The sequence below is a fragment of the Scleropages formosus genome, chromosome 23 (assembly GCF_900964775.1).
Source record: "Scleropages formosus chromosome 23, fSclFor1.1, whole genome shotgun sequence".
NCBI lineage: Eukaryota > Metazoa > Chordata > Actinopteri > Osteoglossiformes > Osteoglossidae > Scleropages > Scleropages formosus.
The window spans coordinates 4,117,843-4,254,690 of NC_041828.1; the positions used below are offsets into that span (position 1 = coordinate 4,117,843).

At 47.4% G+C, this 136,848-nt stretch overlaps 12 protein-coding genes across 23 annotated transcripts in view; 9 read left to right on the forward strand and 3 right to left on the reverse strand.

Moving 5' to 3' along the window:
- Positions 1 to 14,662: 14,662 nt before the first annotated feature.
- Positions 14,663 to 17,995, reverse strand: psmb4 (proteasome 20S subunit beta 4). The gene is made up of 7 exons (XM_018759927.2): positions 17,837 to 17,995; positions 17,040 to 17,246; positions 16,330 to 16,476; positions 16,156 to 16,237; positions 15,522 to 15,638; positions 15,089 to 15,177; positions 14,663 to 14,815 (listed from the first exon to the last, which is right to left on the reverse strand). The coding sequence occupies exons 1-7, from the start codon at positions 17,956 to 17,958 to the stop codon at positions 14,803 to 14,805; spliced, it is 777 nt and encodes a 258-aa protein (XP_018615443.1). The 5' UTR covers positions 17,959 to 17,995; the 3' UTR covers positions 14,663 to 14,802.
- A 707-nt stretch (positions 17,996 to 18,702) lies between these two features.
- rfx5 (regulatory factor X, 5) lies at positions 18,703 to 28,416 on the forward strand. 2 transcript variants are annotated; one of them, XM_029248026.1, is made up of 11 exons: positions 18,703 to 19,041; positions 20,702 to 20,805; positions 20,987 to 21,150; positions 21,315 to 21,348; positions 21,433 to 21,515; positions 22,045 to 22,170; positions 22,402 to 22,518; positions 22,878 to 22,956; positions 23,459 to 23,657; positions 24,211 to 24,305; positions 25,130 to 28,416. In XM_029248026.1, the coding sequence occupies exons 3-11, from the start codon at positions 21,041 to 21,043 to the stop codon at positions 26,132 to 26,134; spliced, it is 1,848 nt and encodes a 615-aa protein (XP_029103859.1). In that variant the 5' UTR covers positions 18,703 to 19,041; positions 20,702 to 20,805; positions 20,987 to 21,040; the 3' UTR covers positions 26,135 to 28,416. The 2 variants fall into 2 exon arrangements, with proteins under 2 accessions (XP_029103859.1, XP_029103860.1); XM_029248027.1 differs by lacking the exon at positions 18,703 to 19,041 and adding an exon at positions 20,179 to 20,427.
- A 2,493-nt stretch (positions 28,417 to 30,909) lies between these two features.
- LOC108938895 (phosphatidylinositol 4-kinase beta-like) lies at positions 30,910 to 46,505 on the forward strand. 4 transcript variants are annotated; one of them, XM_018759876.1, is made up of 12 exons: positions 30,910 to 31,035; positions 35,535 to 36,587; positions 40,102 to 40,140; positions 41,720 to 41,947; positions 42,132 to 42,362; positions 42,958 to 43,067; positions 43,363 to 43,467; positions 43,641 to 43,764; positions 44,283 to 44,548; positions 44,702 to 44,834; positions 45,072 to 45,192; positions 45,355 to 45,629. In XM_018759876.1, the coding sequence occupies exons 1-12, from the start codon at positions 31,021 to 31,023 to the stop codon at positions 45,534 to 45,536; spliced, it is 2,607 nt and encodes an 868-aa protein (XP_018615392.1). In that variant the 5' UTR covers positions 30,910 to 31,020; the 3' UTR covers positions 45,537 to 45,629. The 4 variants fall into 4 exon arrangements, with proteins under 4 accessions (XP_018615392.1, XP_018615390.1, XP_018615391.1 ...); XM_018759874.2 differs by lacking the exon at positions 30,910 to 31,035 and adding an exon at positions 32,614 to 32,691 and having other exon boundaries at positions 45,355 to 46,505; XM_018759875.1 differs by lacking the exon at positions 30,910 to 31,035 and adding an exon at positions 32,614 to 32,691 and having other exon boundaries at positions 42,132 to 42,356.
- A 2,672-nt stretch (positions 46,506 to 49,177) lies between these two features.
- LOC108938894 (unconventional myosin-Ie-like) lies at positions 49,178 to 63,727 on the forward strand. 2 transcript variants are annotated; one of them, XM_018759873.2, is made up of 27 exons: positions 49,178 to 49,562; positions 50,727 to 50,864; positions 51,079 to 51,168; positions 51,792 to 51,886; positions 52,109 to 52,196; positions 52,300 to 52,389; positions 52,595 to 52,726; positions 53,009 to 53,143; positions 53,301 to 53,433; positions 53,758 to 53,954; positions 54,912 to 54,992; positions 55,254 to 55,340; positions 55,458 to 55,541; positions 56,644 to 56,811; positions 56,906 to 56,991; positions 57,228 to 57,309; positions 57,858 to 58,063; positions 58,198 to 58,342; positions 58,620 to 58,734; positions 58,866 to 59,035; positions 59,297 to 59,442; positions 60,431 to 60,577; positions 60,878 to 61,035; positions 61,542 to 61,616; positions 61,991 to 62,192; positions 63,139 to 63,311; positions 63,415 to 63,727. In XM_018759873.2, the coding sequence occupies exons 1-27, from the start codon at positions 49,560 to 49,562 to the stop codon at positions 63,489 to 63,491; spliced, it is 3,303 nt and encodes a 1,100-aa protein (XP_018615389.2). In that variant the 5' UTR covers positions 49,178 to 49,559; the 3' UTR covers positions 63,492 to 63,727. The 2 variants fall into 2 exon arrangements, with proteins under 2 accessions (XP_018615389.2, XP_018615388.2); XM_018759872.2 differs by having other exon boundaries at positions 49,179 to 49,562; positions 55,455 to 55,541.
- Positions 63,728 to 63,782: 55 nt separating this feature from the next.
- Positions 63,783 to 69,911, reverse strand: mindy1 (MINDY lysine 48 deubiquitinase 1). The gene is made up of 10 exons (XM_018759878.2): positions 69,420 to 69,911; positions 68,067 to 69,297; positions 67,695 to 67,752; positions 67,294 to 67,358; positions 66,336 to 66,494; positions 65,978 to 66,080; positions 65,660 to 65,802; positions 65,343 to 65,537; positions 65,096 to 65,236; positions 63,783 to 64,871 (listed from the first exon to the last, which is right to left on the reverse strand). Exons 2-10 carry the CDS (start codon positions 68,682 to 68,684, stop codon positions 64,788 to 64,790), a joined length of 1,566 nt encoding a protein of 521 aa, XP_018615394.2. The 5' UTR covers positions 68,685 to 69,297; positions 69,420 to 69,911; the 3' UTR covers positions 63,783 to 64,787.
- Positions 69,912 to 70,889: 978 nt separating this feature from the next.
- prune (prune exopolyphosphatase) lies at positions 70,890 to 79,924 on the forward strand. The gene is made up of 8 exons (XM_018759879.2): positions 70,890 to 71,153; positions 74,307 to 74,411; positions 74,905 to 75,101; positions 75,362 to 75,546; positions 75,868 to 76,026; positions 76,262 to 76,356; positions 76,889 to 77,047; positions 77,215 to 79,924. Exons 1-8 carry the CDS (start codon positions 71,115 to 71,117, stop codon positions 77,665 to 77,667), a joined length of 1,392 nt encoding a protein of 463 aa, XP_018615395.2. The 5' UTR covers positions 70,890 to 71,114; the 3' UTR covers positions 77,668 to 79,924.
- Positions 79,925 to 85,665: 5,741 nt separating this feature from the next.
- Positions 85,666 to 94,985, forward strand: LOC108938852 (BCL2/adenovirus E1B 19 kDa protein-interacting protein 2-like). 4 transcript variants are annotated; one of them, XM_018759811.2, is made up of 10 exons: positions 85,666 to 85,863; positions 88,272 to 88,406; positions 88,925 to 88,995; positions 89,564 to 89,806; positions 90,550 to 90,747; positions 90,897 to 90,999; positions 91,199 to 91,330; positions 92,591 to 92,677; positions 93,027 to 93,125; positions 94,031 to 94,985. In XM_018759811.2, exons 1-10 carry the CDS (start codon positions 85,820 to 85,822, stop codon positions 94,053 to 94,055), a joined length of 1,137 nt encoding a protein of 378 aa, XP_018615327.1. In that variant the 5' UTR covers positions 85,666 to 85,819; the 3' UTR covers positions 94,056 to 94,985. The 4 variants fall into 4 exon arrangements, with proteins under 4 accessions (XP_018615327.1, XP_018615328.1, XP_018615329.1 ...); XM_018759812.2 differs by having other exon boundaries at positions 88,272 to 88,352; XM_018759813.2 differs by lacking the exon at positions 85,666 to 85,863 and adding an exon at positions 87,257 to 87,808.
- A 3,301-nt stretch (positions 94,986 to 98,286) lies between these two features.
- Positions 98,287 to 110,026, reverse strand: LOC108938864 (CDC42 small effector protein 1-like). Its single transcript, XM_029248029.1, has 5 exons — positions 109,792 to 110,026; positions 102,900 to 103,079; positions 100,943 to 101,050; positions 98,716 to 98,787; positions 98,287 to 98,348 (listed from the first exon to the last, which is right to left on the reverse strand). Exons 2-4 carry the CDS (start codon positions 102,951 to 102,953, stop codon positions 98,719 to 98,721), a joined length of 231 nt encoding a protein of 76 aa, XP_029103862.1. The 5' UTR covers positions 102,954 to 103,079; positions 109,792 to 110,026; the 3' UTR covers positions 98,287 to 98,348; positions 98,716 to 98,718.
- A 434-nt stretch (positions 110,027 to 110,460) lies between these two features.
- On the forward strand, positions 110,461 to 113,925 carry mllt11 (MLLT11 transcription factor 7 cofactor). The gene is made up of 2 exons (XM_018759858.2): positions 110,461 to 110,622; positions 112,030 to 113,925. Exons 1-2 carry the CDS (start codon positions 110,620 to 110,622, stop codon positions 112,303 to 112,305), a joined length of 279 nt encoding a protein of 92 aa, XP_018615374.1. The 5' UTR covers positions 110,461 to 110,619; the 3' UTR covers positions 112,306 to 113,925.
- A 358-nt stretch (positions 113,926 to 114,283) lies between these two features.
- gabpb2a (GA binding protein transcription factor subunit beta 2a) lies at positions 114,284 to 123,528 on the forward strand. 2 transcript variants are annotated; one of them, XM_018759817.2, is made up of 9 exons: positions 114,284 to 114,498; positions 117,033 to 117,140; positions 117,442 to 117,609; positions 118,342 to 118,536; positions 118,657 to 118,780; positions 119,025 to 119,111; positions 119,934 to 120,101; positions 120,644 to 120,759; positions 121,017 to 123,528. In XM_018759817.2, exons 2-9 carry the CDS (start codon positions 117,033 to 117,035, stop codon positions 121,389 to 121,391), a joined length of 1,341 nt encoding a protein of 446 aa, XP_018615333.1. In that variant the 5' UTR covers positions 114,284 to 114,498; the 3' UTR covers positions 121,392 to 123,528. The 2 variants fall into 2 exon arrangements, with proteins under 2 accessions (XP_018615333.1, XP_018615334.1); XM_018759818.2 differs by lacking the exon at positions 114,284 to 114,498 and adding an exon at positions 115,875 to 116,065.
- A 5,965-nt stretch (positions 123,529 to 129,493) lies between these two features.
- LOC114909415 (zona pellucida sperm-binding protein 4-like) lies at positions 129,494 to 131,485 on the forward strand. Of its 2 annotated transcripts, none has more exons than XM_029248542.1 (9): positions 129,494 to 129,734; positions 129,830 to 130,017; positions 130,089 to 130,186; positions 130,269 to 130,426; positions 130,503 to 130,695; positions 130,777 to 130,924; positions 131,001 to 131,076; positions 131,152 to 131,271; positions 131,338 to 131,485. In XM_029248542.1, exons 1-9 carry the CDS (start codon positions 129,509 to 129,511, stop codon positions 131,466 to 131,468), a joined length of 1,338 nt encoding a protein of 445 aa, XP_029104375.1. In that variant the 5' UTR covers positions 129,494 to 129,508; the 3' UTR covers positions 131,469 to 131,485. The 2 variants fall into 2 exon arrangements, with proteins under 2 accessions (XP_029104375.1, XP_029104376.1); XM_029248543.1 differs by having other exon boundaries at positions 131,152 to 131,265.
- Positions 131,486 to 135,579: 4,094 nt separating this feature from the next.
- The window catches only part of LOC114909419 (zona pellucida sperm-binding protein 4-like), a 1,996-nt gene continuing 727 nt past the window's right edge, over positions 135,580 to 136,848 (forward strand). For both annotated transcript variants that reach the window (XM_029248550.1, XM_029248551.1), the window contains exons 1-5: positions 135,580 to 135,820; positions 135,916 to 136,103; positions 136,175 to 136,272; positions 136,359 to 136,516; positions 136,593 to 136,785. In XM_029248550.1, the coding sequence (XP_029104383.1) occupies positions 135,595 to 135,820; positions 135,916 to 136,103; positions 136,175 to 136,272; positions 136,359 to 136,516; positions 136,593 to 136,785 (863 nt within the window). In that variant the 5' untranslated portion in view covers positions 135,580 to 135,594. The remainder of the gene's footprint in view (positions 135,821 to 135,915; positions 136,104 to 136,174; positions 136,273 to 136,358; positions 136,517 to 136,592; positions 136,786 to 136,848) is intronic.

The window sequence follows — 136,848 nt, forward strand, 5'->3', positions numbered from 1 at the left end:
TAAAAGGGACATAGCTTCACTGACGGAAACCCTCACGGTAACCCTATGAGTGCTCGTTATGCCTGTGATTAAACTGAAACACTGATTTTTGTATTTCGTTTCTTCAAATGGAAAATTACAGACCGAACTTCATTCCTTGAAACTGACTCTATGGTGCAGAGCCCCTCCCACAGACTAGCAATAAAATGCAATTTTTCCCGAGTGCCGCACAACACTTTTTACATGGGAGAAGTACAACCTTTTTTGGACACACAAAATGCAATAATATGTGAGGACAAGGTCATTTATTCAATGGGTGGTGACTGTGAGAAGCAGCGTATGATGTACAAAGAGCATTAATTTTTCTTGCATCTTCCATTTAAAGGCCTGTGATAGTGTAACATCTAAAAGTTATGCTCATGGGAATGTCAGACTGTTCAACCAAGGGGAAGAACACTCATCGGTCATCCCGAAAACCGTCATCCAAACAATATCACGCTTTATATTATTGTTTCGTCAAAATTTCCCAGATGAAATTTGTGCCCCAAATCAATATCTTTACATTGTTTAATTTTTAGTATTTTGTGTATATTTGTATTTCTGATGTGTACATTAGAAAAATCAGTCTTCAGAATGTAGAAACAAAACGCTGCGTTGGAATTCATAAACTCCTCAGATTTCATCTCCGTTGGGTACGAGTCCATATTTATTCCATTTATTCTTTCTTCTAGGTTTTTTTAATGTCAGATCTCCCTGTGTTGATGATTTGAAGAAACATTGTGATCAATTTTCTGTAATCTAGACTGTCTGGAGCTATAAAACGTTCTGATTTCTCCAGTTTTGATATGTTATAGCTGCTAGGGGTTCTTCACTTGAGGTCCTTGGGCCCCTTGGAGACATGTGCATGGGCTTCAGGGGATTTGTCACTTACAGGATTGCTTTGAAAATGACATTAGTTTTAGTATTTTAGCATATTTTAATTAAAATTACACTTTCATCGTAGCTTGTGCTCTTCGTAGCTTGCGCTTGTGCTTTTTGCATGTGCTGTTTCTCACAGCTATATACCGTTAAATGGGAGATTCAACATTCAACAGTTTTTTTTTTTTTTCCCCATGGGTAGTATGTTTATATAACACTATCATGTCACATAACATTAATTTCTAACAGAAAGTTTGCCCATTCCCATCACATAATGGAAGCCATTACAGGATAAGTGTTTTTGTAGCAGAGAGAACAAAAATGGAGGGAAAACGTTGCCAAAAGATCGTCGTGATAAACAATAAACGAATAAACAAGGAAGCAGAGTCATTGATTTTCCAAAACACGTTTTATTCCAAACGTTTCATTGAGAGAGAATGTCTGTTTTACTATTCGTATTTCGTCTAAAAACAAAATGGAGGCTGGAGGAGAGAGAGAGAGCACACTTGGCTTCTGTGAGGTTTTTGCTCTTTTGAAGGGCTGTTTTGAAAACACAAGTGTAAACAGAATTTGTTGCTGTACTGTTTTGAAATCCCTACTGCGCCTCATAAACACTTTACTGGAATCGTTGACTTTTAAGAAGAGTGTAGGAGAAAACAAGCAAGGCATTTTCTATGACGTAAAAGTGTCCACGCCTCTTTTTGGAGATCGCTACCAATCAGCGTGCTTATTTTTAAAGGAGGAAGTGACGAGCACGAGTCCTCGCGCCATTAAGATCAAGAAAGAAGGAAAAACGTCTCAGTCAGTGCGGTACTACTTTGTAGCTTCACTTAGTTGTTAACTTGTCATCGCGCTTTTTCGTTAATTATAGCTGCTTTGAATAATAATAATAATAATAATAATAATAATAATAATAATAATACTAGTAACTGTACAAAAAAGTTTGAAAGGTAAGTGTTACGCATAATAAATACATCGCTGGTGCTTCGTGGGGTGGCGTTTGCAAGTCCATTATTGACCACTGGGTGAAGAACACCGTGAAGCTGAACCAGTTGAGATACCTGCCTTGCTCGCGTGCTCAAAGTGGAGCCTCGCAATTTTTTTTTGGCGCGCAAATGGGGCACTGGGGTTTAAATTTGGCAAACTGTCCTGCACGCTCGGTAGTTTCACAGAGTATTTTGCACCAGGACAGTTGTTGCAAAAGCTGCGCGGGTCATATTGAATGCTTCTATATTAAGGCGATGGAGTAACGTCCGTCACGTGACGCATCGATGCGTTGTTTCGTCATCACGTCGTTGCGTTTTCTGATTGGTGCTAAAAAAGATTTTGGTGACTAAAAGTGACTTAAATATTTTGGTGGAAAAACGTGCTTCCCTTAGACAGCATGTGATTTGTTGTGAAATATTGATATAGGGCTGTAATAAATTGATGGGAAAATATGCACTTTGTGTAATACAGCCGTTGGTAAACCTGATTTTTGCCTTTTTCTGATTTTAAATATTTTTTTTTTTCTTGGCATAAAAAAAGCTGAATTTATTGAAAAGTGTGACTTTTGTATTAAGGATGAAAAATGGTGTCCTTGTAGAATTAATGTATGTGCCTTTATTTTTTTCTGAAAATGCATATTTTTGACTATATAACTACTTTTTTAAATACATCCTGTACAGGTATGTAAAGCAATGGTGCTCATATTAAAATTTAGGATTGTACATAGTAATTGTCTTGGATGTTATACAGTATAATCCCATAAGGTTTATGCACTGAACTGTTTGTGTTAATCATTCCCGTATCCCCATTTATGCTGACATTCCATTGGTTAGTTACTGGTTTATAACATTTTTTTGGATTGTATAGGAATAATCAAAATGTTAAACCCTGACACAGCATAATCTCTACACTAAATAATTTTGTGTTTGTAATCCAGTATTAGAACTGTGACTGATGTATAGGAATGTGTCACTGTGATTAAACACGTTATTTATTTGTTTATTTATTTTAAAGAATCTGTAGGATTTTAAATACAAAATATACATTTATTGTACAGGTGGTCCACGATTTACAATGGTTCGACTTGCGATTTTTTTTTTTTTTTTTTTTTTTTTCCCCCCCGAGTTTACAATGGTGAGCTGGCAATAGACATTCAGTAGAAACCGTACTTTGAATTTAGATTCCCCCCCGGCAAGCAATACGCGGAGCGATACTCTCTCGCAACGCTGAGCAGCGACAGCAATCCGCATCTCCCTTTCTATCATGCGGAGGTGTGTATTGGGTGTATTTTCGACTTATGATGGTTTTGGGGAACATAACCCCATTGTAAATCGGGGACCACCTGTATATAAATTAAATGTATTTTGAAATCTTTTTCTGCTGTTTTTCGTATTTGAACTGATGCTATTGATGCTGTAATCTCTCATAGTACTTACTGTAGCGACATTCCTGAAATGTGTACGATGCCCTCTGAGACACACCTAGGAAAGCCTATGCAGAGATCTTCACATGAAGGATTGACTAAACTATAAACTAAATTGTCTCGCTGGTCTCTATGCCCTAGCAGAATGGCTGATTCAGGCCTGTTGATGGAGTGCGAGGAAGAAGACCTGGAGCCGTGGCAAAAGGTCAACGATGACGTGGAAGAGGAGGAAATGGGAGCAGAAGCAGACAAGCTGAATTCGGGTGAGCGTCTGGACGGCGTTAGAGGTCTTTGCCTTCCATGCTGCTGCTTTTAGAACCATCCCAGCTGGAATATCCCAGCTGACCGATTTTGTTGTGCTGTTCATGATAGTGATGTGTTCACCATGTTTTTTTTCATGCTCTCTGCTTTCTTCTGTCTGGTGGGCACGAATCCAACCCTTTCCTAGGAAGAGCAGCTCCTGCTGAGCCCTCTGCGGTCATGCCAGCTTATGTACCACCACCCCGCTCAGGCGATGGAAGAACTGTTTCAGTTACCATGCTCCCCAGCACCACAGGTGAATAGTTTTACTGTAAGCTGCAGTTTAGTTGTACTTTTGGAAATGTTATGAACACTTTCTGTCGCAACAGTTTTGTCACTTAACCAATACTTTTGTCTGTAGTAACAGAAATGTTACCTATTTACACTGTGTACTGTACTGTAGCTGTTATGGTTAAGTAGAGGCTACAGGTTTGGTTTTTGTAGAGATTTTCTGGAGTTTCTTTAATGGATTTGTGTTAATGTGGAAGACACTGCCAGTGGTTGTGTTGCGCATGATGCTTCTTTATTGAAACAAACCTTTTTTGGGTTCTGCAGCTTCTGCCACTCCCTCCTTCTCCCTCTCTTCTGCGGCCTCATCCCCAGTCCCGCCGATGGTGTCCCCGGCGGTTGCTCAGCTGAATGCAGGACAGCCGCTGATCCTAGCGCAAGCGCCCACAGTGCTCAACCAGGCAACAGTGTCCCAGCTACTGCAGACCTTGCAGGTGGCATCAAACCCTATGGTGGGCGTGACCAGCGCAGTTGGCCAACCGTACATGGTGGCCTCCCAGGTACTCCCACTCGTGACTTGTACTGTCAGGTACACTAGAGTTTATAGCTCAGGTCCTGAGCAGATGGTTCGGTCCGCTTGCAGATCTGTGCTTCCCAAATATTTCACTCAGGTGTTTTTAGGTTAAGTACCTGGGTTTGGACTATAACAGTAATTCCTTCCTGCCGTCTCAGGAGCATAGAGTTGTTGCTGCTGTCATGTGTTCTGTAAACTTTGTGCACCTTCTTGTGGCACTCAAGTCTTTTGCTGAGGCATGGTGGGATTTGAATGCCTGTGTTTTTTCTCCTCCCTCCACACTATATGCCTTGCGTGATGATCGTTTCCCCCAGGATGCCGTTCCCTCTCCAAGACCTTTAAGGCCGCCTTGCCCTGACTTGCAGAATGTGGTAGGTGTGGAAGGTCCTTGATCAGCTGGTCTGCTCTTTTCTCTCTTTGATGTCACAGATTTCCTCCTTATCCTGACTCTTGGGGTGTGCAGTGATGTATGGCTGAGTAGTCACCGATTGGCTGGGTTTATATCCGAAAACTCAGATCTGTGTGTGTTCTTTCAGAGTAGTTTCTCATAGGTGTATCCTCTGTGACACAGGGAGTTAATGTGAAGCCTGCGCAAAGCCAGCTGGGGATCTTGCTGAACGGTCAACCTGTGACCCTGGTTCCTGGTAAGTATACACCATTTTCACTCCCAACTTATTTTTCAGGTTTCCATCAGATGACTGGAATTCGTGCATTTTTTTTTTTAAATGCAAAATACTGAATCACATGGTTAAAATAATGAGTAGGGAAAATTGAGGTAAAGAATAATTAGTAAGTTACAGGTTTAAAAATGTATATATGATTTTCAAAAAAAGACCTGAAAGTGCAGTGCTGAGTTCCTTAGCAGTCAGACTGCTGCTTATGATACAACCTAATATTAGCTCCACAAACAAGTAGGGAACAGTTGAAGAGCATTAACACTAGAGCTTTGAAAGAAGTAGTGCTGTGGTACTTATTTTACCCAGTATTTACATACATTTCTACTTTACTGATAAAGGAAATTTAATATCCAGTCAGTCATGTCTTTGAATTCTGGAACCTTTTTAAATTGACAAAATGTAGTGATGAACCTTGGTGCAGCAAGTGGTAGGTAACAAACTAGGTTTACTTGAGTCACATGTCTACAGCTATTTTTCCTTCTCTTAATGTAATGCATAAATTGTACTTTTGCTGAGATGTACGTCGCTTTGGACAAAAGTGTCTGCTAAATGAATAAATGTAATAATGTTCATTGTGGCATTGGTATGGAGCCCTGAAAGGGGGTGTGGCAGGAGAGAATTTACTAAATTGTATGTGGAGCTAATACGTTCTTGTGGCAGTTAAGTCTTTTGCTTCTTAAACTTGCTTCTTGCCTCCCTCCTGTCCTACTTTTTTCACTCTACAACACCAGCAACCCAGATTATCAGGCCACTCGCCAACCCGAACCATATTCAAGCCCAGCCTGCTGGCAACACTTTCAAGACAGTACAGATTCCAGCCACCATCGCTATCCACAGTTCCACCCCTCTTGCTCAGCCAGCTGCCATCGCCACGCAGACGGGGCAGCCCACTTCGCCCGGATTCTCCCAGATCGCCCCAAAGTCCAAAATCGGTAAGATACTGACTGGTTGTGTGCGTGCAGGTTTGGCTTCACTTTGCTCCTGTGGTAACTTATGGGGCAGCAGGTGGATTAACAGTGAGGGATGCTGCATTGCAATCAGGGGACCCATGTTTGAATCCCACCTCCTGTAGTTTTACCCTTGATCAAGGAAGAGTCATACTCTCATTTTCCCCTCATTTGATGCATCTCTTCTTTCCTGCAGATATGAACAAGGGCAGCCTGATCGTGGTGAAACAGGACTGCTCAGCTCCGCAGAAAGTGGCAAACTTGCTGAGCTGCCCACCGGCAGTCCTCCAGCCGCTGATCCACAGCATGGTCAGAGTGGATAGCAGCACAGTGGCTGCTGGCAGCATGGGTCAGTGGTCTGTTTACGCTGTCGTTTGGAAGTGTCTGCTCTCAGCTGAAGGACTTAGATGTTAACACACTGAGATGTCTGTAACAACAGTTATTCTGGTTGTCTGTGTGCCTGGGACCAGGAATGAATTGGTGTTAATTTCTCAATGCTTTAAATGTCCCCATTCCAGTGTTTTTCTGAGAATCTCATTCCTGCTGTTAATCTTGCCAGTGTTACAGCTGATTAACATTTAATTAATACCAAAGATGGTCTTCCAAGTAATTTGTGCTAAATAAAGGTCCATTTTATTTATCAAAAAAATAGCAGGCAGCGCAATGGTTGGAGCAATGTCCTTGCACTTGAAGGAGTGAGGTTCAAATCCCTGCTCCCGCTGCTGTCTCCTTCGCAAAGCGCTGAGATGATTATCTTCTATTAATGCTCTAAAAGCAGACCAGCTGTATACATGGTTAAATCATTGTACAAACATGACAGCAAAACTCTCCTTGGAGGAGAGAACCGGATAAAGAATAGATACCTAGAACAACACAATAAAGTAAACACTTGCTGTAGAAGTTCCACCAGTTCTTGCTGAAGATGCAGTTTGGAATGTGAAAAAGCTAACGGAAAAGACTGCTTAATGCACGCGTTTCACTGACAGTTTCTTCTTTAATAATCACTTGTCAAAGGCTCATTGGCTTGGCAGCTAAATGTAACCGCTTTTCTAGAACCCTGTTCATAGCGTAATTGGCAGTTTTCCTGTTAGAGCTCCATTTAGCCAAGTAAAAAAAAAAAAAACTCCTTGACAGGTCATAATTTAAAAACAAAAAAAAAAACTTAAATGACACAAAAATAGCATTGTTTACCACATGTAAATTTCTGTCCAATCTCAAGTTACACAGTGAGGTGAATTAAGGGTCCAGTCATTACTGCTTTGTTCAGCACTGGTCTTTCTCTTTCACAATATGTTCCCATGGAGAGGTTGTGTGTGTGTGTGTGTGTGTGTGTGTGTGTGTGTGTGTGTGTGTGTGTCCTTGGCACACACCATTTTGTTGTCTAAGATAAATATGTCATCCTTAGAGGTTTCTATATTTAAATGACTTATACCTTGCTGGTACTTCTACTTTTGTGTTCCATGTCATCTGGAATGAGGCTGGAAACTTACAATAAACAGAACAGGTGTAGCATAATTCTATTTAGTGTCGGTCTCTAATATGTAAGAATAATACTAAGTCCTTAGTTTAAAAAATAATTTTGTTACTAGTTGTCAGCTTTCTGTTTTATAAGCACTATATTCGGCCTTAGTGCAAAATGCCTGCTTTCCAGCTGCTCCTGCTACAGTTAGACCAGAGAAGTGCTTGCGTTGTGGGGCCCAGTTCAAGATGGTGGAACCCCTTCGGGGACAGATCTGTGTGAGTATTTACTACCTGCCACCTCCTTTGGTCACCTGTTTGCTGAGCTGCAGGACTGGCTACTTGTGCTGTTTGTACCAAAAGCACTGAAGCAGCTGTTGCACTTTGTATTGGGCGGTTATCTGGTGTGAGCAGTGGAAAGTTTAATGTAGAAATGCTAAATGAGGAAGTGTAAATGCTGCTGCTACAGAAGGATGTACTGCTTTTCCAAGAGCATCACTGGTGTGGGGATTGCTTCAGGTTCTCGGCCCTCTCGTTCACATAGTTATGTTGTCCGGAGCTGAGGCAGAGCCTGCAGGCCATGGACAGCCCCAGAAGTGCAGTTAAAGCCCCCTCAGCAGCTGTGACCACCCTGACCCCACCGGCCAAGAGTCCCCTGTATAAAACCCCCTCCAGTGGACACTCCAGTACCCAGTCCCCCCAGCCATGGGAGGAGGGCCGCAGTGCTGTTGTGGAGTCTCAGGGAAAGCTCATCATGCTAGTGGATGACTTCTACTATGGCTCTGACACTGGGCACCCCGTGGAGGAAGACACCGCTGTCCCCTTCACGGCCGTGCGCCTAAAGTGCATCATCTGCGACAAGAAGCTCAAGAACAACATCAGGTGTGGATCAGCAGCCACGGTCCCCAATTCTGCTTAGTTAGTGGATGTTTGGATCAATGTCCTGTTGTAAAAGTGACTTGATATAATACTTCTTAATAATTTGTATAATATGGAAAGTCTATATGCACCTATTCCGGTAATGTATACGGGACCATATGGTGGTATGTGCCAAATGAACTGCATTCAAGAATCAAGTGTTTGAATCCAAATCTCCTTCTGTTAGTGTGACGTTCTGTACCGTTCTCGAAGATGTACGAATAGTGTCTGCTAAATGAATAAGTGTACCCATAGCTGTAGAAATGAGCTCCCCCCCCCCGTTGATTTGCCCTCACTGACCTCCCCAGGCTCATGACCCACCTGAAGTACCACGTGGAGCTGGAGCAGCAGAGTGGCGAGGTGGACACCCATACCGTTTGTCAGCACTGCTACCGTCACTTCTCCACGCCTTTCCGCCTGCAGTGCCACCTGGAGAACGTCCACAGTCAGTACAAGTCCACCAGTACGTTGAGCCGCTTCATCCATCGTCTACTCGCAGTTCAAAAGCTCTTTGCCTTCTGCTTTTTCCACCACAGCATGGGATTAGAGTCATGACTGTTTGGTTCCATGAGTGTCAGTGTAATCTGTCCACATGTTGGAATTGCTACTGGCTGAAACAAAGGAGTGTTGTTGTCTTGATGTATGACTCGCAAGGCAGTAGCAGGTCACTCCTCTGTTTGGTTGGAAACATGTTACTCTGATTCACAGACCTGTCAAAACACTGTTCTGGAATAAACAAGACTTCTTATATACCTGAGGTGACTGACCACTGAGCCTTCTATGTTTCTCAAACAGTCAAGGAACTAGCTTACATTTACATGTATTCTTTTAGCAGATGTTTTTCTCTAAAGCGACGTACATCTCGTAGAAAATACAATGTGTGCATTACATTAGGAGAAAGAGAGATGCAAACGCGTGATTCTTAACTGCATTTAGTTTCGTTCCACCATATGAACCAGCTTGGTGATGAGTAGAGATACGTGTGTCGTGTGATGCCATGTGATTCAGGCTGTCTTGCCATATTCAGTGGTTTGGGAGAAACATCCCGACTGGTCTAGTTCAAGTGTCCCTATGTAAATGACGTGCAGTTGGGCCAGTCTGAAGCCTGGTCAGTATCGCCGCAACATGGTTACAGTTGCACGTTAATGCAGCGTGCAAGCAAAGGCTCAGTTTAGCTGTAAATGCTCATTTCTGCTTCCATTTTTGCAGCTAAGTGCAAGATATGCGAGTGGGCGTTCGAAAGTGAGCCTGTATTCCTCCAGCACATGAAGAACAACCACAGGCCGGGCGAGATGCCGTATGTGTGTCAGGTACGTTCCTCGTTCAAACCTTCGCGTCCTTTGTCATGTACTCGCGTGCGAGGGAAGGTAACGGCTAAGGGGCGAGTCCGCAATGAGGCGCAGTGATCCATCCGCGTACATCTCATCTCTCCCAGTAGGTGTGCGAGTACCGCTCCTCATTCTATGCGGACGTTTACGAGCACTTCTGCAACGCACACAAGGACACCGGCTATCTGCTGTGCCCGTACTGCCTCAGGGTCTTCAAAACCAACAGCTACTTCCAGCACCATTTCTTTCGCCACCACGTAAGCAGCCCGTCACCTGACGCTCGGCACAACTTGTAGCGAAACAGAGAATTTGGAGCAGTTTGTCTCCGGATGCCTTTGCCTCACTTGCCCTGGTCTTCCTGTGTAGAAGAAGACGATCTTCCACTGCGACAAGTGCCGGCTGCAGTTCATCATGGCCAAGGAGAGGATGGAGCACAAGACTCTGCACCACAAGACGTTCCGTAAGCCCAGGCAGCTGGAGGGACTCAAACCCGGGACCAAGGTGGGGTTTGCCGACGTGCACTGGCTATACTCGTACTTCGTGCAGGAGGGAGTTGATAGCATGATTTTTGTTTTTTTTTTTTTTTTTATTAAAAAAGCAACTGAAATGTTGTTGATGGTCTTTGGAAAGGACGATTGTTGATGTGCCTAATTATTCTACCAAGTTGTAGATTTTCAGCCTTTTCTGGTTTTGAGTGAAGACCATTTTTCTGTGGTTGATCGCGCGGGTTGCACTGGCTTCCCATCCAGGGTTCACCCTGCCTCACGGCCTCTCTCCGGGATCGGCTCCGGACCCCTGTCATCCTGCACGGGACAAGCGGTTGTTGGCGATGGATGGATAGTCCTTTCGGTTGTGTGGAATGAAGTTGTGTCTCCTCCCAGGTGACTATCCGCGCTTATGCGGTGCAGGGCAAAGACAACCTGTGGCCCACTGGTCCAGCTGTCCCAGCCTCCTCGCCCAAGGTGGAGAGAGTCCTCAAGACTCCGGCGAACCAAACGAATGCCAGACAAGCCACTAGTAACAGGAGTGGCAACAGTATGGTGGCGCTTATGACCAAATTCCAGGAGCAAAGGTGTGTTGACCAGTAGGTTTTTGAAAGTGGTCAAAGCTTTTGAGGCCACATCTATTCAGCTGATGCAATGTTAATTTGTGGGGGTGGGGGGGGGGCTCTGATGTTCCCTTAGCAAGTAGAAGATATTCAGATGTTAATATGGATCCACATTCTTTGTACCAGTGCTTCTGTTCCTCACTGGTTAGTTTCCCCACGGATTCAGCGATTATGACCAGAGAAGATGATCTTGAGTAGAGTAGTCACAGGGTTTGGGAGAAACCCACCGGTAACTGGAGTACCACAATTACGGAGCTCCCTGGAGGAATTTTTCTTCACACACTGAACATGTATCTGTGATGCTGTTCATACATTATGGTGTCGGGAGTGAATTGAATGCAGTCGTACAGGAGGTGACACATACCTATGCAGGTCTAGAGACCTTCCAGTGGGGTAAAAGTACCTTCAGAGGGAAACACAGTCAGAAATAGGGAGCAACGTGTATACTTGGGAACCGCTATAGTCCACGTTAGAATGTGATATGAATGATAAGATGTTCACTTAGCAACTGGCAGTGTGTACATTAATGTGTGTGTGTGTGTGTGTGTGTGTGTGTGTGTGTGTGTGTGTGTGTGTGTGTGTGTGTGTGTGTGTCACTTGTCTGCCCAATCCTCACTCTGCCATCAGGAGGGCACAGGACAAACAGAAATGCCTGGAGTGCAAGTTTGACATCTCCAGCTTCCCCAGCCACTACCCCACCTACGTGAGCTGCTCACGCTGCCACTACAGGACGTGCTGCTCCCGCGCCTACGCCAACCACATGATCAAGTGAGTGATGTGCCAGACGTCTCATGTTTGGTGTGATCTCTCGGTTCCGTCAAATGTGTGCGTCTGTGCGTGTGCATCTGATTGAATTAATAGTAAATGCTTTGTTATGTCTACAGAACTGGCTGTTGTGTGTGTTGCAGCGATTGGTATGTTTTTCTTTTTCTGCAGCAATCATGTGCCTCGCAAGACCACCACAAAGTACCTGGCGCTGTACAAAGATGATGTCAGGTGAGGTGAAAGTTTACCACTCCTTACACTTCTTTGAAGGTGTCAAGCAGTTGTTCCTATACCTTATTTTCTCAGTAAGGAAGTGTCACCCTCTCCATGATGGCCCCCCTTCTCCCCATTCCCTTTGCCTTCTCCTTGCTCAGGCTGGCACAATTAACCTGCACAAGCTGCGACTTCACCACCCAGGTGGGCGATTTAATGGCCAGGCATCTGGTCACTCATCCGGACCACTGCTACAGCCTCTGTACCCTCCTAGGTGGGTTGTGTGGGACGTCCAACTCCTTTAGACCCAGAGAGCAGCACTAACACTTGATGAAGAGCGAGGTGTTTCTTCCTTTCACATGAGCCTGCTTGTTGGGGGAGGGGGGGGAGAGACTCACTTTACCTTTTTACTTTTTTCCCCTCCAGATTCTTCAAGAGCTGAAGTTCTTCAGAGGTACTTTAACTACCGTTTGCCATTCATTTACTACACTTAAGACTTGACATTACAGATTGAATATTGCTTATAAACATTAATATTTGGTTATGGGTGCGATGTGTTCCGCTGCAGGTCGACACAACCAGCCGTCATTAATAGTCTGAACACTGGCCCTCAGAACACCGCTGGGAAACGCCCACAAGTCACTGCAGGCATCTTGTCCAGCAAGACTCTTCCACAGCGCGCCACCTACAGCAAGGAACGGCCGTCTTCCTCCCGCCCACCTCCGAAACCCACTGCCCACTGCGCACGCGATGACACCATGTCGCTCTCCGAGGAGACGGCCCTGCTGCAGAACTCTTCTTCAGCTTATGACTTGGATGACGAGCAGGAGATGGGCGATGAGCTGGTGGCCCCGGAGGAGAGCGTAATGGATGGAATAGTGGAGCAGGGCTCAGGGCAGGCACGTGGAGCGAAATTACTAACGCCGCAGCAGATGAGGATCGTGCTGTTCGCCCTCTGCGCTGGTATGTCACAGGCAGCCAACCACTTCAGCACCGAACCGGCGCTTATCGGGAGCTGGCTGGTGGCAATGAAAAATGAGATGGCCGAGTCTGGCAGGAGCACGTCCCACTCGGAGGTGGAGGCCCATCTGATGGAGTGGGTGCTGACGCAGCGGGAGCAGCAGCTGCCCGTCAGTGAGGAGAACCTGCTCCAGAAGGCCACAGAGGTTCACGGGAAGTTGGGAGTCATCTGTGCGCCATCGTACGGCTGGCTGGTGGAGTTCCTGCTGAAGTACGAGCTGGGCGTGAATTCCACGTGTACAGTAGAGCGCCACGTATTCCGCAGTTCCGAATGGCGACTTCGCTCCTACCTCAGATTCATCAACAGGATCAGCAAGTTTCAGAAGACTCCCCTGTCTGACATCGGCTGCGTGGACGAGCTGTCCATCTTTGTGGACCCCCACCTGCTAGCACAGCCTTTGCCCCTTGGTCAAGCAGCTGCCTTTCGACTGGCGGGGACAGGCAGACCTTTGTTTGACGTCGTGCTGACGCTGCTAGCGGATGGCTCGCTGCTTCCAGCCATGGTCTTCTTCAGGGGGAGGATGCCGGAGGAGCTATGCGCTCAACTACCTAAGTCCGTCATGCTGGAAGCTAAAGCTCCCGGCTTCCCTAACAAGGTGGCGCTTCAGCTTTGGTTAAAGCGGGTGTGGGAGAAGTACATGGCTGATGACAGTAGGGCCAGGGGGATACTGATAATGGACTCATACCACGGACACAGTGGCAGTGATTTCGTAGCCTCCCTGCAGCATGCAAACACGCTGCCGGCCGTTGTGCCGCAGGGCTTCGCCGGTCGCCTGCATCCGCTTGAGGTGTGTGTGGGGCCTGTGCTCAGGGAGTTCCTGCAGAGACGATGGCACCAGCTCGTGGCACAAGGAAAGGTGACGGGTGCCAAGCCCAAGGATGTGCTGTGCCACCTGCTGAGTTGGCTGGCTGAGGCCATGGCTCGCCTGGGCGCAGTTCCTGCGGTGCTGCGCAGCTCCTTTCAGCTTGCGGCCGTGTTCCCCAAGGCAGATTCCAAAGAGCGCTTGGGGCAAATGCAGGAAAGGATGGTGAACGTGCTTCAGAAGGCTCTCTTGAGCCCCAAGTCACCAGAGCAGGCCTCCAGCAGCTTTTGGGAGCAGGAGGGCTCGGAGTCTCCAGAGGCAGGAAAGCATGAGGAGCTGCTGGATGTGGGTGAAGAATACAGGCCCACACCTTCTGAGTACCTCACGGGCAAGGACCCCAAACAGAGGCACTCGCCACTGCGACAGGTGTTTGAGAAGGACAGCGACGTGGAGTCCTTTCCGGGCTTTGAGGACTCGGAGATGGCTGTCGCCTGAGCTTCTCGCCAGGATCTCCTCCAGGAGCACCCAGAGACCAAGAGGAACATGAACTTGTTCACACAGCGGTTAGTATGGACTTGCCTTCCTGGATAACTGTTTAATAGCCTCTCACTGAGATTCTTCCTGAGGGCCAAACCCTTAACAGAAGAGCTGCTCCAGGTCAGTTTGCAGGCATTGAGGAACTGGTGTGTGTGTGGATTCACTGAAATAAATGCTGGCACAGAAAAGAGGCCTTAAGGTTTTTTTTCTTTTTTTTTTTTTAAAAGCCCCTATACTTAATGATTTCTATTTTGTTCTGTATTATCTCAGGGGGAGGAGATGAAACACACACAGAGTCTGTGTCTACATGCTAGAAGTTGAATTTTGTCCAAAAAAAAAAAGCCTGAAGCTTTGTCTGTTCCTTTGACAAGAAAACTATCAAAATTCCAGCTCATATTTTCCATGTCACATACTTTAACTCATCCTTTCCTTGAAACATTTATTGCATAGAAGGAAAAAGGGGGTAAAAAGACCAATTCATATGCATGCTCGTCAAACAGAAGTTGCAGGCTTTCGTGAACAGTTTATTTTCCTTTTACAAAAGACTAAATTCATTACATAAGAGGAGGAAAACAGGTGAATAGCATGAAGAAAAGGTTCTCAGGTCACAGGACAGTCTTCACTCAAAACCACTGAAATAAAAGGATTGGAGAACATTTGAGGAACTGAATAAATGTAGAGAACTACACTGTACGTTAACATTCTACACCTCATGCATTTAGAATAATGGTCAGCACATTTTTTTTTAATCGGCAAAGGTTGAGGAAATCTGGAACGATGTTTCAACATGGTAAAGTTACCATGTCAAACTGAAAATACTAGAGTAAATTTAGTCTGGTTTAATCAAAGGTTTGCTGTAATTGTCAATCTAGGAAAACAACTGGGGGGGGGGGGGGGAATCTTACCTGACCATGTGGGCAATGTCCCAGTTCGTCTCTGACGACAAAGGCCCCTCGATCTCCACCCCAGCTTCCGTAACAACGGCGATCTCATGCTGAAACACAATGAAGACATCGGGCAAAAAAAAAAAAAAAATTAGCACTCCATATCTCAACTGTCGATCTGTATCTCCTCCATTGCTGAACTACTTTTACTTCCTTAGTTGTGTGCACACACAACCATGGCCCTTGTACCAGCATTCCACCCACACTCGAAGAAAATGTTACACATACAAAATATATATACGCAAGTTACAGAACTTAAATGCTGTAGTGTTTAGGAAGTTTACAATGGAAAATATAAGATGTCAACATAACTCCAAGGTCCAAAAGGACCTCAGCTACTTGTTCACCAGAGTAAAACGTGGGACATACTCCAACTAGCTGCTCCAACACTCACCCTGTTGTAGGACCGGGCATCACGGTAGTACAGCACTTTGAGGCAACGTTCAATAAGAGCGCGTGCTTCCTCCTTGGTTATCTCCACCTTGTTCTCGACCACTTCCCTCATCAGGGGCTGTGAAGAACAAGATGAGACCCACACCAGTTTCACACTGCAACGTCTCAAGTGTTTCAAGGGAACGTAAGGTAAAAGGAGATAAGGAGGGACATGCATAAAAAGGGTCAAGACATTTCCAAGTCTTATTAAGATATGAAAGGGCAAATGTCAAAATTAATAGTGCTGTAAGAGGACATGAGTTTGATCCCTGCTCAGTCTGTGTGGAGTTTGCATGTTCTTCCCGTGTCTGCGTGGGTTTCCTCCAGGTGCTCTGGTTCCCTCCCACACTCCAAAGACATGTTGTTCATGTTTACCCATAGTGTGTAAGTGACAGAGAGAGTGTGTTCCACTGATGTATGGAACCAACTGTACCCATTGTAAGGAGTGTATCAAGCAGTGTAAATCAACTTGGTGAATAAGGTGTGAGGGCTGATAACACTACATAGAGTTCACTGGAAGTCGCTCCGGAGAAAAGTGTCTGCTAAATAAATAAATGTAAATGTATGTGAATGTAGTGACTTCAGAGGGCACCAACCTGAGCCAGATAGGCACCAAATCCAGTAGCCACAGTAGGCGCCTCATAAGCCACGCCCAGCTTGTCCACGTAGCCTAGGAAACTGGGAACAAGCAGGAGGAGCACACAATAAGATGTCTAGACCAACACGTGACTTGTTTCCATCAAACGCAACTGGACGCTTTGTCCTCTCACCTCTCCCCATTGTAGAATCCGCCAATTACCACAGTGTTCCACAGTGGGTTCATCTTGCTGCGTCTATTGTACATGACCCTGGTCAACCACGAGTGGATAGCTTTCGGACTATAGCTGTGACCGTCTCCCAGTAGCTCCTCATCAATTCTGTATGTACGAAAGAGAAAGCAATATCACCCGGACACGTCCAGACAGCATAAGACGAGGGGAAGATATACTAAAGAGGTGATCAAGCCATAAAAAGCCATCCAGTTCTGACAACTACTAAAACTCCACTGATTATAGCATTTGTTCCTTCTAATTTCTAAGAGGCTAAGAACTATTTTTCTGAAGATTTTTCACTATTGGTGAAACATGAGAACTGTGAGAACAAAATTGTGTTTTGACACGATATAAACTAAGATTAAAGGAAAAAAAGGCATCAGTGAGAATAGCAGGACAAAAACAACAAGAGCACAGTAATCTAACAAACAGGTTACACTGACTTATGGAAAAGTCTTGACTGGAAAATGAGTGCTTTATGCATGTGTTCTTAAACTGTGTGCACGCTTAAGCACACAGCTCAGAAGGAACACTGGTCATTGTCCTACTGGCTCTGCTCACAGCCTTGTAGATTGAGGGTCCTCACATCGGCGTGTCACTTATGTGTCACTCATTACAGACGTACAAAAGGACAAATGATTTCCAGTGGTGGGTAAGATCACACTTACACCATCTGCTCGATGATTTGTTTGAGGTACTGGTAGTCCGCGTAGTCTCCGGAAGCCCCCAGAATAGTGCTGTCGTTGACCTTCATGAGTCGAGAGATGTTGCGGAAGCGGGCGAGCGAGCCGTAGGAGCCCAGCATGTCGGCGGCGATGACCACACCGCCTGTGAACTTGACGCCCAGCACGGATGTGCCTGTTACCATGGGGTTGCTGTAGGATGAAGGGAGAACATTTCTCTCACATCTCCATTGTACTGCTGCCTGTAATTTCATCACCTCGTCCTTTAGCCTCCAAAATGTCATCTATAAACCCCCAAAACAGGAATGAAGGCAAGCCTACACTTCTGCAAAAATTTATTAATTTCAGCTGAATATTAATGTTCTGCAAAATACAACTAGTTTAGTACCATCGTTACAAAATAATAAATTACAATACATAATGGGCTGAAAATAACATGTATTGATTATTTTTTCACTTGATAGTTGTGGAGATAAGACACTTGTACAAGGGGTATTTCGGAAAACATTGTTACAGTCATGTTTCGACACAACGCGTAACATCACGCAGAGATTAACTGGAAATATGTTGCCCAAATATTACAAACTCTGCAGTAAGTGAGCATATCTTATATTTTAACTATATAAATCCACAAGCGAACTGTTTTATAAACTCATCCGTCCGCTCGACTTGATTTCCACCATGATGATACAGCACGGATCTGGCAAAACGAAAGTGCCGCGTAAGGCCTATTTTCATACGTTTTTCCATAAAAATATTAACACCAGAAAAAAAACACTCACAGTGTATGTCGGACAGGGCCACATCCTGGAACTGTGGCACTGTTATTCCCTGGAAATGAATAAAATTGCCCAGGTTTTGGTCCATTCTCCCAAAAGCTCAGCTTCATTCCGGTAGAGTCCATTTTGAAACATGCGGAAGTGACGTAACGAATCTTTTCGTGAGTCCGGAAAGTGGATTCTATGTCGATATAATGACGCATTATGGGATACTGGAGGTTCATTGAACTAGGTGATTTTCCGTATTAAAAGATTATAAGTGATCTACTGTATTTATTCAGATCCTGACTTTTTACGGTCTTACCAACTAAAATATTTTTATTCAGCACCAAAGTTTCTGGTTGTCACTATTTTCTTGTTTACAATGAAAATACTCATTCTACAGGGAGTGACTCGGGTAGTTTTTACTTCTTGTCTCTTTTGTGCTGTTACAGAAATATTTTAAATATTTAAAAATATTATATTACAGAGCTGTTGTTACTAGGAATGAATGGTATATTTTATGCATTATATGTTTTGATAACTCAAGGTTCTCTCATGCCCTGAGAATGTTGGTGCTGTTTTCAAGTGGTTTTTTGATTTTGATATTGGGAGAATTCTTAGAGAATCTATCTAAACGGCTGATATTTTCAGGTGTTCAGACTATTCTTACTTGTAAGGTATAAATAAATAGTGGATATTATCAAGATTTTTAAGTATGAATTGCCAAAATTACTGTAAATATCGTGTAATGTGTTGACTTACACATAATTTAAAATGTTAATATTCGATCGATTATGTGGTCGCAAGTTATGTTGCTGATCTAATTTTAATCAAATAGAAATGGAATTGTGTTCTTGGTCACCTCGACTTACACACTTGTACGTAAATCGATTATAGTCACTGCGCATGAATATGAACATAAATCTTCCGGAAAACAAAAACTAATCTACGGGAGCCAATCGGGTTTTTGTCGCTAAGGGGACTACACGGAAGAGTCTGTAACATCGTTTCCGGGCAGATCGGAACACAACACCAAATCAGAATAAAGTTTCGCAAGAAAATAAAGCCATGTAACCAATCGGATTAAAATCAAATTCTGTATCCGAGTAGGATGACACTGTGGAGCCAATCAGAATTGACTCTTCTCGGTAGTCAGGCAGACATGACACAGTTGTCCAATCATAAAAAGAAAACAGAAGAGGATTTTTGCTGTGTCTTTGAGTCAGGTACTTTCTTATTTCTTTATTTTTTTTAAAAAAAATAAACATTCAAAACGTATTACTGGAATTTGTAACTGCCACGCAGCGCTTGACCTCAAGCGTTTTCACGAAAGCGGTTGTAGGGGTGAAATCCTTTTGGTAGTGAAATAGTACGAGGTTTTCCATTAGCAAACAAGGCTAGTACTAGCTAGTCAGCGAGCCGAAAGAGCGATATCAAGCTATGTATCATGTGCGCTAGCTACATGTGTTATTAGCTTGCTACTTAGTCTCAGTGTAATTGTACTGCGCCTTGTAGTTTTATGAACTTTACAGTGCGAGTAACCGGCTGTGTCACACAGTAAACGACGGCAGGCGGTTGGTACTCGTGAAAGAGACGCCGAACATGTTTCGAAGCGGGAAGTGTGCGAATTTGAAGCGCATGACCGTAGCATACGGAACGCCCGGCTGCGTGTTCACGGACTCGGAGGAAAAAGTTCGGCGCGTTACCACCACCAGCTGAGCGGTAACGCGGCTCTATCAGCCCGCCCGCTCGCGCCGTGTTCAGTCAAAGTCCTGTCAGTTTGCGGAGACGTCGCCGCCGTGTAAAGGTGTCTGACGCGTGCTGGACCGGGCACGAGTGGTTTCGGTTTGCCGCGGGCATTTGCACGCCTTCTCCCTCCTTTGGTAACTGGTGTGGATTTTAATGACAGCTCGTTAAAAAAGGGGGGAAAATCGGCGCATCCGCGTCTCGGTGACCCCTCTCACGCGCCGCCACTCAACAGCGGTTGGGGATTTTTATTTTTTTATTTTTTTTAATGGAGTGTCTCGAGACGGCCGTCTGCTCAGTCGGAGGCTTCCAACGACTGTTTTTTTTTTTTTTTTTTTTTCTTTCCCTCTTTTCCAAGTAACACTGAGCTTCGCCGAACTGTCCTCTCTCGTCTCGGCACCGAAAATCTTGACCTTGAAAAATTCACCGGCATTTTTAAAGCAGTTTTTAAGGGAATAAAGACACGGGGGGGCGGGGGTTGTCACTGACGTCCACATTACTTTTACGAAAAGTGTGCAAGTACCTCAGAACTGAGCTGAAGGCGTGTTTCTGACATGTATGACTAGTTTTCTTTACTCAAAAATAGTGTTAAGTGTAAGTTCCTAAAAAATTGGACATTAACATAGCTTTATTAAAGCACATCCTGAAACTTTTACCTCAGCTTGTTTTTAAAATGAGCAATTATTGGAGGGAAGGCGGTGCATCTGAAGCGCGAAAATAAAATTGCCCATAAAACTGATGTAAAACATAGTTTTATACTGTAAATAACTGAGAAGCAAAACTGAAACCTATTCAGCTGTTGGAAAACACCTATATTTCAGTAAGACTTTCCCAGACTTTACTACCTCAGCGGCCACAAAGCATTGGTAAAACCCGTTTGTTGAATTGCTAAAATAGGTACTGTACATATGATAGATAGTAAAATGAAAATACTTTGAAAGTGACTTAAATAATATCAGCTTAATAATTGTGTCTTGTTTTACGCTGACTTCCTAATTAGTTTCATTTCAAGGAACAGAGCCTAATTTATGTTTATTTAGCCGATGCTTTTCCTCAAGGCGATGTACAGTGCTGATGTTCTTACACTGGTTTACCCATTTTTATAGCTTTTAATATATAATTTTTAATGTATCATTTCAGGATAAGTGCCTTGCTCAGAGGTACTACAGCAGGAGGTGAGATTGAAACTTGCGTCCCTCCGAGTGCACGTCGGGAGCTCTAACCATTACGCCACCTGCTGCCAGGTAGTATAGTGCTTAGAACCTAGTGGAATTGGGAGATGTATACATTTACCCGTGTTTATCTGACCTTTAACAGAAGCACTGATAAACACTTTGCAGTTTCACACCATTGCCATAAACTGTTCTGTGGTCCTCCGGTTGAACGGTGACGGTCGAGACGCTGAGCGAGTCGCTTCGTTCCCAGGCCCAGGTTCTCGGGGGCCCTGAATGAGGTTGGGTGCAGCAACGTGCAGAAGCCATGGCGGAAGATGGCCTGCAGTCGGGGGCCCCCAGGAGGGCCAGCCTGGGTGCCGAGGAGGGCGACTCAGAACCCAGCATGCTGCTCCAGAAGCTCAAGAGCAACATCTCGTAAGGCTTCTGGGTCTCCTGCGGGACGTGAAGTGGGTGGGGGCGCTTTATATTGTTTATATAACATCTCGTATACTAAGAACATTAGTGACGATGCGAGTTTATACCTCTGAATACGGCTTGTTTCTGTGCTACTTCATACTTGTCTGTCTGATCATTTTCAGGAAGAACGTGCAGGTGAAAGTGGACGCGATCCTGGTAAGTTTGCAGCACTGGTTTTTGTATGACTTGTGTGGATTTCGGATGGTTTCACTCAGTCGATTTCTTGTCGCACATCAATAGCAAGATGTGCAGCGTTTCTCCGACAACGACAAGCTCTACCTGTACCTGCAGCTACCTTCTGGCCCTGGCACTGGGGAGAAGAGGTGAGAGCCCTTTTGTGTATCTGTAGTCATGTGCGGCAGCGCTTTGAATGAATTAAAGGAGACTGGTGAACACTGCAGTCACGTGGAGATGAGGTAGCAAGGTGGCACAGCAGGTAGTTGTGGTGCGTCACAGCTCTTGTGTGGGGGTTAGAATCAGGCTCAGCGTGTGTGGAGTTTGTACGTCCACCCAATGTTTCCGCCGGGTGCTCCGGTTTCCTCCCACAGTCCAAAGACGTGTGCTTCTGGTGAAGTGAGGAATCGAAACTGCCTGTAGTTTGTGTGTGAGAGAGAGACAGTGTGTCTGATTGTGTGTGATTGCCTTGCGATCAACTGGCATGCCATCTAGACTGTGTCTTCTTTGTGCTTATGTTTCCGGCGTAGTCTCTGGACCACCGCAACACAACATTGTGTATTGATTATATTATTTTTGGCTTATTCAACATGCATCATATGATGTCCCAGAAATTGCCTGACTTGCACTGAATTGTTGAAATCGTGTCTAACGCCTTGTTTTACTCTTTCCAAGCAGTAGCAGCACCGATCCCTCCTCTTTCAGCATGGCTGACCAGCTACACACCTGCAACTGGATCCGCAGCCATTTGGAGGAGCACGCAGACACCTGCCTGCCTAAGCAGGATGTCTACGAAACGTACAAGTGAGCAGATTGGCATTTTGAGCAGAGTTCTGACTGATCGTTGTACTTTGAGCTGTGATGCCCATTTCTTTTTGAGTGTGATTCTTGGGAAGGACTGAACAGTATTCATAACAAGCAATCCTTAGCCACGTGTCAGGTGCACTCATGTTTTATCAGACTTCATGCAGATGTGTTTGTTCTCCTTCCTAGAGGTATGCTGTGCTTCAAAAAGCTTTTGTTGTGTTCCACCAGGAGACACTGTGACAACCTCCATTATCGGCCACTGAGTGCAGCCAACTTTGGCAAGATTATCCGAGACATCTTCCCGAACATCAAAGCACGGCGCCTTGGTGGGAGAGGACAGTCCAAATATCCTTTCACTTTTCTGACCTGCTTATGACCTGATGTCTTCTGTCAGTTGTCCTGTGCATGAATACTGGAGCTTATCCGTCAAGTGCAAAAGTCCATAAGATAATAGTTTCTAATGTCACAAGTGGAAGCCTTTTATTTGTTTATTTGTGATTGCTTGTTTGTTTGGATAGTTATTTTTAACAATAGTCAGCTGCAGCCTTTAGTAACAGACCCTTCCAGAACCAGTCTGACATAACCTGAACCTGAATACCATTTATACATTCCCTGAATAAGGTTTCAAAAAATTACCAGAAAAATTTTTACATTTGTGCTGATGTTGTGGTTCAAGGTTCTGCCCTTAATTCTGTGAATGACACATACTGCTACAGTGGGATCCGCAGAAAGACCCTTTTGAACATGCCCCTACTGCCAAACTTGGACCTTAAGAATGATCCGGTAAGCTCACTGCTGTTGTTCACAAGTCCAGTTTGCACTGCAGCCATGCTATCAGGCATTTATGAAATTATGAACTGACACATATAGTAATTGCATATTTTTTTTTGATAAACCATGTTCAAATTCCTTTTAGGTAAGCCATACAGTGTGTGTATATAGGGACAGGTGGTAGCATAGTGATTAGAGCTGCTCTCTTTAGACCCAAAAAGGTCACAGATTTAACTCCTACCTCCAGCTGTAGTACCCTTGAGCAAGGTACTTACCCTAAATTGTTCCAGTAGAAATTGCCCAGCTTGTTAAATGGGTAAATAATTCTAAGTTGCTTTGGAGAAAAGTATCAGCTAAATGAATAAATTTAATATTTGATTATGCCAGTCAGTAATAGCTGTTAGCTAATATGACTGCAGTAATCAATGTAATATACCCTAGCATAATGTAAAAGGGCAATGGAGCCATTGTAACTGCCATTAAAATTTACGTCCCCTATATTCGCCCTGTGCAGTCGGAGCTGACGGAGCTGGTGCAGACTTACAAGCAGGAGGTGACGGAGGCAGCATGTGAGCTCATCTGTGACTGGGCAGAGAAGATCCTGAAGCGCTCCTTTGACACCGTGGTGGAGATTGCACGCTTCTTGGTTCAGGAGCACATCGTGAACCCACGTTGCAGCCAGGCCGAACTGGTCACCTCCGCCACACTAGCTGGTTTGTTCTCCCGCTGACCTTTCAATGAAATTTTACTGTTTACATTTATTTAGGAGATGCTTTTCTCCAAAGTGACTTCCAATGAACTCAACATACTGTTATCAGCCCATTCACTGAGGTGACTTACACTGCTAGATAGACTACTTACAATAGGTCACTCATCCATACATCAGTGGAACACACTCTCTCTGTCACTCACGCACTGTGGGTGAACTTGAACAGCATGTCTTTGGACTGTGGGAGGAAACTAGAGTACCTGGAGGAAACCCACGCAGACACGGGGAGAACATGCAAACTCCACACAGACTGAGCGGGGATCAAACCCACGTCCTCTCACACCACGCAGGCGCTGTGAAACAGTCAGTAGTGCTATTCGCTGTGCCACCGTGCTGCCCTCTTTGTTTTTTTTATTCCTACAACACCATTTTGGGGTCGAACTGTACCCAGAGTAGCTGTGTTTGTTCATGTCTTTTAGTGGCCTTTGGGAAACCGATAGGGATGAAGAGGCAGCAGCATAAATCAGTGTAACACTGTGGTTCTCTCCTGTTGACAGGAGGCCCTGCAAAGCCCCACAAGGTGATCAAGAAGACCTCTGCTGCACCCAGAGGGGGTGGTGCAGATGGGGAGGGGAGTGGCCCTGAAAACAAGGTAAAATCCATGACTTTGTTAACAGGAAATTGCCTGTTGTCATGTAGCACTGGCTGTGATGACTTCTTGGACCTGTGCTTACAACATTTAAGAAATGCAGTAGAGCACAGTACATCCTGAAAAGACATTTCTTAGAGGTGTACATAACTGTCTGTTGTAAATCAGACTATTTCATTGTTCACGTGAGTGTGCTTCTAATCTTGTTGACAGATTGGATGTAGAAAATAGTTTTCATAGTAACATTTGCATTCCTCCGAAATGCCGATGATTTCACTGTGATGTTTATTAGTGATGTAGATGGGTATTGTACATAAATCAGTCAACGTCTGGTTGAAATATTCTGATCACAAGTACCGAGGGGAGCAGTGTGAGCGGCAACAGCAGCATCTCAGTTCTCCTTCAGACATTGCTGCTTTTAAGATTTTCATTGTGTGCACTGATGTTTTGATCTTAATTTTTGTAGCAATGATTATGGCTCCTCTTCTTAAATGACCAGTCTAGGCCATGTTTTTGAGCTCAACACATTTAATTTTCTGACAATAGTTGGTAATCAGGCTGTTTATTGTATTACCAGGTACATTAATAGAGTGCAGTTATAATTCTGTACAATTCAGTTTGGTAAAGTAAGTACTGACTATACAGTGTTTGGTACTGATAGCACTGAGCACCTTGTCTCCCGTTTTATCTGACCGATACAATAGAGAAACCACTCCAAGTCTGGTGTATTATTGACTGCCCCTGTGTGCCCCCAAGTACTAATCTTTGTGAACATTTTAAATCAGTGATCTTGATGGTGGTCATTGGTTTTGTATTTCTATTTCCAGAAAGACAAAGACAGGGGGGAGCAGGCATCGTCGGGTAAACCAACACCCTCTGAGAAGGGGGTTAAAGGAGGGGAGTCTGGGAGGTCAGGAGGTCGCGACCTACAGGTGGAGGCTGTGATGAAGCGCTTCCCTCAGCTTCTACCGCGGTGCACAGACAAGGGTCCACTGCCAGTCTGCTCCTCACCTGCCACGCTGGCACCGAAGGACATGAAGGTCACCCTTCCTATCGCCATGGCAACCCTGCCCCAGCAGCAAGGTGCCACACTCCCATTCATGATCCTGCCCTCAAATATGAGCCTGTCTTACTCAGAGAGGGAAAGGGCTACAACAGTCACAGCTGCCCCAGCATCCACTGCCCCGGGGCCACTACAACGGCACCGGGCTACCCCAAAAAGGGCCCCAGAACTGGTGGTGGGTGACGGGGTCACGGGTCCCGGGGGTGCACCACCCAAGAGAAAGCGCGGGCGGCCCAGGAAACCTCGGCCAGAGGATGCAGCTCCAGCTGCCACTACTGTCAGTGGAGGTGTCATCCAGAAAGCCTTGCCTGCTTCTTCGGTCCCTTCCCAGCATCCCCAGTCAGAGGTGATGGAGATTGTGATCCAAGACCAGCAAGGGCACCTGTTGGGCACTTTACCCCCTGCACCCGACCCTCAGATGGATCTCAGCACAGAGGAGCCCAGCAGCGTGGTGGTGCAGTGCTACACCTCCGGGACCAGCAGGAGCAGTCCGTCCACGCAGGCCACACCCTACAACGTGCTGCTGTTCCAGGGACCCGCCCAGTCACTAAAGCCCCCTGTAGTCGCTGGCTGGGAGGCGGGCAGGGCCAACGTTGAGGTAATCCAGAGGGCTCCTGTGGCCAGGGAAGGTAGGGCGCAGACTGAGGCACCGGCCTCTGCTCTTGATGCCTTTCTGGAGAAGGATGAGGTGGAGATCACCCTCACCCCTGTTGACAGCTTGTCTGACTGCCCACAGCCTGGTGAAAGTGAGCAGACAAACACCCCATAACCCTGGCGTGTGATTTTTTACTCAAGACGACCCCTTCCCGTCCTCCTCCTCCTCCCACCCACCCACCCCAAAGATGCCAGTGGAGATTAAGAAGAGAACATTGAGGGCTTCCAGGACCAGGTGGAGCAGCAGCCGCACGCTGTCTACTGTAGAGCAGACGTGGCTGTATCCCAGCAATCCCTTTGTTGATTGATTGGAAATGTGTGATTGGTGGCACCAGGAGCCAGTGGGATGAAGCCAAACCACTAATAAGTGGCAGCTGATTCTGGACCCTCAGGCAGCTCTGTCCCTTGGGAACAAGAGGGGCAGTTGGGGCCTCTTGTTAGTAATACTGCATGTCTTCTTTTCTACGTAAATGCATTCTGTGTCCCTGTGTGCGTATCTTTTTGCGTGTCTGTGAGTTCTCCTCGTGTAACAAGGGGTTACATATCTATACGGGTTTGACTTCACGTGGGTTTGAGTGACGCCCTCATCAGCAGGAGCATACTGCTCCACTTTGTTTTTGGGTTTCTTAGAAGCAACATGGTTTGGCCTCTGTTGTTTTGGGTTTCTTAGAAGCAACATGGTTTGGCCTCTGTTGTCATCACCTGACTTTTTCCAAAGGGATTATTCTTATAATTTTAAACTTTGTGTGATTAGTCCCCCTGTGCTTTTGTCTGCTCATTCTCAGTTCTAATATCCAGCCAGTTGGAACTCTTCTGTGGAAATCAGCTTTACAACATGATAAAACTTGTCATTTGTGAAATTGCCATCAGCTCATTTTCATGTATTAACGGCATGACTTTGAGTGCCCCGAGAAGGACAGGAGCAATTTGGGCGGATCGTGGTGAGTGTCGAGCTCAGCCTGAAAGGCATGAACTGATTTTAAAAATGTTTGTCTGGGCAGTATTTTATTTTAAGTTATTTTCTGTGTTTTGTCAGTTCTGCAGTGCTGTCTAGCGCACATGTGTACCACAGGTGCTTCCTGTGTGTCTGGAGACCTGTCACACTCCCTGCCTTCGATCTCTGTCTGCAGTGCTCTTCTTTCCTCATTTCACAGATGACTTGTTAAAATTTAAGAACTAAAGTTAGGAGTGGAAATCTCTAGGGGACAAAAACAAGAGCCAGCAGTAGCACTGCTGGATTTCGACTGACAGCCCCCTTCCATTAGAAGGTAATGTACACATCGGTGTAAACACCAATCCAATCAGAATTGGCACTTTAAGCGTACAGCAGATGCTGAGCACTTTAATCTTCTCCTGCACTAAGGAGACCCTTCCAATTAAAGGGTGCTTTACTCTGGCTCAGTTCACCAGGGTTGGAGTATATTATCTATGAAAGCAAAAAAATAAGAATTTAGACTTTGCTACTTTTTTTTATTATGCGGTCACGTTTGTTTGGCTGTGGTATTTGCCTTCCTTGTGTTGTGGTGACCTTCCTGCACTGGTCTGGTTGTTTTTTTGCTGGAAACTCCAGAAAGAATCAGATATGCAGATTTTGATATTCAGAGTAAAACATTCAGATCTGAATGGTCATCCACAGGATCAGTAGTCTGTCATTCTGTAAGATGCTGCAAAATCTTGCAGATATTAATCTGTGAAATTTCTTTACTTGGCTGCATGATGGCAGTTTGAGTTGAAGCAGCACTGAGTGGGTAAGTCAGTTTAAATGACAGTATTTTACATATATTTGAGGAATAAATAATTATCATACTTTGTGTTTTAACTGAATGCCTGATTGAGATGCACGACTCAGAGTCATATTTAAACTAGTATTAATCCTCTATCCCGCGTGTGAGATGGGATGCACACGCTGGCAAATTGTTATTGATAAGGGCTGGGTTGCATTGACTTTCTGCGATTCATCGTACATTTCTGTCCTTCTGCTTGTGTCTTGCACTTTATTTTGTAACCAATGAAAAAGATAGTTCTTCATTTCTAGTGGTGTGCACATAATAAAGCTTGGTTTGATAAAATAATACAGCACCTTATATGTTGGTTGTACTAAATTTAACTGGCTGTGCTGATACCAATTTGTTTTAATTCTCGTACTTCTCATTTCAGTTCGCTGTGACAGTAAAATTGACCCTTGCTGTTGCAAACTAAAAATGGAAAGAGTGACAGTGACTCTTAATATATTTTCATAACCCAACTGTGATAAATGTTGTGTATATAAATTTGTGTGGAAGGCACAGTTTTTGTACAACTTTTTTTGCCTCAAGTAAACATCAGCAGTCTTTCGTTACCTGTCTTAATGATCCTTTTTTAATCAATAATGATTTTCTACTGATTTCACATGGCCCCAAACTGAAGACATTTGTAGAGGAAAATGCTTATGTTCCAAAAGGAAGTGTCTTGTGCTAAAATAAATAAAATGGTTTGTGAAACAATAGCTCTTTCATTTATCGGTCTTGGTGTCAACTTCAGCGAATTAACGTTGCAATGCTGCTTTCTCCTCCCTCCGTCAAATACACGCACGCACACACGCACGCAGTGTCTCATAGTCCCTTGTGGTGGATTACAAGTAAGCATTGTACCACATGCAGTTTTGGGCGATACACTTGAAAACACATTTACTCTTTAATTTGTTCATTTAGTAGATGCTTTTTTTTCCCTGCAAGCAAACTATATAGTATGTGGTGAAAAATCAATTGCTTGGTCTCAGTAGGGTTTTGAAAACAAAAAGAATAATCTGTTAATTTTAATCAGAGAGGAAATGATAACATCACCCAGAACTTTCAGTTTGGATTTCAAATTGTTGCTCTGCCTTGTGCGGTGAACGAGAAGATGGTGCTGGAGACGGGATCCTTTTGTTTCATTGGATGTGTTTTTGCGCTTTGGTGCCACTGGGTGGATCCATGCGGATGCAGCGGTACGACAGCAAAACTCAGTGAGCAACTAACATCCCCCATGAGCATGAGTGGAAACCTGTTCTCCATCAAAGATGGCTCCAAAACACAAAGAAACGTGAAGGAATGGAGACGTTTCCTTTGAGACATTCTCTGGGGTGAAGCGCAATGATGTATAACAATAACAATGTTTCCTCGTGTATCAGTTTTTCCAGGACTGGCGCCACAGACTGGGCCTCTGATGAGCACCTGCAGTGATGTTTTTCTTGAACAATGTGTGTAATTCCATGAGAAGAAGCTGAAGTTTGTTGACACCTCGAAATGTTGCTCAGGCCAAATGGAAGGACACGCATGTATTTATGAGTATCATCACTACGAGTACCTTTGTTCTTTTTATAGCATTTCTTTTATGTTGTTAACTTACAGTCGCAGTGCAGCAGTTTGTGTCTCGCATATCCTGAGCTCTGGGTTCAGAGTCGGGTTTGAATCTGACTCAGTCGCCACATGGTTTGCATGTTCTCATTGTGTTGACGCGTGGGTTTCCTCCAGGTACTCTGGTTCCCTCGCGCAGTCCAAAGACATGTTTCAGGTGCTTCGTACCGTTGCCATAGGCTCCAGACCACTGCCACCCTGGGTCAGGCAAGCGGTTACCGATATTTTTGCATTTCCCTGCAGAAATGAATAAAGTATCTAACGTATGTATTCTCAAGGGTAATTTAGGGAGGCAACACGGAGTTCTCCCATCATAATTGAGTATTTTATACACACACATTTTCAGAACCGCTTGTCCCATACGGGGTTGCAGGGAACCGGAGCCTACCCAGCAACTCAGGACATAAGGCCGGAGAGGGAGGGGACACACCCAGGACGGGACGCCAGTCCGTCGCAAGGCACCCCAAGCGGGACTCGAACCCCAGACCCACCAGAGAGCAGGGCTGTTGTCCAACCCACTGCGCCACTGCAACAATGTTCACTTTCCAGTGTGGAAATAATTAAAAGATGATTTCTAAATTCCACAGACAAAAAAAATGTATGGATAGGAGGACTCCTTCCATATTTCATGTGGGTTGGAGGATTATGTCACTGAAGAAGCACGTTCCCTTTCCTTTCCTGGCGTTCCGTACCTCCTCTTCTTTCCTCCTCTTGCCTCCTCTTCTTCCCCCTCGCGGCAATACGTCACACAGAGGATAGAGTGGAGGGAGGAAGGGATGTGGGGACTTGACTCATCTCGGCAGGGTTTGGGAGGCAGCCAGTGGAGTGGGTGGAAAGAGAAATACCTCCACTCTAGTTACGGCACAGTAACAAAGGACCCCCTTGCAGTCATGACAGCATGATCTATAATCAGCGCAGATTTTCACATGGACAGGTTACAGCGGGGAAACAGGTGCCTCTTACCTGACCTGTTCCAGCGCTCACACAAATAACATCATTGTTCCTGGTATTTCTCCCAGGAAAAATAATTCATTTAACAAGTATTTACCATTTGACAAGGAGCAGTGAAGAAGACAACAAAGGAGAATTTTAGGGAACAAAGAAGAGACGTGTGAGCTGCTTCCCCAGAGTCATGGACATGTGTTATTATTATACAGAAGCCAGAAAACTCGGTTTTATTCCTTTTCTCAGGCACAAAAGAGACAGCTATCTGGAAGGTCCTTGGAGAACAACAGCGTTCTGGGAAGACTTAAGCGTGAATAACGGGAAACATTACAGCGCTCGGTTTAGTCTTACATATATATCAACCTCAGCACACAAGTCACTAGATTTACAGAATTTACGAGCTTTCAGGTGAGCGAGTTTTTTTTAAAAAAACACTCGTGGTTGTTTTCAACACGCAGAGCCAACATGGAAACCAATGGACTGCAGTTTCGTCACCTCCGCCCACTGATCTCCGTGGCACCGCCAGTTAAATAGAAACGCGTTGAGGACCCTCAGGCGGGTGATGGGCAGCTTTCGGCCTGTCAATTGCAAGTTCCCTGAACTCGGGTTCGGACTGGGGGATCGGGAGCCTCTCCAGATGGAGCCGAGCAATTGGAGCTAGAGAAGAACACTTGGATGTTAAATGTCTGCTATCGGGGTAGGTCTGTGTGTCGCTTTGTGAAAGTCGGCGGTGTAAGATAACCGCGGGTTAGTCGTGGTGGCTGGCAGTAGTCTAGGCAGACTAGTCTCTAGTGTCAGCCGAAGAGAAGCAGAAGGTAGGGGTGCTAAGTATCAACAATACTGGCACTGCAGAGAGAAATGTTTTTTTTTTTTTTGGTCAGTTTAGGATAATCTTATAGTATGCGTATTTATAATAGGTGTATCAGCTTCTGACTTGGGGTATAAAACGATACTGAATCTGTTTTGAAATGGAAACCTGAGGCAATTCAGTCCGATCGTGGCTGTGTTATTAACAGAGAGAGCAGCGCAAGACGCAGTTTAAAGGACCATTTACTAAAATTTTTGGGGCTCCTCGCTGCCTCGTTATTTTGTAAACAAAGCAAAGGTGGATAAAAAAGCTCGGCCGTGTTGTCAGATCCTAACTAAGGAGCCGATTTGATTTGTCGGCGGGGGTCCCGAATTTCATGCCATGATGGGGAGAAGGCGACCAGCCCTTCGGACACATCTTCACTGTTGTTTACATTTTATTGCTCGCTGTGACTTTTTAAGAAAAAAAAAAAACTGTGTAAATAGTTCAGCTAGCCCGTTCCCTGCCCGCGTATCTGGTAACACCGAGTTTTGAGGGGCTGAGCGCTTGCGAGTAAGTGGTAAATCATGTGAGAACAGGTCCAGCAGTTTCTCTGACAGGAATATTGTTATTTTTGTTCTTGATCTTATAATTTATGTCGTCTTGGACGTTGGTTTTCGTCGTTACTACGTTCCCGCCCGCAAAACCATCGCTCGCGAGCCGCGTCCTCGCGCTCACCATCACGATGACCACAATATTATTATAGCGGCTTCCGCGCAAAAGTCAGCGCTGGACGTCGTGGTGCTTGAAGAGGAGCGGTTCTGCGGAGGAGCCGCTTTGCCCCCTGGGTTTACACTGCCGGCGGTAAATGTAGTGAAATGTAACGTGGTGTAGGGAAACGGGCGGGAGTCGCGCGGTGCAATCGGCACGCGCAGTTGGCGGGCTTGTCGCTCGTCGTGTAGCTGCCAAGCGCGGAGCTCCTTTACAAAACGTACGCGACTTTCCCATAACTCTTTTTCTTTGTCACTCATTCTTCACACGAGTCACAGTGAAAGTTCTCTTTTGAAAGTATCTGAGCTGTGTTGCCATTGTGTGTAAATCCTGTGCTCAGGTTGCTGCCCACCTGCCCCTGTCTTTGGGTACCTGCACTACCTGAGCAGGTGAAACAGGTTCCAGAACGAACCTGATCCTGTCCTGTGTAACTCTACCTGGACCCCGGTTGGTCTATGACATCAATGCCGCACTGCCAAATCACCCTGTCTGTTTTGTGCTTTACCTCCCTTCAGATCACTTACGCCCCGTTAGGAAAGCAACCAAAACGGCGTTTGCATCTTTTCTTTGTTCGTTCCTGCATCTATGCCTATGGATGTCTGAACGCAGACATCACGTACAGTCTGGGTTTCCAGCTTCCTCTTCGGCCTTCGCCGCGTCCCAACGTTGCGCTGGAGAAGGAAGTGCTCGCTTGCAGGGACGTCGCTGTTTGCGACCTTTGCCTGAATCGGTGTCCTCCTTTCTGTCGCATCCTGTTGTCGGAGATGAATGTTGACCTGTTCCTTTCTCGAATCGGTGAGTTTTTATTGTATTCTTGTATCCTCTGCACTTTGTCGGCGGTGTAGGGACCCCCTGAGAAGTTTCCTCTTCCGCTCCTTTGCCAGCTTCCTTTCCAACAAGGCTCACTGTGGACTAGCATCAGGTTGTGAAGGCCAGGTTGGCAACAAATCAGAACAGGGGCTGCAATGCACCAAACGGCTTCGTGGTTCTGGATCGTCGGTCGGCCTTGAGCAGCTGCGCTTTATTGCTCCGCGGGTGCTGAGGAAGGCAGCGGGAAGCGCTCGGTCTGCCTTTTTTCCGAGCTTTGCCTGCAGCGAGTCGAGCCTGCTCTTCTGCATCGCTTGCCAAATAACATGCCGCTTGATGCCCTCCCATCATTGCAGACAGTGTCAGTGAATTGATCTGTATCACTCTTAATTTCGTTCAGCGCGACAGGTTACCCCCTCGAATGAAAGGACAGATGCTGAAAAGCAATGTTTTATTCATGTCTATTCTCAGGTTACTCCAAGAATGGCTTGCTATAACCTGAGGGTTATATGTTACAGTGATAATGTACCAGTGCAGCATGGTGTTGACATCTTGTGCTCCCCTGCAGCCCGAGGATGCCTTTGACACGCTAGTATAGAGAACTACACTGGGAACCAAAACTCTTCCTCAAGTGGAAATAATATTTTTCTTTTGGATGGTTTAATTTCTTAGACAAGCCCTGGAAAAATAGAGGGGAAGGAGATCACAACAGTGCTTATGTGTGGTTGTTCCCCCCCCCCCCCATTAGTTCAAAGGTCTCTGACTTCTGATAATATTACTGGAAAAACTAAGATCTCACAGCATCTGTGGTTCACTTAAGCCTCCATTTAAGAAAAGGGTGGGGGGAAAAAAATTCAGTGGCCTGTAGCTTTCTCGATTGATCCTGTGTCTAAGTGAAAACGGTGAGTGCTTTGACAGTGCCTTGGCCACAGGAATTTCCACCCCATGGAAAAGACCCCCACACATCTGGAATGGATTGGCACATCGTTGTCTGCTTACTCCCAGCCAAGTGCTGGGGACTGACGCCGGGTCATCTGTAGCCCATTAACCAGAGCTGCATGTATGACATTCCACAGTTAGTTGTGCCTGTCTTCTCAACATCTCATATCAACTATGACTGACCTTCCTTCAGATTCTTAATTATCCTGAAGATAACAAAGGGTGTCTTTCTTCCTCTACATGGTAACTTCCATACTATGATTCTGTTTAGCACAATTAATCAATTTTGCTTTGTTGAGATCTGCCCTATCTGGTGTGTGATGAGTGAAGGAAAGTGCTGGTGGGGAAGGCTTATTAATTTATTGGATGTTTACAAATGTGCAGTTACTCTGAAGGCTCTTACTTGGCTGTACTTCTGTGCTGGCTGGATAAGTGATCATCTCAAGTGAAATGCTTAAGAGACAGTCACTTAAGAGAATCAAATAAGAGTGTTGAACAACACACTGCAACCATTTTCCTATGGGAACTCTTGAGGCTTTTGTGACATGGTGTGACACCAAAGTTTCAGGGTAACCATAGAGATGATAATCTGTTTGCTGCAGCGGTAGCTAATAATCAGTGTTTCATCTTTTAGGCTGAATGAAAACATTAACTTGTCTTAACAGAAATGGGTAATATTAATATCTGTCTTATGTTGCAAAATTCTAATTTGGTGAAAGTAGACAAGTAATCACTTCTGTTTGTTGCCAACTGGAAAACTGTCAGGTAGTAAACTTCCAGTCATCAAATTATTTTTTCTTTTACAGTGGACCTACCTGTGTAAAATTTCCCTTCCTGCAGTCATTTATGTTTCAGTATTGTTGTAATTTATAGTATTACACTTTATTTAGACCTTTCTTCCATCATTGACACTAGATGCCTTGATCAATTAAAATATCTCCTCAAGGGAAGGTGTCCTCTATCCCTTTTAGAAGCTTCTTTCCCCATATATAAAACTGCCCATGAATGATCAGATTAAAGATGAAGTTTAAGGTAGTTTTTGAGTTTTTACAGTGTCTGGGCTGTTTGGATGTAGGTTTGAACCAGTATTGGTATGTTCGGAGTTTTCAAGTGTGCTGGTGTCCTCCCACAGTCTGGAAGTATACAGTTCAGGTGAAATGGGCACTCTAAAGATAAGATAAAACTTTATTCATCCCGAAGAAAATTCTTGTGCCAGAGATTGCTCAAACAGATTAACCACAACAATTAAATATAAGTAAAAGTTTAAAAAAAAAAAAAAAAAAAAAATTGCCTGTTGTGTAAATGTGCTGTAGCCTTGCGCCCAGTGATTCCAGAGTTGTTTCCAGACTGCCACAAACTTCACCAGAGGAAGTGAATGGCAAAAGTTAGCGAAAATGTACGCTTTCAGCAAGAATTGTTTGTTAGGGTTCCATTTTATTATGTTGTTCAGTGAAAAGGTTCCCACTTGTAGACTCAGACTTGATTGGAATTCGGCTTGCTCCAGGTGACAAAATATAAAAAGGTGTGTTTATGCAGGGTCCAAATAATGCTCTGTATCATAAAGCAAAGTATTTTATGAATGGTCATGATTCATAGAGTGAACAAACAAGTGTGCTATGTGTGTTCTGGAATCCTTGATAACACGTAATCAGCATCTGTAGTAGTGATCCAAAACCTGTGTGTTTACCTATGATAAAAAAAAAAGGTCTAGACTGCTTCCTCTGAACCTTCAAATACTACCACCATGCATGAACACATAGTTTGATATAAACCTTGCTGGGGAAGGTTCTGCTGTGTCTGTAACAATTTATTTCCACGTTAACATACTTGTGTATGTTCAGAAGCTTTGCTGCATGAAAATGGCAAATTAACTTCTGTTCTGCCCTTCACAGAGGCTCTCATTGGTCATGGGCGACACAGATGTGGCATTTCCACCAAGCCAGGTGGAGGATCTGCAGCTGAGCCCATCATCATCCTCTGCGTCAGCTGTCTCCTGCCCTTCGTCACCATCCTCTTCCTCTACCTCCTCTTCCTGCTCTGACCACCAGCACCTCCAGTGCACCAGCCCCAGCAGCAGTGACAGTAGCAGCACACGGGGCTGCAGCCCCCCGCTGGATGTGATCTCCGAGGGTTATGGAGAGTTGGATTTTGTCATTGACCCTGAGATGGCCCAGAAGGCCTGCCAGGAAGTGCTGCAGAAGCTCCAGCGTCAGCAGGGTGACAGTGAGCCTATAGGAGACAATACAGACCATAGACTGGACAATGGAGCCATTCCCCCAGAGTTGCCAGAGGGTGGCAATTGTAAGCCCCCAAAGATCAGTGAGGAGGATGAGGATGAGGAGGATGTGGGAGAGGATCCTCCCTGTGGCACAGTTAGGAGTGTCCAGCGGAAGCAGAAGAACGACTCCTCTAAGCAGTCATGGCTGCTGCGTCTCTTTGAGTCCAAGCTCTTTGATGTCTCCATGGCCATTTCCTATTTGTACAACTCCAAGGAGCCGGGTGTGCAGGCCTACATCGGCAACCGCCTCTTTAGCTTCCGCCACGAAGGTGTGGACTTCTACCTGCCACAGCTGCTCAACATGTATGTGCATATGGACGAGGAGGTGGGCGATGCCATCAAGCCCTACATTGTGCACCGCTGTCGGCAAAGTGTTGGCTTCTCACTACAGTGCGTGTGGTTGTTGGGGGCCTACTCCTCAGACATGCACATTTCTGCCCAGCGGCATTCCCGCGGTGCCCGGCTTCGCAAAGTCATCCTCTCTGATGAGCTGAAGCCGTCTGGCTCGCACACCCGCCGAGAAGCACACCCGTCTTCGGAGGCCTGCCTCTCGCCCTCCAAACGAACGCACCAGCGCTCCAAGTCAGATGCAATGCTCAGCGTGAGCCTCAGCAGTGGTTTGAAGAGAACAGCCAGCAACCCCAAAGTGGAGAGCAGCCAGGATGAGGTGAGACATGCCTTTTTGTACCTCCAAAATGGAGCTTGATCTCTCTGTGGCTCCTAGGTGGAGAGGCATAGTGTGTCAGTGCATTAAACTCCTGTGGCATTCTGTTTTGTTCTGTGTGGCTCTGCATTGTTCTTTGTACAGCAGTACTGTTGGCCATTGTTTAATGGCACATAGTTTTTCATGGTGATCTGCACCCTGTGAACATTTTGGGACCGTCTAGTACTGTCTTCCATTTGAGTGAGTGAGTGTGATTAGACTTGAACTGGTGTTCTGTACTATTCTAAATTCCCTGCCTAGTGATGGCCACCAAATGAAATGCAGCAGGTAGTGTAGTGGTTAGCACTACTGTCTTTAGATCTGAAGGTCGCAGGTTCAATTCTCACCTCTGGCTGTAGTACCTGTGAGCAAGGTATTTATCCTGAAACTGCTCCAGTAAATTTTAACCAGCTGTATAAATGGGTAAATAATAAATACATTAACATTGTAAGTTGCTTTGGAAGAAAAGTGTCAGGTAAATTAAGTATCAACTGTACAGTATGTTGTGGAGCATTATGGGGATATTCATTTATTCTTGAGATTACCGAAAGGGCAGATCTTGCTGTTTACGGTGTTTGTGGTCTAGATTGGAGATCTGAGAGTAAATGGCACCATGTGGTTCACCAGACTGTGTAGTGCTGAGTACTGATGGGTTCACCTTATTTGATGAGCTTATGAGTGCTGACTTCGCTGCCTTTTATGTGCAGTCCATATCCATGTACTGTTCAATTTTTGCATGCATTTACATTTTTATTCATTTAGCTGATCATTTTCTCAAGCAGCTTAGTTGTTTACCCATAGGGTAAGTACTTTGCTCACAGCAGTTTAGGTCATGTGCTGAACAGAGAAGCAGATTTTACCTCTCAGTAGTTACATCAGGTCTTAAATTTACAATCAACATTAATGCCAAACACTCTTTCTGGTAGAGAGACAGTGACTGCAAGCACAGTGCCTGTTACTGTTGTATAACATGGGTCTCTAGATTCCTGCTACCATCCTTTCTTGTGCCGTTAGCCAGGAGATTGTCACCCCCATATGGAGCTTTGTCCAGTTGCTACAAGGTTGGGCTCAAACATCAAATAAGGTTATTGTCTTTTCTTGTGTAGAATTGTTAAGTCTGTCTGCATTTGCCACCTCTCAGTCCTTTTCCTTTATCCACACTTCTTGAAACCTTTGAGACCTGCAGATGGTGCTTGGTCATCACTGGGTGCCCTGAGTCAACATGTGCCGTTGGGGGCAAGCAGTGTCAGTGCAGTGCTCAGAGGGTGGAGGGTGGGGTGTCCTTTCAAGAGGACAAGAGGATTGCGATACAGTTTTTGCTGTCACCAGTTCCCTGCTCTGGTCATCTGAGTTCTGTCATTTTATGTACCTGCCAAGGTGGCACTAGTACATTATGTTTGGTTCATGAAGTATTCTAGTTTGTTCCATATGCAGTTTTCTTTGAACAAGCTGTGTTTTGCATTAGTTTAACTTCGTGGTGTCTCGACTGTTGAAGATGTGTAAGGCTGCTGTGCATTCCCTCTAGAGGTTTAATGGTTCTCGCACACATACACGCAACCTTTACGTTCTCGGCTAAGTCGTAATGACCTGTTTTCCTTTGCTTCTTGCTGGATGAGCAGTGTTTCACACCCCCCTGCTCCATCTTGGTGATGTCATCCTTGTTGTCAGCAGGATTTGCTCTGTTTGTCTGTGTTGGAGATGAGGTCAGGGTCACTTGCAGTCAAGTCCCACCCATCCAGAGTTGCACTCTAAGCTACAGTGGATGTTGTCATGAATTTGTATTATGTTGCTTCATGTGAAATGCAGCATTTTGGTATGCAGAGCACAGTTAATTTGACAGTTTGTGTATTCAGCATTAAGACTTCTCTCCACAGCTGGGGCATGGAAATGGTTTGCCCAACCATTGACTAAACACCCTGATAGAGAACTCTTCTCCCCTGTCCTTGAGATAGTTCATTGTGGCTCCTTTTCCTAAGGAATGGTGTTGGACTCTACAGGCATGTGGGTGAGGAAACCAATCTACCTATTGGACTTAGTTCACATTGGGAGTGTTCACACTGTAAAACTGTCTTGTGTGAATGTGAGAGGGTTTTAGCTTATTGAGCCAAAGTTCAAAAATCAGCACGTATAAAATGGGGAAGACACTCAAATAGTTGGTTTGTGTATGTAATCTTTTTTCCTCCATTTTTACAAGTTCCCTTTCAGCCAGAGTTCCTTCATGTCGAAATGGCACATGTCTGCGATTGGTGCTTGTAGCCCACTGCTTACCTAGGCTCACACAAGTATGTTTGTGTGGCATGCGATCGCAGTCCCCCAAAGCTGACCCTTGCCCAAATTCAGACACTTTCTGATGAGGGCTGAGCCCCCCCGAACTGATGGACAAATCCACCCAGAGAATCAGAAACATTGTTGGATTGTTACACCACGGTTGAAAAATGGTCTATTCCCCTTCCCGATTGGCAATGTTGATTACAGTGGAGCCAGTGTTAATGATTATTGCTTGTGGGTATTCATGACAATTTGGGGGGATATGGTGATTTCAGATGTACTGTCTATTCAAGTGAACAAGCAATGCAAGACAGCAGGGTTAAGACATTTCCTTTTTTTTAAGAGCATGTCCTGCAAGCCCCACCTTCTTTTTTTAATAGGGGAAGTAGGGCTGGTAGGTTTAATGGTGTCATCTTAATGTAACTTGCCCAGATGAGTGCCTATGATGTCTTTGTCAGAGGTCTTGGAGTGCTGATTCAGATGGCTGGGTCTTGTGACTGTCTTCTGTTGGTGGGGTCAGGGCTGTCAGATCATGCCAGGTGATGTGATCCATGACTGTTGTTGGTGTACAAAGATCTGTTCAGGTTTTACCTCAATAGGTACGTCACACACTGTTGGCCAAATAACAAGTATGGCTTGTCTGTTAGATCTTGGAATCTTTTGAAAAAGTAGCTGGGGGTACGTTTGTGGACTTGTTATATGCATGGCACAGGAGATATCTTTAATTCTTCCCCCACCCTTTTTCCTTAAGCGAAAGGGAGAATTTTTTTTTTTTTTTTTTTTTTTTTTTTTTTTTTTTTTTTAAATAGATTTTTCTAGTCAAAATGATGTGCTCTAAAATTCTGTAAGATTTTTGTTGAGCACAGGATGTATACTGTCAGATGTCCAGATCTTGGAGTGTGTTTGAGAAGGGATTCCTGAGGCATGCTGTGTCAGGTTTCTGCCAGGAGCCCAGATTGGACGACTCCCTCAGGGAGGGCTGCGATCGGTGGAGGGGATGGAAACAGCGCTGTTCTCTCTCTGCTCACTGTGTGTGGAACTCTGCCGATGACAGATGGCTGTGTCCGCTCTCTCCCAGCTGTACTCAATGCAGCATGAAGAGTTGCTGCCCACCTGCATTTTGGGATGTCATGGGCCATTAAATTTACGTACATTTCTTTATGTCACCTCTTCTCTCCCACTGCTGTGCTGTAACCCTCTCCTTTCCCAGGATCCAAACTCCAGCTGTGAGAGCACTGACACTGAGACGGTAAGTCTTTCACCACCTCTTTGCCCTGCTGCTCTGTATTTTGGGATGCTGGCCCTTTACCATCACAGCTATCATAAATAAAATACTGTCTCTTTAATGACTTGGATGGCATTTTCCTCAAGTTGGCAGCACTGACATGTGAGAGCAGTCAAATGGAATAAAAATTCATCTTCACCACCTCATGTGGAAATGTTCTTAGGTGCAAACTCGACATGAATGGGCACGTATACTGTGGGATAGAGCCTTACCGTGTTGCAGTGGTGATACTGTAGTGATGGACTCGTTCTCCCACTGAAGTTCTGGAGAAAAATTGAGATACGGGAGTTGTTTAAGTGTATAACTTCAACAGTCGGACACAGAGGGCTTGTTAGACATTGAGCTGAGTTCAAAGGATTGCATCCCTTGTAATCTCGGTACAGTTCAAACATGCCAAAGGACTAGAGTCATCTTCCTTGCTGATGTGGATGTGCTATAAACCTGTTCTGTGCTGTGAGGTGGTAGAAAAGAGGGGTTTTCCAACCTTTCTCCTACAGAACAAATGGTTACTTATTTTTCCAGATTTAATCATTGAAATGGCCATGTTTCACCATTATAAATCTTTAAATTACACACACACCCACATCGTCTGAACTGCTTGTCCTATATGGGGTCGCGGGGAGCCAGAGCCTAACCTGGCAACACAGGGCGCAAGGCTGGAGGGGGAGGGGACACACCCAGGACGGGACACCAGTCTGTCACAAGGCACCCAAAGCGGGACCCGAACCCTAGACCCACTGGAGAGCAGGACTTGGTCCAACCCGCTATGCCACCGCACCCCCCTCATCTTTAAATTAGTGATGTCAAATATTCCCCCCCCCCCCCCCCCCCCTTCAGGAAGTTGAATGGTTTATGGAAATCTTCAGTTCCTCTTTTGAAAAGGACCTTAATGAGCACAGAATGAAAACAGGAAGTTATCCTTCTGTCCATTTGAGACCTGGGAGGGGTGGTACAGTTCTGTCAGCTGTACTGGGAGAGGTTAAATTCAGTCAGACTGCATCGTGTTGGAACAGGACAATGCCTCTGATAAGGAGCACTCGTTCCTACTTCAACAGATGCGAAAAGCTGCTCTCTGACTCACACTTGGCCCACTATTCAGTTTAGCTCAGCATTTATCCCACAGAAGTCGGCATCACCTCTTGCATAGCGACTGACATAATCCACACCGTTTGGAGTGTTAAGATCACTTATACCATCCTTAGAATGGTGTAATTATGAAGAGTCGTGACAACAGTAACTCTTACTGGCAAAAGCACTATAAGGCTTTCCTCTGGTTAGATGGTGGCTTATCTGCTGCTCCACATGCCCATGTGGATTATGGTGAAGTTGTACTTTTCACCCTCATTCCTGATAAGAACCAGGGTGGAAGACATGGGATTACATCCAGTGCTTAACCATTATTCTTAACTCTGCCTTCTTTTTCTTCATGTACCTCCTAACCACCACTGTCCTGCTGGGGAAGACCCTTGAGTATTGTTGTGCTTGTATTTATGTATGCTGTGACCACTGACCCCCTTCTCATCCCATCACTATATGCTTACAGCCTGCACGCCTGACTCCCCAGCGTGAGTTCATCAAGTCCCTGATGGGCATCGGCAAGCGGTTGGCCACACTTCCCACAAAGGAGCAGAAGACCCAGCGGCTCATCTCGGAGCTCTCTCTGCTCAACCACAAGCTGCCAGCACGAGTCTGGCTGCCCACAGCCACCTTTGAGCACCATGTAGTGCGGGTACCCCACACACAAGCTGTGGTGCTCAATTCCAAGGACAAGGTAGGTGGGTAGGGGAGTCTGCAGTGAGTGAGGTCAAACAGGGACAGAGAAAAGAAAAGTGCAAATATGGAGATTCATGGTTGGAGAGAAATGTAGAAGTTCATTTAATTCCGTTTTCTGTGTTTGCAACATCAGCCAAGCTTATGCTTGGATGTTTCACAGTGTACCGTGTGTCTCCTCCCAGGCACCATACTTGATCTATGTAGAGGTATTGGAATGTGAGAGCCTAGAGACCTCCCCTGTGCCAGCGCGAATCCCGGAAACACGCATCCGCAGCACGCGCTCAGCAGAGAACCTGCCCGACTGTGGCATCACTGCAGCTGAGCCACGTGTTGCCAGCTTCACCACCGTGCCCAATTACGACAATGACGACGAGGCCTGGTCTGTGGATGACATAGGAGACCTGCAGGTGGAGGTAACCGCTGTGCCCCCAGCCAAGCTTTCATGCTACTCTTGAAACATAACCACGTTCTGTATTAATTGAGAACCTGACTGTACCAAGTCTTTTATAAAACGTATAGTTAAGACGACGCCGAACATCATCTGGTATCCATATCGCTTCATAAGCTCACATCACTGTAGATTTGGGAAGCAGAGTAAAATCCCAAGTTAATTTCTGGAATATGCCCACTGTTTTGTAGGCGCTCGCGTAACATTTGCTTAGTGTCCTACTCGTTTACTGGTGTGTTAAAGGCATTCTGTTTGTTGCACAGTCGCATTCCCTCCCCCTCATTCGCTGTGCTGCCCACTTGAGGTTCCCATGCCAAGACTGAACTAGAATTCTCCTGCTGTAGCTCATGCAGTAATGTTGCAGCTCATGTCTCTTCCTACACACAACAGTGAAGTGTGTTGTTGCCTTGATGTTTCTACCTTGTAATAAGAACCACTTGGCCACATAACCTTGTCCCTCATCTTTTTAGTCTCAGGATGAAATCAAGAAACCTAAAACTGTGACTTCCTGTATCCCTGCACCATTCAGCAAATGCTGTGTTCTCTGTGGTTCTCATCAGTTCCCAGAAGTCCACACAAGCAGCTGTGATAATATCTCACAGTTCTCTGTGGACAGCATCACCAGCCAGGAGAGCAAAGAGCCAATCTTCATTGCTGCAGGAGACATCAGGTATGGTTGGATGTTGGCAGTCAGCACAGAACCAGAGACTGACTGACTGGTTTGTGACTGTATACAAAGTGGAAAACTGCTCTTATGTGCATCAAAAGCTATGAAACTCCTACAGAGAATTTTCTGAAGACTGATATTCGGTAGTGAATATTTCGGAACTTTTTTTTTTTTTCTTCTCTATAAAACAACAATCTTGAAAGCTAAACGCACAGTGAAATTGTTGCACAAGGGCAAATCAAAACAGAAAACTTCAAAGCTGTGATCTAGCACTGAGTCTCACCAACACTGTGCCCAGGCGGCGTCTGTCAGAGCAGCTGGCACACACCCCCACTTCGTTCAGGCGGGACCCTGAGGACCCGTCTGCCGTTGCACTCAAGGAGCCCTGGCAGGAGAAGGTCCGGTGAGTGTTGCAGGAACACTGGAACTGCTAGTGATACGTAGAATAACCCTGGAGCCAGTGATGGTTGCCCAGATTCTTCACCCAACTGTATCTTGAAAGTATGTTCCTGTATGAAGTGTCTGACAGGAGCAACAGAGGTATATTAACGCTTCTCTCCGTCCGTATGACCCTAGGCGTATACGCGAGGCCTCCCCCTACGGACACCTCCCCAACTGGCGGCTGCTCTCAGTCATCGTGAAATGTGGCGATGACCTTCGGCAGGAGCTACTCGCCTTCCAGGTGCTCAGCCAGCTACAGGTGAGGCCTTGTGTGTCGCTCTTGATCCAGTCTTTCATCCACGCATTATCCGTAATCAGTTGTCCAGTGTAGGGTCATGGTGGTCCGAAGCCTATTCGAGAACATTAGTCCATCGCAGGGCAATCGCATACACCACAGGCAGTTATTCACCGCTTGTCCTGAAATACATCTTTTGACCATGGGAGGAAACTGGAGTTCCCAGAAGACAGGATTTGGCACATAAGGGGAAGATCCAAACTTCACACACAATGAGCAGGAGAGTTGTACATCTGTATTCCAAATGTCATTGTCTCCCTTCAAAGAAAAAGGGAATGTGATATAGCCTGTTCTACAGTTTAACTACCTGCTGATGCGTTCAAGATGAAGTTCAGTGAAGCTGATGTATTTCTTAACATGGCCCTCAGTGGGTATTTTTGTCATTCCTACAAGTCTTTTGTGTTGAGATGACCATGGAAATGACTGATGTGATTGATCTTTTGGGGTTTAATTCCCCCCCCCCCCCCCCCCCGTATGTTTAGTCCATCTGGATACAGGAGCGCGTGCCCCTGTGGATCAAGCCCTACAAGATCTTGGTGATCTCATCAGACAGCGGGATGATCGAGCCTGTGGTGAACGCCGTGTCGCTCCACCAGGTGAAGAAGCAGAGCCAGCTGTCTCTCCTTGACTACTTCCTGCAGGAGCACGGTGGTTACACCACAGAAGCCTTCCTTACTGCGCAGCGTAACTTTGTGCAGAGCTGCGCAGGCTACTGCCTTATCTGCTATCTGCTTCAAGTCAAGGACAGGTGAGGCAAATTGAGGCTGCTTCTCTTCCACTTTCTGTCCCATTTTTCCCAGCCTTTCCACATTTCACCCAATGCCTTTGTTCCTCCCACTTCTGCAGTTCAGCCTCTCATCTTCCTCATACTTGAGTCTCCTTTTACACCTTCTTTCTCCAGGCACAATGGGAACATCTTGCTGGACTCAGAGGGCCACATCATCCATATCGACTTTGGCTTCATCTTGTCCAGTTCCCCCCGCAACCTGGGCTTTGAGACATCGGCCTTCAAACTCACTAGTGAATTTGTGGATGTGAGTCTCCGCTGAAGAGCTCATCAATGATACCCAGAGCTGTTAAATGTCATCCGAAGGCTGCAAATGAGACGGGCTGCATTGTAACTGTAGTTTGCTGATGGGTGCATGGAGACAGTTTTCACAGCTGAAGTGTACTGACATCATTCCATACAACTTCAGAGTGATCTGATGGTCAAATCCAGGGGTATGTTGGTGTGGTGCCTCAGTTTACACCTGTGTTTGTATCCTGCTCAGGTGATGGGTGGCCTCGATGGAGATATGTTCAACTATTACAAGATGCTGATGCTGCAGGGCCTCATTGCTGCACGGAAACATATGGAGAAAGTGATCCAGATTGTGGAGATCATGCAGCAAGGTAACACCCCTTTCATGTGGGCTCACATTGCCAGCACCCGAACACTTTTGGGCAAAGTATGATACCCTCTACTGCTGGTTTTGCTCGCTGCTGAGTTCTCCTTCTGTTCATTAGTGACCTCTTGAACCTACATAACTTCTGCTGTCCCACCTCCCCGCCCAGGGTCACACCTGCCCTGTTTCCATGGCTCCAGCACCATCCGCACGCTGAAGGAGCGCTTCCACATGAACCTGACGGAGGAGCAGCTGCAAGTGCTGGTGGAGCAGATGGTGGATGGCTCCATGCGTTCACTCACCACCAAGCTGTATGACGGCTTCCAGTACCTCACCAATGGCATCATGTGAATTTGTGTGCAGAGAGCTGCACTCCCTACACGGTCGCCGTACAGCCTCAGGACTTGGGCGTGAATGCCTTTCCTGTCACTACTTGACCTTGTGATGCTCTTTTCCCTGGACCATGTGATTATCTTCTTTCAACATCTCTGTGGGGTGGCCTTGTTTACCACATCCTTGCAGTCTCTGCTCTCTGTGGATGTTTTTTTTTTCTTTTTGAATCTGGCTAATGTGGAAGACACCTCTCCTGTCCCTCATTCTTCCACCGCTTGGGCATTCCTCCAGAACCTTGCTTCCCCAAATAAGCTTGGCTAGCAGGATGACGTGACGATGAAGAGCATGGTCGTCCGCACCACGTTGCGTCATTTGAGGCCCCTGTACTTTCGTCCCTCTCATTTTAGTTGTGAACTTGTCACTGACAGTCTTCAACACAAGCGGAATGTCTTAATGAATGCATCATCTCGACATTGTCTGTTTGGGGCAGGGGCATGTGCTAGGACCACAAGTGAGGATTTGTACTGCAAGAATAAGTGGAGGGAGAGAATCCAGGAAGCAGTTGCAGCATGCCCGCCTTGTCCTGCAGACCCAGCTCCCCTTGCAGTACTGCATGCGGCCCTTTGTCTTGCTTGATGTGCCTTTCCTTGCCTGTCGTGCCGGGTTCCCTGTGGGCTGAGGGAACACGAGTGCAGCAGTAGAACGGGTACCTCGTGGAGGCCTCATGTAGGTACAGGGAAGGCAGGCAGAAGGCAACCATTTTCGCAGTTTTGCTTCTTGGAAACATTTTATAAACCTTGACTAAGTATAAGAACTGTTAAACTTTTAAAAACACAAATGTAGAGTAGCAAAAATGACCTTTTTTCAGTATTTCCAAGCTATCAGAAGCACAAAGTATAATCCATACTTGAATGAAATCCACTTGTGGAGAGGCAGAAGTTGTTTGGTCTCATAAGTGGTCATTTTGTGTGTGTGTGTGTGTGTGCGTGTGTGTGTGTGTGCGTGTGTGTGTGTGTGCGTGTGTGTGTGTGTGCGTGTGTGCGTGCGTGTGTGCGTGCGTGTGTGCGTGCGTGTGTGCGTGCGTGTGTGCGTGCGTGTGTGCGTGCGTGCGTGCGTGCGTGCGTGCGTGCGTGCGTGCGTGCGAAGTCCCTCTTTTAGTATCTGCCATTCCTGATATGTTACGAATTGAACTTGCACATCTCGTAAACCACTAGCCAAAACATCTGTGTACCCTTTCCTGCTAGGTCAGATGTGGGTTCAAGCTCTACCATCATGCATAAGGATGAGGGATTTTGCTCTTGACTATTTTGAGGGAGAATGGAGGTAGTTTAATTTTTGTTATTGAGCTGTATAAGCCTGGGTCTGTTTGTGGTATTTAGAAGAGGGAGCAGCTTGCCACCTTGTTGTGCATCCTCAAGCCTCCTTTTTCCTTCCTTGTTTGAGGAGTGGTTTTTCTATCACCTTTGTAGGACTGCTTTTGTTTAGTTTTATATCTCTATATTTTAGAGGATGACACATGGCCCATGAGTCAAGTTTTGTGTTTTTTTTTTTTTTTTTTTTTTTTTATTAAAGCAGCAATGGACTTGGAAAGGAATGAGAAGCGCAGAAAACATTTCAGGCAGACTCACTGGATGGGAGATGAGTGGACAGGGGGGATGGGGATGAGCGCCTCTTTTGAGTTGCTGTTTACATAGTGACAGAGAGCAATGAGTTAAGTTTTCTTTACCTTCAGCCAGCTGTCAACTCACATTCTGCCTCTCAAATCTACATCAGTGTGCTCACTTCGTAAACACATGTTCAGAGCTTTTACGGGAGGAGCTTTTTAAATGGATCCCACTTGGATGCTAAAACCACTAAGGGCGGGGAAAGTTTTGGGGAAGAAGTTAATACTTGTAAATTTTGGACTTTTTTTACTTGAACAAAACAGGCCATGTAGCTGTGGATTTCCAAAAAGAGGAATTTGCCCAGAGAGCAAAAAAAGGACAGCCCAAGCTGGAGATGCGGCTGTGAGTCGTTTTCCCAAACATGGAGTTCCCTCCCAGCCTGGACAAGATGCTCTTGCTGCACATTTGTTGAGCGTGTGCATTCCTCAGTTCATCAGACCCCTGTTACGTTGTGTTCATTGACCATGCAGGATGTCTTACTCCACAAATGCTTTTGTGGGGGAGGAGTTGCACATCAAGACTGACCCATTTCTACCTGTTACCTCTCTCTCTCCCCAACCATGAATGAAAAGCTTTAGAATCTGAGTCCTGCACAACGGAGTCTCCTTCCAGTCCAGCATGATGGTTGCATTCCAAACCTAGATTCTTTGCTCTGGCAGAAGAAAGGGCACCATTATCACCACAGACATTCTCACAGCATCTTGGATGTTTAGGGAACATGTGACTAATGTTGACACTTATTTTTCCACTTTAGAGAAGTACAGTATAGTTGTGCACTAAGTTTAGAGGTGATGAATGCCAAAAGCACTAAACTCCCCCCCCCCCCCTTGTTCTGTTCCACTATTCCTTTTTTGGGAGATGAGTTGTTTTATGGAAATTATTCAATTGGCTCCAAGTAATTTATACCATTGTTTTAAATTATGTATTTATTACATTTTATTGTTAAATTTGTGTCTCAGACTTGCAGTCAGGGTGTTCTTCCAAACAAATGCTTTTAGTTTTGCACCCCAAGAAGTGATGTGGTGTCAAACACTATCCCCTTTTTTTTGAGGAGGAACTTCAGGCCATATAGTTTCTTGTACTCTGCTGGGTGGTTGGTATGTCTGGGGTGCACTCACCCTCAACCTACAAATAGCGAATAAACCACTGGCTCTGTGATGCATCTTAGAGGAGGCGTGTCCCTATGTTTGCCTCTTTTCAGGTGATGTAAGAATGAGATTTAGCAAGACTACATTTGGAAAGAAGGAAGGTTAATAAAAGCTGGTACATGTTCTGGAGGCCCAGGGTGCTTGTAGAAATTCAACTTCTAAACAGAGCAAATGTGTTCATCTGATGGGTTTAATGTGCCTGCTTAGTCTTTGGTAGCTTGAACATCCCTCCAAGGGTGACATGGTGGTTAGCATTTACAAGAGGGGCACTTGTTCAGTATGTCTGAAGAAAATATCAATGTATGAAATACCCAGTGCTTCTGCACCAAGTGTGAGAATCGCAAATCACAGCGATCAAACCAAACACACAGCTCTGGCCTTGCTCATATCAACACTTTTTGTACAGTATCTACCCATCCACTAGTCTTTCTTTCACTGGTTTCCCACTCTTGTTGACCCTGTGTATAGGACCAGTTGTAATGTGGATCATGTGAATGACCAACCCGTGAATGTCATTTTTTTTTTATATAATAAATTAAGACGTGTCACAAAAAGCTGACTGCCTGTGTGTGCTATGGCTGAGTCAAAAGGGAGCAGGAGCCTCTTTTTGTCACTTTCATTTTAACATTTGATGGATATTTTCTAGTCCTTTCATGTCTTATCTTTACTTGCTTTAACTTTTGCTGCAGACATGTCATTTGCTAATTCAAAGCCTTTCATCAGACAACCATCGTTTATTTGGAATGCTGTTATAGAGTGGCCAGAACTTCTCGAACATCTGGGTGAATTCGGTAAAGTAGTTAGTCTCAAAAATGCAACAAACGAGTGGCCTGACACTCACTTGAGCGATGAACACCTTGGTTTTTAACTCATTTCAGATTTGTATGAAAAACCAACTATTCACCTGGTTCATACAATGAAAGCAAGCTCAACCTGCCCCTACATGTTGACAGCATGCAGAGCCATGCAACAGGAGAGCACCACCCAGAACAGCCTCGAACCTCACACTTCACAGGCAAAATACACATTTATACGACAGGAAAGCTGCACGCAGGCTCATTACATATCAGACATGCCATATTAGCCAGCTTTAGAAATGCTGTTGTCTTCCATGTTCAGCTGACCTTCCCATCATGTGCGATTGTTTCTTGCACTTTTATGGACCTAAGGAATTTAACTTCTTTTCCTTCGGGCTGTAAGAAGGCGGCGCCGCTTATCTTCATACCACAATGGTGAGTTAACAGCATACCATTATTCGCTAACCAGTAAATCAGATATTGCCTCTACTTTCAGGTAAACTGTGTTCAGGACTTCTGTGACTTTTTTAAAATGAATCCCCATGACCGTTTTCAGCCTTGCCCCCAGGGCAGTGTGTTCACTTCCCTTCCGGACCCGCTCGTTGCTTTTTATTGAACTATTAAACTAACTTTGATCAACAACTGTATATTAGTTTAAAGGAGAGAAAGCTTGTATTTGTGAGCATTTAAAACGTAATTCCACCAGCTCCCTCATTTTCTTACTGTTTGATTTTCTTCGAATAGCTGTACAGGCTTGTATTTCGCTGCGCTTAAGAAAATAAATGGTTTACCAGTTGATTACGAGATCAGCTGAGCGTTGGGAGGAGTGATGATTTACTTGCAAATGTATAAGTAGTACTAATAAGAGGAAGAACGGTGGCACAGCGCCTGGGTGGTGCGAGAGGATGTGGGTTCGATCCTTGTTCAGTCTGTGGAGCTTGCATGTTCTCCCCTTGTCTGCGTGGGTTTGCTCTGGGTGCTCTGGTTTCCTCCCACAATCCAAAGACATGCTGTTTAGGTTCACAGCATAGTGTGTGAGTCACAGAAAGTGTGTGTTCCACTGATGTATGGATGAGTGACCCTTTGTATGTAGTGTATCTTGCAGTGTAAGTCACCACGGTGAATAAGGTGTGTGGGCTGATAACACTACATAGTTTGTTGGAAGTCGACTTTGAAGAAAGGTGTCTGCTAAATAAATAAATAAATGGAAGAACGAGTGGCAGCATCAATCATCATTTTGGAGTGATTACTATCAAATTTTCCAATGCTTGCCTGTAATACTTCAACATATAGCCACACTTACTGCTAGGGTGTTAAGGGCTTGCTCTGTTTTTTCATCAAGAACATGCTGAGATCAGCTCAAGACCACGAGCCCGGCCGTTGTCATAAACATGCCGGGGCAGGGCTGCATGCTGAAAGCAGCTGGGAATTGTGGGAATTCTAGGACGTCTGTATTCACCACTATAAATACTACACTGCTGTGTGAATTGGTGCTTCTTAGGCTGTACCTGTCTCGCGGTACAAAAAGACGTCAGTGGTAAAGCGGACTCTCGATTTCTCTTTTCCCTGACCAAACCTTCATCCACCATCTACTCCCAGGGGAGCAAGGAGCGCTACCCATGGCAGACCCAGAACGTGAAGGTGAGCGGTGTGGATGACATGGTTTTGCTGTCCAAGATCCACGAGGATGCTGTCACGGACAACCTAAAGAAAAGATACATGGACGACTACATCTTCGTATCCTCAACCGTACCTTTGTGCAGCAAAATCTCATCAGATTTTGGGATTAGCATACTTCATAATAATGCTATAAATCTTCTGCCATAATTTCATTTCTCCACCAAAAATTTTTTAATTTCTTGGGTAATTTTTATCATGCTCTCTATAACGGCACAGGGTTGCCTGAAAAGCAATCTGAAAACAAAGGCTTTCCCTAACTCTGACTTCTCAGACCTACATAGGGCCTGTGCTGATCTCAGTCAATCCTTTCAAACAGCTGCCGTACTTCACTGATCGTGAGGTGGAGCTGTACCAGCTGGCGGTGAGTGAACGCTTCTCCCCCTAAGGTCATCGTGCGAAGCAGAGCTCCTGCGAGACAAAGATCGTTACAGGATTGATCAGAGATGATCTGGATAGCATTTGAGACACATGGATAACAAACACCCCTATAGAAGAGAACCTTGTTAGGAGGTGGGGTGTAAATAAATGAGACGATGCAAACAAATCCCAAGCGTGAACATGTATAAGAGTGTCAACAGAAAGCATTTGGAATGCTTTGTTTATTCTTGGAGGGGGTGTGGTGGCGCAGTGGGTTGGACCGCAGTCCTGCTCTCCGGTGGGTCTGGGGTTCAAGTCCCGCTTGGGGTGCCTTGCGGCGGACTGGCGTCCCGTCCTGGGTGTGTCCCCTTCCCCCTCCGGCCTTACGCCCTGTGTTGCCGGGTAGGCTCCGGTTCCCCGTGACCCTGTAAGGGACAAGCGGTTCTGAAAATGTGTGTGTGTGTTTATTCTTGGGCAATGCAGAGAGATTTTCTCATTTTCCTCAAAATAACCGTTCTTCACTTCAATAGCAAAGTGACTGGTTGTAACATTGCTCTAGTGCATGTCGTATGATATAAAATTACCAATGGGGCGATCTCTCAAGTGACATAAACCTACCCCATCCAGGCCCAGTATGAGAACCCTCCTCACATCTATGCCCTGGCGGACAACATGTATCGCAACATGATGATCGACAGGGAGAACCAGTGTGTCATCATCAGGTGTGGCCAACATCACTATGTCTCGCTACTGTTTGGTTTGTTCGGTGCCCCTGTAGTACAGCGTTGTACTCGTACAGTGCCCATGTTTACTCACACATTTTTTCACCCTATGTTTGAACTACACAAACCTTTGCACTGACAGTTTTATTAAATGAGATTGCAAAAGCATTTTCTAAACATTGATCGTCCTGCGTGCGTGCATGTGTGATTTCCTTGTGGAAGTGGAGAGAGTGGGGCAGGCAAGACGGTAGCAGCCAAATACATCATGAGCTACATCTCCAGAGTGTCTGGTGGGGGTCCCAAAGTGCAGGTGAGTTTGGTGGGATTCCTCTTTCACATCATGCTCTCTTGGTCCTGACCTACAGGGCTGGTTATCAATTCTCAGCCTGTCCCCATTCTTCTGTCCTACACAGCATGTGAAGGACATCATTCTCCAGTCCAACCCACTATTGGAGGCGTTTGGGAATGCCAAGACAATCCGCAACAACAACTCCAGTCGCTTTGTGAGTCTGACTGCTGGGGTAGAGGCTGGGTGGGTTGTCTGTTTAACAGCGACCTCCCCCTGAGCAGAAGAATACAGTAATGCATAGTATACTTGTCCTTAGCTTCCCTGTCTAAGACCAGGTTAGTGGTCATGTATGAGTTATAGACATTATTCCTCACTTTTACCATCCACTAGCCTCAAGCAGATGTTGGTGTCCTCTACAGGGGAAGTACTTTGAAATTCAGTTCAGTCTTGGGGGAGAGCCAGATGGTGGGAAGATCTCCAACTTCCTTTTGGAAAAGTCCAGAGTGGTGTCTCAGAGCCAAGGGGAGAGGAACTTCCACATCTTCTACCAGGTGACACCAGTGTGCTGAAGAGTCATGTGTCACAACCCTGTGGTGAATTTCCTTGAAGAAAGTGTTCAATATTTAAGAAATTCCAACGATTTAGTGCTTTTTTCTTGTCTCCACAACATAGGTAATTGAACACCAGAACTGGAAAATGCTGATTAACTATATTGAAGCCAAAATATGGAAAATTAAGTCCCGCTTTCAGCCAATGGGCAACAAAAGGAGGTATCTCCTGGTTTTCATGGTGTTGAATCTAATGGAGTGGCCATTGTGACTTCTCTCTTCCAGCTGATAGAGGGCACCACCAAGGAGCAAAGAGAGACACTTGGAATCACTACTCCTGACTACTACCTCTACCTTAACCAGTCTGGGACATACACGGTGAAGGACATCAGCGACAAGAAGGACTTTTCGGACACTGTTGTGAGTCACGGCATCCTAAGCTGAGCTGATCTCATGGGCTGGTCAGTCTGCGGTGGTTGAGTACTGCTCAGTGTTTGGCCTTTGGCGTTCTGGTCATGTGTTCCTCGTAATGTTGCATCGCTGTGTGTCCACCCCCATGACCCTAAACAATCCTCAGGAGGCCATGAATGTGGTAGGCCTGTCTGTGGATGAGCAGGATGCAGTGCTGCAGATTGTGGCTGGAATCCTTCATCTGGGCAACATCACCTTCAGAGAGGAGGGAAACTATGCCGTAGTAGACGATGAAGACTGTAAGTTGAGCAAAAGATGCAAACATATTTATTCTGTCATGCCTGGACCATATATTTTGAATTTCAAACATGCCACCACTGTCCTCTCCACTCACACGCCTCTAGCACAAACTCAAACAAAAATACACCTGAAACAAATCCACTCCTTTTCATAACTAACGATAAGATCACAGAAACACAGATACTGTACACCCCTTCCTAAATTAAAAACCTATCACAATTAAACAATCATCATCACATCTGATCAAAGAAAAGAGTCAGTATGCAAATGTGGTCCTTTCATTGTTTATTTCATTGTGTAACACCCTCTCTCCATACACCCAGTCCTTGCCTTCCCAGCCTACCTTCTAGGCATCAGTCAGGGTGGGCTCAAGGAGAGGCTAACAAGTCGAACCATGGACAGCCGCTGGGGGGGGAAGTCCGAGAGCATCCTAGTAACCCTCAACTCGGAGCAGGCCTGCTTCACGCGGGACGCTCTTGCCAAAGCCCTGCACTCTCGCCTCTTCGACTATCTTGTGGATGTGAGTCAGTCCTTTGCCTTTAGCTAGCGCTTTCTGCATCACTGAATTACAGATTCTATCATAATATAATATAATATAATATAATATAAAATTACGGGGGGGCGCGGTGGCGCAGTGGGTTGGACCACAGTCCTGCTCTCCGGTGGGTCTGGGGTTCGAGTCCGTATGGGACAAGCGGTTCTGAAATAATATAAAATTAAATATCCTGCAGTGGGCTAGCTGCCTGGCCAGGGGGCGCTGTTTTGCAACCACCATAGAACTCATAAATCACAAACAGTACCAGGATATAAAATTTGTATTCTTGGAGTAGTTTTTTTTTAAATACATATTTATTAATATTTCTGCATAACAACAAACAAGAAACTTAAACACAGACGACAGCAATTAAAAAAACACTTAGCTCAGAAGCAATAAAATCTAAACAAGTTCAAACACATGGAGATCTCAAATGTAGAGACAATTACGGCATTAGATAAGTCATCTTCTCAGTACAGTTGATATATAATTACTTGTGAGTGCTCCCACACCTTATATAATGCAACAACCTCTGAATGTTGAAAGTTTGTCTTGGGGAAAATTCTCCAGTATAAACCTATTCTATTTTTCTGCTCTAGTTCATTTATTTGACATCCATAAAAAATATATTATATTATATACTGATATTTTTCCTTGCACAAAATAACAGGTTGTAAAGCCTTTTCTTAGCGCTGTTACTGTTTGAAACACCAAGTAAGAACAGTCCTTGAGAGTCTCGTCAAATACGCTAACAGAATTGTTCACTTTTCTGTGAAAGATCTGTTTTTCTACAGCTGAGATACGAAAATCTGTGAACAGTTTGGCCTTTTTTGACACGATCTCTCTATCTCTGTACATTTTTTTCCCCCCCATACTCCATATGATGATGACTTGCGTGAGACGGTTTACACATTCATCTTCACGATCATCTGCACTGAAAAGGCCATTAACAGAGCCATACAGAAGGACTGTGAGGAGATGACCATTGGCGTGCTGGACATCTATGGCTTTGAGATCTTCCAGGTGAGCAAGGACCTGCCTTCCATTTGTACATGCAAACACTTTTTTGTCACATTTTAAAATGGAACCTGTTGAGCTGTAATTTATTTGTTTTATTTTTTTTGATAAGGTGGTTGATACGTACCGATCTCCTTAAAAAACTATTTTAAGTAGGATGATTTCTAAGATTGTCACAACCTGCAAGGTTCAAAAGATAAAATATGTTCAGTGGGACATTTTGCGGTGTCTTTAACTAAAATATGACCTTTTTGTTTGCTTGGCTAGAAAAATGGATTTGAGCAGTTCTGCATCAACTTTGTCAATGAGAAGCTCCAGCAGATTTTCATTGAGTTGACGCTCAAGGTTGAGCAGGTGAGCAGTCAGTGATTGGACCTGACTGTCACGACCACACCCACGTCTACACCGCTGTCCAATCACATGCTCCGGTTAGTCTGATAAGTGATTCATTGCCCAATGGCGTTCCAGGAGGAGTACGTTCAGGAAGGGATCAAGTGGGTGGCCATTGAGTACTTCAACAACAAGGTGGTGTGTGACCTCATTGAATCCAAAGTGGTGAGTGTGAAAGCCTGAGGACTACGGGACAGTGCCTTTCACTTCACATGGTTGACACAAGTTCATTGCTACCAGTTTTTTCATGACAGCTGGTACGCAAGAATACTTTAACATATTTCTCTTAATTTTTCCACTTTCGAGAAACTACCAGTTATAAACATAATTAAAATACACCAGCTCCTCAATTTACAAACACAACTAGGGCATGAAATCTGTGCATAAGCCTAATGTTACTTTTACCACCAAGTCACATCAATAAAATCTTAACACGGAGATTTCTTAATTTATTCACAGGCTGGGTTTTGTAAAAAATTGTGGGTACTCCAATAATGAATAAAAATATGTTGTGATGTTGATATGTTGTATGTTAATATTTTATTGACTTTGAACAAGATTAAGAATGATTTAAAATGACTGAAAATGAATGGACGCTGTCTCCGATTGCTGACTGATTTGTCCCATAAATATATACAATGTCTATCATTTCATTATTGATCACCAGCACTCAAGAATTCCAGCCATGAGCAGTAAACACTGTGGAAGTGAGTTGAATGAAAACGATCCCTGTTCTGTTTTGTTGCTCTTTATTGCCATCTGTTGGCTTGGAGTGTAAGTACAGGTCACATTTGTGCTGCAACGCATAGAGATAAAAATACTGGAGAGCTGAAAATGATTAACCTGAGCATTTGTGGCACAAGCAGCCATCCATTGTCAACAACCACTTGTCCCGAGCGGGGTCGCGGCGAGCCGGAGCCCCGGCAACACAGGGCGCAAGGCCGAAGGGGGGAGGGGACACACCAGGACGGGATGCCAGTCTGTTACAAGGCACCCCAAGAAAGGCTCGAACCCCAGACCCGTCATACGGTGGGCACCGGCCGAACCCGCCGGGCCACTGCGCTTCCGCAAGCAGCCAGTCATTTCCTAATATTATAGGTGGCAGTTTGGTTCACGTATTCTGGCAGAAGACAATAAGTCATGACTAAAAATGATACATGAAACGGATGTGATAAAGAGCACATACTGTATATGGTACCTAAAATGTGTACTCATGTGAAGTGGACCACTTCCAGCATTGATTTTTTTGGTATTTTAATTGACCCAGAATCCACCAGGTATCATGAGCATTTTGGACGATGTGTGCGCCACCACGCACGCCAAGGGCGAGGGCGCTGACCAGACCCTGATGCAGAAGCTACAGGCCCAAGTGGGTTCGCACGAGCACTTCAGCATCTGGAACCGGGGCTTCGTGGTGCACCACTACGCGGGCAAGGCAAGGAGGCGCCGTGGAGCACGCTCACTTCCTCTGGTCTTTGGAACGCGCCTCAGGTCGATCGGAATTTGCGGATGATGTTTCCTTCTCGCAGGTCTCCTACGACGCCGGCGGGTTCTGCGAAAGGAACCGGGACGTCCTCTTCTGCGACATCATCGAGCTCATGCAGAGCAGCGAATTGTGAGAACCGGCACCGACCCGCTCGGCGTCCGCCACCAGCACGGTCTTTCACATGGCACGCTTGCTCAGAACTCGTCCCGGCTCCGACCGCTTTCTTTGACCCCTCTCCTTCTGACTACGTTCACTTCTGCGATGCAAAACTTACTACGTTCGCACTTGCGTGAACAGGTGACCCAGCAACCGCAATTGTCTGCCTGTCGTCTCCTTCGTTTATTTGTCTTCTAATCTACATCCAGCGCCTTCATCAGGGACCTGTTCCCCGAGAACCTGTGCTCTGAGAAGAAGGGTCGGCCCACCACGGCCAGCAGCAAGATCAAGGTAAGGGTTGGGGGCCCGACGCCTCGGTGTGTGCTCGTGGGGGAGTGTTACATATACACACACACATATTGTCTGAAACCGCTTGTCCCGAGTGGGGTCGTGGCGAGCCGGAGCCTCACCCAGTAACACAGGGCACAAGGCTGGAGGGGGAGGGGACACACCGAGGACGGGACGCCAGTCCATCGCATGGCACCCCGGGCAGCTGGTAGTGTAGTGGAAAACGCTGCTGCCTTTGGACCCGAAACACACAAGTTCGAATCCCCCCCTCCATCTCTAGTACCCTTGAGCATGGTACTTGCCCCAAAATCGCTCCGGTAAAATTACTCATCTGTATGAATGGGTAAATCATTGTAAGTAGCTAAACTTTGGACAAAAGCGTCAGCTAAGTAACTAAAAATAACACTATGTTGATTTACCCATTTATACAGCACTAATATAAATGGTGCTGTTAATCTCTGCACTACCTGTTGCTCTCTGACTGGATGATGAGAGTTAGGTTGCTGATGATGCAGATGATGATGATGATGATCCTCTGTGACGGCACACAGAAACAGGCCAACGACCTGGTCCGGAAGCTGGTGAGGTGCACCCCGCACTATGTGCGCTGCATCAAGCCCAACGAGACGAAGCAGCCGGGCGACTGGGAGGGCGACCGCGTCCGCCACCAAGTGGAGTACCTGGGTCTGTGCGAGAACATCCGAGTCCGCCGGGCTGGTTACGCCTACCGCCGGAGCTTCGACAAGTTCCTGCGGAGGTGGGCTACTGGAGAGCCTCTGCAGTGGACCGTGGTCTTTGTGGTGGAATCCTAGAGGAGACAACGTTCCGCTGTGCAGGACACGATAGGTGTGTATGGTCCAACCGACTGTGCTCTCATGCCCCCCGCCTCAGGTATGCTGTCCTGAGCAGGGAAACCTGGCCGCAGTGGCGTGGGGAGAGGAGGGCAGGGGTGCTCCATCTGCTACGCTCCGTCAACATGGACCAGGACCAGTACCAACTGGGCCGTGGCAAGGTCTTCATCAAGGCGCCCGAGTCGGTGAGAACACCATCCGCCGCCTCCTCGTCCTTCTCGCGGGTGCACTTGTCCGCCACAGATTAAATATTAAACAAAATGTTTGTAAGAAAGGAGACCGCGTAGGACCAGATGGACGCTAAGGTGCCGCTGGTAGATAGACGCTGCTGCAGCTTTACAGCCCTGTGTGAAATTAAGGGTTAAAAGGAAGTGAAGGGTTACAGTGAAGGGTACACTGAAGGTAAAAATGAGAGTTGCATATTTAATGAGCCCTTTACGAGAAATGCTCTGATTTGATCAGCTGTTCCTGCTGGAGGAGATGAGGGACAGGCGGTTTAACGGCTACGCCAGGATCATCCAGAAGGCCTGGCGCAAACACACCGCCGTCCGCAAATATGTGCGCATGAGGAAAGAGGGTGAGAGGGGCTGGAACGTGGCCGAAGAGTGTGTGTGTGTGTGTGTGCATGAAACTTTTTCTCAGTGTCTCATATATACGGAGGGTCATTAGGTCACACTGTGCGGTGACCTCCTGTCTCGTTTGCCGCAGCCTCGGACATCCTGCTGAACAAGAAGGAGAGGCGCCGCAACAGCCTCAACCGCAACTTCACGGGCGACTATATCGGCACCGAGAACCGGCCCGAGATCCAGCAGTTTGCGGGTCGCAAGGAAAGGATCGACTTCGCCGACGTGGTGATCAAATACGACCGCAGGTTCAGGGTGAGCAACGCGAGTGGAGCCCGAGCTTCCAGCAGGTGGAGGAAGCAGTTGACAGAGTGAAGCGGGAACCCAAAATGGTTCAAATACTGACCTTTCATCATGAAAGCAATAAGAAAGCACAAGATTTTTGGAACTTGACATCATTCCCGAACTCTTCTTATGGATTAGAAATGTAAATTTTGAAGACGTTTTACCCTCAGTGTAGCATGAGCAGATGTGAAGCGACAGCTACTGCGTTGTTCTTTTCTCCTCGCCCTGCAGCCTGTAAAGCGTGACCTCATCCTGACGCCCAAGTTCCTCTACCTGATTGGCCGAGAGAAAGTGAAGCAGGGTCCCGAAAAAGGTCAGATCCGAGAAGTTCTGAAGAGGAAGATCCACCTGGAGAAAGTCCAGTCTGTTGCTCTCAGGTGCCACGGTTCAGAACCCCTGTGCGGCTGCTGTGGTCTGTCCTTTAAGAACACAAATGTCAGAGTTCCAAATTTTCAAAGCCAAAAACACACACACACGCTGGCTGAAGCCGCTTGTCCGAGCGGGGTTGCGGCGAGCCGGAGCCTAACCCGGCAACACAGGGGGCGAGGCTGGAGGTGGAGGGGACGCACCCAGGACAGGACGCCAGTCCGTCACAAGGCACCCCAAGCGGGACTCAAACCCCAGACCCACCAGAGAGCACGACCTGGTCAAACCCGCTGTGCCACCGCCCCCTCAAGCCAAAAACATTTTTTAGCTATTTATGTTTAATTGGAAATTGCATTTTCTTCACGTCTTTTTTAAAATTACTGTTAGGGAGTGACAGTGACTTGTGTTTTTGCCCCCAACAGGTAGATGGCAGTAAAGAGCACCAGCTCACTGCCACGGTATTTACAGCTCGTATCTGGTGTTTCTGGGTACTGGTGATCAATAGCAAGAGGGCAAATTTAGTGTTATCCAATGAATTTGTCAGTTGTTGGTATTAGTTTTTTTTTTTCTTTTTTTTTTGCAGAATAGAATTTTTAACATTTAATTTTGATATAGTGAGAAGTTGGTGAAAATATTAAGTCCTATAAAGTTTTTTTTTTTTTTTTTTAAACTTATAGCTACTGTATATTGAGAATTGAGGGATCATATTATTAAGACTTTATTGATTGTTACTTAGTGACTTTGAAATTATCCACAAAACTAATAACGAACAGATTTCCAGCCCCAGGTGTGGCTGTAAGTTGAGGAGCCCCGGTAGTGTCGTCTGCCGCTGCAATGTTGGCAATTCCGCCAAAACGACAAAATTAAAAATAGGCCACGCAGCCGAGAAAATCTACCGTATCACATTTCTGTCTGCGCTGACAATCAGTTCCCGAGCAGCTTCCCACAAACTCAATCCCCCCCCGTGCCTCATCTTCCCTCTGCTTGACCCCGCTCCAGCACTCTCCAGGATGACTTTCTCATCGTGCACGAGGACGAGTACGACAGCATGTTGCAGTGCGTCTTCAAGACCGAGTTCCTCAGCCTGCTGTGCAAACGCTTCGAGGAGAAGACCCACAGGAAGCTGCCGCTCATGTTCCATAACCAGTGAGTGAGTCGCAGCAGCATGGACACCAACTCTCTTCATGTCCTCCTCTGCACCGCTGCTGTCCCTCTCGCGTCTCACCCGTCTTTCGATAGCTGGGCGTTACCCGAAGCTGTTTGTTGACCCGTGCACCAGAAAGGTCTCCTCCACGTGCGAGAACACACACCCGAGTTGCAGATGGTGCTGAGCGAACTGAAAGTGCAAACATTTTCCAGGAACGTGTGTCCCGACGTTCTCATCATCCTCGCAGACAAGCAGCTGTCCCACAATCTGTCCTCTTTCTCTCTGTCTCTCGACTCAAGACTGGAATTCAAGATCAGAAAGGTGGGTTGGGGTCCCTTTGGAGGGATTAGCACAAGGCAGGTCCAGTTCCAAGTGGGCCAGGGAGACCAGCCGGTTCTGAAAGCCACCAGCAAGGTCCTCACAGTCACCATTGGACCAGGTCTTCCCAAGAACTCCAGTGAGTCTGTGGCACTAGTCCACTCTAGTATACATAGGATAGTGTAGTGATTAGAGCTGCTGGCTTTGGACTCAGAGGTTGCAGGTTCAGATCCCTGATTCTGCTGTACTGACCCTGATTGACATAGTAATAATTACCCAGCTTTATAAACAGGTATAAATCAGTGTAAGTCGCTTTAGAGAAAATGTCCGCTAAATATGAATAAGTATTGCAGTGCCGCTGATCATTGAAAGAGATCAAAGCATCATATTGGTCTTTATTAATTATCAATATTCTGTTGATTAGTTGATGCTTTTATACATTGCACCTTACAGTATTACCCATTTATATACCTTATAAGTACCCTGTTGGAGGACTACATCTGGCAGCTCAAAAGACTTGAACCATCAGCCATCACGTTACAACTCTGTCACTCCATGCTGCCCTCGCTAATCGCATTAACCGTTCTTTACATTTTCTGTCTTGTTTCCTCCCGTCTCTTCCCACTTTCCATATAATGTGTGCAGGACCAACCCGGAAGGACGTTCGGAAGAGCCGTCACTTTGAAAAGCAGGCGCCGGACATGGGACAACGATCGCAAGGTGACAGGAAACCAACAGTTGATTTTCCATGATGATCACTGATGTTCTTCCCAGCTGAGGGAGGCAAAGTGCCGAACAATGGATAAAGCAGGACCGTTAGAGAAACTGTGATCATGTATGGTTGAGTTGGTAAGCCGTTTGACAGCTGAGGAGAGGAAAACAAAAAAACTCCCAGCCATCATGATGGGAAGAAAAAATTCTCTGGGGGTCTGAGTGCCAGTGGCTACCTACCCTTCCTGGATATTCTGATGTGTTCATGACCATTAACATCCAGCAATCAACAAGCTTTAGTCAGTGACGAATGGTTCTCTTTTTGGGTCACTGAGGCCTATTAAACGAATCCTTCACTCTGTCTTATATTTCTCTTTCCCCAGGTCCCACCAGGGAAGGCAGCAGGGGCAGGATGGCGCATCAGCAGGGGGCACAGTCCTTGTCCAGGAGGTCCCTTCTCTGCCAGCAAAGCAGTGTGGATCATCCCAGTCTACCGAGACTCCGCAGGTCACAGCCACTCCAGCCCCAGAGCCAGAACCAAGTGGATATGGGCTTCCTGAAGGTGCCTGACCAGGGGGTTGCTAGGTGAGTCCATGAAAAGGATATTGTAAATGTGAATGCTGATGTGTGGGTTTCATGACTACATCTCACCAGAGGTTTCTAGGGTGAATTAGTGAAGTGAGTTTCCGGAAAGTTCCTCATTTGTAGGTTAGCTAGACCACCGAATGTCACCTGTCAAGCTAAAGATAGGTAAGATCTTTAAAACTAGATGTGGTAGAGTATAAAAGTCAGGGGTCAGAGGTTAGGAGAGAGCATGGATGGTAGAGAGCAGCCAAGATGATTCCAACACTCATATTGGACTGAATGGAAGAACCAGAACTTCACATCAGCAGATAAGGGCTTTTTTCTTGAGGTGATGTGTTACTCGTCATCTTGTCGAACCAGACACACAAGCTTGCGTTGCTGTGTTGTGTAGATTTTCAGTTCAATCAAAGTCTTCAAAAAAAAAACCCCTCAAGCTGCCATGTTTCAAAGGACATGGAATTTAGAACTGAGCAATGAAAATTAGCTGCACACAATAATCCCAGTGTTTTCGGTCTCCGGTTGCTTTGCCAAAGGCTGGTTGGAAACATCACTCGGTGGCTGAGGGTTCAAGATGATCACACCACACTAGATGCGTATAACCACTGCATAGGAGGTAAATTGCATGTGGTTTATACCAACAATGAATCATTTCCTTCAGTGAAGTCACTGCATTTTGGGAAAGTGAAAATCATGCTAATAACCTCTTAAAGAGCACAACGTCTTCTGCCGTGCTCCATCAGACTGGTACTTCCTGTCGATAGCGTGCAGCTTCCTTTCAGCTTGCACACTTTCTAAGTCCTTGACTCGTTGCCAGAGGAATCTGCTCCTTGGACTTGCTCTTGGAGCTCTTCAGACGGAAAGCCGCAATTAGACCGCCCTTCAGGGGACATCCTACTCCAGTAACACGACATCCAAGCCTCCTGTGACCTCTTGCTGTCTTTCGAAGGCTCCACAGGCGATCCACTGAGCTGAAAGCTGTGCCGCCAGTGACCTGCACAAAATCTGTCGCCAAGCCCAAGCCTCAGATCCCTCAGTGCAGGGCTCTCTGGGCCTACGAGGCTCAGGACTCGGACGAGCTCAGCTTCAACACGGCAGACATCATCGACGTCCTCGCCGAAGGTATGACACCTTTGCGTCTGCCTCTCAGAAAAAAACTTGCCTCCTCTGGGCAACGTCTTAATGTCCCCCTTCGCCCCTGGCTCAACGTTGGTGTCTCTCTCAGACCCCTCTGGCTGGTGGTTTGGTCATCTCCGAGGGAGAGAGGGCTTGTTTCCCGGCAACTATGTGGTGAAAATGTGACCGAGTGCTGACAAGGAGGTGCTACCAGGAGCTATGAGCGATGGACCAGAAGTCAGGATGAACAAGGATGACAACTTTCAGTTGAGGTACCTGCTGGCACACTTACTGTGTGCATGTAGCTAAAGCTACAATGGACTTTACCCTATTGTGGGTCTTCGATTGTATTTACCCATCTTACAATGTTTACGAATGTGTTTACAACACTGAAAATGTAACCGTGGAGTCATACACTTTTCAAAAGACAAAATAAAGGAAATGTCATTTTAATTCAGATTTTTATTAAGAGGAATAGCAAAATTAAATGCAAAGCGACGTGATGCTGGTTAAGACACTGAACATGGTGAAGTGTAGCGCTGCATTAAGTCCCCTCCACATCTACTAAAAATGTGCTTTTTGGTAACGTGACTTGAATTCCTTCGGATGTGCACTGTGTTCAAGGTAAAATATTATTTTCTTTTTCCCTTTGCTATTGCACCTTTCTTGTCAAGAGTCGACATTTTACTTTGGCCGCCCTGGACACACGTCTGTATCTGACTGCTCTTAGTAGACCTGAGAGAAAAGACACTGTCCGAGGTCTAGATGCGGTCAGATTGTTGGTCATTTAGAAACAAAGGCAAGAAAATCAAAAATATAGTACAACTTCTCACTTTTAAGCAATAATTTCAGCTTTTATAACTCTGCCATTATAGGAATAATATGATGTGTGGTTAAATACAACAGTCCCCTTCCAGTCAAGGTCATTCAAGGTCAGTGGATTTAATCAAGGATGGAGGAGAACATCTTGGTGCAAGGCAGGTCCTTGAAATACCAACATAAGGAGCAGAGCTGAACTCTACACTTCACCACAAGACCTCCAAAGAAATGTTTACCTGCTCAGACCTTCTTCCTCCGTGCACAAAGTACAATGAATGGGAAACATGGAACAGATTTGAGAGACCACTGAAAGCACTTGGGTAAGGTACCCGTAATCGTTTTCCAGGTCTCCTATTAACACGGAGTCCTCCCCAACACTGGAGTAACTCAATTCCAGCCGCCACCAGCTGTGATTTACACCAGCGTCACTTGGCAGCTTTCTTTCGCTGCTCTTGTGCAGCCTATGCCGACAGAGGAATCCCTCGCCGCTCCACCGGGATGCCCGTCTCCTTGAGGCTGGCGTGGGGGAAGGGGTGGAGAGGGAGGATTGCACAGGTGCAGTCTCCCATCTTGACACTTGGGTGGCGGGCAGCTCCACACGGGCTCTGGGGGGCACCACAGTTTAAAGGGGAGAGGGGGTGGGCGGAGCCGAGGAGGAACTCCTTACAGTATGGCACAATCCGAGTCGTCCTTTTTGTCTCCACGCCGCCTGTGGCCGCCCTGCTGCGCTGCTCCTTGACCTCTGGCCTACAAGGTGAGCCGGCAGTAAAATGAGTATGCTATACGTTTTGACATGAAGCTGAAAATAAAGTAAAAAAATAACATATAACAACAACAACAATAATAAACTGCAGTTGCTCAGTTTGCTGAAGTGACACAATGGGGTGGCAGTAAGGGCTCGAGCCCCGGACACAGCAATCTTTGTGTCTCGGATGGACAGGAAGTGCGCGAGCAGCTGGTCTGTACTGTACCTGGGCTGCCGAGGGTGGGTTCGCCGATGCCTGCTGCTGCTGGTACTCCTCCTGTTGGAGTTGTCGGGCCAATTCCAGGTCGCTGAGGGGACCAGGGGGGGCCCCTTGCTGCTGCTGCAGGGACATCGCCACCAGGTAGTCCTGAAACACACACACAAAGTCTAGCACGGTATCCAAGAGAAAGCAATCCCCCCCTTGCTTCCCTTGACCTGGGTTGACCTTCTAAAGGGCAGGGGGGTGAACGGACCTGATCGATCTGCCTCTGCTGCTCCTGGGGTGTGGGAGCAGGTGACGCTAGCGGAGCGGCTCTCTGAGGGGGGTGGCAGAGCCGGAAGTTGGAGTCACAGAAATTGCCATCACCCTCCACGTTGTGCAGGCTCTCCCACACCACCCCCTCCTCCTGCAGGAACCCCTGGTCCGTCACCAGCAGGTATAAGTGACCCTGGCGAGAGGATCAAAGGTCAAGGAGGTTATTTCCAAATCCCAGAAGGCAGCCCTAGTTTGGGAAAGATGTCTGGCAACGCTCCCCACCATTTGGCCAGCAGGACGATGACAACCAAGTACCTTGTGCTTGATCATGGTGCTGAAGTGGTTGTTCCTGAAGAAGACTGAAAGCTCGCCCTCCTTGGCGGTGGTGTTGAGCTCACACAGGCCGTGGTACGTCAGCTGGGTGGCTGTGGACTCCAGGAACTGCTCTGCAATGAGGCCTGGTGGAGAAGCAGCACATGATGGAGCAGAGTGGAGTGTGGAAAGAGTTATGGGTGGTGCAACTGCCTCTCTGCCCTTATGTTCAGAGGTTTGCTCCCAATGCATGCAACTAATGTCTCATCATCACAAGTCCATTTAGCGTACAAGCGGAGTGAGCCGGAAAAGGGTTCGTACCTTCGCTGATGCGGCTGCTGTCTGTCGAGTGCTTGTAGTCGATGATCTTCTCCACCAGCTGGTTGTAGCTCAGCTTTCCCACTGCTGCGGCCATCTCAAGGCTCTGGAGGAGGATGAAGGATGCTGAGATGAAACCACTCCGCTTTGGACAGTGTCCACCTGCTTCTTCCGCTAAGCTCAAAGTAGCCCAGGGGAAGTCAGGAGCAGAGTATGGTACAGAACACATACACAGGATGTATATATTAATTAGCAGCTCCAAGCTACAACATTAGTGGAAAACACACTCTGGCTCTACCAGATGGTCCCCACCATTCCTTCACACACAGATGTGAGCTTGCTATTTCCTTGTCCATTTCACCTGGGGGTCCACTAGCCAGCCATGGTAGAGCGGGATGTCAAGGAGGTCAAAGACGATGCACTCGGGGGTGTATTCAAAGTCCGACACCCCCGTGAAGCGCACGTTGACGTCCAAACCAGTGGAGAGCTTCGGGAGCACAGCCATGACATCGTTCATGTTCTGTTGAGGGACAGTGACATGGGGACAGTAGACTATGGGTGTGTGATGGATCCAGCGCTACCAAGCACACACATAAAGGGACTCCCCCTCAACCTCAGTGTCAAGCTGGCGCTGAGACAGCTGTTGGTACTACTCTCAATTTTCAGAACTCCACAAAACTGCCTCACTAATTAGCCCAATTTTAACAAATAGTGTAAAACGAATCCCTCGGTTTCTCTAACATTTTTTTCCCCAAGATGATAAACCGCTTTAAAGAAAACCATCTTAATTTAATATGTTTTGTACAATCATCTTGTGAGCTCCATATTAACTTGAGTGTTTTCCTTTTTACATGTGGATGTCTTAAGGGTGACTTTAATTATTCAGAAGAGCAAGATCCTTAATGCGTTCCTAACAAAAACAGCCAATTATCTTATTCACGAGAAGTTCTGCCTTTTTATTTTAAAAGTAGCAGAGAGCACTTTCCTTTCTAGGAGTTACAATCCCTGGAGTCTCTGCGGTAGACGGCGTACAAGAGGCGCTCATCTGCTGTTTATACTGGTTTCAGTTCTGTTTTCCATCTTTTAATAGCAAACAGACACAATTAAAACAAAAAAGACCTGGTTTGGCTCCCGGGGTCTGGTACGTTATAAATTACCCAGCAGCCCTTCACAGATGCACTAATCTCTGATCTGTCAGTATTCTGCAGAGGGGACAGAAGTGCTGAGGTGCAGACCACTCTGCCCCCATCCCAAGGCGCCTCACACACGAGCAGAGCATTCCTGGGGGTTATAAGCCATCGTAGCAGCTTTGTTTTTACCTGCTCAAAGTTCAGTTCCATCCCTTCGGCATTCTCCCTTGGTTTGATTGATAAGACACATTCTCCTACGGAGGCAAACAAAGTGAAATTAATTTTAGGCAGAAGACGCTGAGGCCAACACTTCCGAGCACAACATTCATCTTCGTTCACATTCATCCATTCAGCCAAAACTTTTCTCCAAAGAAACTTACAATCATTTACCCATTTATACAGCTGGAGCAATTCAGGGTAAGTACCTTGCTCAAGGGTCTTACAGCTGGAGGTGGAGTTTGAACCTGTGACTTTTAGGTCCAAAAGGCACAACTCTATGCTAGCAGCTGTACTTTGTTTCCAGATCTCAGTTGTTTGGTACTGTGGGGTAAAAATACTGGTCTTCATCAAGTTTCAGTGCGGAGACTCACCAAGATGTGCCATCAGATCCTCTGTAGAGACCATTTCTGTCTGGGGAGGTAACTTGGCCTGGAGACCAGGAAAAAAAACCTTGGAAAATCAATCAAACCAAAAATGTGCTGCAGCTCAACACCCCACCCCCAAACCCCCCGCGCATGTTGCGCCACAAGGTCATTTTGGTTTGTACAACATTTGCAATGGGAAAACACTGAAAGATCCACAAAGTATCAGTGTCGCTGACCTTTGTGCTTGGTATCGGAAGCAGGTATTTTGGGAAAGTGGTTGGGGTTTTGCGATGAGCTGGGAAGGCATTATTGTACGAGGCGCCAGCTCCAGCCAGCGCCTCACACCCCCCGCCCCGCTAACAGGCCTTACAGCCTTACCTTCCATCGCAGGAACAGGATATTCATTATGGCCAGGAGTGGACAGGGACCGTTTTCGCTCTGGGTGATGATGGGCGTCTTCTTCTCCTTCCAGTTGATCCATTTCACAAAGTAGTAGGCTGGCGTCGAGGGGTCCGAGTCCAGCGGGGTGGCCGTGCCGGGGACAGCGGCCGAGACTCCGTCCACTGCGCAGGCGCCCTCCAGCACCGGGCCCGAGTAGGAGGACGGCGAAGGCTCCTCCACCAAGTTGTCGTTGTTCCCTTCCGACAAGTCCAGGCTGGGCACCGAGAAGGAGGTGGAGTCTGCTGACTGGCTGTGCTCGTCGGACATGCTGCCAGCCTCCGACTTGTCCTCCGCGCTCTCGCTTTCCGGAGCGAGCAGGGGACAATCGGCCGCTCCGTTCTCACATTCTGCACCCTCGCTCGACTCCATTCTGTCCTGGTGTCCGTCCGAGCCCTCGGCGGACATAAGTGTTCCTTCCCCCTGACTCTTTTCCTCAACTGGTGACGACACTGGAGACGACACTGCCTCTTCTCGCAGGTCATCCTGAATTTCTAAGCAGTCATCTTTAGTGATGTCACCATCATCTCCGACGACCTCCACGGTGGAGTCTGCCATGGCTTGGCAAGCGCGCTTCTTGGAGCACTTTATGTGTAAAAATAAGGCGAGGTGATGTCTGCGGGCAGCTACTGACAGCTATTTGCTGTAAAGGGACAGTAGGGTAAGGCGGCGCCTTATCCGTCTTGGGCTAATCTTGTTAAACCGTTCTAGCAGAAGGGCATCTTGGGAAAAAGAGTGTAAGAACGTGAGCTAACACGCACGCTGCTGAAACGCTGCGTCCGCAAGCCTGACTGCACCCTGCCTCGGAATGCAAACCACCAGCATCGCGCATAAGTATAAACAGTCTGAACGAACACATACAAGGTCAACGGGTCCCGCACACGAATACGCTGCGAAATACACATATAAACATAAAAACACGTACGGCCCTTTTGGGTCACAGCAGGAGCAGTACGAACAGGAAAGCCAGCAGACTTGTTCACGGCCACACTGAACTCCTCGCAAAACCTGCTCCGCTGTACAGTCTAGCGGCAGGGCCTGTCGCTTCGCTAGGGTGTTGTTGGGTCAGGACCCGTCGGGGCATCAGGGTTCTGGGCCGGGACCGGCTGGTACCGTAACTTGGGGCTGATGGTCTATTGGAGATGATGGGTTATTCTGAAGGACTTTGGGTCTGAAACACAAAAAGAGAGGATGATCATGTGGAGTGGAGCTGCGCGCCGGCTCTACCTGCCACACACACACACAGTGAGTGAGGGGTGTTGTGCTCAAACACGGTGCACTAAGTTAACTTACCACCCACGGAGTGACAGTCCGTCATCGCTCAGCGGCCGCTCCCGCCTCGCGCTCAGTCGCGCGCGCAGCAGTTCACACTTTTAATTCCACAATTTGTTTGTTTTTTTTTTTTTTTTTTGTTACCTCTGACAACTGCGCTGTTCGTGTTCCTCCACCGGACGCTTCACTTACGGACCCTTAATTACTGTCTGTGGGCTATGTGCTCTTCTCCCCCGCATTTCTCCACGTCCGCCGCTCCAGCGCTTCTTACAAAACGATTCATGTCGCGTTCGCCTCACATTCTAATCCCGTAAACAACAACAACACGGAGTTTGTTCTGTCCGTCAAGCGATTCTTCCAGCTGTCACCTTCCGACTACGGGGAAAAAGTGCATTAGAAAACGAACTTGCGCCGCAAATTACGCTAAACGTTTCCTTAGTAGAACTTTAAAGAAGAATGCGTTGTCGGAGAAACGCAACAGCGGACATTGATGTCCCCGCGAGCTCCGTGAGAGGCGCGCGGTGCGCAGTTTCCCTGCGAGGCCCCTAGTGGCCGGAGGAGCGAACTGCACCTCACCAAATTATTATTATTATTATTATTATTATTATTATTATTATTATTATTATTATTATCCTCCTTCTTATTATTCAGTATTTGCTGAGTTCAACTTCATCCAGATTGTGTTGCCCCAATTACACAGATGCATACTGGAGTAATTCATGGTTAGTACCTCGATTAAGGTAACTACAGCAGTAGTGGGGATACTTTACTAGTAAAACTCGAGCCAACAAAATTTAGGTTTTAAGACTTTGGCCTTGACTTCTGGTCCATGTTTGAGCCCGGGCTAACAGGTTCTCACATGGCAGATGTCAGTTTGAGGGGTCCAGTACATTTCCACTGTTGCGAAGTGGTCACGTGACACGTGTCAACATACGGTAACACCTGTCAGCACCTGTTGATCCCATGTCACGCCGGTTACCCTGGTAACATCTGTTAGTTATCTCCGCCGTCTGGTTACAGTGTAACTAAAAATCTTTCCCTGCCCGCCAATGGAGACAAGCCGCGAGGCTCCAAGTTATGAACAGGGCGGTGGTGTTTGTCACCCTCAGTCACGCGCATGCGTGCGCTCCACTCAAATATCTGACACAAAGCGCACAGATTATGAGAAAATACATATACGTTCCTTGATAAAGTGGACAAAGACAGGATGACATGGGTTTTATTACTCAAAAGTTTTATTACTATAAAAGAAAACTTAGTAGTATGTCTGAAAGTATTTTTACAAATTAGTTTTTTTTAAAAAAGCCCTTCATCAGACTAGTGCTCCGGGTTTTTGGATTGCAGTAGCTACAGTTTGACGAGTAGACACTTTAAACTGACCGAAGAATGAATATGTGCACACACTAATCAGATCTCATGTTACACGGTGATGCAGGACCATGACCACGATTCCCTCCCACTCCGTCCTCCCGTCCCTCCTACAAAGAGCTCGTCGTGGTCGCCGCCCCGCAGGCACCGTGCTGCGCAGCACTGATCGCTACAAACAGCAGGAAACCTCGAGTGTGAGCGCTGCAGCCTCACGCGGTGTTTATCTTTGCTAACGCGCCGTACGGTCTCGGGGCTCGGAGGTATATTCCGTAGCCCCTCGTGTGCCGCGGTCACGACGCGACCCCCTCCCGACAGGACTCGAGGCGACCCTCGCGGAGCTCGCACACGATGGAGGGCTTTCTGCGGAGCCGCGGGGACGCGCTGAAGGTGAGTTTCGCGGGGTCACTCAGCGTCCGCGAGCCGCCGGATCCGCTGCCTATTTTTAGTAGTTTTCCGTTGTGCGGCGCGAGCCGCGTGTGGGCAAGCCGCAAGGTGCGCGCGCCTCTCCCACCGCGTAAAACATCCACATCGTCGCACACGAATTGGCATTTGATGATACATGATGATGATATATACATTAATTTAATGTATGATTAAAGAAAGTGAGCAGGTGCGCGGCGCGTGTCCATGATGTTTCCATCCGTGTTATTAACGGGTGATGAGCGATGAGGGTAAATAAGGGGTAAATTAGGGTAAACGCGCGTCCCCGGGCCCTACCGTGAGTGACCCGTCGCTCCGTCTCCTCCTTCCTTCTCACTTGTTAAACGTGGACAAAATTCACAGCAGTTGAATGTGGTGGAACATGTGGGTCTCTGTGTGTGACTCGTGGCACTTGTTAGTATTCAGAATTAATGACTCGTGTGCGCGCGCGCGCCCGTGTGTGTGTGTGTGTGTGTGTGTGTGTGTGGGGGTCGACTTGTAATCTGTTCCTACTGTCCACAGAACCCCGTCCCTGACACACTGGCCTCGTTTGCTTCTCATGGCACTTGTGTGTGTGTGTGTGTGTGTGTGTGTGTGTTTTCAGTGCCCAGGACCACCCGGTCACTCTGGAGCTGGACCAGTAGTTGCGGTCACGGTTCCACCTTTCGCTTGTCCTGGGTCCCGACCGCAGGACACTGCGGACCCCTCCCGGGCGTAGATCAGTGTTTGGGGTGTGTATCATCGCGCGCGCACACACACACTGTGTGCAGGTGCCAGAGGCCCACTAACCTGTGTCTGCTGCCACTCCCACCCTCAGTGTAGTGAACACGGGCAGCGCGTCTCGTGGCGGTTAAGGACAGGCAAGGTTAAGGCTAGAGTCCCCGGGGGGGGGGGGGTCTGGTTTCCTGGAGTTGGTGACCGACCCTAAACCGTTCCGATGGGTCGGAGCCCAACAACACAACAGCGTTTTTAATGACCGCGTGCGTATTGACTCACTTGCCAAACACAGTGGTACTTGCACTGATTTACTGCCTCTTACCAGAGTACATTTACATGATAAAATTTACCTGATGTTTTCTCCAAAGCGACTTAGTGTTAAACTCCCTGCAGTTCTTTATACAGCTGGGTAGTTTTACTGGAGCAATTTAGGGTATGGACCTCATTCAAGGGTACTACAGCTGGAGGTGGGATTCGAACCTGCGACCTTTCGATCCAAGGCAGCAGTTCTAAGCACTACGCTTCCAGGTTTCCATCAGATTTTAGTGTCAGGACAGGGGTCCCGGAGGGGGTGCTCCTTCGAGTCCCCTGCTGTCCTCCTGCGCCGCTGTGCACCAGTACCTTATTGGTTCTCGCTCCATTCTGCTTTGTGTCGCTGCGCTTCGACAGCCCACGCGTCACGGCTCCCTTTTTTCATCTCAAGCACAGACAAGCGTGTTTGTATGTTCGTTTTCCATGCCACATCGCAAGTCCAAGTTACTGAGCACGCCGGGCGTAGTAAAACACGGTAAATGCAGCAAACCCTTCACCGGGCCACGTTATCTGCTGCCGTCGTCGCTCGTGGCCCCTGTGGCCCCCCTGCTTTCGTGCTGGACGCTCCACTGAGTCGAGGTGGACTGAACCGGACCGAGCCGGTTTGTCACCCAGAGCGACGAGGGACTCTCGCTCTCCTCACGCAGCTCGCCGTCACCCTGAGGCCTGACACACACGTGTGTGTGTGTGTGTGTGTGTGTGTGTGTGTGTGTGTGTGTGTGTGTGTGTGGTGTGTTTGTCTGTCTGACAGCCGTGTGTTTGGGAGGAAGGGAACACACTTGGGTTGTGCAGAATGATGCCCCTCCCCCCACGCCGGAGACGCTGATGTCAAAGCCCCTTGATCTATATGGACTGCACCCCCCCACCTAGGGGCCCCTTCTCTCCACCCCCATGCTCGAGTCGCGGGGCCCAATCGCCGGTGCCCTTTCATCCTTAGACTCCGGGGTGCGGCGCTAAGATGGGATTCGATCGCAGCTTACTCCCCTCCTCGGTTTCCCTCTGTTGACGATGATGCTACGGGGGAGGCGTCGAACCCGCGGTCGTCCCACAAAGTCAAACTGGGGTCAAAAAAAAAGTCGGCAGCAGTCCGTCACACACCGGTGACCAGAGACACACCCGCTTGACTGTGTGTGTGTGTGTGTGTGTGTGTGTGTGTGTGTGTGTGTGTGCGCACGCTATCCACTGCTGCTGATGGAACCTGACTGGGGGCTTTTGGGGGGAGGGGCACACGGACTCATCAGTTGCCAGCATCGCCTTTTTGAGGCGTGTTCAGACCTTCCCTTCCCCGTCGGTGGTCTGTGCCCCCCCCGCCACCTTGATCTGGTGTATAATAATACAAGACACCTGACAAACAGAAGTTTGAGTCCCACCTTTTTTCTCTTTTAAATTCTCTAAGTCCAGGGGGAGCTGGTAATGTAGGGATTAGAGCTGCTGCCTTTGGACCCAAAGGTCATAGGTTCGAATGCCACCTCCAGCTGTAACACCCTTGACGAAGAGACTTCCTCTAAACTGCTCTGGGCAAATTACCCGTCTGTTAAATGGGTAAATCACTGTAAGTCACTGTGGAGGAAAGCGTCGGATAAACGAATGATCGTAACGTACGTTCGTGGTTGTCCTCGTCTGCATGTCCATCTATCCATCAACCCCCAGCGGTTCCGGTCGAGGAGTTGTGGGTTCGAGCTGGAAGGGACACGAATCTATTTCTGTACATTTTTATGCAAAATGGGGGCAGCAGCTGGCGTGTTGGTCAGAGCTGTCATCTTAAAATGTGAAGGTTATCGGATCGAATCCCACCTCTCGCTCTACTACTCTTGATCAGGGTACTTAATATGAACCGATGCAGTTAAAATGACCCGGGTAAATCAGTGTAAGTGGTTTAACGTTGAGACTCCCTTTGGGAGGGGAGGGGCAGTGTCATGAATAAATATAAAAATGAAACTGGAAAAGGCGGCAAAGTTGTTGCGTCACTGATTTGGTTTAATGTTTTGCTGCCGTGGCAGCAGAACCGTGACCCATATGGACAGCGTGGCGTCTGAATGCTTCGTGATCTGATGATGGTGATGACGACCTGATCATCTCCCCCCCCCACAGCGCAGCTGGCAGGACGGCTCCGAGGTGCACATCGTCCTGGGCAACGAGACCTGCGACCTGGACTCCATGGTTTCCGCCCTCGTCTTCGCATACTTCCTGCACAGAGTGGGTTCGACGACCGCCGTCCCTCACAGAGGCCCCTTTGTGTGGAGCCGCCGACAGGGCGGTCGTTCTTTGCCGCTCCTTAGCCGCTCGCATGAGTCAGCAGAGAGGCGCAGCGCGGTTCACAAATTCCTGAGTGCGTTGCTTCAGCTTGAGCAAACTGGGGGGAAGGGGGTCTGCGCCCAGTAGGAGCCCACAGTGTCAAGTGTTAACTGAGAACCTGATATTCTAGGATAATGACCGCAAAGCCGAAAAGTCGGTGCCAAGAGGTGATGTATGGTGTCTGCTCCAGTGCTTGGGGGGAGGGGGGAGCCACTGGCAGGCGGTGGCCCTTGTCCGGCCGGTCATTACAGGATATCGACCCTGTCTGACCGCTGCAGCGCACTGTTCACCTGACTCATTAAATGTTTAAATGGCTTCACAGATCCTTGAAATGAGTAGAAATGGAGCGGAGAAGTTGGTAACGATCTCCCTCCGCCCTCTCCCGCCCCCTCAGACATCCGGGAAGACGGCGGTCCCGGTCCTGAACATCAAGCGGTCCGAGCTGGCTCTTCGCACGGACAGCACCTTCCTGCTCCGGCAGAGCGGCCTCCCGCAAGAGGCGCTCGTTTTCCGGGACGAGGTGGACCTCCCGGGTCTCGGTCGGGCTGGCCGGCTCGCCCTCACGCTGGTGGACCATAACATCCTGCCCAGGTTGGGGGGGTCACGTCTGCAGCCGCGGACCCGAATCGCGTTCAAAAAGCGGTCGCTCGGCACCTTTGCCGCATTGATTTTTAGATCGGCAACCAACGGTGGGGGTTCATGACACGGCGATCGTGTGTTTTGAGATTGCAAAATAACGTCCGGGGCTGAGATGCGGTCATTGTGGTTTAATTTGTAACGGCGGAAGATTGCTAAACATATAGCAGAAGTTGCGGTCTCACAGTGATCCACACACACATTTTCCCCCGCAGTGCTGACGGTGCCCTGGAGGGGGCGGTGGTGGAGGTGATCGATCATCACGTGCTCGAGAGGACGCCCTCCGATTCCTGTGCCGTCACCCTGGAGAGCGTGGGCTCCTGTGCCACGTTGGTGACCGAGTGCATCGCCCGTGAGGCGCCGGAGCTGCTGGATCGACAGATGGCGCAGCTCCTATACGGTAATAATGATGGCGATGTAAATGCTGGAGGTGTGTGTGTGTGTGTGTGTGTGTGTGTGTGGTGTCATCCAGTGCGGGATCTGATATCTGCGTAGGGGCCATGTGTCAGACTTGTAATATAATCCTGCCGCCCCCACCCCCCTTTTGAAGTTTGCTTCTGAAAAATTTCATTTTTTTTCCAAACAATCAGGTTCCTCTTAAAGGGAAACACCCACTTTTCCGTGTTTGTGTTTATTTTGTCGACGTCGCTCCTGTGGGACGGCACACGTGCATTTGAATGCCGTCTTTAGTTTGGGGGGGTCCACTTGTCTGTTTCTCTAGGCACCATTGTGTTGGACTGCGTGAACATGGCGCCCGAAGCCAGAAAAGTCACGCCCAAGGACAGCCAGTACGCCGTTTGGCTGGAGTCGCGCTTCCCAGACCTGCCGCCAAGGGGTGCCCTTTTCCAGTCCCTCCAGAATGCCAAGTTTGATGTTTCAGGTGAGGTCCGAATCGTCGCGAAAAAGTGTTCCTGTGGCGCCTCTTATGAATTATGGGATTTCCGGCGTAACGTATCTCCACGTGCGAGAACCTTCAGTAAGCTGCTGGTTTCACAGCAAAGTTTGCTACAATAAGGACGATTCAAAATTGGGGCTCTGAAATCAGTTGGAAATGTTGGCCAGTGCGGCTGCAGCCCTCGAGGGCCCCTTAAATGGGCGATTTCCGCCTCTTGCAGGACTCACGACGGAGCAGATGCTGCTGAAGGACATGAAGGCGACGTCGGGGGGCGATCTCTCGCTCGCCGTCAGCGTTGTTTACGTGACGCTCGAGGTGAGTAGGCGGCGTGTCGCGTCTCCTGTCTTGGGAAATGGGAGAATGGAAGAGCTTGCGACGATAGTCTAAGAAAAGACGCTTGGGATGTTCCATCGCTTCCGCTCAACGTCAACCGTTTCCGGTGTCTACCGGTTCATGTAGCTGAGCGTTCTGGAGAAGTGATTGAGGCTCAGTGCTCATGGCGCTGAAACCGACCGCCGTTTGTGACGTCGAGCTCTTTAACTTGTAGCTGTGTATTAAGAATTGATGTGCGGAAGGGTCGTGAACTCGACCGCTCAGTGAACGCTCTCATTTCGATTACCTAATCGAATTTGTCGCCATAATCGTGTGCTTCATTAAGCCTCACGGTATGGGTCATGTCTCTTTGGGACACGTGTGGCCAAACAAGGCACCGCCTGAAGAAAAACAACAGCCTGAATCCTTGTCTGCCCCCCCCCCCCCCGGTGAGAGCGATGATTGAGGGTCCCGTGGCCGGCAGGCTGCAGGCGTGACGTTCGCTCGTATTGTTTGCGTTCTCCTTCCCGGCCAGGCCTTCCTACAGCGGCGAGGCCTGCAGCAGGAGCTCTGCGAGTTCTGCCACAAGTACCGATTCGGCCTGCTGGTTGCCATGACAATCTCCTATAATGAAAACAACGAGCCTTTCCGCCAGCTGGCAGTCTACAGCTCCAGCACCCTCTACAGGGAGGAGGTATGAATTGCAGCCGCAGCAAATAACGTTTTATTTTAGAGGGAAAATAGTCACTAGACGTTGTATTTTTCTTTTTCAGCCCTTGGACATTATGATGTATTGTTAAAGGCAGGAAAGGGTCGTGCCGAATTAACTCTTAATCTGCTGTTTCGTTTGCCATGTTTCAGGTGAGCAGAGCCTTGGAAAATGCCCAGAATCCTTGCCTTAAGCTCTCTCCGATTAGCAGCCCTTACGCTGACGTGAAGGCCTACCTCCAGGGCAACATAGTGGCCTCCCGCAAGAAGGTGTTGCCCATCATCAAGGACTTCCTGAGGGAGTGGGAGCACAGGGTGGAGCGTTGTGGGGAGATGGAGGAGCTGGAGGAACTGGAGTACCATTTCGACCCGTCCAACTCCCCTGGCTTGGATGAGGAGGCACCTTCCCGAAGCTCAAATCGGTGGCAGGCAATGGCACCGGAGGAGGCCGGGGCAGAAGAGGATTGCCAGGTGCCGCCCACGCCCATGAACAGCTTGGTGGAGGGCTGCCCCCTGGACAACGGCCTGCCCCGGATCAGCCCGGAAGCCATCCTGGAGAAGTTCAACAAAATGGCCGAGCCGGAGGCAGCGGCGGGGGGGCAGTGAGAGCCGCCTGCGTCTCCGTCTCCGCGCTTCCCAAACCCCAGAACTACCCGCTCTGTCCTTGGACCGGTAGCACCTCCCTCTTCCCACTATGCACTAACCAGGAATGTTCCGGGCGGCGCCGTTCTGCAGTCTGCGCCCAGACAAGTGCACAATTAGAGTTTCTAAAATAGGCCAGAACTCCAGAGTCTTGGGCATCGCGGCGATTTCCCAGAGGGCCCCACGTGCTCGACTTGGCCGTGCGTTAAAACGGGCCTGGGTGTCGTGCGGCTCTGGCTCGGACCGCCGCGTTCCGAGCGGCCCTGGGAGCCCTTCTGCCTCCCTGAGCTCCTGAAGGTCTGCGTAACGGCAGAGGGCCCATTTCAGCTCAAAGAGCACGGAAAGCAGGGCACCGCGATGAGTCGAGATTTTCCTCCGCGCGTCCGACACCAGGGGTTCGGTTTGGACTCATTTACGCATGAGTTTCGGAGGCACGTGCTCTGCCTCTGTCCCCTTCCGTTATCTTCTTGTCGCCTTATTCTACAGACATGTCGTGGAATCATTTTGAGGAGGAGGAGACTTGTCAAGGAGAACTAACGCACCTCTGGCATCGAGGGCCTTTTCCCACAGGGCCTGATGTGCTCGTCTTTGCAGACCTGCTGTCAGCCTCTAAATACACCCCAGCGACATTTGCGTTTTGGTTTTGCTTGTATTTATTTGTTTGCTGTCTGTTGTGGCTGTGGTCCGCAGCGTGACTTGCGGGACCTAAGAGCCGTTATACCACGGTGGAACCCACCCTGTCCTTAACCCTGTAATCCAGATCGCTCTCTTATCTCCAGCCGGCCATGCTTCCTCCCCAGGCTCCGGGCCACCAGCCCCACGATCCCATACTGCTGCAGTCGACCCCCTGAGACGAACGCCGGTTGAGCCCGTTGTTTGCAAAAGGAAAGATTTGCCGGACCGGGTCATCTGGTGTGACCAGAACCGGGATCCAGATCTTCTTCGTCAGGCAGCTGATCCCCTCTTGGACGTACAGTCTGTCACCTGTCCTTGAGGGCACAACACTGCTTGATCTAACCCTCAGCTTTGTCACTGTAAACGTAACTGACATCTGCTGTAGCTGTCACACTTCGCCCACTCAGGTTCGGTGGCTCGCGGTTCGGTGCAACGTGGTAACTCCCTAAGATACGCCAGTTCGAGAGAGATTCAACCCCTGCTTTGTTTTCCCAAACGTTTCTTTGCACTTACGAGGGACGGTTTTGGATTTCACAGCACCTCATTTAGCAGAAATGTTCTTCCAGGATGTACTGCACTGCACCGAGGGATCAACTGTAGAAGCTCCTTGGACGTCAGTGCCAACCAAGGTGGTTTCACCTGCGGCGTGGAACAGATGTTGTGGGACTGAGCATCAAGGAAATCCGTATCGGGTATCAGAGGAAGAAAGGGCACTGATATATTTTCAAGACAATCGCTTGTTTTTTTAATGACGTCTTCGACATTTTGACTTCATAGTGGATCCTCCCGTTACAAAGTTAAACATTTCAGAAAATTAACATTTTCGGGTTTACTTTCTGTTACATTAATTTTCTCAATGTATTCACTAAAATTTCTATCTGTACCGGATAGAAAGAGATCGGCGTTTGCCCTCCGAGCCAGTAGATGGCAGTAAAGAGCACTTGGAAAGGAGCGTAGGGCTGCCTTAAATCAACTGGCTTCCACTATGTTTACCGCTTGTTGTTCCCGAGTGTCGATCAAGATGACGATCGTTGCACGCATGTATGAACAATGAATCGTCAACAGTCGGCGCCGGATAGGAATTCGTGCAGATATTTGGTAATTTAAAATTATTTTTCGTTTCATTTTAATACCGCTCAAAGTTAAGGTGGAAAAATTTAAAACCACTTTCAATTATGGCTGTATCTTAGGATTTTTACAAAGGAAACAAAATATGAACAGTCCTCCGTTCCCAACTGTTAGTAAGTTGAAGAGTCGGTGTACTTCCATCCGCATCAAGGAAACTATATTGATTTCTAATATTTTTGTTTGGTTATATTATTAATTTTGATTTTCCCCTTCTGGAAAGTTCTGAGTTTCAAGCTGAGAAAAGAGACCAACCCTAACCTCTCTTTAGTTTCGAGAGCAGATGTGACAGTTGTCGCACTCATTTTCAGACTGCAGAAGCTGGAAGATTTATTATCTGTGTATCCCACCGTGCCGCACCGCAAATACTCAGAGCTGTGTGCACGTGCTCTTCTTTTATTTTATTTTTTTTTTAATCACTCCAAGGATTTTTTTTTTCTTTTATTTTTTTTATTTTTTTTTTTTAATTGTTTGTAAGTGAGTTGTTATTGGATTTCTGTGCTAGTCGCGGTTTATCCATAACGAACACCATGTTCATGCATAAGGGTGTCCATCAGTGCACTTGGCACCAGGACACCCTAGGTCGGAGGTCGATGATCGACTTTGTAGTCGTTTCTTCTGACCTTCGGCCATATGTCTTGGACACTCGGGTGAAGAGAGGGGCTGAGCTGTCAACTGATCACCACCTGGTGGTGAGTTGGATTCGATGGCGGGGGAAAAAAGCTGGACAGACCTGGCAGGCCCAAACGCATAGTAAGGGTCTGTTGGGAACGTTTGGCGGAGGCCCCTGTCAGAGAGGTCTTCAACTCCCACCTCCGACAGAGCTTCAACCAGGTCCCGAGGGAGGTGGGGGACATTGAGTCTGAATGGACTATGTTCCGCGCCTCCATTGTCGGGGCGGCGGTTCGGAGCTGCGGCCATAAGGTCTCCGGCGCCTGTCGCGGCGGCAATTCCCGAACACGGTGGTGGACACCGGAAGTAAGGGATGCCGTCAAGCTGAAGAAGGAGTTCTATCGGGCCTGGCTGGCTCATGGGACTCCTGAAGCAGCTGACAGGTACCGACGGGCCAAACGGAGCGCGGCTCTGGCAGTCGCCGCGGCAAAAACTCGGGCTTGGGAGGAGTTCGGTGAGGCCATGGAGGAAGACTTTCGGTCGGCCTCAAAGAGATTCTGGCAAACCGTCCGGCGACTCAGAGGGGGGAAGCGGTGTTCCACGAACACTGTTTACAGTGGAAGTGGTGCGCTGCTGACCTCAGCTGAGGATGTTCTCGGGCGGTGGAAGGAGTACTTTGAGGATCTCCTCAATCCCTCCGACACGCCTTCCGTAGAGGAAGCTGAGGCTGGGGACTTGGAGGGGGACTCGTCCATTACCCTGGCTGAAGTTGCTGAGGTAGTCAAAAAACTCCTCGGTGGCAAGGCTCCGGGGGTGGATGAGATCCGCCCCGAGTTTCTCAAGTCTCTGGATGTTGTGGGGCTGTCTTGGCTGACGCCTCTGCAGCATCGCGTGGAGTTCGGGAACGGTGCCTCTGGACTGGCAGGGTGGTCCCTCTTTTTAAGAAGGGGGACCGGAGATTGTGTTCCAACTACAGGGGGATCACACTCCTTAGCCTCCCTGGGAAAGTCTATGCCAGGGTACTGGAAAGGAGAATCCGACCGATAGTCGAACCTCGGATGCAGGAGGAGCAATGCGGTTTTCGCCCTGGCCGTGGAACACTGGACCAGCTCTATACCCTCACTAGAGTGCTGGAGGGTTCGTGGGAGTTTGCCCAACCAGTCCATATGTGTTTTGTGGACCTGGAGAAGGCATTCGACCGTGTCCCTCGTGGCATCCTGTGGGGGGTACTTCGGGATTATGGGGTTCGGGGCTCGTTGCTACGGGCTGTTCGTTCCCTGTATGACCGGAGCAGGAGCTTGGTTCGCATTGCCGGCAGTAAGTCAGACCTGTTCCCGGTGCATGTTGGACTCCGCCAGGGCTGCCCTTTGTCACCGATTCTGTTCATTATCTTTATGGACAGAATTTCTAGGCGCAGCCAGGGAACGGAGGGTGTCTGTTTTGGTGGCCGCAGGATCTCGTCTCTGCTTTTTGCGGACGATGTGGTCCTGTTGGCTTCATCAGATCAAGACTTGCAGCGTGCACTGGGGAGGTTTGCAGCCGAGTGCGAAGCGGCGGGGATGAGAATCAGCACCTCCAAATCCGAGGCCATGGTTCTCAGTCGGAAAAAGGTGGATTGCCCCCTCCGGGTTAGGAGGGAGTTGCTCCCTCAAGTGGAGGAGTTTAAGTATCTCGGGGTCTTGTTCACGAGTGAGGGAAAAATGGAGCGGCAGGTCGACGGACGGATCGGTGCGGCGTCCGCAGTAATGCGGTCATTGTACCGGTCTGTTGTGGTGAAGAGGGAGCTGAGTCGTAAGGCGAAGCTCTCAATTTACCGGTCGATCTACGTTCCTACCCTCACCTATGGTCATGAACTCTGGATCATGACCGAAAGAATGAGATCGCGGATACAAGCGGCAGAAAGGAGTTTCCTCCGCAGAGTGGCTGGGCGCACCCTTAGGGATAGGGTGAGGAGCTCAGTCACCCGGGAGGAGCTCGGAGTAGAGCCGCTGCTCCTCCGCATCGAGAGGAGCCAGTTGAGGTGGCTCGGGCATCTGTTCCGGATGCCTCCTGGACGCCTCCCTGGGGAGGTGTTCCGGGCTTGTCCCACTGGGAGGAGGCCTCGGGGCAGACCCAGGACACGTTGGAGAGACTATGTCTCCCGGCTGGCCTGGGAACGCCTTGGGGTTCCCCCAGAGGAACTGGAGGAGGTGTGCGGGGAGAGGGAAGTCTGGAGGACTCTGCTCGGACTGCTGCCCCCGCGACCCGGCCCCGGATAAAGCGGAGGAAGATGGATGGATGGATGGATGGATGGTTTGTAAGTGTAGAACCTATTTGAGAGATGGCGTTGAATTGTTTCTTTCCTCTTGCCATGTTCTTTGGCCTGGATACTTCAGTAAGATTTACAGGTGGTCCTCGATTTCTGATGGTTCGACTTGGGATTTTTTTTTTTTGCCTTTACTATGATGAGCTGGCAATAGACATTCAGTAGAAACCATACTTTTGAATTTAGATTTCCCACCCCCTCCCGGGCAAGCGATACGCGGAGCGATACTCGCTCCCAATCCTGGGCAGCGACAGTGATCTGCGTCTCCCATTCTGTCACGCAGAGGTGTGTATTAAATGCATTTTCGATTTATGGTGGGTTTCTGGGAACGTCACCCCATCGTTAATCGGGGACCACCTGTATTTATTTAGCTGGAAATACTGTGTTTTAGGTACACTTTGGCTGCTATTGTTTGTCAACATGTAGTGTGTTGTTGTGTGTTTTTTTTTTCCTTTCTTTCTTTCTTTCTTTCTTTCTTTAAATAAATGTGTTATGAACAGGCTTTTCCAGAAGACTGAACGCAGAAGTGCACAAGAGGAGTGAGGAACGGGTTCAAGCAGCTTGTTGGAAAGTGGTGCTTGTGTGGAGGCGGTGGAGTGGAGCCTGGGGTTGTGTAAAACGTGGGAGGGTCTTTTGGACGGGGGGTATCACACCTAGCTTTTGGTGACTCTGGTGGAGTATGCAACTTCAGCCCCCCCAGCAGTGCCCCACATGCTTCCTCTCTCCTTTTTTTTTTTCTCCACCAGGGGGTGGAAAACGTTACTTTAACCGGTTTTTTGATCCACTTTGGAAGAAAAAAAATGGGAGGAGCTTATTGTCTGTGCATCTCGGTCGAACCAGGGTATGCTGTTTATTCGGACGTAAAATTCCGAGGTGGTGTCACTTTGTCGTGATTTTCATAGTTTTCGCCTGAGAACAAAGGTGACGGACAGCTGGCGCGGACAGGTTACACGGACCTCGGTTCCTTGGTGTTTTTTTTTTTTTTTAATGGATCTCCCGCCCGCCGTTGGCAATGTCGCCGTTCAGTGTGGTCAGAAGACTGACTGACTTTCATTCTTTATTTTTTGATGATAAATTTTGGATGATCCAATGTCTTGGGACACGTTTATTTTTTAATCTTGGAGTGTGTGTGTGTGTGTGTGTGTGTGTGTGTGTTCAGTCACTGTTGGGGAACTTGTACATATTTAAGCATGATTTGTATAATTCAGTTCTGATATACTCGTGGCAGCGTGCTAAAAATGTGATTGATTAATTTCCATGTGTTTGCCGGGACTTGTAGAATCCCAGGACTGTTCGGTGGGTGATTCGCGGCTGTTTCGTGACATGTCACCGGCGCCGCGCGCAAGGGTACGAACTCTGCTCGAGGCCTGCTTGTGTGCTGAGGCGCTGGGAGGATGTTCTCTGACTCGGTGGACCGAAAGCCCGATGCCGTGACGGATGCGGCCTTCGCTCCGCGACATCAACAGGACGTCGGGCGCGTTACTAGTCTAAACGGAGCAGGGTGACCTGAGGGTCATGCTGGCCCTGTGTGAGCAGGTGTTTCGAATGCCGGTGAGCACCTACATCCCTTCCCCGCCTTGTCCCTCGCACCCGTCTGCTCACCTCCTAGTGAATGTCCTCTCGACGGTGACGATCGAGTCTGAAACCCAAAGACTCCCTGCTTCCCCCCCTTTTACACCGCGCAGGATAATCGGGAGCAAACGGGTCAACAGAGTTTGAACAAGCTCTTTGAAACGTGGTTTCTTCCTTCTTTCGACAAATGCATTTAATCAAGTCGGTGCAAAAGCAGTATTTGTAATAGGTCTTTCCCAGCGTGTTCAGTGAAGTTCTATTAAAATATGGAAAAAAAAAAAAAAAGGCCCTGTGTTACTGGTGTCATTTTGTCGTCCTGTGCCTGGTGACCACATTTTGGGGGTGGGGGGGACAGGGGCATGTCCCGAATTTTCCTAATTTTATTTTTATTTATTTAAAGAGTCTGTTCTCCAACAGTCCAGCTGAGGGCGGTCTTGGCCAGGACCTGTCACGGCTTTTTTCCCTCCATCTCAGCTTGCAGTGCCTAGAACGAACGTGACGTCACTTGCTGCTCCAGAGCTGAGTCGGGGCCCTCCGGAGCGTTTCGCCTCATACACCTTGTGCTCGTACAATTTCTAATAAACACGTAAGCTTCTGGTACCTCAGTCCTGCAGGGGGGCAGCGCTCCACCACAACCGTGGCATTTTCGGACTGATGGCAGAACCTCCCGCACACAGCAGCGATGGGACACCTCGCTTCGGGCTCCCTCGGATTTTAACAAGAACGTGACGGTACCTGAAATGTGGCCGCCCGTGAATCCAAGGACTGAAACTGCTGGGTTGGGCCATACCGCGGTGCGGGATCGCCTGCGGTTCCGCGTCTAGGGTGGCGCAATAGCCGTGACCGACCGTACAAGGAGCAATCGCGTTCTTTCCAGCTCCAGCTGGTATGCCTGGGGGCATTCAGACTCTCGGCCCCTGCTTCGCCGCACCCTCTCACAGCTGTAGAAACATCCGCATGTCTCGTTGCTGTTTGTTAGAATGATTTCGGAGCCTTTTCCTTACCTGAAGCGTACTGCGTATTTACCCCCGTGTGGCTCATCGCTGGCTCCGCACTAGGTTCTCAGCTCCAGGTTTGAAAAACACAGAACATTGTGCAGAATCGGGGGGGCAGAGTGTTTTAGGAGAAAACCTGATCAAATCTTATTGGGTGTTAAAGGGGAGCCGAGATGGACTCAACATCACATCGATATTATACTCCTTAGAGCTCATTCGAAATACCCCCAAAATCAAGGCACCCCCACCGAAACGATCCAGATCGGGCCTCCAGAGGCCAAGGCTGCTTCTGCTCGCTGTCCGCTCTTCATAGGACACCCAGTCCCGCAGGTCCCTGCATCTAATAGGTCAAGTAAAATCTTTTAATAAAATCCCTGAACAGATACGGGGTTTGTTTATGTCTCCTTAATTCACTCCTTCTGTACTATTTGCTTTGGTAAAAGTAATTTTTCAATTAACGACTCGGATGCTGTTTCATCGAATATTGCGAGTATGACGACAAAAAAATGAGACGAGTTGTTTTCCAACTGACCCACCTGAAGACAGAGGGGTGCTGGCTTTAGGACCATGGGGTGTCCAGGGGAACGGCGGCAGGTGCAAAGAGAGGGCTACACAGGTGAGTTCAGCCAATGCGGGCCTGTCTCAGCAGCTCTCGAAAATCCAGAGGAGCCTGCTGGGAGGTGGGCGGGGCATGAGCTCACCCTCCGAGATCTCGTGAGCACAAACAACGGGCGGGAGCGGGCGGCCAGCGAGCATCTACGGCAACCGGTCTCCTGATCCGTATGTCCACCGTGGGACGCGGCTCACTGAGCGCTTTGACCGAAGCGAGGCGATGGGAACGTACACCAACCAGAGGGAGCACTACCTCCTCCATGGGTAGGTCCATCACGATTTTGCTACTTGAGGATTAGCAGAGCAGCCTGATTTTTTTTTTGGCCCATTTTGTAGATGATTTCAGAGTCCGGCTTCGGTTTCTGGTCGGTTCTGTTGAACGAAAGCAGCGTTTTGGACAAACTGCGGAATAAGAGGCAAGTTGATGTAGGGCATTGTGTTAAGAGGCAACACCAACCAGGTCACGACACCTTTGTTGGGTTCAGTTCATGACCCAGCCAGCATCCATTGAGACTGTCCACCGAGGCCCTTTAATTCATTTCCTACCTCAAGTGAGTCTTAACTATATTCTTTATTTATTCTTTTGCATGTCAGATGAGGGACAACCAAATGCAGAATGCGTAATTGATGAGGACGGGCGATTCGCGAGGTTCCTGTGGAGTGTTAGGTTACGACCCAAACAAAATGGTCTTCTTGGGTGTCATATGTTATTGATGTTTGTATGATGCTCTGCAAAGCAAGTTAAAGCATTGAGTTACCCATGTAAGTAGCTCCTTTTCCATTTCCTGGAAGGATTGAGGGTAAGCACCTTGCTCGAGGGTACGACATCTGGAGGTGAGATTTAAATCTGTGATCTCTGGGGCTGAAGGCAGCAGCTCTAACCACTGGACCACCGGACCGCCAGGGTGTCCCCTGTTTTCCCCTACATGAAATAGCTGTCAGCAGTTGACCTCACCAGTCCTGTGACACGACATGCTGTTCACGTGTCTCCGTGGAAAATTCCACACGCCTTCGGTGAACAGCGATTCCCTTTGTACGGTCCCGGGGGGGTCACTACAGCTCGGGTAACGTTTCGAACCTGCTCTCCGTAGCCCGGTGAGCAGGGGCCCACGGACAGCGGTACACGTGACTCCGAAGAGCTTCTGATTACTGGAGGGGGGGCTCATTTCACTCTTCCAGTTACCAGGCCACACGCATATTTGTACCGTGTGGTGAAACGCGCTCCCGTTACGGTCCCCATCCCGGGTACGAGCCTCGGTCCAGCTGGTACTCGTCTTGCTAGTCACAGCTTCGCTGTGACCCTGCGGTGGAAAACCGCACACAGCAGCGCTGCATGATGTAATTTTACCATATTAACTTGCACCTTCACATGCAGGGTGTGCCCACCCAGGTGCCTCTGGAAAGCGGTCTGCGCGAAACCACGCTGGATTTTAAAAGCAAATTAAATGTGTGAGGATGGTTCCCCTCAGTTACCGTGATTTACTGTCTGCTGCAGGGTGGGACCTGAAGGACAAACCCTGCTGTGTGAATCACTTCCTGGGGAATAGAGTGATGGGGACACTGTGTGTGTGTGTGTGTGTGTGTGTGTGTGTGTGTGTGTGTGTGTGTGTGTGTGTGTGTGTGTGTGTGTGTGTAAGAGATGGACAGGAAAGAAGTAGTGCAGGAACGTCATCGCAGACACGAAATTCACCTGATCATGCATTCCAATAAAATGATCAGTCGTTATTATTAACATTTAGAACCCAAGTTCATACGATCCCTTTTAATGTAACACCGAAAATCTGTACCGTTCACATCCGCCCGGTGTGTAGGTTTCACCATGGCATGGTAAAGTACGTATTTTTCACTCTGAAATACTACCATGTGATCAGCGAGCAGGGAGTCCTTCCCCAGACATGAACACACAAGTCCGGCTCGAGCTCCGCACCATGTAAATACAGGCGCGGCAGCGCGGAGCGCGTTGCCATGGCAACGCGGGGTGCTGGAGGGGAGTGGAAACGCGGCGCACCTGGTGTCTCAGGTGCGGCGTTTGAGTCACGGCGCTCGGCGCTTTCCCATTGGCTGCGACGGTTGTGGGCGTGGCCGGGTGCGGATCGGCAGGTGGAGCGACGAGAGGAGTTTGTGGACACTCAGACAGGGTAAAGAAAGAGTAAAGGACCGGGTAACTGAAATAGCGCAGCGAAGACTGGAGCGGTCTCGATTTCTACAGGTGTGTGTTTGTTTGTTTAAGGTAAACTGAGTGTTTCTCGTTAGAGAAACAGGTGACGCCTCTTTTTTGGCAGATTAAATTGATTTTCATACAGTTTTTAATAAACATGAAGTTTTTCCTCTGTTTTCGAGTAAGTGAACTGAAACAGATATTTAGAAAATGAGGAGCAAGAAGTGCGTGTGTGTTTGTGTTTGCGCTTGTGCTCATGACACCATGATGCTCTTCTCAGGTGTCCTCCAATGTATACCACCTTGAAATAGAAGTGTTTATAACAAAGGAATAATGTAATGAAATAATAATAATGAAATTATACAGATCCTTAACATTTTAGATAGAGTAAAATGAATAGCTGAAAACTTTTGGTGTGTTAAAATGTGGAGGGTTCCTGCTGAAGATGTTCTGTGTTGGACAGGAGCGTGTGTGTGTGTCTATGTGATGTCTTGCTGTCTCCTCTGTGCCCCAGGGGTCCTGAAGACACCAAGGCGTTCCACAACATTGGGGACATGGAGCTGAGCGAGGAGTGGCAGGACGAGGACCCGCCCAGGTCAGGGGCCCACCCTCTCACCCCTGGCTCTCCCCGTACCATGTTTACAACAGGGTATTGGTTTGAATATCTCGATAAACAAATCTCAGCTATTTGAAAAGGAGTTTGTGCAATTTTTCATTTTGTGCATAGATTCACACGGAACATTCCGGAATCATATTAGCGTGCGTAAGCCATATTTCTGAGCACTGCTGTTACTGTTAGATAAGTAAATAGGCTTCTCACAGCTTGCAATAATAAATATTAATGCCCCACAGATGTTCTATAGAAAAACTTTCTGAAAATTTGTAATTAATTTGCAAACAAGTTTTAAACTGGCTACTTTGAATGTGTGTTTTTGACAAGTGGTATGAATTTACTAGCATATTGGCAATGCGATGTGTGTTTATTACCGTCGCCCTAATTTGGGAGCTGCTGAGTTGCCAAGGCCAGAGTGACGTCTGTTTTTTTTCGGATTGTCACGTTTGTGAGGGGCTGCTCTTGGAAGAAGACGGGTTCAAAGAGCGTGTCGATGATGCAAGCGATGAGCGAGAGACAGAAGTTGAATTAAAAATGTGTCCACGTGGTTCCAGGCTGCTTCCCGAGGACATGGCAAGCCCAGCAGGTGGACAGCAGGGTCCTACAGACGACGGAGACCGACAAGGTAATTCAGAGCCTCGTGCTCTCTCGAGTAGCCTGGACATTGTTTGCACCTTGAAGATTTGAGAAGGGTTTGACTTGACACCTCGAATCATAACACCTTGCAGAATTTGTTCCAGAAAGTCATCCATCCACCAGTTGTCCACAGTCACTTACCTAGTGCAGGGTCGTGGTGGTCTGGAGCCTATCCTGGTACAACTGGGGTGGGGCACCATTGCGTTGTAAGACAACCGAGACACGCACACACCAGTTCACCTGAAACAAAGGTTTCTGGACTCTGGGAGGAAACGAGAGCGGATGAAGGAAGCCCATGCAAACATGTGAAGAACATACAAAGTCCACACAGATGGAACGAAATTCAAACCTAGGTCCAAACCAGGAGCTGTGAGGCACCAGTACTACCTGTTGTAGCCCTGCTTCTAAGCGATGGTGTGTTGGTGGTAGAACTGCTTTTGCTACCATTGCTCCTCTGATCATGGAAGTCTTTAGTTGCCCAGGTTCTCCAGGTGTTTCTAGCATTGATATGGATGTGCAGAACAGCGTTGGATGATGGGAGTTTCCTGTGTCACCAGCCCCACCCCAAAGCCTGGCTCTCTCCGGAAGCTACCCCAGGAAGAAGCGCCTGGTGGCCCCCACCCTCAGCCTCACGCTGGACCGTAGCGATTCGGTCTTCTCTGAGGACTTCACCTCCGCTGCCCTGTCTCCTTCCCCTGATGATGATGAAGACCTGGACATCAACCTCGATGCCATGGAAACACCCTCTGACAGCGAGTCCTGCACGTTCCCTGGGAGTATGGTGGACCTCGAGTGGGAGGGTGAGTCTGTCGGGCTCTTGCTGTAATGATGGGTGTATAGTAACTCTTCTTGGTTGGGTTGGATGGATGATTTTGAGGGTCTTTGGGTTGGTTTGTGTGGATGGGTGGGTAACTGAGTGGGGTTGGGATGGTGGGCTGGATGGATAGGGGGTGGATTTAGTTCTGTTGGGTGGATTTTTACGTTGAACAAATGGGTGGGGGATGGGTGGTCACATGTATGGTAGGTGGCTGCTTTTGGTTGGATGGTTTGGTGGGTCTTTGGGTGAGTTGGATGGACTGGTAGGGAGGTGGCTGACTGGGTTGGATGGATGGTTTGGTGGTCTTCAGGTTGGTTAAATGAATGGGTGATTAGGTAGGATAAATGAGTAGGAGGATGGGTGTTTTGGATGTAGGAGTGGTTGGCTGGGTTTGGGTGGGGTGGATGGGTAGAGGGATGGGTGCTTGGTTCATGGCTCATGTCCATTCAAAGATCACTTGAATTCATTTGGGTACATAAAACACAAGTTTACGCCTTATAGCGTAACAACAAATAGTGATAAAAGTCAAGAGACGTGTAACGGGGAGTAACACCAGTTGGGTACGGTTAAAAACAAGGTGCGGGGGGATAAAGCAGGAAAGAAAACATAACTAATAAGGCTGGTACAGGAGGGGGTTCAAGGCCAGCTGGCATGTCCACTCCTCCTGGATGTGCCAGTGAGGGCTGAGCAGTATGTTGACTCGTGGATATGTCTTCCTGTGTTAAGATGACCTGCCGCGGACAGGCCGGGTACGAGGCGGGGCCCTGCGCTCCTCTATGCAGGAGCAGGTGGACACGGGTCACCTGGAGCTGGACCAGGTGGACAGCCGTGGGCGCAGGTGGCGTCGCTTCCACATCGCTGGGCAGGAGTGCCGAGTGGACATGACCGTGCTGGAGCCCTACCTGCAGGTGCTGTCCCACGGGGGTGAGTCTGTACTTGTGCCTTGGGAATGAGGACTACAGAGCTTGGGAGATGGAGACTGTAGGAGCGGTCTGTTGTGAAGATTCAGTGAAGATCTGAGCCTAGTACCCTCCCCCCCAACACACACAGTCTAACCCCTGTCTGCTACGTAGGTTACTATGGTGAAGGAATGAACGCCGTCATCGTGTTGTCCTCCTGCTACCTTCCGGAAAACACCATAGAGGACTATCAGTACGTCATGGACAACCTTTTCAGGTGAACTCGTGGTTTCTGATGTGCAGTAACTGGTATCTTGTGCAACATGGTACAAGATTTATATTACTCTGGTAAAATCTCTGGTTGTACAAATTTTTTTCTTCCCAGTGGTACCCTGAGGTTATGCTTTCGGTTTGTCTTGAGCTGATGCTCTCTCTCACACACACACAAACACGGCCTCACCTGAGTCTTGCCCCAGGTACATTGTGGGCACCTTGGATCTGATGGTGTCGGAGAACTACGTCATGGTTTACCTGTGCGGGATGGCGCCTCGCAGCAAGATGCCCAACATCAAGTGGTTGCGCCAGTGCTACACCACCATCGACAGGAGGTGAGCCCTCATCCTGAGCTGCTGGCAAGGCCTCATGGGATTTATCACCTCCTTTACCTTTAAATGGAAAGCCTCTCTCTTTTGGCTTCCTGTCTAGGTAACCTTTTTTATTTGTTCATCCTCCTCAATGATTAATGCAAATAATGATTATTTATTCAGTAATTCTGTCAGCTGTTTGTAAATACTGGAAGCATCAAGAACCATAGCAACTTCATTGTGTGCATGAGCACACTTGACCAATAAAACTCATTCTTGATCTCAAATAAAGAAAAAAAATTATGGAAAAAAAGGAGTGCTGGACCATCCCTGTCCTCATCGGCCATTGGTACAGTCCTATTTCTTACAGCTAGTGCTTTAACTGGTGCAGTTCTGGGAGTGGCCACAAGGGGCAGCACATACCTTTTTTTTCCCAGCCTCTTTGGTAAGGATTTAACAAGACCCGAGAACAGGCTGGTGTTGCTCTCCTCCAGTGGCCCTTCCCCTTTATCAGCTGCCAGTTGGAAATATGATGGAAATGTTTGGAATTCCTTTCTTCTGTATGAGGACTGGGCTGCTAAGTGCTGCCCATCATTCTTGAGATGAACTCGGGTCCCAGTGGCCCCCGGCGCTGGGGAGACTCTCCCATCTGCGCTACCTTCAGCGTGGCCATGTGACCAGTCCTTGTGTTCACCACAAGGGAGGCTCATCGTAGAGTCCCGGGTTCGAACCTGTCATCTTTACAGGATTGTTTCCTATATTTTTTGTCGTTCGAACTGGCAGTTCCTCCTTCACCTTCGCTGGAATTCGATTCGTTTACCACCGGGGCGTCGTGTCCTTAACAGTTTTGGGTGGAACCACATGTTCCTTTCACCAGGCCGGGAGTTGAGCCACGCCAAAGCCGGGATCTCGTTCCCCTGGTGAGTCACGGCCTGCACGCTGTTGAGTCACTGCAGTCGACCGCTGGGGGCCCCCGTTTATTACGCTGCAGTTCACCCCCCCCCCGGTGCATTCCCAGAATCCTCCGTCATCACTTTTGGGCAGTGACTCAGCTGCTCTTGGTGGAAACGGTGCGATTTAATTCTGCAGACACCGAAGAGTTAGCCCCCCTGCCCCCCCATCATTACACATATGGCCCCTGGGTGGCGCTAGCGCTGTCGTGGAACCCAAGCCCCCCCAATGGAAGATGGGAGTAACTGCACAGACTCCTCCAGGAGGACCTCGGAAGCGCTTCCTCCTGCGGGTTCACAGCGTTCACCGCATTTGCCCCGTTAATCTCCCCAGGCTGAGGAAGAACCTGAAAGGCCTGTTTGTTGTTCACCCCATCTGGTACATCAAGGCCCTCATCACCATCATCAAGCCCTTTGTCAGGTGAGCACCCTTGTGATGATGATGATGATGATGATGATGATCACTGAGGTTTTTTTTTTTTTCTTTCATTTGTTTATCTGAAGCGACTTGCACTGTGACATTTGTACCCTTATTACCCTGACAGCAGGGTAACTTATTCTATTAACTTGGTCCACACCTTCCAGCTGACAATTGGCCACTCTAACCATTGCGCCACCTGCTGGTCCATCTCAGGTAGTGATCGATTGTGCTGCAGATGACATGGTTACTGAGATGAATAGCGGCAAGTGGACCCCCCCAGTGTCAATTCCCCCTCCCTCCTATCCAGCAGTGTGTCCTGACCCCCCCCCCCCCCCCCCATGTCCCGTAGTGTCAAGTTCAGCCGGAAGCTACACCTGGTGCACAGCCTGCGGGAACTGGCCCGGTTCCTCCCCATGGAGCGGGTGCAGATCCCTGACTGCGTGCGCAGGTGAGTGAGCAGCCCCACAGCGCCCCCTGGCCCTCACACTGCACACATCTTTTAGTAGACCTTGCAGTAAAAGTGTACTTCATCTCAGCAGCACAACACGGTACATTGAGGAAATTACACAAATATAACATGATATATATGACCCTCATTTAACTGGGTTTTGTACGAAGGAAAACCAGTCCAGCTATAGTAGTTATACATCACTTTTCATACAACAGAGTAATTTGGTGTATTTTTCTCATTTCCACTGTGATTTTACCCCATGATGGGTGTTTCACTCCCTGCCTATTATGTTTTTTACTCTGCAAACACACACAGTATTTACTTCGTCACACTGACAGTCTGTCCCAGCCCTCAGTTGCGGTAAATATAGTATCACACCTCACACAGCACATTTCACACCCTTTAGCACTTTTCTCCAAAATGACTTGGTGTCAAGCTGCTTACTATTACTGGTTTCTACAGCAAGGTAATTTTTACTGTATCGCCTAAGGGAAGGTACCTTGATCGAGGGCACTGCAGCGGGAGCTGGACTCAAGCATTTGTTAGCGATGCTACCAACATTATCATGTCCTCATGCTTTGCAGGGTGAAAGACACGGTATTATATAATATTAATTTGAGCCAGATTAACACTATATGTCTATAAAATAAAATATAAAGTGTGTCTGATTTGTAAAATAGCTTTTTATCTTGTTTTTGAACTGCACTGATTTGTAAATACTTTTTTTTGCCCATAATAAATGGTAATTTCACTTCCCTCACAGTGGGAATTTGTCTGATTGGCTCTTTTGATTGAACAACGTAAACGCCCAATGTGAAAGGTGAATACACACTCACTCCCTAAAGGACCCCCCCCCCCATTTGTGGCTATAATGTGACATTAATGTTCAGTACCGTCTACAGGTTTGATGAGTCGATCGACAGATAACGTACACAGAGGATGGACACTACAGTTCCTGGACAACTGGACATCCCCGGGGAGAAAAAGTGGACACCGTGGAACTTGTAACGGCGCGGGGATGTTCTGAACATCTGCAAAATGTCCCCGGAGCCTCCGAGATCCAACCAAAATACCTTCCTGTCGCAGACTATGTTCAAGAGCTCGCCTCATCTTTAGAGCGCGACTTCCACGTTGCCATGGAAACGGTCAGTCTGCATCCTCTTTGACACAGCAGAGATTGTAGCTGAGAGCTGTGTAACAACAGAGCCATTGTGTTGACCGAGAGGGCTGGGCTCTGCCGCTTGAGTGCGTGTGTGTGTGAGCACGTTCAGGGTGCTGAAAGAAGCTTGCTGCTGGTTTTTCCTCATTTCAACTTCAATGCAAACCTTGCACTTCCATGGTAACAGTGCTGTGGATCAGGAGTTCCTACTCAGACTTGACTTAAATCACAACAGTTTTTCTGGGGGGGGGCGGTCAATACTGTATATTGTACATGTGTAGGATTTTTGTTTTTTGTTCATACTCATAAGGGATTAATGGTTTTGTATTAATATTTATTGCTGCCGTACGTTGGTGGCTTGCTTAAAGCTACTTGCTAAACTTCATACTCATAATAAAAGTTTGTCTGCATCTATGAGTGGTCGTTTGGTAGAGGGTGAGATGTTCACCTTCTCTGGGTTCCGTCAGCAGCTGGAGCTCAGTTACTGACCCGTGTGTGTGTGTAAATCTGATGAGACCTCCTGAATCCAGATGTTCAAGGTTGGATGGTGTTTCTGCTACTGTCCTCAATTTGAACGAGATGTGACACCATCAGTGTAAAACTCCAGCTTTGTGGTCAGTGAAGCAATTCCATGCAGGAACAGTAGGTGGCGTAGTGGTTACAGCTGTTACCGTGCGCTCCAAAAACCCAGGTTTGAATCCCACTCCTGCTGTAGTACTGCTGGTCAAGGTTTACTGTATCCATTCGGGGTAAGTACATTACCCTGCTGCATTGATAAGTAAATCAGTGTCAGGTACTTTGGTCTACAAACCTAACATTAAATACCTTTGCAAAACAGCATCAATAAAAGCGTGAAATAACACACCTGCGCGCTCGCAAACACCACATAACACAATCTTTTAGAAAATTAAGCGGTGGGTTTTCATTTTAAAAAAAAAAAAAAAAAAAATCACCCATCATCCTCGCTGAGATAAGAACTCGGAAAGTTTAAAACTTGCCGTGAAGGTTGATTACTTAGCAATTTGTCTGTTGATACAGTAGGGTAATATTTACTATATCAAATATACAGCTGTGCCATTTTTACTGTACCTATTCAGGATAAGGACCTTGATCAAGGGGTCCACAGCAGGAGCAGGGATTTGAAGCCAGCCCCTTAATGTGATCGCTAACCAACACGCCCCTTGCTGCCCCCTCTTTTCAGTGTTTCATTGTATTCAACAGCCATAAACAATGTATTTTTGGCTTTTCATAATCTGTAAGAAAAAGTACAGTTAAGGACCCCTCCGTGTGCCAACACCCACTTTCACTTTCCATTTAAGGCTAAATGAGCTACCAAGCTGTGTCCTGTTCCCACTGACTTGGGTCCCGGCTGCTGATTTACCTTGTTCGACGCAGTTTCCCCCATTAAGTGCTTTAAAAAATAAAGTAATTTTAAACGAAATGCCAGAAGCATCGAAACGTGGCGTAATGCTGTCCTAAAACCCATCGGACTCGGGGAAGAGGTTTAAACTATAATGTCCAGGGCTTCGGTTTGAGCCTTGATGCCATCGCTCATCTAATGACGCATTGTACATGTAGGAACGGGCTGTATTTTGTGTCGCCGTCTTTGTCAAACATTTTGCAATACACTAAGCAGGTGAACTAAGTGTTGTGCAGCCGTATTTCAGTGTTTCAGCTCCCTGATGACTTACTATGGTACTGAGAAGCAGTCTCGACCCTCCTCCAGCTCTCAATCACATGCTAGTCTCATTTTCACTTCTGTTTTTACAAACGGCGCATTATTAACCGCTGATATAATTCTAAAATGTGTGCGGAAATGTCAGCCGCCATCAAACATCACAGAAACATGGTAAATTCTGGAAGGAGCTGGGTATTTCCTATGACCTTTTTTTTAGCTGATTCATGGTGTTTAATAAGCACGCTGCTCACAGTGATGCTTAAAATATAAACTGTATTTGTCCTGTATTGCAAACACCATGGGCACAAGCCCACGGGGGGGGGGGTTCATGAGCACAGACACAGGTTCTTGTTCATGCCGGTATGAAGGCCTCCACTGCTCAGAAGTACAGGCCTATATACTCGGGGGGGGGGGGGGTAAATTTCAACAATAGTGCAGTTGAAATGAGGAACTCAGGTGCTGCCCCTGTCCCCTGAACTACCATTTCCTCTGTCACCATGGACAGGAAGTAAATAAGAGCAGTTCCATTAACAAGGACCACTCTCCCCCCAGAACACAGTGATCCGATCTGCACGCAGAACCAAAAAACACAGATCCAAGCATGAAGACGGTCAAAAAAACAATGCAATAAAATATGGAATTAAAGTCACTTGACAAAAACAAGGGATCGCGTGTGTGTATGAGAGAGGGAGAGAGAGAACTTTGACCGTCGCCAACATCGCAGCAGAAACAGTTCAATCCACATGAGTCCAGTTGGCGAGACCTGACGGTACAGTCTCTCGTTGCGCACTGACCTCCCTGAGGCCCATGGAGCGACCCCAACTGTTGATCCAGGACCGCAAAGGTGAGCACTTCGAAGAAGGGAAGCACTACAGGGGGTATGGAGCTGTGCGTAGTTAAGGCACCAGTGAGTCCAGCCAGAGATACAGCCCTTCTGAAACATGACATCTCAGTCTGTTGGTAAGGACCCCCCTCCATGGGGACCCACCCTGAGGGAAAGAGGGTCTGGCGACTCCTGTTATCAATTTGGAGGTTCAGTCTTTTGGGGAAGTTGGGGTGGGGGTGATGGCAAGTAAAGACTAAATGCTTAAAAATCTCAATAAATAGAGGAGAAAAGAGGAATATCGGGGTACAGAAGAGTCTTTGGCCTGAGCTGCTCATCATCAAAGCGCCTCCTGAGAGGACATCCGGTCCAGGTTTTCATTTGAACAAGCAGCCAGCTCCCTGAAGCCAAGTAGACGTCTTCCTGAGGACCTTAACATCATCGCCCTTGGAATGAAGGTCCTTTCTTCTAACACTCAATTCCCCTTACGGTCCATGCTAAGAGAGCCCGCGTAACGGGATCGAAGTGCAGCGTCTCAGATCGCTTCTTTCACAGTCTGTCTGTGGCGCCAACCCCGCAAGTGAGGCTACCTCTCGTGTGCAGAAGAGCGAGGGCCCAACGCTGCGGTCACAAGCACTCGCAATCCCAGTGACGTTCGAATCCCACAGAGCCGGCGGCAATGACTTCTGGTTAATGAGATGCACTAATGCCTCTCAGAGGAATGCTGCGTCCCCCAACTATAGGGAACACGAAAAAGGTAAATTACGGTAAACCAAGCATTGAGAAGTTGTTGATTTAACACTCTGGGCTCCTCGACCATTGAAACAATAGCCAGTGAGAAAACTAGAGTACTTCTCATTTCTCTTATAGTGATTTACTACAAGAAGGCGTGTGGAAGGTGGCTCTGCTGGTTGTTTGACACTGCCATCTAGGATACTGGTTATAGGGTTGAAGCATTCTCTGGAATTCTGGCCGCCGCTTGGTCAACCCTCCACCTGTTGAAACTTGATGCTAATTTCAATGACGTTAATATGTATCTTAAACACCACCGCTGAAAACAGTGACTAGATCCTGTACGGGGTAAATTAATCCAGGTATGTATACCTTGAAGGCATAAAAATATTCCAACAAACCAACTTGGAATAATACAGCACATCTGCTTCACGCCCAACACACGAACACATTAGCAATAAAAATGGGACTTCTCATTTCAAAGGTAAATCTGTTGCCCAATGACCCCTGAAAGAAACATCTTGTCTGATGCAGGAGCTTCTCCACCCTGGAGAACGCTTCCTTGGGTCTCAAGCCTACCCAACACTAAAACTAGGAAATTTTGCTAGAGAAAATCTAAAACTATAGAAACATTTAAAAAAAAGTCCCTCTTTCCATTTAAAGCGATAAATAGGAGGCATATGCACATCTAATACAACAAGGTGAAGGTGCAGTGAGGTGAGATCTTCCAAGTTTCTAAGTGCTGAGTTGGTTGCAGATTTTCTTCTTTTTTTTTTGTTACGCTTGGTGGGCAGAGTCAGAGGGAGACTCTCCGATTGGTCCGTATTCCTGAAACAAAAACAAAATCAGGATCAATGAGGCGATTGTTCTGTCGTATCAGAAAAGCATGCTTCAAAACAAAGACGTTACATGACCTTGATGGTTAAAGTCATATATAAATGACGTCACGATGCTGTTTTCTCGCACCGCTTGGTTCCACTACTGCAGTTGGCAGCTACCGCTAACTCTGCCCTGCTAATAGCACGCATGTGACTGTCTCACTTCCAAAAATGGGTGAACGTTGGAATGAAGATAGCCTCAAACCCCTCCTTGTTACTCCCTGTGCCTGTATTTGACCTGTCGGTCAGCAGCTGGTTGCCAAAGACTGCTGATTGGGACCGGAGAAACGTTAGGAGCGTAGGAGACGCTAACTCACCTGCTATAAGAAGCTGCCGCAGCCATTGGCACTTTGACCCTTTGACCTCATCTGCTCCTGGATGGAGCCCGACTGCAGAAACAGGAGAGAGTCCAAAAAAAAAAAAAAATTAACATCCTGTGATGTCAGGGTGACCACTTGCTTTAGGATCCTGAAGGTCAAGTGGGTCCTTATCTGCGCAATGTATGGTTCAGCGCTAGCTGTGACGTCAAACAGTGGCGAAGCCCCCCTGCCGCACAGCGCAAGGAAGCTGGGAAAACTGTGTAAAAGAACCTTATTTCACCTTGACCCTGAAATGACAACCGCGTGTTTGGGTTATGGCGCCGGGCCAGCGCCGGCTGCCTGGTCTCTGTGGCGCTTGTTTGGCTAACAGACGGCACTGCGACACTCCAACTCTCCGGCTATTCGCCCACACACAAACACACGAGTGACCCGCCTGCCACTGGAGTCCACAGACGCCATGTTATCGTACCAGCAAGCCGCCAGCCAGATATCAGGACGCCTCGCTGTGATTCCCACATCTAGAGCACTCGAGCGGAAAGCAGAGAAACAAACGAGTGCTGGCATTTCCTGTCCGTTATCAAGCCGCCTTTCTCCACGTCACGGGGGGATTCTCAGGCACCAGTTTAGCTCAGGCAGTTGCCTTTATTTGGTTCTCAAGCTCCACGATGGCCCGATGTGTCGACGAGTACGCAAAAGCACAGTTCAGATAACAACTAAACCCAGAGATTCAGTGGGGGGTACCAGGTGCTGCTGTTCGACAGGATCATGGACAGTATGCCGGGATCGACTTGATGAGCGAATGAGGAGAACTCTGGGAACTTGGGTACCGATGCCAAGCCGATGACTAGACCCACCACCCACCTGGAGCCTGCGGGGGCACAGTAGAGTAGATACGGGGTAAACAAATGAATTTTACACAATAAAGTCTACAGCGATGGTATTACGTAACCCGAGGTAGCAATGTTCGGGGTTTGCCCATCGTAAGTGAACTCCGATGAGCCGAGGGCTTCTGTCGGTGCAAGGGATTCAAGATTCCCACACAGACGGTTTTGAGAAAGTCACAGCTGGGTGGAAGTATGGCTCCTAAATCCCTTCTGTCCATCTGCGCACCCTGGCTGGGTGGGGATGAGGGGTAAGTCTATTTTAAGGGCTGCATTTCACTGTGATGTTTTCGGCCCAGGAATCTTGTGGGAGGTTTATTTACAGAGCTGTTCCGCGATGCGTGTACGGACAAGAAACCTGACGCGACTGTCGTGCTACACGCTCCAGAATCTGCCCAGGTTGAAAGCGCTCCAGGTAGCCTGCATGCAAAAATTTTGATCGCTTCATAACACACTGGTGGGGATACATCAAGAAACAGCGCTGCTTACCGTGTGCAACCCTCATCCACCGTTTTAACCAGCAGCCACTTTCACTTTCACTGTGCACCTCTAACATATGCCTGGTTTACTCTGTTATTCTGCACTGGCCACCTGTCAAACGCATCAGCGCACTTTCACTTAAGGTCGCACTGACTGATTGCGCGCAAACATACATTTACACACCTAAGTCTTTCTCAGCTGCACGGTCACTTCGTTTCATCTAAAGACAAACATTTATGTGTTTATGCTGCAATCTACTTTTATTGGGGCAATTCAGGGTAAGTACAGGATAGCTGGTAGCATAGCAGTTAGAGCTGCTGCCTTTGGTTCCAAAGGTTGCAGGTTCAAATCTAACCTCTAGCTGTAGTACCCTTGAGCAAGGCTCTAGTAAAATCACCCAGATGCATAAATGGGTAAATCACTGTAAGTAGCTTAACACTGTAAGTTGCTTTGGAGAAAAGCATCTGCTAAATGAATAAGTGGAAATTTGTTGGTTATGGGTATAACATCAAGATGCCTGCTGCAACTTTATCTTGTGGTGGAGGGAAGGAATGTCACCTTTGGTAACCCTGTCACTGAGCATCAATCTGATGCTGCCAGGCTCCTCCCACTGTCCAAGCTCCGCCCCTGATAAGCATATCTTGCACAACCCAGAGACCAGCACTGGTGTCTCGGTGCAATCTGTTATTCCTTAGATCACCCAGGAGTTGAGTTATCAACAAATTCTTGCACAGAACATCCCTTAAGGCTCTGGGGGTAAAACCAATGGCATCACAATAAACCTATACTTCCCCCTTTCACCTGTATGTGGCAGCACTCCTGCCGCTGGAAAACTACATCTGTTGCCCTGCCCCACTCCTTACCGGTGGCAGCCCCTCGGTCATCTCCCCGGAGCCGATGTGCGTCAGGTGTTGGAAGTTCATGGGCTCCCCGATCATGCTGCGGTCGATCTTCCTCCGCTTCTTCTTCTTCTGGAATGAGCGAGGGGGACACAGAGCGGTCAAAAGGCGGTCAGGTTAACTCACCCTTGTTTTTCTTTGCACGGCCAAAACCCCAGACCCTTCGACACGCAGCTATCGAACTCAAGTCAATTATCGGTGAAACTTCATTAAAAATTCTCAAAGTAGAAGCAATATCTGCACAAAAGGTTGGTGCTCCTAGTTTCCACTACAAAAAACTAAAGTACATTTTTAAGATCCATACAAGTTAAGTGATGGTGAAAACCTGCAAATGACTGTGCTAGAAATAGATAAGACTTCCTGTTCCTGTCCACAAAGTCCAACGCTCTGATGGCCTTCAGGACAATCAAAAGCTTTCCACTCCAACATTGACAGGACCTGATCACTGTCTAGACCCCAGGAAGAGCCCTGAGCTTCTCTTCCAGCTCCTTGCTGATCCCACGTATGAGGGATCTAAAATCATACGTCTCTACGTTCTCGGTTCTGCTTGTGATGTGATGGAATGAGCTCCCCATGTCCCTCAGAACTGCTGAATCCATTTCAGCATTGAAGAAAGGTCTCAAAACTCATCTCTTTTGGGCATTGATCTCCTAAGAGCTCCATAAAATTGCATCACACCATGTGTCATGATCAACTTTGTAAGTCCTGTCAATTCCGTATGTAGCCATAAAGAGCCTTAAGGCCACTAGACACTCAAACCTGTCTGTGCTACATGGAGCGGTCCAGTCTGGTCCAGTTTGAGATCTACACTCAGACTCTCAATTGACACATCATCTGTGGGCTCCATGGAGAGCCTTTTGGGACCCTTCCCTGACCGCTCTGGGTGTGAGAACAGGGCAGAAAGACAACACCACCCCCTTTCCAAAACAACATGAGAACACGGGTCAATGGGGGGGGGGGGGGGGGGGACATATTTGTGTGTTTATTAGGAGCGACGACCTCATCACACACCGCCGCACAATAGAACACACACAGGACTGGACAGGGGGACGAGGGGCGTCTCTCCGCTCTCCAGCCCTCTTCCTCTCTCCTGAGGCCCTGCTCATTGTTGACCGGGGAACGGACACGGCTCCCGGGTTTCACAGCCCCACCCGGGAACGGGGGGGTCGGGGGGGGAGAGGGGGGAACATAGGAAAGGCAGAGCATCGGTCAGGGAGTCTGGGGTACGAGGGGGAGGCACATCAAAAACACAGAAACTTTCTATGGACCCATGAGGTCCACCCACATCTACAGCTGATAGGCAGCTCACCCACGAGGAGTGACATCATCATCACCATTATTATTATTAATGTTATTGATAAAAAAAAAATATATTAATAGAAATAACTGATGCTTTCATCCAAGTCAATATTCAGCTTTTGCTTTGTGTGTCCATATACACCACATACACAACCCAGTAATTTTTACTGTATCAATTCCGCAGCAGTGGGGGGATTTGAACCCAAGTCCCTCAATGGCAAGTTAACTCAGCATCAAGTGAAAGAAATGTTTATCGGTGTATCCACAATGTACTTAGTGTTCGATCCAGTGAGAACAATTACTGTAATTAAAGCTTGAAGAAATTTCTAGCAATGGGCATGAGGGAGCGTGGTAGTAACACTGTGTGTGTGTGTGTGTGTGTGTGTGTGTGTGAGAGAGAGACACTACTCTCCTAAACATAGCAAAAGCACCATTACTAGAAGAATGTCTTATGCAACCAAAAGGGTGGGGAATTGAAAAGTACTGCAAAGTCATTACACCACAACACTGTCTCTTTCTCACACACACACACACACACACACACACACACACACACACACACACACACACACACACACACACACACACAGAGTGAGATGACAGAATCACATGATCAACTTACCGGTGGGGGCTTTGCCACCACGCAGCAGCTCATCTTGTGCCAGAACTCGCTCATGCCTCTCGCACCCCTGCTCCCCGTCGCCCCCTGCAGGCTGATGGACACGCAGCGAAGGGGGTCCTCCTCCAGTCCTGGCGCCCCACAGCGGTCCAGAAGCAATCGTAATGTCCTCTGGGCCCCAACCTGCGATCGCATAGAATCAGTATGAACACACACACACAGTTCATTCAAAACGCACCACAATACATAAAATGACATGACATAGGCTCCTCGCGAATCACGTAATCCGCTATAACCTGCTGTATGGGCAGCATGCAACACGGATCAGGGCCGCTGCCTTCACAGCCAAAGGTCGCAGGCTCGAATCCCAACCCCTGCTGTAGTACCCTTGACCACGGCAGTTACCCTGACCTTCTTCCTTATGGTAAAAATTATATAGAAATATACTGTGATCTAGCTGTATAAATGGGGAAATGACTAAGTAGATTAACCATTTCTAACCAGCCTCTACCAAGGAACTGATATTTTAATAAAAAGAAAAAAAAAAAAAGAAAAAAAAAGGAAGAAGTGTACAAAAGCCACAGCGCCGTCTCTGTGCATAAAAATGTACAAGATGGAAACACCACAGCACAGTTGGAGGCGGAGAGGAAGCGACGATGACGACGATGACCCTCATCCAGTGCCCTGCAGCTTCATTCCTTCCAGAGCGACAAGCCCTGCAAGTTTCAGACCATTTACATGTATTTACCTAGCACTTAGTGTAAAGGTAGCAGAAATGATTTACCTATTTACACAAGCGGACAATTTTACTGTATCAATTCAGGGCAAGTACTTTGCTCGGGGGGGTTCAAACCTGGAACTTCCGAGAACAAGGCGGCAGCTCTAATCACTATGCCTCCTAACCCTAATAGCCAAGCCTATGAGCACATACAAGAAGTGAGGCAGTGCGGATGGAGAACAACGTTGGGCGGTGGGGTAAATACATGGTAACACAGTTTGAAGAAGGGAATGCAGTAAGGAATGTATGAGCAGTACGTACAGTGGAATTACTTGCCCGGATGTGAGTGAACAGACTTAGAGAGGGAGAGAGCAGTGCGATTAAACGTAAACAAGTGCAGCTCACCACAACGATAAAAATCGCCGCTTTAAAACAAGGACCCCCAGCGATTGTGGAAACGCGTTCAGCACGACGCATGTGACACACACTTATAAAAGGGAAGAGGAAGTGCAGAAGGGGACAGGGTTTGCCCAGCACTGCTTGTTTACTTTAAAAACAGCCGGGCAGGGTGTGTGGGTGTGGGGGGGGGCAGCCAGCCTTAGACTGGCAAAACAAGAGACAAGGAAGCCCAACCCCACAGCACTGAGGTTGGGGAGGCAGAAACATGACCAAGAGCTGAGTCCCCTCACTACAGGTCTGCCACATCAAAGCCTGGCATCACTGCTGCATCTCCACACCATGGTAAATATGTTCAATGCAGAAAACACACCACCAACAACTCCGGCACACACATCGTGCACCTGTGGCTGCCTGCTTGTCCCCAAAATCTAAAGCCTGTTCTTTATGAACAGCACTGGGTCACAGCAGCATACAGGTATAATCATGTAGCACTTTCCAATAACTTCCACAATGTTGTCCAGACATCCCAGAATTCCATTGAATTTTCATGCAAATCAAATCATTTTTCAAGCAGAAGATATTTAAACACTTTGGTCATGCACACATTTATAGGGAAGATGGTGTTCAGCTTCAGCCCCAGTGTGGTGCAATGACCTCCCTCTGTCCCTCAGAGCTGCTGAATCCCTTCCAGCAAACAACCTTTGAAAATCAGTCCTTTGCAACCTGCTATTTATCATCTACCTAATTCCCCCAGTTGAGTTACTTGCGCAGGTAGATGTGCCAGAAGACGTGCACTACGACACCAGCTGTATTGAGCAAACCGTGTTTTTGTGTGTGTGTGAGGACTTCGTTGTGAAATGCACTCGTTCGCTCCGAGCTGCAAGTCGCTTTGCGAAAAGAAGCTTCTGCCAAATGCATAAATGTAAATGCAAATGCAAAGAGAGGGCCCCTGGGACGAGCCGCGACTTCTGAAAACTGAGGGCGACGGAGCGTGCAGAGACACACCCGCATGGTGGAGGCTCAGGTGCGAAAACAAACGGGGCGGTTTCTCGCGTGAGGGTGGTGACCGGACAGAGGACTGACACGGTTATGGTTTACGGACCGGTGACCTCAGAAGAATCACACCAACGCGACTCATTCCAGTAAGCTGGGGGACAGCTGGGGGAGGGGGAGGGGGGATTAAACAATTTTGGAGGTGATGTAACCACATCAGACCTCAAGACCGTCATTCTCCATGACCAGTTCGTTCAAACACATTCTTTCCTGCTGAACTTCAGTACCCACAGAGGTACCAGTACACCAACCCTCATGGTACAAGGGATCTAAGATGCCTACTTTCCCTCAGGAAGCTTCCCAGGTTTCTCTGCTTCAGAAGGTATGTATTGAAACCCAGAGGAGAAATCCAGACCTAGTCATGTGAACCCTGCCCAGATTTACCGTAGTAGGGCCATCACCGTGGTGTGAACCAGGATAAGTGCCTTGATCATCAGAGCCAAAGCCATGACAAGGTGGAAAGGAGCACATCCACAGACTGACACCCCCCTGCACCCCACTCATTATCAGGCTCAGGCACGGCTAGTGGCTGTAACGGGAACGACGATTGGTTTACACGCAACCAGAACTCTTCCGTCTCTCTCCGGTTTCCTCTGATGTGACCATATTGCTCTAGGCCTGAAAAAAAAGACCTTCTCAGGAACCCTTCAAAAGCCCCCAGCTGCCGGAGGTAGGTCCCAGTCATCGAGAAAACAGCAAACGCATACCACAACAGATGACACCATCTCACTCCTTTACCGTGGTTAGTCAGCGACCCCCCGCACCGGTCTGGAGAGAAACTGCATCACGATACCAGCTGGGAGATGAGCGAAGCGTGTCCTCGAACTGAAGCGCTGTCGCAGGACGACGCTGGGAGGAAAGCTTCTCTGTCCACCCCACCTTCAACGATAGGGTCCTTGCGGGTCCAGATTCCAACCCCCTCCCCAATTTCCCCAGACTCACTTAACACTAACCAAACATTATGAACCGACATTATTACAATAATCAGTAACTTCCCCTGCAGTAAAAACCCCGGTCGAAGGTCCTCTGTGTAGGACGGGGTTCACGTCAGCCATATGCCAGTGTATGCTCAGTACTGCTCTGTCCATACTTTCCACAGGTGCATTTAGTGGAACGCTGGGGGGGCGCGGTGGCGCAGCGAGTCTGGCCAGGTCCCGCTCTCTGGCAGGTCTGGGGTTCGAGTCCTGCTTCCCTACGATGGACTGGCAGCCCGTCCTGGGTGTGTCCCCCCCCCCTCCAGCCTTGTGTCCTGTGTTGCCAGGTTAGGCTCTGGCTCACCGTGACCCTGCTTGGGACAAGCGGTTTCAGACGGTGTGTGTGGGGCTAAGGAACTACACCCAACTGTAAAAACCTGCCAAGAGAGGATGATTGTTACGAAATATTACTATCATGATTTATCCTGCAGGGACCCAGCAAAAATGGTTTTTCGATTTCATTCTAGGATCGCCCAAGATCGGCCCGCCATCCTTCGAAAGCAACAAATGCCCTCTAAAAGGTACATGAGAATTCGGCAGTGTGGCCTGTAGAATTTAGGAGACACATCTACAGACACATGTCCTCTAGAGTGGACAGAAATGAAAGGTGTTGTCTGGAGGTTATGAATACAGAACTAACACTTGCCAAGTAAATGGATGGCACAATAAACAAGAGAGCTTGTAAAGGCTGAGCTGGTGGTTTAGTGCTACGTTTTGACTTTGTATGTCTGCGTGTGTGGGGAAAAACAGGAACGACGCAGACGGATGCGTTTAGAGAAGTCCGAAGGACAGCGAGTCGTAACTGAACCCTTCACCAACGAGAACCCGTCTTCTCGCAGCTGAGGTGACAAGCATGCAGCTTCCTGTTGGCCCATCAACCTCTGTGGCGGTTCGGAGCGCTCCTCGAGGGGCCTTATCTGGTTTCCTGCGACAGCCTACACCACCCCCCAAAGCGAGAGGAGGATGACCTCCCCCCCCGCTACTGACAAGGGCTTCCTGTTAGACGGGCAACACCCGGACAAACGCCGGAGAGCCACGACTGCTCTCGCACAGACACAGAGCATTTATAGAGAATATTAACTCAAAACTGAACATGCTCACATTCCAGAACTTCCCAAAAAAAAAAAAAAAAAAAAAACTCCACCCCTTTGCCCCACAGTTAATGTGCGTTACCATTTATCAGACAGTATTCCATATAAATAACAACTAAAACTAATAAACAGGATGTGAAGGAGCTCACCAAAACTATAGCACAGTTATCTCCACGCAGAGGAACCAGAGTAAAAACACTGAAATTAATGACCAATCAATAGATGTGATACATAAAGGTTTTTGAAAAATGCGATTAGGATTTAAGTTTATCCTTGTGGCTGCAATGGTGAAGTCCTGAATGAGCTCTCCGGTAAAGACTGGAAATTTCCGCAGAGAGAACCCACTGACCAGCATCACCTGATGCCATTTCAGGCCGGAGCAAATCTGAAGCTACAGAAAAATCCGGAGAGTCCATCTCCTTCAAACTGTTCCTCTGTCTTGGGTCATGTCCCTCTGACACATCATCATAAAAGCCACGTCCAGCTGGGGGCGCAGGAGCGGCGGGAGGGGTTCCTCGCTGCGAGGGAGCCGCGATTACAAAGGGGGCTTTTCACGGGCCCCGGACTTCCCGGCCGATGCTCGAACCGCGTGCGCCTGCTTTGCGCCCCCATCCTGAGAACAGCGCTGCTCTTTCACTGGCTTCTCTGACCTTCTACACTCGGCTGGAGCTGCACGGAAAGCGAGAGCGAAGTCACGCCGAACCTATTTCGGAGGCTTTCCCGTCTCCAGCTGCCTTTGCGTGTCCGGCCCGTGTCGTCTCGCAACACCGAAATGCGGGTTTCTTTGAAGTGGCTGACGAGACAAACACGGAAAATATCACTCTGAACATTTACACCTGGCATCAGTGGACCAGAGAAACCACAACAAAAGACGAGTCATTTCAACACAGCTCAATATGTGACAGGGTTAGCTCCTCGCCAAGGAATTTAACTCTGCTACATCAACACACGTCCACCTGTAATGAGACAAATGTATTCAGCCCTGTCGTCCAATCAGATCTCAAGAAACGGTAACACCATCTACGAAGCTCGGCGAGGTTCTCCCCAAAATGCAAAGTGAAGTTCCTTCCTGACTCATCCCAAAAAGTGTGCATACAGGGAAGACCCTGGGTCAGTATCTCTTCCTTGTTTCACCGTAGGGGGGCAACCATCACTCAACCAGAGTGGCCCAATGGGCCTGTAGTCTTGGGTCGAGCATGTAGGGACAACGCGAGCCCTCGTACTACTTCCTAGCAAAGGGGGAGACATGACCTTTAACCTCGCACTGCATTTTCTACCTTAATCGTCTTTCGTGGCTCAGGTTATATTGGGGAGGCTCATAAATACAAGGATGCGAGGAACGACAGGGATGATGACATTTGGGTGCAGATTTATGCCTTATTTCTGCAATCAGATCGGATAGTCACACAAAAGAAGATTAGTCAAAGACGAGCAGATAAAATACCAATCACATATCCTTTTCTCCAAGATATTTAAGAAAAGATGGGACAAACAGAAATCCAACACTTTCTGCTTTTTAAGATGTATTTACACATGTCCACAGGATAAAGGTACTTTCTCATCACCAAGCAGAAGTATTTAGGAAAAAGGAAATTGAACAGGCCACTGAAAAGCACATTTAATGGAAATAAATGACTAATCTAAGTTAGTCAGAATTTACGACAAAACCACAACTCAGAAGACATGTAGAAAATTGCTCTCAAATTCTTAATTGATGAGGAACATAGAGCTGAATGCCTGTGCGGAACATGAGTTTTCTTTGTTAGTGCTGATACAGTCATTCAGTTTAATTCTGGGTTTTATTAGAAGACCTTCACCCAAGTTCAACTCCTAACCGTGTTTTATCATTAACTACTTATCAGTCAGCAGATAAATTGTTATGATCTGCGCAGGAGGTCATTTTAAGGGAAAAGACAAAGTCAGTGATCAACATTATTACTGTATGGGAATTTGTCACAAAAGTTCTATGATCTTTAGAGAAAACTACACAAAATTATAGAGTAGTGATCAAGAGCGGAAAAATGTTACAGTGTTTGCGGTAGAAACATTACACTGTGGTGACTGTATGTGCTGAAAAGTGTTACCCAGATACACTGTTTCAGAAATTTTACACTGTTTCGTAAGTGTTACATTGTAGAAATGACACACTGTTGCAGAATGGATACACTGTTCAGAAATGTTACACTGTCTGTTGTAGAAATGATACATTGTTTCCGAAGTGTTACGACTGTAGAAATAATACATTGCGGAAATGATACATTGTTTCAGAAGTGTTACATTGTTGCGGAAAGGATACATTGTTTCAGGAATGTTACACTGTCTATTGTAGAAATGATACACTGATTGTTTCAGAAGTGTTACTAGAAATGATACACTAACACTGTTGCGGAAAGGATACATTGTTTCAGAAATGTTACACTGTCTGTTGTAGAATGATTGTTTCAGTAGTGTTACGCTGTAGAAATGATACATTCAACATTGTAACAATTGATTGTTGTTTCAGAAATCATGTTACACTCTGTCTTCTGTATAAATGATACATTGTATATTGTAGAAATGACTGTTTTGGGAACGTTAGTGTTTCAGAGAGATACCCTGCCTGCTCGCAGTAGAAAGTTTCACTGCGGTAAATCACACTGACTCGCTGTGTGGAAACTCACCTCCGCGCTCGAGTTTGCGAAGCGCACTACGACTCCTGTTCCTCCGCTTCCGACTCCAACTCCTCCTCGCCTTCTTCCCCGGCCGCGGGAATGTCCTTCGACCGGCGGTCCTCCGTCTCTTCCCACGACCACACGTGTGATCTTCCCTCCACGGTGTCACTGAGGTATATGACTCCAAATCCCCGATCAGGAAATCCTCCTCCGGGTTTGTTTCAAAGCCTCCTTCTGAACGCGAGGGGGAGCAGCACACCTAGTGGGGGCAAACGGAACTGCAGTCTAACAACGCTGCCCTCAATGGGGGCCGTTGGCGGTCAATGCGGTGTGTGTGTTCACAGTAATACCACTGTAACACACTTTGAGTTGAGTATATAACACACAAATACAGTATATGACACGTCCTGCTCTGATCTATTATAAATCTGCTTTATTATATTAACTACATCACAGTTGTTCATTATAAAAGAGCCTTGGCTAAGGGAGCGGTTCACTACAATACGTTTTAAAATGTATCTTCTGTGCAATATGATTTACAGTATCTTTGAAAGCCCAGCCCCCAAATATATCAATTATCTACTGTTTGCACCGGATAAGCGGTTACAGAAGCGTGGACGATATTGATATTTTCTCCAGTGCAGTGCGGGTCCAGACGTGGGCGTGACCGGCGGGCGGGGGGGCGGCCTTGTCCCCCCCCCCGTTCTTGCGCGCTCGCGAGCCTGCGCGTGGGTTCGAGGCGGAGGGCAATCTGCGCGAGCGCTGCCAGCCGGTGGGACAAAGGCGTCTTTTGAGAGGAGCGACAAAGGATCCCTTCTGCTCTCCGCGGGAACAGACATGGTAAACCGGGCTCATCCGTGCTGCGCGCGCGTTCATCTCCGCCGGGCTGCATCATGATGTCACACACCTGTGCGGTCTCCTCTTACGACGTGTGTCTGCTTTGTTACATTATGATTACCACACCTTATAATTATCGCACATAAATCATGCAGCCTCTGCCACATATTCAATGATATTGTTCTGGATACATATTTGATGTCAGGCTAACAGTCAGAATGTGTGAATATGATTTCTTATTAATAATAGGCTGCTAATATAATTCCTTCCTCCTTGTGAATAACTCTGTTAAGGTTATGTACTTGAATCTCAGCATCTGAGTATGACCTCAGTTATTTTATTCATTATAAGACCATTGTAGTCCGTGTATTGCGTGTAAGAAATGCTTTGTCATTTTAAAGGGCCTCTTTGGTTTTATCTAAATATAGGGGGGGTGATGGGCAGCGCATGACCCACTTACTTCATTTGGCTCTTGTCTGCATGGATCAAACCCTGTCTCGGAATAGGGTAAATGCGAGTAACACATGGCGAGAGAATTTTACACAGCACGACGCCATGAATAGAAGTGTGTGGCAGAGATGGGGTGTTGGCCGCCGGTGAGGGATGCTGGATGGTGACTGCGGAGGGGGATGGTGGAAAAGAGGCACACCGGCCACCCATGCTGCATTATTAAAACGACAGAAAGAAACACAACGCCGAGGTCCGAAGGCTGATTTTCAAGCGATATAAGAGTAACGCCTTGTAAGGCCTTCCAGAAATTGGTATAAACCTGCATGACACTGAAAAGTCAGAATTTAAGTGCTCACATCTGAAAACATATAAACCTCTTTGTCTGCATTTTGGGTCCATCAGTTGAATTATGACTAAAAAAGAAACCTGTGCTCTAGCTGGTTTGCAGATGCCCCTTTGGAATAAATACACCAAGTGAGATGCAGCTACCTAAAAATAATGAATCAGGGGCTTAATTTAAAGCAAATTTAAAATGTAAAGTTTGTGTCATTAAACACAAAATATTTCCTAAAATATGCACAGCCTTCTATACATAATGAGTTTGCATGTTTAATGCATTGTTTGCCACTTTAAATTGATTGAGTCATTATTTTTTGTTTGGTCATGATATGGAATTAGGTGGGATCTTTACAATCAAAAGTAAAAAAAACCATGTGATTACTCAACTAAATAGACAGTATAACACCTAAAAATGTAAATTCCAGTTTGTTAGAATGGAACTGAAAATTTTTTTGAAATGTAAATGAATATTTTTGTGAATATTAATTATTCATAATGAATGCTGTGAATATTCATCATTCATAATGAATATTTTTAAAATCCCTTGACATTATTGGTGCCTACGGGACAGTGTACTAGATATTTTATACCATTTGTGACGTACGTGTTTGCTGTCATTAGGTGAAAATGCTGGAAACCCCAAACTCGCAGTTCGACTCCTTCTTGTTCTGGAGGCAGCCGATCCCAGAACTGGACTTGTCTGAGTTGGAGGACCTGGGGTTGCTTGACAGCTTGTCAATCAAGGACAGCCAGGCAGCAAAGAAGCAGAAAGGTCCCAAGAGTGCTCGTGAGTGGGACGGGGACGAGGAAGCCGACCTGTCCCAGTACAACACCTTCAACTACTGGAGAGAGCCAATAGCCAGCATTGACCTGCTGGACTTCAACCTGCTACTGTGAGGCCCGTCTCTGACCCCTAACCACGGGTCCACAACATCTGCCTTTGAACACATCTCCATAGGATTATGCCTTTGTCAAATTTCTGGGCTGCTCTTCAAATAAATTATTTAAACTGCTTTTCGATCAGCACATGGTTATACATACACAGCAAACAGTGATACAGTATAGTAATACACAGATACATTTAGATTGCCTGTGCCATTAATTACGCTAGAAAGGTGTCCAGAACTCCTATTATGGCACATCATATGAAATACATCCTGCCTGAGGTTCTGCAGACAATCTGAGTTTATACCTGGTTAAATTACTAGTTTAATCTGACAAACTTGGTTCTTTTGCCGATTCACACCTGACTTCATATTTTTGCGGACAATATTTGAATGCGGAGTCATGAGCTCTGCAAGACCTCATAGAAAGAAGAACATTTCACTGTTAAACCAGGATAATGAAATTAACATAGGATTCAACCAAGTAACATCCGGTTATTAGAAGGCAGAAAAATTGTTATGTGATAAGTGCTTCATTTATATAGCATTTTGGTGTGTGATAGTGTAAAAGATGATTTGTTCCCCTTAAATATTCCTCTTACTATAAGACTCATGCTTAATATGCTTGGCAGTACACTCTGAGCAGGCCTCAACAAAATGCAATGGATGTTGATCAGTAAACCGTCTTTTTAAGTTCACGGTTACCTCACTGATGATCTGGTTACCACGGTAGCTGCTTATTTTACTTTGCAAAGATGGAAATACATCAAAAAATAAAGCTTTGTTTAACGTGTTGGAACTGAAATCCTGGCATCGGGCTGCATGGGAGCTAAAATGGCAAAAAACGAATATGAAAGTGCACGAGAGTTATTGCTTTAAGTCTTGGCTGATGAGATGCTGAGTGTGCAGGATTATGAAGCTAAGGACTACTGATAAAGTTCTTAAAGGAAATAAGACGCAATTGAAGAAAAAATGTGGTGCATATTTACTGAGCTAATAAAAAGTATGGAAAGTAGCTTATGAATAACTGCAAAGTGGCTTCAATATAATTGTGTTTAAATGAACTGAGCTTCCAGCACAAGATTGGTCAGCAGTGTCTGTAGCTTAAAATAAAAGTGCTCTAAGAAACTGACCATATGGACAAAAACCGTTGGTTTGTCTTTCCTATCCAGTCTATGCACATCTTCTTTGATTTGGATTCTTTTATTTATGCAGTGTAATAAACTGTAAGCTGCATGGTTATTGTCCAGTGACAAGTCATTAAATTTATGAGCCCAACTGGAGTTTTTCGTTTGAGCGTTTTGAAGCCCTGCTTGTCAAAAACGGTCAAACAGTACTGTTTCATTTAATACAATGGAGGCGTTTGAAATTGGAAATTAAAATGGATTCTGATACAATAACTATGTCCGTGCACTAACTGTAAATGTTTGCGGAATAAATGTTAAATTGCCTCTTCCAATTTCTAAAGGATTCATTGCAATATGAAGGCCTCATGTGAAGCATTTTGACTCCCTAAAGCTTATTCCATATTTATTCTTCTTGAAAACCAGTGTTACACATTTGATTGCTATTTAACTGTGTGCTGTTCCAATGTATTGTTATTTGCCCAAATAAATGTCAAGCTTTATTGATCCATCTTGTGTCTTGTCCTGTATATCCAGCAATGTCACATCTGGGACACTTCCTCGGAGTCCATTGTGCCAAATATATATTAATCCAAATACACAGTAAAAATACACAGCAAGTTTTATATATATATAAATAAAATACAGATTTAGTGCATTCTGCCACCTTTAATATGTCATATCTACATCATTTGTACCAAGACAGTCTCTGAGCCATTTTCAGAGAAATCCATCTGCATCAACTTTTACTTCAGTGAACACACGATTTTGTTATACTATAACATTGTGTGGGTTTGCTTTATTTGCACAAAGAAAGAACGTTAACCGTTAACAGCACAGTAAAATCTATTTCCCTTATAGGAAAATTCCGCCATTTCTCATCCTCCCTATAGGAGGGGGGACAACTTCCGGTGTCAATTTCCACTTCCGGTGTCGCTCGGCCGCCATCTTTGTACTTCGCTTGAAATAGAATAATATTTTTTTTTCGAAAAGTTGTTAAGGGGAGAAGAATTATTTTTACCAATTTGGGTTCGAGCAGTTCTATGTAATCCGGACGACGTCTCATCCACCGACTGGCTGAGGTATGTACCGAAAAAGGCTCCCAAAGGCCACTGAGCACTTTACAAATTAGCTGGAGTTTAGTAAATTAAACATGTCGCTTGGTAACGAACTTCGGCAGAACCCGCGAAAGCGCTCAGTCTGAGTCTCCACCTCGGGAGTCCGTGCAACTCCTCTAACAGCGCCGTAAAGTTAAAAAAGTGACGCAGTGCCAGCTCGGAGCGTTTACAAGTATATCGGCGCCGGAGAGACTTTTGAAAAAGGCTCGCTTGAGGCGCGCGGGTCGTCGGTTGGAGAAGTTGGGGAGCTAGTAAGCGCACGCAGGGCGCCTGCGAGAACCGGGCCGGAGTCCGCGAGCTGTCGGCGCGCGCGACAGCAGCCCGGCACGAGGGCGTCGCGCGCTGCGGCGCCGCGAAGCCGCGCGTACAGCAGGATAAAAAGCGGTAGAACGCAGTGGGAAAGCAGCGGCGGCGCGGCGACTCCTCGCAGCCCGACCGGATGTGGAAGTGGTTTTTTCTCCGACTTTAAACTGGGATTTCGGGCCCGACTTCCCCCGGAACAGCGGCTCCTCGCACACCCCGCTCCCCGCGCTGCCAACCCGGGTTCGACTCGGGTGCTGCGCCGATGTGCGAGGATCGCTGTTCCCGGGGCTGCTCGACCCCTAGGCAGCAGACGAGCTCCAGCCAGGAATATAAACGTCTCCGATGACACATGATCGTGATGATGGTTTCGAACAGGAGTCACTTGTGTGTGTTTGTGTGTGTGCGCGCGCGCGGTCCATCGTGGTCTTCACCCGTGATTGTTGAGACAGCTGCTGCCTTTGGACCCAAGAGGTCACAGGTTCGATTCCCACCTCCAGCTCTAGACTAGTACCCTTAAGTTGAAAAAGTGACCCAGCTGTGTAAATGGATAAATAATTGTAAGTAACTTAATTTCAAAAGTCGCTGTAGAGGAAAGTGTCAGCTAAATGAATTCGTAATATTCATCCCTAGTGTGACTTTGGGGACGCTCACTGTTGATGTTAACCAAAGCACTCGAGCGTCTTGGGTGATGATGATGATGATGATGATGATGAGTTGGAGTTTTCAAAACTGGAACTGAAATTGATTCAGCTCCTCAAGTTACAAACCACCTACTTTTCTCAGTTCATCTATTTTAAATGTCATTTTCTTACCCTTTGTCCAGAATTAGTCTTTAAGGTTATCTGATGCTTTTCTCCAAAGCGACTTCCAATTATTTACCCATTTATGCTGCTGGGTAGTTTTACTGGAGCAATTTAGGGTGAATACCTTGCTCAAGGGTACTACAGCTGGGAGTGGGATTCAAACCTACGACCTTCGGGTCTGAAGGCAGCAGCTCTGACTGCGACGCTACCAGCCGTCCTCTTTAATGACCTCTGCTTCACCATCGAGAGAACAGATGACAAAAATGGCTGCAGTTCAACTCACTTCCACAGTGCTTACAGCTCTTGTCTGTTGTTCTTGAGTGTTAATGATTCTGATCCACTCCGTTACCATACAGACCAAAGTGAAGATAACTGTAAAAAGATGAAAGTGGTGAAATGAAAGATATTTGTGGGATGAGTCTTCGGTAGGTGGTATTGAAGTTTTGTATTTGGTCATTTTAGTTTTAATGTTGAATTTAATGAAGCTGGAAGTTTAAAAAATAAATAAATATATCAAAGCATTTTCCAGACCACAACCAATGGATGAAATGAGAAAACCATATTAGTGGCCTTTTATTGATTCTGGTAGTAGTTAAAATGTCTATGGAATTATCAAAAAGTTACAGGCTTCTTGCTTCAATTTTAAACGACATATTAAGTACACCTTGTAATTTTAACACAAGGTTAAGAGCGATTACATGTTTAAATGTCCGGTATTACTTTTTCAGTGTAAAATACGTAATGCGCATCCTAAAACTGTATTTAGAAAATGACCCAATCTAACCCCAACTGTGTGGTATGCGACTAAAATGCTCCATGAGAAATAACTGTTCACACTCAGCACTGTCACACTATCACAGGTACATGTCGTAAATGAATCACAGATGGTGCTCTGTGAAGATACACACGTACAGAATCTGACTTTCTGTAATCCTGAGTGAAAACATCAGTCTAGTTCTTCTGCACTGTATGAATTCCAGGTCTCTATTTTTATCCACACTAGAGTTATTGGGCCATTTACACACACTTTGTAGCACGTGCAGAGAACGCACTGCGTGCTGTTGTTAGTGAATGAAATACAATATAAAAAATCATTAAAAAAAACTAAATCTAATATGGTAATAATGTATATTACAAATTAATATACAAATAATGTAGTGTAGTACAATTGTTTTCTGCCATATATACATTGTGTATCATACTGGTCTTACTCTGGTTACAGTGTTTTAAACATCACTTAATGTATTGCACCATATGCATTGTAGAGACAATGTATCTGTTAATATTTTGTTTTTGATTGGAATGTTTTGTTTTTGAGTGAATTCACGGAGACTGGTTCTATTCCACAACCAGCCATGCCTCATCTAATCCCCTTCTCACCCCCTTACCCAGATGTCACTGGTGGATCTTGGGAAGCGGCTGTTGGAAGCAGCTCGGAAAGGCCAGGATGACGAGGTCCGGTCGCTCATGGCCAACGGAGCCCCCTTCACCACAGACTGGGTACTTCTGTAGTTCTGCCATCAACACGGATAGTTTCTTTAATTTGGTTACCCTTTTACATCATATTTGAAAGGAATAGTTTTGTAATATTTCCTTGATTTCCAGTGAGCATAGTGGTCCATCTTAATTAACCAAAATGCTGTATAAATGCCAGATGATGCCTAGGTAGAACATGCAGGTTCAGTGGTTTGATAAAATAAAAGGATGAGTGATTAATGCAGGTCAGGTTTAGGTTGTTTGACCGGTTTATCCCTGCTGAAGATTAACTGAGCATAGTTGTGTCCTGCTCTGTGAATTGCAGCTGGGGACATCGCCGTTACATCTGGCAGCTCAGTATGGACACTATTCCACCGCTGAGGTTCTGCTCAGGGCCGGGGTTAGCAGGGATGCCCGAACCAAAGTGGACCGGACCCCTCTGCACATGGCTGCCGCCGAGGGACACACTGTGATTGTTGAGTTGCTTGTCAGGGTGAGCACACTTCAGCCTCAGTGGTGCTTCTGCAGGGGGAGGAAAGCTGCAGTCATCACTGCAGTGGTTTTTTTGGGATTCCCCAAACTTTTGGGGTCTTGAAAGAAACCCTGGTTTAGGCGACTTCAGCGAGTCTTCTGGGCCAGTTTCTTCTAATTGCATGATTCCTCTAAAGTCACATCATATTACAGGTCTGTAGACTCAGGTTACCTTTCCAATTGCGAAATCATCTGAATCACAGCATGACAGCTGCTTGGAAATAGAGAGGTGTCCCATCTAGTCTGTCGAACATTTACATAATGCAAGATTTTCCTGAAAGTACCTGCAATGTGCTGTGATAACTTTCAAATCTCATTGACTTGGTTATTTTATTAGCTTAAACTCATGGCATCTGTTACTTTTAATAAGTTTTGCTGTAACTCAAGAATATAAATTGCTTATTGGAAAATATGCAATTACCTGCTGTCGGGGGCAAGTGGTGCAGAGGTTAGATCCATTGCTTTCCACTCGAAAGACCCAGTTTTGAGTATTTACCCTGAATTGGTAGAGTATAAATGGGTAAGTCATTGTAAGAAGCTTAGTGTGCAAATGTAACATTGTATGCTGAATGAATAAATAATAGTTTTAATAATATTGGTGCACTTGAATCACTGGTGTGCTTATTTGAAGTGGACACGAGTCACTGCTCTGTAATTTCGACGATTGTCACTAACTGGGTCGAAACCCCAACAGAGCGGCGCAGACATCAATGCCAAAGACATGCTGAAGATGACCGCGCTGCACTGGGCAGCCGAGCACAGCCACCGCGAGGTGGTTGAGCTGCTGCTCAAGTATGGTGCGGATGTCCATGCTCTCAGCAAGTTCGACAAGACGCCTTTCGACATTGCGGCGGATCACCAGAACACCGAGCTCATGGTGTTGCTGCAGGTGAGCTCCCGGAACGTCAGCCTAGCAGTGATGTCTGTCACTCTTTGCGGAAAAGTAATGCTTCCTTGTGCATCAAGGAAATAACGTAATAATTTGTGGAATTGTTTGACACTTCTGCAGGAGGGCATGCAGAGCCAGGTGAATGTGAACCCTGTGCAGACCTCTCAGTTCATCATCTCCTCCTCTGCTGCCGGGGTGGTCAACCTCGCTGACCTCATCTCCACCACCGCCAAGCCTACCTCAGGTAGGGGTGCTGCACCACACCCACGTTTCATGCAGCTTTGTACAGCTGCCAATACATGATGGGCTCTTAACTCATTTTGGACTTTAGATCAGATACGAGGAACAGTCTGTGCCTGTTTGTGCAAGTTATAGTTTAGAGGAAATTGCAATTGGAAGTAGAAGCTGAGATGCAGTGGCCTGATGCCGTCAGGATCTTAGGAGAGCTCTCTGAGCTGTGAGTCTCTGAGCCTGTGGTTCTCTTCCAGGGGAATGTGTCTCCACCACTTCAGTGCTAGCCACGCTTGCTGCCTTGGCTGAAGCCTCAGGCCCCATGGCCAACTCAAACACACCAGGTACCAGCAGCTTCTCCCACCACTGTGTCACTAAGGCAGCTGTGATAGTGAACTTGAATTATTGTTTGTGTCACGGTGTCAGTGGTAGGTCTGTATGTAGATAAATCTTCTTTTTTCCCTCAATCTGCTCACATTCCTACTTTTGTCTGGATGACACTTGGGACTGGAAGTCTCTTCATAATTCAGGTTGTCGGTAAATCCAAAGTCACTTTTCCAGCCAATTTACAATTCAGCCCACAGTTCACTTTTACAGCTAATTCACAATCAATGAAAGCTTAATACCACAAATGCCCCTCTGTTTATTCACATGTTAAATTCTGTAAAAGCCTCCGATGAAGCTGTAGTAAATTCTCTGCAAGACTTGCTAATTTTTATTAACAACATTCAAGTCAATTTAAAATTACTCACTCAAATTACTTACAAACTGTCATTTCCTTAACCTCCTACTCAATCCAAACCCTGACTGCTTCCATCTCATAAGCATTCTTGGTTCCATATTTCTGTTCTGTTTGTTACTGAGTTTATTTTACAGACAGTTAAGCTAGCGAGGAAACATGGATCACTTTCATTCCACGGCAGACAGGAAAATTTAAATAGATTCTTTAATAAGATTCACTTGAAAATTAGTAACCTGTAACATGGTTTCCCCCCAAATTGTTCATAATTGTTCACATATGCTCATAATACGAGGCACCACTGTACTTGGAATTTCCAGACATTTCTGCATGTGATTTAACTGGGATGTGAACTCACAGCTGTGTCACGAAGGAGTCTGTTTCCGCTCGAGTGCAACTTCTCTCTGTGTGTTTTTGCCTGTGCCAGCTGACTCCGAGGAGGTGATCGCTGCCGACTCGGTCAACTCGGCCATCCAGCACATGGTGGGCGATGGGGGTCAGAGGGTCATCACCATAGTGACAGACCAGCACGGCAACCTGCAGCCGGCGGGGCTCGGACAGCAGTTCTTCGTCACCATGCAGCATGGCCAGCAGAGTGGGTCTCTTCCTGTCTTTGGCTGCCTGTTAAACAGCAGGAGGCGTTAGTAACTCCTGAGTGAATGGATGGATGGTAATGTGTGGAATTAATATGGTTTAACGTAAATACACTTGTGAAATAACAGCCAGCAGCCTCTCGAAGCCCGAACAGCAAGATGAAGCTCCCTTGAGCCGTTTATTCTTCATTTTTATTTTCCACGTTGTAAATTGCTGTCTTATTTTATTGGCTTTCTCAGGGATACCAGTAGGCATTGCAGACGCACTCAAAACATTTTCAGAGAAATTGCACCCGTTGGCATTCATTATCAGCGCTCTGGATAGAGAGGCTGCAATTGATTCGCCCCTCCTCTAGGGGGTGCTGTACTGTGTTGAACCACTCAGTGCTGAATAAATGATAAAACTTTGCAACAATGTCTTGAATAGAGAAAAACGTTTCTGTGTCAGTTCACTAGTAGCGAGTGCAAGTTACTGATGGCTGTCCCTTGTCTTGTGTGTGTGTGTGTGTGTGTGTGTGTGTGTGTGTGTGTGTGTGTGACACAGTGGTGGCGGTGCCTGCCGGTCAGATAACAGAGGAGGTGGTGGAAGTAGAAGCTCAGCCCCCTCCGGCACGCAGGAGGAGAGTGGAAGCTGCAGCCAACCACACAGACGCTGACACGGTAGGCCGCTGGGGCTTTGTGTGTCTTTCTGAAACTATAAAATGAATAAAATTCCCTGCTTTGTTGTGAAAAGTAACTTTTGATGGTTAAAATCATTGTTGTTATTGGACTTCATATTCACCCGTCATCCCTCACAAGGCTCTAGAAGGGTGTCAAGGGTGTCAGGTCTGTTTTCCTGCGTCACTGTGCCGTCCACTTTACTGCAGTAATTAAGCAGGGTGCAGGGTGTTGATTTGCTCTATGTGCACCTCCTGCAGGAGGTTGAGGGGACTGGCAGCCGGGAGCTGCTGCAGAAACAGCTGCAGGAGGCGAACCGCAAGGCACAGGAGTATCGGCAGCAGCTGCTGAAGAAGGAGCAGGAGGCAGAGCAGTACCGCCTCAAACTGGAGGCCATCGCACACAGTCAGACCAACGGCACCGATACCTGCGACCAGGGCGAGGGCGACCCTGATGCTGACGGGGAGGGGGAGGTGGTGCAGGAGGCAGAGGAGGTGCTGGGAGGAGAGCAGGTGGTGGTCCTCCCCGAAGGGGCCATCATCATCAAGGCGGAGGAGCTGGATGCTGCGGGGGAGCAGGTGACACTGGTGGAGACGGTGGAGACCACACCGGTTCACACCGAAGTCACCTCGTAGGAACTGGCCTGAGCAGCACAGACAGGCCTGCAGGGACTGACTGCAGGGACTGACCACCTGCCGCTGAGAACGTTCCGCTTCTTTTTGTTTCCTTTACCCTTTTTGTACCACGATTATTATTGTTCCTGTTGTTGTTTTTTTTCTTATATGTATTTTATTTGTGTGAATAAGCCATGGCATACGTGCGGAGTGGATGGGGGATAACGTGTTGGAAATCGCAGTCACATGACTCTAAAGTGCAGGACACAGACACACACGCAAACATGCGCACACACACACACGCAGAGTAAGGTGGGCAGCCCAAACAAGTGTACCCGCTGTTCACTCTGCTTTTTGTCCACAGGTTCAGACAGGAGCTACAGACCTGACAGATGAGCTCCTTGACTCTGTTCTTATAACACACAGTTAGGTTGTGTCATCTGGGAGGTGTCGCTGCATTCCAGCCGTGAGGCCCAGGGTGTGTGGGATGTGACGTGATGTGCTGCATCTCCACAGCAGTGAGTGACTGGGGGTTTGCGATTCACGCTCCCGCTTTCCCCATGTGGAGCAGCTGACCGCCCTTCACCCTGAGCTGCCAATTGTGTTTCAGCACACAGGATGGCACCGCCGCTGCCCTCAGCCTCTGTTTGCCTGTGAGTGTGCATGCGCGTGGGTGGGTGGGTATGGGTGTTTGATGCCTGAAGGTAGCCACTCCTTTAGGATCAGCTGGTAGTATTTGTTCTCGAGAGTAAACAGCACAAGTCAGTTGCTCCTCTCGCTTTCCGCTCTTTCCTTGGTAGACTTGAGCCTCACCGCCTCTGTCTCAGGCACTCTGGGAAAGTTTGGTGGATGTGGCATGCGCTCACCAGAGCTTTTACCACAAAAAGTGCATTCTGGGACAGGAGTGCTGCAGTGCAGATTTTCACGGACTCCAATGGACACACACACTAATTTCCCACCGGAGAGCAGAGACTCTCAGCACCGTCCAGGGAGCAGATGAGCCCCGGGATCCCTGATATGGCTATGGGGTCACCATGGATACCAGTATCTTTTCACCATGGATACGAGGCCGCTGTCTGTTGGCGGGAGCTGAATGCAACGGCTGCTCTGTCTCCTCAGCTGTGACTTCTGGCCTCGTTGCTCAACCATCCTAGAAACACACCTTCCCCCGACGCCTACATGAGGTGAGGGGGACGTCCTTCTCAGGAGCGCTCGTCTTTCACAACGGCCCCCAGGGTCAGCCAGCTTACAGTTTATCCTCCCACATTTCATGTGAATAGTTGATTATTTTTTCAAGTTACTCTGCAGTTTGTGCTTATTTTATATTTACCAATTTTGCTTTCTAACTGTTGTTATATTTCGGGTGACTCTTGCCATGGAGAGTAATGAATGCTTTTGTACCTTTTACCCAAAACATACTGTTGTCGTTTGGTACTCCCTCTTTCCGCCAGCAGGTGTCACTACATTTAATGCTTTGTCCCTCTTTCACAGAGGTATCGCGTGTTTGTACTGACATCCCCACTGCTGCCACATGAGTAGACTGTGCAGAACACACTGCGCTCCCACTGAAACTCTACTTGAGGGTGCAGCACTGTGTGAAAAATCTCCAAAGAGTCAGAATGAGTAAATTGGGAAGCATTTCATTGACGGCAACATTAATGAAGAGGAGGCAACTTCTGGGTGGAGTCTGGTCCTTTTCAGAGAGCCTGTCTTAACTTGGGCAGAAACACAGTACTGTACCTTCAACAAATAGTTGGGTGTACAGTGGTGCACTGTGAATGGGCAGAAGATGGCAATTACCCATATTCAATAACCATTAACTCTGAGATGGGAACCATGAGGAATTTGCTAATCCTTAGCTCATTTTACTTCTAGTGCTCATTAATTGATTTCATCACGAGGAAGCGAGTTATTCTGTAGTCTTTACAGATCCCACAAGGCTTTTTACCAGGACTACTACTTATGCAAATTAGCAATCTGTGTCTTAAATAAGGGACTTTTCATGATTTTTTTTTTTTTTGTATGTACAAATAAGCACTATCAGGGATTGTCTTCCAGACATTTTAAGAACCAAGAAATAATTAAAACCAATACAATACAGGTTGAGATATTAGAGGTTGGAAAATGTAAAATAGTTTTGTAAAAGGCAATTTTTTTTAAGGATGCGTATTTTCAGTATTCAATAAAAATATAAATTTGTTGCTATGAAAAACGCGGAGGTTGAGCGTTTGCTTTTTCGGGAGCCGTGTCCTTGCCGAAAGGCGATGGCGCTGAAGGGAAACGTAATTTCTGTATTACAAATGTACCTCGATGTATCTATCTCTCTGTCGATTACATACCGCGTTTCTTCTCTCCTTCGGTGCTCGCTGGGCGTGTTTTAAATGGGAGCTGTCAGGCAGGGGGTCAGTACACGGCAACAGTGGGCTCACAGTGTGTCATTTGTAACCTGCAACCTCATGGGTTGTCATGATCCTGGCCAGAGTGGGGGGTGAGTGACACATAATAGGAATTTGAGTGGCAATGCATCATGGGAGATGTACCATAACCACTCTCTCAGCAGGAAACTCTGTTCCAGAGGTGAAAAATACATTAGTGTTTCAGTGCCGGGGTTACATTTGTATAACAACAAAGCTGGGAGAGGGCGGGGGGATGTTGTGGCCAAGCCTGGGCAACAAACGGTACGAGTAGGAGCGAGAATGCACTCATGTTTTCACATTTACCATGTATGCCTTTACCCTAGTGAACCTTCATCACCACCACTGTGCAAAGAATTGCTTTCTTCAATATGAATTGCTGCAATTTACAATAAACAGCCCCCAAGCGCCGGAAAGATCTACCAGCCGTACGTTACCACTGCGCATATCCTGTCATAGAATATTGTATTTCTAAATTACTCCTTTGCATCTCATTGAGTACTTCATATACCCGGGGTAACATTTACCTGCTTACATTACTTCTCAGTTATTAACTGAAGGAGTGGAGAGATGACGCTCTACAGCAGCGCTCTCGCTACTCCTCAAGATGGATTTGTGCTCTGGGATGGAGGTCCGTGTGTGCCATGTGCATAGTTACACGAGCAGACATCCGTTTTTGGGTAAAACACGGTTCTGGCAAAGGCACCGTTGGACTTGGGAAGAGGAGAGCAAGTCCAGCGTGGATCACATGAGTCACGCTCCTACTGCACTCCGTGCCGCTCGCAGCACGAAAAAGCTCCCGGGGCCATTGTTTGCGGAGTCGCGGGGCGCCGTTTTACAGCGCGGGAAGGAAAAGCACTCAGAATCACCGCTCTGATAGATATTTTCTCCTCTCCAAAAGTCTCCAGCTACGCAACGCCCTGCGAAGGTGTTCAAAGCCGATTTCCGATTCCTCTTCTTTATGGAAATTTGTCTCTGAGGGGTTATTGTCAGTAAAGAGTGTGACGGAACGCTAAGGAGAAAATTGTTGCTCTTTTGCATTTTTCTCATCTTTCTTTGTCTCCCCATTACTTTTCAGCGCCTGTCAGCGGGGAAATTGCTGCAATTTGGCTGCGTGTGGCCGGCCATGGTCAGGTTACGCTGCCGCCGATTGTCACCTCCTCCATGTTTTAAGAACATAGAAATACCACACAGGCTCATTTGGATTCACCCCACGTATCAGTCCACAGCTGCTGCACCACCATGCAGCTCCTATTATTGAAGGAAGAAAGAGAAGTGAGAAAACATGGTCACACTAAGTAAGACTGGTATCTCACAGCTCCTGATCTGGGTTTGGACGTGGATTTGAATAGTGCTCAGTCTCTGTGGAGCTGCATCTTCATTCCCTGTCCTCCACCTGCTCTGGTTTCCTCCCACAGTCTAAACACGTGCTTCAGATGAACTGCTGACTAAGGTTCCTATACTGTGTTTGGGAGCAAATGAGTGTGTACGATTGCTCTTCAGTGGGCTGGTGTCCCATTCACGGTGTACACTCCCTCACGCCCCATGCTTCCAGAATAAAGTCCAGACCATCGTGACCCTGGGTTGGACGAGCGGTTACTGACAATGGATGGATAGATGATTATAATCCAGATGAAGTCAGAAGCCAAACCCTGAAGCCCTAAGGGGTTTTTGCAAAGGAGACTCACTGTCACATCAGTGAATGACAGCTTTGGGTTTGTCAGCCCTCGCTCACCCCTTGTTCCAGTAAGTTTTGAAGGAGCATACAGTCAGACTGGAGAGAACGGGAAGCTGAGAGCAGCACAGCCAACGGGAAGCAGATGGGCGTGTTAATTAAGTAGCTGTATTGGAGCTGAAAGCTGCTCAGCCCTATTCCCACTCTGTGGGCAGCAAAATATGAGTGACAGTGAAGGCAGCGATGGGCCAAAGAGCAGATGAGCAGAACTGTCAGTGGGCCAGAAGGTGCAATAGTTGGGAACACCAAAGCCGTGCTCCTAGGATACTTTCAAACATCATTCTTCTCCCTGCTTCCCAAGCACAACTCGTGCACATCACTGTCGGTGGATGGTGTCAAGTTATGTCCAGCAGTCCAGATGTGGGATTATGAGACACAGGGTTTGGGTGGCAACCAGCTGGAACCACCATTGCATTTTCTTCACTTCTTACCAGGGTCCTTCTCCCAGCAGATGAGTGCATGGGTGGGGTTTCCACATCTCCATACACAGGTAGCCTCTGAAGTACGGAAAAGGAGAAACATCGGGCTCTTAGGTGAGGGTTTGAGAGTCCCTGCCCTCCAGCCTGTATTCCATCGTGTTTTTTCTGTCTGGATTGTAGTTGATGCCGCGACTACACAGCTTTGGTCCTCAAGGGCCACAGGGTGTACAAGGTTTTTGATAAAACCATACATCAAAAATCCATTTAGGGGTTTCAGGATCTCTACCGTACTGTATTTCCATCATCTGGCAAGTCGACCGCTCACTTGTTGGGATTCGTTTGTAGACACATTCGGCGGAGTCACACTTGCTTTGACCTGCAGCTTTCGCTTCTGTCACTTCTCATATTTGGAGAGGCCAAGAGCGACGCAAATCAACGCAGAAGACGTAAAGGACTTTGGTGCCGCCAAACAGCCCAGATTCCTAACACGCTGTCCCGTCTCAGCAGGTGATGATGGCTATTGATCGCGCCATTTCCCAAGTCGTGTGAATTCTGGCCTCGGAGCGCTGCCGGGGGGCACCTCACGAGGCGGGGCACCAGGAGCGGTGGAAATCGAACCCATCCGCTTCTGAGCAGCGGCTGACGGGGCTTTTAGCAAGCCCACAAGAGGCGATGAAGACGGATGAACACATTTCCAATTTTAATCCACGAGTGTCCTGTCTGCTCTGTAGTCCCTCCTCCCCGCCTTCCTCCACTCATCCATCTCCATCAGTCGTCACGGTCCCTCTGAAACGGCTCCCTTTCCACACAGGCACAAAGGAGAGATGGAAATTAAATGTTCAGGAATGGAAAATAGCTGCGGAACACTGGGCAGAGGGGGGATTGCATGCAAATATGATGAGAGCATGTAAACTCCATGCAGACTGAGACGGATTCAAAGCGGCATTGGAGCCTACAGCCCAGGAGCGGGAAAACACCGGCGCTACCTGCTGCACCACTGCAGTTCTCTGCTTATCTGTATTCTCAGAATGGATTCCGGAGAACAAGGATGTGGAAAACCGGCAAAATAATTTGGCAAAAAAAGAAGCGCTGCAAAAGCACCGTACCATCTCCCAGGAGGGTGTAAGAGCCCCGTGTAAATGGGAGAACGCCGGTAGGGATACCGCCGGTGATACAGGCTTCAGGTAGTCCTCCAAGGTGTTAGTTAGTTAGAAGCCTGCGAACAGCTTTGAACCCAAATCTCCGTTGCAGAATGTGTTCGGAGCAATGCGGGGTTTGATTAACGGGGTGGGGCTGAGACCAGGCTTCCGCGGGACAATCTGGACTCTGGCTGGAGATGCCAACCAAACTAATTAGCTCCTTCAGTGCCCTGTGAAGAAGGCTGGAGAAGGGAACGCTCAGGGCTGATAGACTGCCCAGCTGCCCCAGAACCGTGCTCCCAGTGAGCAAATCTCCCAGGAAAATTCTGATTTCTCCATAAACGGAAAAGCTAGAATTTTGAACGGGATCGAGTCACCTTGAGGAATGTAATTCATTTTGAAAATAAGAATAAAAAAAAACGACACTGCTGATGGGTCCACTTTAAAAGTCAGAAGACCTATGAAATATAAGGTAACTTTGCTGGCCGAATATATTTGTGTCGTCAAGCGGCAAATCTGGAAAACCTAAAATCCAGGGAGGAAACATGAAGAGATGCGCACATGGAACCACACGGGACTGCAGCAGTGACAACTATAATACTAATGTCGGTCAACGTGACGTGCTCCGATTGCGGAAAAAACTTCACACGGAGTGCTAGGTATTAAGAGTGTTTTTGGGCCAACAGGAATTATGTTTCACACCGGTAAAGAAGTGTGGGTGTGTTCACATTGCCCTCAGACGTGTATTAATTCAATTAAGATAAAACAAATTAAGGTAAATTAATAATTCATGGAATAAACTTATGAATTCAGCACTCGCAGTAGTAACTATACACTATAAAAATATATATGTCATATATATGCTTTTTAGAATCAGAATCGGAATCAGAACGAGCTTTATTGCCAAGTATGTTCACACGTACAAGGAATTTGTCTTGGTGACAGGAACTTCCACAGCACAGACAGAATGACAGTGACAAGACAGATGAGAAGATAGAGTATGTGAATAAGGGATGAAAAACATATAAAAATATACAGTACCCAATATTATATACAAAAATAGTCACTAGTTACAAATGCAAGGGAGTGTGAGAAAAGATACGATGTGATAAAAAGTTATAAATATAAATATAAATAGCATTATGTATTGCACTGGTTTACTCTCTAGGGGAGAGATTTAGGTGTTCATGAGGTAGATGGCCTGAGGAAAGAAACTTTTCTTATGCCTGGCTGTCCTGGTGCTCAGTGCTCTGTAGCGCCGGCCAGATGGCAAGGGTTCGAAGAGGAAGTGGCCTGGATGGGAGGGGTCTAGAATGATTTTGCTAGCCCTTTTACTGACTCTGGACGAGTGCAGTTCTTGGAGAGCTGGGGGGGATTTTAATCTATGTAATCACAGAATCGGTGCTATAACGCATGGCCATGGACCTTCTTCGGTGTGTAATGACCTGAGCTGGGCAAACAAACAAATAACAGAGAGCCATGTGACAATAACTAAATAGAACAATGAAGATGACTGGACAAACTGCAGGTAGGAATGATGCTGGTGTCCATTATATGGCAGGGCAATTATTAAAATAAATGCTTTAGGTAACAATACATTATCCACTGCAAAACAACAACAACAAAAAAACATCTAAAAATGTACCATGGATAGCATAACGCACAACAGACATGCTAAGTGCGTGTGAGAACCGAAAACGTAATCATAAATAATATAAATATAAATAAGAAAAAGCACATATTTATAGCACGTATTTCGTTTTTACTGAGTGCTGGCCTCATAACACGTTATTTCAGTTTACTGTAGGTTTCACCACCCACTGTAAGAGCATTGTGTGGTATTTGACATGTATTTAACTTTCTATTAAATTAATTTATGGCTCATTTTAAGGACGTAGAGCGAGTCCGTTCTTGATCGGGAGGGAGAGATAATCTGTTAGAAATTCTTTAAAAATTCATCCCATTTCTGAGCGCAAAATCCATATTAAAGCTGGTCTTCAGCAGACACCATCATACGCTGGCCTCTGAATGATTCTTATTTCACCGGAAATCGATTTACTCCTCAGCTGTATGTGAGTTTTAACTTAGCCGTCAACACGATGAAATCTGCTTCAACGATATGTGTGTAATTACCACTTCATTTCCCACTCCGTGTTCACGACTTTCCAAATTGCTGAATTTGAGGCCACATTAAAGAAAAATACTCCTCTTTCTCATTGACCATCAATAGCTTTAACTGGATAAAAGGTAAATGTTACCGTTAAAACCTCCTAAACTGTCAAAGCAAAGTCAAACCTAAGTCAAAACACTAAACCCTCTTAGTCGAAAGGCTCTAATTGCTCATTAGCTGCTTTATTGGCGTCAGGAGCCGATGCTGGTATTTAAAGGACAAAGGAGGGGGGAAGAAGGAGTTGTTGGTTGGAGTTTCATCATGGCGCAGTGGCTTTGGTGTGAAGGAACCTTCCTTGCGGTCTTGGTTGCCACGGTTGTGGCACAGAAAGCGATGCCCCCTGATCCCATTATAAATCTCATGAGTACTGACACTAAGTGCCAGATGTTGGAGAAAGTTCCCTGTGGCTTCTTGGGAATCAGCCCTGAGAACTGTGAAGCCATTGGCTGCTGTTTCGATGGGCAGCAGTGTTATTATGGGAATGTTGGTGAGTAACTGCTCCCTGGTGTTCCTCCTGAGATTCCAACCTCTTCCCCTGAGGCTGAAGGGTGATGACTCTCTGCTTCCCGCCCCTCCACCCAGTGACTGTGCAGTGTACCAGGGATGGTCAGTTTGTGGTGGTGGTCTCCAAGGATTCTACTGTACCTCAACTGGACCTGACCACCATCTCCACATTAGGAGGGAACGAGGTGCCTTGCAGCCCTGTGGTCTCCACTGGTTCCTTTGTCATCTACAACTTCCCAGTAACGACCTGTGGTACCGTTGCGACGGTAAGCTGTGTAGATTATGTGGACTACTGGCAAAGCGATAAGCTGTGAATAACACCACATCTCCCCTGTAGATGGCTGGGGACTATCTCATTTATGAGAACAAGATGACTTCATCTTATGAAGTTGGTGTTGGACCCTTGGGCTCCATCACAAGGGACAGTACCTTTGAGTAAGTATTGTGCTTGTTGCACTTGTCATGTAGTAGTGACACGTCTGACTATGTGCATGCTTCTTCTCCCCCCCCCCCCCAGGCTCTTGTTCCAGTGCAAGTATCTGGGCTCTGAGCTCGTTTCCCTGATGGCTGACGTGTACACCGTTGCCCCACCGCCTCCCGTAGCTGCTCCTGGACCCCTGAGGGTGGAACTGAGACTGGCAAATGGCCAGTGCAATACAAAAGGATGCGATGAAGGTACAAGGTGGTCTCCTTCTCTCCCTGTGATGGCTCTAGAGAAGTTGTGGTAACTCCTCCTCCTTCCTGTCTCCAGAGGTCTCTGCCTACTCCTCCTACTATGAGGATAGTGACTACCCGGTTACCAAGGTGCTGCGGCAGCCTGTGTACGTTGAGGTGCGCATCCTGGGCAGGACTGACCCCAACATTGTCCTGCTTCTGGAGAACTGTTGGGCGACGTCGACCCCCGATCCGCTCGGCGTGCCTCAATGGAACCTCATAGTTAATGGGTAACTAGCCATCGGTATGGCAGTGCTTGGCCTTCATGGTCTACTCTTGCTCCTCACCTACACAAATGTGGCATCTCGTAGGTGCCCCTACCAGGGTGACAAGTACCTGACCGCCTTGGTTCCGGTGGATGGTTCCTCTGGGCTTTCCTTCCCGACTCACTACAAGAGGTTCATCTTCAAGATGTTCACGTTTGTGGATCCTGCCTCTCTGCACCATCTGGAGCAGAAGGTGCGTAACCCTGACAAGTTGTTGCCGATGCTCTCCCGAAATGGCTCTAGTTGACCCACGTCTGGCTTGTTGACAGGTGTTCATCCACTGCAGTACAGCTGTGTGCCACCCCTCCGCTACAGACAACTGTGAACAGAGATGCTTCAGGAAAAGTTGGTGCAACTGAAGTTGGCTCCTCCTAGCTTAACTGCTGCACTTCACAACCTAACTGGCTTTCTCTCTTATAGGGAGAGATGTTGGTGCAGTACAGAAAACGTCAAACCAGACCAGAATCATTGTTTCCAGCTATGAAGTGATCATGACTGCTGAGATTGCTAAACCAGTTATGATGCAGTCCAAAGGTGAAGGTGAGAAGCACCTTGTGGGCTTCTCTATGAGCCGGGCCGTTGTTACATGCTATCCTATTTCCGCAGGACCCCGGAGTATCGCTTATGGAACCCTGGCAGTGGTGGTCTCTGCTGTGCTTGGGGTGTTCGTCTCGGTGCTGGTTGTCGTACGCCGGTTGTGCCGCCGTCGGCGGGAACGGTGTGACTCTTCCCAATAAAAGCTTAATTTCTCCAACTTGTTGTTGTGGGGATGATTTGACTTGGTCAACCGTGATTCGCATTCTGTTAACCAGTTTGGGTACTTGTGTCTGATCCATAAACTTGGCAATCCAGTTGCGTTGCCATCAAGAAACCTCTTGATCTTGGTACTTCTCCCACCTCACTGGGAGGGGGTTTTGGTTGGTTTCTTGATGAACGGGAGTTCCCCAGACTACAGCCAACTACCCATCATGAAATGAGACTGCTGTGTTTCAGTCTTGATGGAAATGTGGCTTAATGACCGCGCTCCCGAGGCAGCCATGCCACGAGCTAGGCTAACTATGCATAGTCCAGGCAGGATGGCATCCCTGTCTGGTAAGACGGGCAGTGGTGGTCTATGTTTACAAACAAATTGTGCAGAAATCCTGTTTTGGCTCCCTTTTGTCACTGGTAGAATTTAATAGTACCTGCCCAGCATTTACAGCCATGTGCATTTCATCAGGTGCTAATGCAAGGGAAGCACTAAGTGGACTCTACAGGGCTATTGGCAACTTGCAAATAGCACATGGGGGGGGGGGGGGGTGGTTTCTTCCCCCCCAAATTGTCACTGGGGACTTTTAACCACACCACTCTGAACTCAGTTTTGCCAAAACTCCACCAGCATGTTGATCTCGCAACATGTAGTACAAACATTCCCGGTGCTTACAAGGCTATCCCCTGCCCCCACCTCAGCTACTTGAACCACATCACTGTTATGCTTAATGCCAACATAAGACCACTCCCGAAAGAGGTGAGAACTTTAGTCTGAGGGAGCCATCTCAGGACTGCTTTGAACACACAGACTGGAAGATGTTCAGAGAGGTTGCTACGTGACAGATGTGGAGGAATAGGCAGAATCGGTAACTGGCTACATCAGCAAGTGCATAGATGATGTGACTTCCTTCGAGACCATTTACCACACGTGCAAACCAGAAACTGTGGATGGCTGCTGAAAAGCCGAGAGGGTGCCTTCAGGTCTGGTGACAAGGCAGCATATCGCACAGCAAGGGCCCATCTGCCCTGGTCTCTCTGAGAGGCGAAGCGCAAATACGCAGGAAGAATCCACCATCATTTTCTAAACTCCAAGGACACAAAGCGCATGTGGCAAGGCATTCAGGCTATCGCAGACTACGGAGCTACGTTACTTGTCGGCGACTCCTCGCTCCCGGACGCGTTGATTTCTACGTAGGGTTCGAAGCGCAGAACAACATGCCAGCAGGTAAGGCCACCCCAGCTCCTACCGACCGGGTACTTTGTCTGTCTGCAGCAGATGTCAGGAAGACGCTTTCCAGAGTCAATCCACAGAAAGCTGCGGGTCCTGACAACGTACCCGGCCGGGTACTCGGAATGTGCTTTTCGGTTTGCGCGTGTCTTCACGGGCATCTTCGACATTTCCCTGAGTCAGGCAGTTGTCCCTTTGTGCTTCAAGACGACCGCAATCATCCCCGTGGCAAAGAAATCATCGGTGTCCTCTCTGAATGACTACGGACCGGTTGCAGTCACGCCTATCATCATGAAGTGCTTCGAGCGGCTAGTCACGCAACACATAAAGAGCAGTCTTCCAACTACGCTGGACCCATTCCAGGTTGCCTACCATCCCAACCGTTCAACAGAAGATGCCATATCTGCTACCATCCGGGCAAAAAGGACAACTATGTAAGGATGCTGTTCGTTGACTTGAGTTCAGCATTCGACACAATAATTCCTCAGAAATTGATTACAAAGCTGAGCCTGCTGGGTCTGACTACCTCCCTCCCCTCTGCAACTGGATCCTGGACTTTTTGACTGGGAGACCGCAGCGCGTCAAGATCGGCCACTCCACCTCCAGCACCACCACGCTGAACGCCGGCGCTCCCCAGGCCTGTGTGCTCGGTCCACTGCTGTTTACCCTGCTGACTCACGTCTGTGCTGCAAAGTACAGTTCAAATCATATCATCAAGTTTGCTGGCGACACTACAGTTGTGGGCCTCATCGGTAACAATGATGAGTCAGCTGACAGAGAGGAGGTGAACCAGCTTGCAGAATGGTGCAGAGACAACAATCTATCTCTTGTTGTTGATAAGACTAAAGAGATGGTTGTTGACTTCAGGAGGACCTGAGTAGACCACTCACCTCTGCACATCAATGGAACAGCTGAGGAGAGAGTCCAAAGCTCCAAGTTTCTTGGTGTGCACATGACAGAGGACCTCTCCTGGACCCTGAACACCACCTGCCTAGCCAAGAAGGCCCAGCAGCGTCTCCGCTTCTTTCGGAGGCCGAAGAGAGCCAAACTCCCCCCCTGCCATCCTCGCTACTTTCTACAGGGGGACGATAGAGAGCGTCTTGACCAGCTGTCTCACCGCGTGGTACGGGAACCGCACGGTCTCAGACCGCAAGACCCTAGAGCGAGTGGTAAGAGCAGCTGGAAAGATCACGGGAGTTCCTCTTCCCGCCATCGGCTCCGCATACAAAAACCACTGCGTCCGCAAGGCCGCCAGCGTTGCGGACGACCCCTCTCGTAGACTCTTCGCCCTGTTGCCATCTGGCAGGAGGTACAGGAGCATCCGCGCCGCCACCGGCAGACTCCGCAACAGTTTCTTCCCTGAGGCAGTCAGGCCACTCAACACCCAACTGCCTCCCAATGCTCACCTGGCTCCGTCGAACAATTAACTCAGCACTACACTACTCCACAACTGCCTACAGCTCGCTGCCATACCCGCGTCCATGTCCTGTCCTGTGTATTTATTTATTGTCTTGTGCCATGCGCTGTGTTTCACCATGGTCTCCGAAGATACGACATTTCGCTCCACCGTACACAAGCTGTATAGAGGAATGACAATAAAAACAACTTGAACTTGAGTGCTGGGTATCAATAAGAGTGTTTTTGGTCCAACGGGAATGGTGTTTAACACCAGTGAGGAAGTGTGGGTGTGTTCACGTTCTCCTCAGACACATGTATCAATTCAATTAAGATACAACAAATTAAGGTAAATTAATTCATGGAATCAACTTATGAATTCAGCACTCGTAGTAGTAACTGTATGCACTAAATACATATGCCATGTATATGCTTTTTAATCTGTGTAATCACAGAATCGGTGCTATAACGCATGGCCATGGACCTTCTTCGGTGTGTAATGACCTGAGCTGGGCAAACAAACAAATAACAGAGAGCCATGTGACAATAACTAAATAGAACAATGAAGATGACTGGACAAACTGCAGGTAGGAATGATGCTGGTGTCCATTATATGGCAGGGCAATTATTAAAATAAATGCTTTAGGTAACAATACATTATCCACTGCAAAACAACAACAACAAAAAAACATCTAAAAATGTACCATGGATAGCATAACGCACAACAGACATGCTAAGTGCGTGTGAGAACCGAAAACGTAATCATAAATAATATAAATATAAATAAGAAAAAGCACATATTTATAGCACGTATTTCGTTTTTACTGAGTGCTGGCCTCATAACACGTTATTTCAGTTTACTGTAGGTTTCACCACCCACTGTAAGAGCATTGTGTGGTATTTGACATGTATTTAACTTTCTATTAAATTAATTTATGGCTCATTTTAAGGACGTAGAGCGAGTCCGTTCTTGATCGGGAGGGAGAGATAATCTGTTAGAAATTCTTTAAAAATTCATCCCATTTCTGAGCGCAAAATCCATATTAAAGCTGGTCTTCAGCAGACACCATCATACGCTGGCCTCTGAATGATTCTTATTTCACCGGAAATCGATTTACTCCTCAGCTGTATGTGAGTTTTAACTTAGCCGTCAACACGATGAAATCTGCTTCAACGATATGTGTGTAATTACCACTTCATTTCCCACTCCGTGTTCACGACTTTCCAAATTGCTGAATTTGAGGCCACATTAAAGAAAAATACTCCTCTTTCTCATTGACCATCAATAGCTTTAACTGGATAAAAGGTAAATGTTACCGTTAAAACCTCCTAAACTGTCAAAGCAAAGTCAAACCTAAGTCAAAACACTAAACCCTCTTAGTCGAAAGGCTCTAATTGCTCATTAGCTGCTTTATTGGCGTCAGGAGCCGATGCTGGTATTTAAAGGACAAAGGAGGGGGGAAGAAGGAGTTGTTGGTTGGAGTTTCATCATGGCGCAGTGGCTTTGGTGTGAAGGAACCTTCCTTGCGGTCTTGGTTGCCACGGTTGTGGCACAGAAAGCGATGCCCCCTGATCCCATTATAAATCTCATGAGTACTGACACTAAGTGCCAGATGTTGGAGAAAGTTCCCTGTGGCTTCTTGGGAATCAGCCCTGAGAACTGTGAAGCCATTGGCTGCTGTTTCGATGGGCAGCAGTGTTATTATGGGAATGTTGGTGAGTAACTGCTCCCTGGTGTTCCTCCTGAGATTCCAACCTCTTCCCCTGAGGCTGAAGGGTGATGACTCTCTGCTTCCCGCCCCTCCACCCAGTGACTGTGCAGTGTACCAGGGATGGTCAGTTTGTGGTGGTGGTCTCCAAGGATTCTACTGTACCTCAACTGGACCTGACCACCATCTCCACATTAGGAGGGAACGAGGTGCCTTGCAGCCCTGTGGTCTCCACTGGTTCCTTTGTCATCTACAACTTCCCAGTAACGACCTGTGGTACCGTTGCGACGGTAAGCTGTGTAGATTATGTGGACTACTGGCAAAGCGATAAGCTGTGAATAACACCACATCTCCCCTGTAGATGGCTGGGGACTATCTCATTTATGAGAACAAGATGACTTCATCTTATGAAGTTGGTGTTGGACCCTTGGGCTCCATCACAAGGGACAGTACCTTTGAGTAAGTATTGTGCTTGTTGCACTTGTCATGTAGTAGTGACACGTCTGACTATGTGCATGCTTCTTCTCCCCCCCCCCCCCCCCCAGGCTCTTGTTCCAGTGCAAGTATCTGGGCTCTGAGCTCGTTTCCCTGATGGCTGACGTGTACACCGTTGCCCCACCGCCTCCCGTAGCTGCTCCTGGACCCCTGAGGGTGGAACTGAGACTGGCAAATGGCCAGTGCAATACAAAAGGATGCGATGAAGGTACAAGGTGGTCTCCTTCTCTCCCTGTGATGGCTCTAGAGAAGTTGTGGTAACTCCTCCTCCTTCCTGTCTCCAGAGGTCTCTGCCTACTCCTCCTACTATGAGGATAGTGACTACCCGGTTACCAAGGTGCTGCGGCAGCCTGTGTACGTTGAGGTGCGCATCCTGGGCAGGACTGACCCCAACATTGTCCTGCTTCTGGAGAACTGTTGGGCGACGTCGACCCCCGATCCGCTCGGCGTGCCTCAATGGAACCTCATAGTTAATGGGTAACTAGCCATCGGTATGGCAGTGCTTGGCCTTCATGGTCTACTCTTGCTCCTCACCTACAC

Bases quoted from the DNA above. Each gene is read 5' to 3' on its own strand.
- psmb4 (XM_018759927.2), bottom strand. From the start codon at position 17,958: ATGGACTCTACCGGAATGAAGCTGAGCTTTTGGGAGAATGGACCAAAA. The intron at 17,247-17,836 runs GTGAGTGTTTTT...TTCATCCTACAG, and splicing joins GGCCCTGTCCGACATACACT to CAACCCCATGGTAACAGGCA. The intron at 15,178-15,521 runs GTGAGTGTTGGA...ATTGTGTTTCAG, and splicing joins ATGCCCGGTCCTACAACAGG to CATGAGATCGCCGTTGTTAC.
- rfx5 (XM_029248026.1), top strand. From the start codon at position 21,041: ATGGCGGAAGATGGCCTGCAGTCGGGGGCCCCCAGGAGGGCCAGCCTG. The intron at 21,349-21,432 runs GTAAGTTTGCAG...GCACATCAATAG, and splicing joins TGAAAGTGGACGCGATCCTG to CAAGATGTGCAGCGTTTCTC. The intron at 22,957-23,458 runs GTAAGCTCACTG...CGCCCTGTGCAG, and splicing joins TGGACCTTAAGAATGATCCG to TCGGAGCTGACGGAGCTGGT.
- LOC108938895 (XM_018759874.2), top strand. From the start codon at position 32,665: ATGTTGACCTGTTCCTTTCTCGAATCG. The intron at 44,835-45,071 runs GTGAGTCTCCGC...TATCCTGCTCAG, and splicing joins TCACTAGTGAATTTGTGGAT to GTGATGGGTGGCCTCGATGG. The intron at 45,193-45,354 runs GTAACACCCCTT...CTCCCCGCCCAG, and splicing joins TGTGGAGATCATGCAGCAAG to GGTCACACCTGCCCTGTTTC.
- LOC108938894 (XM_018759872.2), top strand. The intron at 54,993-55,253 runs GTGAGCAAGGAC...TTGCTTGGCTAG, and splicing joins ATGGCTTTGAGATCTTCCAG to AAAAATGGATTTGAGCAGTT. The intron at 59,036-59,296 runs GTGAGCAACGCG...CTCGCCCTGCAG, and splicing joins AATACGACCGCAGGTTCAGG to CCTGTAAAGCGTGACCTCAT.
- mindy1 (XM_018759878.2), bottom strand. From the start codon at position 68,684: ATGGCAGACTCCACCGTGGAGGTCGTCGGAGATGATGGTGACATCACT. The intron at 67,753-68,066 runs GTAAGGCTGTAA...CCTGGTCTCCAG, and splicing joins TCCTGTTCCTGCGATGGAAG to GCCAAGTTACCTCCCCAGAC. The intron at 67,359-67,694 runs GTGAGTCTCCGC...TTGCCTCCGTAG, and splicing joins GGATCTGATGGCACATCTTG to GAGAATGTGTCTTATCAATC.
- prune (XM_018759879.2), top strand. From the start codon at position 71,115: ATGGAGGGCTTTCTGCGGAGCCGCGGGGACGCGCTGAAG. The intron at 74,412-74,904 runs GTGGGTTCGACG...CCGCCCCCTCAG, and splicing joins TCGCATACTTCCTGCACAGA to ACATCCGGGAAGACGGCGGT. The intron at 76,357-76,888 runs GTGAGTAGGCGG...CTTCCCGGCCAG, and splicing joins TTGTTTACGTGACGCTCGAG to GCCTTCCTACAGCGGCGAGG.
- LOC108938852 (XM_018759811.2), top strand. From the start codon at position 85,820: ATGGGAACGTACACCAACCAGAGGGAGCACTACCTCCTCCATGG. The intron at 88,996-89,563 runs GTAATTCAGAGC...CTGTGTCACCAG, and splicing joins AGACGACGGAGACCGACAAG to CCCCACCCCAAAGCCTGGCT. The intron at 90,748-90,896 runs GTGAGTCTGTAC...TCTGCTACGTAG, and splicing joins GCAGGTGCTGTCCCACGGGG to GTTACTATGGTGAAGGAATG.
- LOC108938864 (XM_029248029.1), bottom strand. From the start codon at position 102,953: ATGAGCGAGTTCTGGCACAAGATGAGCTGCTGCGTGGTGGCAAAGCCC. The intron at 101,051-102,899 runs GTAAGTTGATCA...CGCTCATTCCAG, and splicing joins TGGTGGCAAAGCCCCCACCG to AAGAAGAAGAAGCGGAGGAA. The intron at 98,788-100,942 runs GTAAGGAGTGGG...CTGTTTCTGCAG, and splicing joins TGACCGAGGGGCTGCCACCG to TCGGGCTCCATCCAGGAGCA.
- gabpb2a (XM_018759817.2), top strand. From the start codon at position 117,033: ATGTCACTGGTGGATCTTGGGAAGCGGCTGTTGGAAGCAGCTCGGAAA. The intron at 118,781-119,024 runs GTAGGGGTGCTG...GTTCTCTTCCAG, and splicing joins CACCGCCAAGCCTACCTCAG to GGGAATGTGTCTCCACCACT. The intron at 119,112-119,933 runs GTACCAGCAGCT...TGCCTGTGCCAG, and splicing joins GGCCAACTCAAACACACCAG to CTGACTCCGAGGAGGTGATC.
- LOC114909415 (XM_029248542.1), top strand. From the start codon at position 129,509: ATGGCGCAGTGGCTTTGGTGTGAAGGAACCTTCCTTGCGGTCTTGGTT. The intron at 130,018-130,088 runs GTAAGCTGTGTA...TCTCCCCTGTAG, and splicing joins CCTGTGGTACCGTTGCGACG to ATGGCTGGGGACTATCTCAT. The intron at 130,427-130,502 runs GTACAAGGTGGT...TCCTGTCTCCAG, and splicing joins TACAAAAGGATGCGATGAAG to AGGTCTCTGCCTACTCCTCC.